We start from the raw sequence: 127242 nt of genomic DNA, 5'->3' as shown, positions 1-127242 counted from the left end.
TAAAAATTTTTAAAAACTTTTTTTTTTTTTTTTGGTTTTTCGAGACAGGGTTTCTCTGTGTAGCTTTGAAAAACTTTTAACTAATATAATAAAAACTATATACAATACACACAGTAACTATATACAATATATAAAAGCAATAAATGCATCAGCAATGTCTAGTACATTTGCATTTGACAAATTCACAGAAAATATTCCATTATCTATCCTATTTTGGTGAGTCCAAAATGTACCTAATTCACTTTATATCCTAACTTATATCACCAACACAAAAAAAATCTTATAATGCCTTTCAAACTTACACACTTTACACCTCCTTAGTGAGTTTCATTTCTAAATTTCTTAACAAGGAAATTGTTACTACAACTATCTAATCTTAAGAGAGGGAGCCATTTGGTCTATGGCAAGGCAACTTAGAGGCAAGTGGGAAATTCAAAGAGAGAGACAGGTGGGGGAGACACCAGTGAGCTTCCCAAGGAGCCATATGCAATGGGACACAGGTAAAGCCACAGACCATGTGGTGATACATAGATTAGTAGTTATGGGCTAATTTAAGATATAAGAGCTAGCTAGGAAAAAGCTTCAGCTATGGCCATACAGTTCATAATTTTAAAAAAAGGTTATAGATATGATAGGATGAAAGGACAGATTGTTGAATCTACTTTTAAAAGTAACAACTTGTGTAAAATGTTTTAAATTTCTATAGATTTCAGTTTATTGACACAAATTTAAAGTTAATTTTGTTATACTATATGTATATTTTTATTCTTGTTTAAAGTATTTTGTTTGTGCAACTCATCTAAGATTGTAGTATATGTTGAATAATACAGATTAAAAATTAGTTATTTATGATAATCAAACTTATAGTCATGTTAGTTAAGTTTTCTAGGTATACATAGATATACTTCAATTAGATAGGTAATCTTCAAACACTTCAAAGACCTACAAAATATGGCATTTAAAATGTTTTAAAACTCAGACTTTTCTGGATAATAAGACACATAGGAGAATGATGGGCATTGAATGAACTCATTATGGAGTTTGCATTCTAGGTGGCAAAAGTTAGCTACTGGGCAAAAAAAAAGTGCCCTTTCATCAACTGATTGACAGTATGTTATATTAACTGGACATGCAGGAACCATAGGAAGGTAACCACTGAACTTTGCAAGACGAGATGGCCCTTCAGGTTCCTGCTTCACAGAGGAGACTGTCAGACATTCTACAGCACACAAGGAGAAATGACTGAAAATCTCTAGGCCTATATTCTGAAGATGAATGTCCCAATGTTATAGAGGAACTTTGGATGACTGTCCAGGCAGCCAGCTGTCTCTGTCATTCTAGACTTTTGGATGTTGCTTACAATGCTCTTCCTGTTTACTTAGGTAGTACTCAGGTCCTTCAGAGGTCTTTGATGTAGACTAGATGCTTATAATTTCCTTGGTTATGATAAAAGATAAATTAGATATGAAACTTTAGACTCATAAACATAGAATAGATAAAATATTTTCTTTAATTTTGCCAAATACAAATAGACTAGATATTATAACTAGAATTCCTGCTTGATAACTGTTCCATTATATGTAATTTTACTATATTAAAGTTAAAAACCTTCCTTTTTGATTAGACAGAAAAGGGGAAGTACTGTGGAATGTCATTCTCTATGCTGTGGATGTATGTTGCCCTGATTGGTTGATAAATAATATGCTTATTGGCCAGTAGCCAGGCAGAAAGTACAGGTGGGATAAACAGATAAGGAGGATTCTGAGAAGAAGAGGGCTGAGTCAGGAGTCACCAGTCAGACACAGAGGAAGTAAAAAGACAAGGCAGAACTGAGAAAAGAAACCAAGCCACATGGCTAAACATAAATAAGAATTATAGGTTAATTTAAGTGTAAGAGCTAGTCAGTAATAAGCCTGAGCTAATGGACATGCACTCTGTAATTAATATAAGCTTCTGTGTGTTTATTTGTGTCTGAACAGCTTGGGCCAAGCGAGACACATGAAAACTTCCAACTACAATTTTTGTTTATTTTTGTTCAGATTTTACTTAGTAATTTAACATGCTCTCAAACTTGTGATTTTTTCCCCCTCAGTCCTCTAGGGGATATGATTCTGGGAATGCCACAACTCATGGTTATAACTTATTTTTGTGTATCCTTAGGTTTTGGTGCTGTACCCTGAAAGACATACAAATCTGCTTTTTGGTTCTAATCATTGAATCGTGGTGAAGATAAAGAGAACAAGCTAGCATTGTCTCTTTTTTTAAATAACAGGAAAGATTTTCGGCCACAATATCTGTGTAAAATCTTGGTTTTCATAGACAATTTTCATCAAGTTAAGAGAATTTCCTGTTCTGTCTAGTTTCCTGAGAACATTAATCAGGAAGGAATGTTCTAAATTTTCATATTACTCCATCTTTGATGTCCTTGTGTAGAACTAGGTTTTATTCTATTTGTGCTACCTTGGATAGCAAGTTTTAGGATTCACTTCATGTTTCTGAATTAAGTTTGCAATTGATTTGTTTATGATGTCTCTGATGGTACTTATAAGTCATATTTCAATAAAATTTTACTTCAAATGATATATTCTGATATTAGTAAGAAGACAGTACAAGCTTTTAAAGTGAATTTTCAAGTTTTCCAAAACTTTGTAAATTTTAGACATGCCTTTAAAGAATTGGTTTGGGTTTTCTGTCAAATATATTGATAGAATTCCACACTGAATTCCTCTGGAGAAGATTATTTTCATTGTTTGTGTGGTTTTTTTTAACAAAAAATTCAACATCTTTATTTTGATATGTTTTCTTTTTCCTCCCATCATATTTCTTTCTGTCCTAGGTCTCTGGGTCATCCAGCCTGTCAGTGCTGGTACTCAAGGAAGTAGTGGGGATTTGCTTACTCTCCTGCTTATGGAGTCCTACAAAAGAGGATGATAAAGGATTATAGGAACCAGAGTGGTCAAGGACTCCATGAGACAACACAGAGAATCAACTAAACTGGCTATTAGGTGCTCACAGGGACTGAACTGACCCAGGCACTGTGCATATACATTACACTTGCATAGCTGGTTCTCTTGTGAGACTCCTAATGGTAAAAACAGGGGCTGTCTCCAAATTTGTTACTGGCTTTCAGGGCCCTACTCCTCATGCTGGGTCATCTTGCCCAGCCTTAATACACGGGGAGGTGCTTAGTCTTACTGCAATATGATATGCCATGTTTTATTGATATTCACTGGAGACCTGCCCTTTCCTATACAGAAACAACAATATAGTACATTAAAAAACATAAAAGATAAAACACAGCATTTATAATATATTTCCTCTTTGTTCTTTTACTCACTGTGACTGTATTTAGTATTTCAAATAATGCTTCTTTCTATACATTAATACTACAATGTGTGTTTTGGAAATTTTAATTATTTAATTCTATTGTTAATCCCACATTTTAAGTCAATACCAATTATTCTCTATTATTTAAAACTATTTTTTACATTTAAATATATTTTGATAATATTCTTCCCCTCCCACAAGGCCTTCCACATCCCCACCCACCTAACTTTAAGGTAATTCTCAAAAGCAAACCAAAACCTAATACAACAGCAAAATCCCCCCAAACAAAAAACAAATAAATAAACAAACAAATAAATAAACAAAAAACCCAAAACCAAACTGTAAGCAAATAAAAGACACATAAACAGAATGTGGAGTCCATTATATTTTGGGCAACTATTTATGAAAATGAAGCCTACCTTGAGTGCTTGATATGTCCAGTGTCAATCGATTGCTGAAAACTGATTCTACTTCTCCCAACAGGCATTAAAGGAAAATTCAGTTGTTAACTTTTTCCCCAGTGGATAGTATTTCATTCATTATTTTTATAATTTAACAAAATATAATGAGATAAAACAAAACATTAACATATCAATGTTGGGGAAAACTAACAGAAGAAAAGTAATCCAAGGGTAGATACAAGAATCAGAGACCCACTCCTTTGCACACTCAGGAATCCCATAAAAACACTGAATGGTGAGTAATAATACATACACAGAGAACCTACTAGAGTCCTGTGAAAGCTCTATACATGCTGCCTCAGTCTCTGTGAGTTCATAAAATCTTTATTATTTGATTTGGAGGGTCTGTATTCTTATTATTCTTGGTATTCTTATCCCATCTGGTTGTTACAGTCTTACTGACTCCTGATTCATAGGATTCCCTGAGCTCTGAGAAAGGGAAACATTGATTTAGGGTTGAGTTTTGCAAAGACTCTCACTCTCTGACTAATATATGATTGTGGTTTTCTATATTTGTTCCTATCTGCTACAGAAGGAAGCTCATCTGATGACAGCTGAGCAAGGCACCTATCTACAAGTATGTGGAATATCATTAGGAGTCATTTTATCTCTATATTTTTCCTTTTAAACCACTATTATTCATTTTGCCCTTTGTTCATGGGTTATTTAGTTTAGAGTTCTAGTTCACCTAAGCAGTGCCAAGGCTTGGTTCCATCTCATGGAGTAGGTCCTGTGTCAAATTAGTTATTGGTTGGTTATTCCCACAAGTGTTGTGCCACCAGTGCCCGTGCATATCTTGCAGGCAGTACACCATTGTAGATAAAGTGCAGTGGACCTTCTTGTGTCAAAGATGGTAGAACAAAGCAGGTGAAGGCTCTGTGCAGGCACCAGCCTTGATCATTGAGATAAAATGCTTCATTTTAGCTCTTCCTGATCTGGATATCATGGTCTAAACCATTACTTTTATTTTGCTGACTATGATACCACAAGCACTGCTCTGTCCTTTATTATGTATTTACTGGCTCTTCACCCCTAACATTCAGAAGAAACTCAAGCATAAGATCAATGCATCCCTGCCTAATAAAGTGAGTGGATGGTGCCTTGGAGATACTGGGAAAATATTAAACTTCAACAGGAAACATTATTTCCATAGTTGCATTTAGAATTGTACTAAATACATTAAGAAATTATTCTTTCAGCAATACTCACTGAAAATCTAAGCATGTAAAAATTATGTTTAGAGAACAACTAATCTCTGTAAGTCTGTACTGACCCTGTAATATCCACTATCTCTAACTACAGTTACACAGTCCAAAGCATGTATAAAATCTCTGCAGATTTTTAAGTATAAGCAAGTGTCAGTCAAGCATCTTCTTTAAGCTTAAATGGGTGGTTAGCTGCATGTATATCTGTGTACCATGTGCATATCTGAAACATGAGAAACTCAGAACCGGGCCTCAAATTCCCTGAAACTAGAATTCAAAGAAATGTGCTCACCATGTGCTTACTGGGAATTGACCCAGTGTTATCTGCAAGAGCAAACCGTGCTCTTAACCACTGTGTCATGCCTCTAAAACTTCAAACAAGTGACTGATAGCATTCCTGGAAATGCTTTGGCATGACTGCTGTCAGTGGGGCATCGCCTTGTCTTGCCAGGAGAGGCCGATTCAGCTATTGTCCCCACAACTCCTCTCTCTAATCATATAAGTAGTCTTTAAATAAGGCAAGCCAATGAAGCTTCCAACCTTAACTGTTCATATCTACATTGTGGTCTCTACAGTGCCCATGAAGTCACAACCATATATTATATAAGCTCCCTTCATATCTGTGACCAAAATTTGGTTTTGTGGGGTTTGAGGTACTGGGATTATGTGACTGTCATGTATTGTCAGTGAGATATACACTTCAGACCTCATACTCGCCCCCACATTCTTATTTCATTCTGTTACTGTGACCAATACAATGTTTAAAAGCAACTATGGAGAGTAAAGGATTTACTTCATCTTACATTCTCTGATGACTGTCTATCTCACTAGGATCTCAAGAGAGGAACTTGTAGACGGGCTGTTTGCCACTCGACAGCACTGCTTCTGACCACAGCACTGACTCACAGTCACAGAAGCACAAGAGGGACAATTGAGGATGCTGGTTTCTAAATGGATCACTCCCTGAACAGTGCTATAAAGCTGGTCTCATGTAGCTTAGAGATAACCTGCCCAGAAATAGATCTACTTACTGTGGGCTAGACTCTGCTAATCAAATAACAACCTGGATGAGCCATTCCCAAGTGTTCACAAAACAATCTGATCTAGTAATCCCTAATCCTTCAGTTGATATCTCCTTGTCAGATGACCCTAGGCTGTATGAAATAGATAAAGTTAAGGATGACAGGATCTAAGACAACAGGAAGACTCTTGCCACAGCCGAGCATGAGAGAGAATACAAGGAATTGGGACCACATATTCACTGCAAATTGGAGTGCAAACATGTATAGCCACTGTGGAAACCATAGGAAGATTCCCAAGGAAGCTGCCAATTGACATACCTCAAGATCCTGCTATACTAGTGAGCATATGCCCAAAGGACTCTATATACCACTACAAGGACACTTGCTCATCCATGTTCATTGTTATTCTATTCAAAATAATCAGAAATTAAACACACCATAGATATTCATCACTGATGAACACACAATGAAAACATGTGGTATTTACAAAATTGCATAGTATTCAATAACTAAGATAAAGGAAATGCATGACAGAAGGAATGGAGCTAGGAAAAGAAGAGGTTTCTGGGCTGCATGAAGCATACACCCACTGCTTCCCAGAGTGACCAGTGAGCATGGTTCCCAGAGCTGGCTGTAAATACAGTTCCACCATGTTGGGAAGTTGAGGTTGGCAGAGTCAGCAGCCAAAGCTGCTCTTTTAGCCCTAGTAATGCTGCAGTTTAAAGCAAAGATTCACAATAAGACAGGTTGAGATAAAATAAGACTTTAAATGGTTTACAATGTATGTATGCTTGAAAAAGCAATATAGACAGTTATATAAAGAAATAGTTTTAAAACATAAAGTCTTTAAAGAGACAGTAGATGTAATATAAAAAAATAAGCCACGTAAAGTCGGATATTACACAGAGAATTTGGATTATGTTGTCTTTGTGATTTTTAACTGCAGAGAGATATTTGATTGTAAAATCTGCTTAAACTGCAGAGAGATATTTGATTGTAAAAGCTGCTTAGTTAAATATTAAATATTAGTTAAAGATAGCTTGACTTCAAAATCTTTGTCTAAGGATACGTTGTTTTGGAAAAGAGGTTCTGCTTTTGAAGAAAAGTACCTGTGGATTGTGTCTAGACTAATATGATTTGACCAGACAAGACCCCCTGAAAGATCTTCAATGACACCATGGCCCAGATCTTCCCACATCCAAAATCAACTTCCAGGCAACTGGCTCAGAGACTACTGGCTCACAGACTGCTCCAGTCAGGACTTGACCATAATCCTAAAACTTTCTTTGTATTCCCATAAGAATATAGTCCCCCTTTTCAGCAGTAAGTAGCTTAGAAAAGTATGCCTGCATTCCCAAAATATGGATTATGGATATTTGTGTTTGTTCAGGTTGTTGGTTACGAATTGTTATTAGTCATAGTTAATATCTTTCTAAAAGAAGAAAGGGGGATATAATATGGAGGATCAGTATGTAGATATGATAGGATAAAAGGATAGATTGTTGAAACTACTTTTAGAGAGAAACTTGTTTAAAATGTTTTACCTTGGTATAGATTTTAGTTTATTGATATAAATTTAAAGTTAATTTTGTTGTACTGTATGTATACTTCTACTCTTGTTTAAAGTATTATGTTTGTGTAGCTCATTTCAATTGTAAGGGATAACCAAGAAATACAGATTAATAATTAGTCCTCTAAAATAGTCAAATGTACACTCATGTTAAGTTTTCTAGGTATACATAGATATATTTCAATTAGGTAGATAAATCTTGAAACACTTCAAAGACCTACAGAATGTGGCATTTAAAATGTTTTAAAAACTTAGATTTTTAGGAACATTAAGATATGTTTGCTCCTGACAACACCAATTTACTTTAGAGAAGATAGTGGGCATTGAAGAAACTCATTTGGACTTTGCCTTCTTTGTGGCAAAATTTAGCCACTGGGCAAAAAAGTGCCCTTGCTTCATCTGCTTGTTAATATGTTGTATCAACTGGACATATAGGGCCCATAGGAAGATGACTACTGAAATTTGCAAGGTGAGATGGTCCTTAAGGTTTCTGCTTCACAGAAGAAACTGCCAGGCATTCTATAGAACACAGAAAGAACTGACTGAGAAACTTGAGGCCCGTGGGCTGAAGATGAATGCCTCAAAGTTGCAGAGAACCTTTGAGTGTCTGTCTAGGCAGACAGCTATCTCTGTCATTCTAGACTTTTGAAATTTGCTTACACTGCTCTTCCTGTTTACTTAGATAATATTGTATCCTTCTGAAGACTTTGATATAGTTGAAGACTAGATAGTTATAATTATGGTTTTCCTTGGTTATGATAAGAGATAAGGTAGATATGAAACCTTAGACTCACAAATATATGATAGGTAGGATATCATCTTTAATTTTGCAAATATAAATAGATTAGATATTATAACTGTAATTCTTGCTTGATAACCATTCTATTATATGTAATATTACTGTTAAAGTTAGACACTTCTTTTTGATTAGACAGAAAAGGGGATGTTTTTTGGGATGTTCTGTATGCTGTGAATATGTGTTGCTCTGATTGATTGATAAATAAAAAGCTGATTGGCCAGTAGCCAGGCTGGAAGTATAGGCAGGATAAGCAGACAAGGAGAATTCTGGGAAGAGGAAGGCTGAGTCAGGAATCACCAGCCAGGCATAGAGGAGGCAAGATGATAAGGCAGTACTGAGAAAAGGTATCAAGCCACGTGGCTAACTATAGAGAAGAATTATGGGTTAAATTAAGTGTAAGAGCTAGTCAGTAATAAGCCTGAGCTAATGGCCATACAGTTTATAAGTAATATAAGCATCTGTGTGTTTACTTGGGTCTGAGCAGCTGCAGGACTGAACAGGACACAAAACAACTGCAGCTACATTACACCTTGTTGAGTATTGGCCAAAAAGGACCCATTGAAAGCCCTAAAGATTACAATGTAATGCAAAAAGGTATTGGATACCCTCCACAACCTGATGAAAATAAACTATTGCAGAATACAAGACCTACATTTGTCATCAAACAAAGCAAAGTCTAGTTGTTACCTTGATAGTAGTTGAATGTATTCAGAAGGCTATCAGAAAAGAAAAGTAATCATCAATATATCCCAGTTACAAACCTCACAATCTCCAACAGTGATCTTCCTGCAACATATACTGGTGCAATAGTGACACAAATATTATGGGAGGAAATAACTAGTCTGATGGGATATAAAGCTTACTCAATGAGATGGAACCCATTCCTGACACTGCTAAAATGAAAAGTAACCTGAGACTAGATAGGTCATGCTCTAAGAAAAAGGTATTCTAATACTATTGTTGTACTAATGAAACATAGCAATAAAATTACAATATTATCAATTATATAGCTATATATGATGTCATCATATAGATATGATGTTTCTATTGCTGTGAAGACCCACCATTGCCATGGCAACTGTTATAAAGGGAAACATTTAATTGGAGTAGTTCACGTTTTCAAAGGTTTAATCCATTATCATCATAGTGCAACATGGTGGCATGTAGGCATATTTGGTACTAGAGAGATAGCAGATTTATGCATCTCTTCCACAGGAAGTAGGAAGTGAACCAAAATACAAGATATTGCTTGAGCATTTATAAGACTTTAAAGCCTGCCTCCACAATGACACACTTTCTCCACCAAGGCCATACCTACTCCAAGAATGCCACATCTCCCAATAGTGCCATACCCCATGAGCTTATGGAGAATAACTACATTAAAATGGCCACAGCCTCTAATGATATATTGTTATGCCCATAGATCAAGGTGAGGTCCTGATGGGAGTTCCAGCTCTTATTATAGGCATGCTGATGTAGTTTGTGCGTATAGAACTCTGAAGAGAATGTCAGCTTCACTGCAACTAGTGTTATAGAGGGTTGTAAGCTGGGAACCCAACTGGGTCCTCTGCAAGATCACCAAGAGTTCTGAACCATGAAGCTGTCTCCCAGCCCCTACTGTGTGATTCTTAAAATATTACTTGTAGAGGTCGTCCCATTATGATTGTGATGTGAGTTCATAAGTAACAGTGACAATCACCATAGAGTGATATTGCTAAGGTGATTTTTTTTTTCAGCCTGTGAATTCATCATCAGTGAATGAACCCTGAATAGTTATGACATCTATATAGAGCATACCCTTCAGTGGACCATCATAAACTCATTTGTGACTTAAAAACACATCCAACCAACTTGACTACCCTAATTGGATGTTCAATTTGATTGGGATTGTGTTTTGATACAATTCTAGTTATCTTAGAAACTTATAAAAGACTCAACTCTTGATGGACCTTAGAGCCATAGTAATTGTTGGGATCATGTAAGATTTGGCCTGATACCTTACCGGCACTCAGCCTGTTTTCTTAACTTGACTATAAGAGAACAACATTACAGCTACTTTACTTACCTTGGATTCCTATAAAAAGGGCTTTTAAAACCTAAGCTAATTCACAGCTTTTATCTTACAATATGTATCCCCCATGATCCTGACTCAGAATAAGGCATGTCTTTATGTGTGGGTTGTGGTAATCATTTGCTGAAAGCAGCCAACAGGTAGGAAACAGTCTGATAAACAAATATTCACCATAAAAGATATAATCAACACGTAGATACAATTTGCCACTGTATATCTGCTTTTGCAGTCTGTTTTTGTTTTCAGGGTGTTTCAGTGTTTGTTGGGGTCAGTAAATTAATTCCTACTCTATAAACTCTGCTAAAGTTTTCTCTAAGGAATCTGCCATTATCCCTTTGCCATGCCATGTTTTCTGCAATGTCAGATAAATAAAGAGCTAAGTGTTTTTTGGAACACATTCATAAGCCATAGGTACAGTCAGATTCACATGCACACATTACAGATACATCATTACATACTGCACACAGAGGATCATGAGGTGGGAAGAGTGGAGAGATGGAGCTTGAGCTTCTCTTTGTCAAACTACTCCAAAGGAGAGTGCTGAGGTGACACTAACACAATTTGTTGCATCTTGGTGTTCATTTAACTGACACAGGGACTGGGAACATATTAGTCAGCAATGCCCAGACTATTTCCTTCATAGCAATATTGTATAAGGAGAATATGAACAGAAACCATCAATAATGGGAAAAAATATATGTAGCCAGGCATTGGTGGTTCAATGCCTTTACTCCAGCTCTTGGGAGGCAGAGGCAGGTGGATCTCCATGAGTTTAATGCTAGCCTATTTTACAATTAAGTTCCAGAAATTCCAGAGCTACACACAGAGAATCTCTGCCCCCCCAAAACAAATAAAAAGATAGAAAAAAAACAATTCATAGAAATTCTTATTTTATGAAGAATTTAATGGATTTTTTTGGTCAAAAAGATTTGAATACATAGTTCATCTTCTATGCTTCAAAAGGAACCCATGGATAGGAATACATGTATGTAAAGATTTATACATGGAGCTTCTGTGCAAAGACTTACTGTGTTTTCAATGAAAACAGTCACAAAAAATTTAAATAAAGTTTAATGCCACCCATTCTTGTCATTTCCAGTTAAAATCCATGGCCTCGTCTTACCAATAATATTGGTTTAGTTATTTAATTTCCTACATAAAATTAACTGTAAAAAAATGAAAGTGTAAGCTGGGTGGTGGTGGCACATGCCTTTAATCCCAGCATTTGGAAGGCATAGGCAGGAACATCTCGGTGAGTTCAAGGCCTGCCTTGGCAACAGAATGAACTCCCAGAAAGGCACAAAGCTATACAGAGAAGCCCTGTTTCAAAAAAAGCAAAAAAAAAAAAAAAGAAAGAAAAAATAGAGAAAGAAAGGAAAAAAGAAAAATTCAAAATTCATGATATTGTGTAATACTGTAAACTGAAGAGGTCACTCATCTTCTCCATACCCATGATAGATACACAATTGGTCTTTCTTCTGGCAGTAGTGACTGCTCCATCCCTTTTCTAGAACACAAATACTGAAAATTGGATTCATGAATTCACACCTGGATTCAGGAGAACTGAATTCCTCACTGATAATCAAAAGTCAGAGAACAGATTTCTTGAAGGCAAAGAGCAATGGACCTGATTCCAAACTTTTCCATGGAAACATGGACACTGCTGGCAACCTTCCTGGTCCTCCTCTACCTGTGATTAATAGGTTGGATGCCTCTCTTTCTGGCTTCAGAGTTGGGATTATTCTCAGGCTCTTTTTCCTTGTCAGAAAACCAAAAGGATATTCATACTCCCACAGCTGAACATATTTCTGCAGTAAACTAAACCATGTAAATCTCTGTGCTTTTAAGCCAAATGTCCTCAACTCTTGATAAGGAGTCAGTGCTGTGGACACTCAGGAGAAGGCTTAAAATGATTATAGTCAGCTGTTTCTCTTGGTTTGTTTTCTGTCACTTGCCTTATCATTTTTTTGTCACTTTGCAATAGGAAGGTTTGAGGGACCTAGAACTCTGAATGTGGAACACTACACATGAGATATACTTACACTCAGGACTGCCTTTCTAGAGACTATTATCCTAGAGTTTGCTGGATTACCTACATAATTAATAATTAAATGCCTTGTGACAGAGCATCTTAATATAGAAAGCTGCCACTTTGCCTTCTAGGGTCTAGGAAGAAAGAGTACATAGAAATGATGCTTTCTGTGGTTCATCCCCTTGTGAGTTCATGTGGGTAACAGATAGTGCTATTAGACTTTTCTGGGAAAGATGGGTACAAATATTTCAGTAGGACACAGTTGACAGATCAATGCAGCTATTCCTCCAAAGTCCATCTTGAAGAGACATGAGGTTATGAATTTATCACAGGAATTTATTTGATAGATTACTTGCAGAAAGCAGCTGCACCAACAAAACCAAACATCTTAACAGAAGATGACTCACAAAATTTGTATCTTTAAAGTATATACTTATTTATCATTATTAGTATAGGAATGTTTTACAGGCATGTTGACTTAATAGTGTACATGAATACTTGAGGGAGTACATAGGTAAATATATGTGTGTGTGTGTGTGTGTGTGTGTGTGTGTGTGTGTGTGTGCATCTGTGTCTTAGTTAAGGTTTCAATTTCTGTGAAGAGACACCAACACCTCAGTGACCATTTAGGTAACACATGTCACAATTTGAGGTTTCTGGGAAAGACTGCAGCAAATACCCTTTGACCTCAGTAGGACACAATTGACAGATCACTGTGGCCATTGCTACAAAGTCCACTTTGGAGAGACATGAGTTTATGAGGTTATTACAGGAATTTGTTTAAAAGATTACTTGTAGGAGCATGAATGGTTCAAAAGCAATTGCAGCATTAAAACCACACACCTGAACAGATGACTCACAAAAGCTCTATTTTTAAAACATATTTATTTTTCATTTTGTGCATATGAATGTTTGGCATGCATGTATGTATGTGTATTCCATGCATGCCTGATGTGGATCTAAGTAAAGAAAAGTTATTGGATTCCCAGGGACTGTAATTGTAGACCAATGTGAGCAGTGATTTCCTGCCTGGGAACAGAAACTGGGTCCTCTGCAAGAGCAGCAAATGCTCTTAGCTGCTGAGCCATCTCTCCAGGCCAAAAGCTACACCTGGGAAGCTGTGTACAATTTTCAGTCTGAGGGACAGGAAAGGTCAGAGAGTCTTGTCAGGGTGCTGTGATAGTAAGCTATTCTCCCCCTCTGAGCGACCTCACTGTTCACTGTTTATAGTTCAAGAAAGATCATGTGGACCTTGATTTGCCCATTACCCATGTTGCTGATGATTGTTATTTGCAAAACCTGGTGAGTTGCTCAGTAACATTCAAACTCAAGGTAGAAAGTTGTATTGTATATTAATTCTAGAAATAGGACCATCAAGGGTTAATCTAAAAGTTTAAAATAAAATGGCAAGTGAGGGAATCAATGCTCTGAATTTTTATATTATATTCTTCCCTCTAGAAATTATCCCTGGATAATTTCTGGTAATTGTCAATAATTGTATCCAAAAATGTTTATGTACATATTTGTATATATTATGTTTAAACATATATGGTTAAAGTTAGTTGACATAACTCAAAATTTAAATATTGGCACTACCTTGTAAGTTCAGAAGTCATATAGTGGACAACTACCCTAATAGTTCCCTAGGTCCTCTCTCCATCATGAACCACCATGTTTCAGATTGGAAAATAAATACATTGTTTAGATGTCTGAAGCTGATAATTGCATTTACTGTGTGTAAAACCTAGTTATGATTGACTTCCACTTTTACTAAATTGAAAATTAACTTTCTATAATTTTAAAATGTGTTTGCTGTGTCCTCAACTTGCTTTACAAAGCAGATACTTTAATTTTATATTTAAATTTTACATAAATTAGGAAAACATACTATCTAAGTTCTTTCTCAGGCCTTTTACAAAACAGGAGCTCAATACATCTGTTTCAGTATGAATAGATTGAAGCAAGGTTTAATTTTTTGTATAAGATAGTCAAGATGTATCATGTTAAAAATCATATGTATTTCGTATAATGACTGACCTATTTATTTCTAGGAAGCAGTCCATGTTGTTCAGGATGATACAGAACACACTGTGTAGTTCAACAAGCCTTAACCTTGTATTCCTCCTCCCTCTTACTTCTGAGTGCTGAATGCTAGGGTCACAGCCCTATGAAAACACAGGAAGCAGCCACCATTGTTATTAATATATCGGGTCTTCCAGCCTTTTGTGAAATGTGATGGTTCATTTAACTTATTAATGTATTATTCAACTGTTTACAGGTTTCCTTGATATTAGGTAAGAAACTCTTCTTTCTCCAGAAAAACCTGTTGTCCTGAAGGTTGTATCATGAGATGAGACAATAAATAAGGATGATTTTATGTCAAGTTATGATAGGTTCTCTGCAAGAGTGCCAAGAGCTTTTAACCATGAAGTTTGTTCCCAGACCCTCCGGTGTGATTCTTACTAAGTTCCCTGTGGAGGTTTGGTGCAGCCATATCTGAATGGAATGGCAGAAGTCACAAAGCCAGCACAGCTGTTTGACAAAGATCCAGCAAAGCTGAGCTGCATGATGGCTGCCATGCCACCTTTGATTTTCATCTCCACCTTTTGCATACTTGAGGGAATTTTAATAGTTGTACAATTTGTGGATATTGGATTGATGGAAATTGCTTTTGACTCATTTATGCCTAGTCCCAGGAATGCTGCTTCTAAGCTTCCCCAGGACAGTCCTGAATATACTATTCTCCTGCTTTTAGGGAGATATCCTTATCTACTCGAAGGTCTTCCTTATGGTTGTGACACATAAAGAAGCCAGAGGTCTCTCCAGAAGACTATGAGACATTCCTGAAACATCTGTCCCTGACTTACTCAGTAACAAGATAATCAAAACAAAGTAAACTTTAAAAGATCAACATGATTTCATGGGCTGGAAAAGGTGTCCACAGTTCACAATATAAGCCTCTTCCCACTGTACACTCAGACAATTATGTGGCATATACCTATTCCCTACAAAAAGACATATTTTGAGCAAAGTATGGATTGAAAAGATAATAAAAGAATGAGATGTTAGGAACTCCCTTTCTTAGAAAAGTTACCACATGTAGAGGCACTGTAATGTATATCACCGAGGAACAAGAGAGTGCCAAGATTGTTGTGGAATGCATGCCTGTATGCTGTAGATGTGTGTTTCTCTGATTGGTTGATAAATATAATGCTGTTTGGTCAGTATTCAGGCAGGAAGTATAGGCAGGATAAGCAGACAAGGAGAATTCTGGGAAGAGGAAGGCTGAGTCAGGAGCTGCTAGCCAGACAAAGAGGAAGCACGATGACAAGGCATAACTGTGAAATGATACCATGCCACGTGGCTAACTATAGATAAGATTTATGGGTTGAATTAAGTGTAAGAGGTAGTCAGCAATAAGCCTGAGCTAATGGCTGAGCAGTTATAATTAATATAAGCCTCTGTGTGTTTACTTGGGGGACACAAGTGGGAGAGAGATTTGTCTCAGACCACCAGCAGGCCAAGACACAGGAAAACTTCCAACTACATAGGATTAGACTTATAAATACATATCCTGATACTCTACCATGCACTCACCCTGTCTGTTTAACCTGCCTCTAAGAGAATAACATTACAGCCAACTTTATTTACCTTGGATTCCCATACAATGAGATTTTACAACCTAAGCAAATGTACAGCTTTTATCTTAAATTATGCATCCCACATGATCCTGGCTCAGAATAATGTATGGCAGTATGTGTGTTGTGGTAAATATTTGTTGAAAATAGCTAACAGGTAGGAAGCAACCCTATATTCACCATAAATAATGTAATCAACACATAAATATAGCTTGCTAGTATATGGGTTTTTTTGCAGTGCTTTTTTGTTTTCTGGGTATTTCAGGGTTTGTTGGGGTCAGTAAATTAATTCCAACTCTGTAAACTTTGTTAAAGTTTTCTCTAAGGAATGTGTCATTATCCCTTTGCCATGCCATGTTTTCTGCAATGTCAGATAAATACAGAGCTAAGTGCTTTATTGGGTCACATACATAAGCAGAAGACACAGTCAGATTTACATGCACAGATTACAGATAGACCACCACATAGTGGACACAGACAGGTGCATGGGTTGGAAGGAGTGGAGAGAGATCAAGCATGGCCTTTCTTTTGTTCAAGCTACTCCAAAAGGAAGTGTTGAGGTAACACTAACTCAATTTATTGCCTCTCAACATTTGTTTAATTCAGTTACCTGACACGGGGATGGGAATATAATGGACAACAATACCCATATTATTTCCTTTAATAATATCACCATGTAAAGGGAATATGTATAGAAACCATTAATGGTGGAAAAAAAGACAAAAAAGAAAGGTATGTAGCCTGACAGTTGTGGCACAAAGCTTTATTACCAGCACTGTGGAGGCAGAAGCAGATGGAACTTTGTGAGTTTGAGGCTAGCCTAGTCTACAGTGCGATTTCCATGGAACCCAGAGGTACAAAGAGAGGAACTTTGTCCCAGAAAACAAAAAAAGGAAAAAAGAAGAAATACATGGAAGTTTTTAATTTATTAAGGGATGAAGTGATTTTTTTTAAACCAAAAAAACATAAAGGAAAAAGAGAATGAAATGCATGGAAAATTTTCGTTTATGAAGGGATGAAGTGAATTTTTTTGGCAAAATGGCTATAAAATATAGTTAATATTCTACACTACAAAAAGATCTTAGTGATAAGAATACATGTTTGTAGGGATTTATAGATGGAATTTGTATGCAAATGCTTAACATATTTTGCAGTTATGACAGCCACAGAAATATTAAAGGAAATAAAATGTCACCCATTCTATTCCATTTCTGGTAAACATCCATGACCTCTGATCTTACCACGAATATTGGTTTAGTTATTTATTAACTTCTTACATAAAAATAACTTCAAAAAGATGAAATACATATTACTGTGAACTATCAACTACTGTTGACTGAAGAGGACACTCATTATCTATACCCGTGATAGATAGTCTGTTGGTCATTTTATTTGCAGTAGTGACTGCTCCACCCCCTTTCCTACAGCATAAATACTGCAGATTGTCCTCATGGATTCACACCTAGACTCAGAAAGAGAACTCATGTTCTCACCTACTAGGAAAAGTCAGAGAGAAATTTCTTGAAGAAAAAGGGCAATGGACCTGATTCCAAACTTTGCCATAGAAACATTGACACTGCTGGCTACCATCCTGATGCTCTTGTACTTGTGAGTAACTGGCTGGATTCCTCTCCTTTGTGGCCTTACAGTTGAGATGATTTTCTTGTCCTTTTTCTTTGTCAGAATGCCAAAATATATAATCCAATGGAAATTCATACCCCCAGCTGAACACATTTGGGCTATAAATTAAACCATTTAAATCACATTGCTTTTCAGACAAATGTTCTCAACTCTTGTTAAGGCACCAATGCTGTGCACAATCAGGATTATAGTCAGCTGTTTCTCTTGGTTTGTTTTCCCTCATTTGTCTTACCATTTATTTGTCATTTTGCAGTAGGAAGGTTTGAGAGACCTAGAACTCCCAATGAGAGAAACTACACAAGAGATTTTAATGATTACTTAGACTCAGGCCTGCCGTTCCAGAGAGTATTGTCACAGAAATTCTTTGATTATTGACATAATAACTAACTATCTTGTGCCTGATCATTTTAGTATAGAAAGCTGCCATTTTGCAGTCTAGGGTGTAGGGAGAACCAGGACAGAGAAAAGATGCTTTATGTAGTTCATTTCCTCCTAAGTTTATTTGGGTACTACATGGTGCTATTCAACTCTTCTGGGAAAGATGGGAGCAAATACCCTTGTCCTCAGTAGGACACAATTGACAGATCAACATAGCCAATCCTACAAAGTCTGCCTGGAGAGACGTGAGTTTATGAGTTTATCACAGGAATCTGTTTGAAAGGTTACTTTCACGAGCATGAATTACTCAAAGGCAACTGTAACATCAAAACCCCACACCTGAACTGATGACTTGAAACATCACTATCTTAAAAATAAATATTTATTTTTATATTGTCCCTATGAATTATTTGCATGAATATATTATGTGTATCACATGCATGCCTTATGCTAATGTAGGTTAAGGAAAGGTACAGGATTCTCAGGTAGTGGAATTATAAACTGTTGTTATTTGTCATCTGGGGACTAGGAATCCAACCTGGATCATCTGCAAGAGCAGCAAATGCTCTTAACTGCTGAGCCATCTCCCCAGCCCAAAAGCTGCACCTGGAAAGCTCTTCACAGTTTTCAGTCTGAGGGACAGGCAAGGCCAGAGAGTCATGTCAGGAAGTTTTGCTGGTGGACTATTCTCCCCTTCTGAGGAACCTCATTGTTCACTGCTTAAATAAATTTGAGGCATGGTCATGTTGACCTTGCATTGCAGGATACCCACACTGATGATGTGTGTTTTAAGTCTGGTGAGTGTTTCAGAAACATTCAAACTCAAGTTTATAAAGTTTTATTACATATTGACTCAAGACTAAAACCATCAAGTATTAACCTAAAAGTTTATAATAAGATGATATGTGAAGGGGATTATTGCTCTGAATTTTTATGTTATGTTCTGCCCACCGGTTAACCTCATTGGTTAAAATTCTCATAATTCTCAGTTCATCCAAGAATATTTATATATATTCACATATACATGCATATCTACTAATATATTATGTAAATAATATTTCTGAATTAATATATATATTATGTGTATATGTGTGTATGTGGGAATGTGAGATTTATGTGTGTGTATGAATATGAATAACTATGTGTATGATGAACAAGTCCATGACCTGATTTTCTCCTTCATGTTTTAGTTATGGGACCTCTTCTCATGGACTGTTTAAGAAGCTGGGGATTCCTGGACCCAAACCTCTGCCTTTTGTTGGGACAATGCTTAACTACAGGAGGGTGAGTGCTGTTGGGTTCCCTACTTTGTTTCTGTGATTGTGTCACTTATGGAAATATCATTAAACCTGTGTCAGTTCATCTATGCAAATGGCCAGTGGGATTAATGGTAAGACTTTCATTTGGCAAATTGGGTTACACTGAAATTATTGCCATGTTACCTTTGGTTATTACTGACATGTGTTTGTGACCTCAGGTTTGTATCAAATCTGGTGAGTACCCTGGTTGTTGCCACACTAAGACCTGAGCCTAAAATGCTGATGTGTACAATTTTGGGAGCCTCAAAGACTTCATTTCTTTTTCAGTACGGCTTCCAGAAATGTAGTTATTCTTACTCTTTTTTTAAAGAAATACATGAAGGCCACTTAGTATCACCTCTTCAATGTAGTAGGAATGTTAAAGAGTCTTTATTAATAAAATCAAACCTGAGCCAGGTGTTAGGGTGAACTTTAAGATCAGAGAACCAGAACAAGCCACAGCTACCTTACCTTGCCAGATCTTCAGCTGGTCTTGTTTCCTCAGACTGGAGGCTTCTGAGTCCTCATTCAGAATGGGTCTCAGATGAACTACTGCTCAAAAGCCTGAATGCTTAACCAGGACAAATGCTTCTAGGTTCTGGTCCTCATGCCTTATATATCTTTCTGCCTTCTACCACCACTCCCTGGGATTAAAGGCTCGCTTTCTGGGATTAAAGGCATGTATCCTTGAACAAATGGATTTCTACCTAGCTCTGCCTCCCAAGTGCTGGGATTAAAGGTGTGTGCTACCACTGCCTATTCTCTACGTTTAATATTGTGGCTGTTCTCTCTCTGACCCCAGATAAGTTTATTAGAGTGCACAATATTTTGGAGAACACAATACTACCACACTTCAACCTGAGTGATTTATTAACATTTGAGTACAATAATAATATTTACCCACCTTGCTGAGTGTCTCTGGAACAAACCTATCAGGAGGCATATAGGTAATTTGGGGGAATATGCACATACTTGAATTCTCAATTGAGCTGTTCAATCCCATTATTATTTCCAAGGCTCTAGCCAAGCATTTGCCACCTACAAGAAGATTTGCCTTTTACTCCATTTCACTTCAAGGTAGAAACCTATGCTTGACTCGAAACAGCAGGAATGTGGAAGATGAGATAATGTTGCCTATGAACCTAGAATATTTAACCAGATTGTGAGGGTTTTGTTTTTCTTGAAAAAGAAGCAGAATTATTTATACAAAATCACTAGTGGAAGTATGATTTGACAAATCTGTGAAAAAATATATGTAGTGTATGGAATATAATATGTATAACTGCATACATATATCCCTATACATGTACCTCTATAATACAAACTGTGACTTTACACAGAATTTTTCTGGATGCTTCCTAAAGGCTGGCCTGTCCTTCCTAAGCTTATGCCCAGGAGCAGCACTTACGTGCAGACTGCAATCTTTGAAGATTTGCTTCTCTGAATGCTCAAGGTTTACTTATCAGATCATAATTCTTCAAAACCAAGGACTCTATTGCTTAAGTTCCTAAGATTTCCATGCTTTCTGCCCCCATTTGAAAAAGCAATAACTTCTTTATGATTTTTGGATGACCCATTTTTTTAGGTATTCTTTGAAATACAGTTCTTGGATTTGGGTTTTGGTTTTGTTTCAAATAGTGGCTCCTATAGACAAGACTCACCTCAAACTTGCTGTTCAGATGATGACCACAGATTACTTAATCTCCTTACTCAGTGTTTGTGCATACCGTGATATCTTATTTGTAGGTGACTGGGTACCAATTGTAGGACTGTGATTATGCTATGCTGACCCAAACCTTCAGGAATAAGAGAGCCAAACGTGGGGTTTTGAGACAGAGGACCAAGTGAGAGAAATAAAAAAGACAGATACCTGGGACTTGGAGAACTTACATAAGCTGATGATTTATGTCAAGCAAGTTTGATGATCAGCATACCTTGTTTCATGCTTTTTATAGGGGAAAATAGTCAAGGTGAGTTGAGAGCTAAATAAAACAATGTTCAGCAAAGAGAACCCAGGATACCTCAAACACAGCTACCTTAAGACTGATAACCACAACCCAGTGTAAAGAGTAGGATCACTAGAAACTGAAACCTTAACTTCCTAGAGGCCCCAGTTCCAGACCCAGGGAGAAGTTTGTCAGATCTGTTCCTGGAATGCCTCAGAACTGACATATCTTTGTCCTTTTGCAATATTGTCTGACAGAACTTTGGATTAGTCTGAATCACACAGGATCTCCCCAACTTTTTACTTTACATGGCCCAATGGATTATTTGTGTCTAAATGTTTAAGAGCCCCAGATACTCCTTAAACAAGCAAATGTCTCTGTATATTGTCAGATGAATTACCAACACAAGTAATCTGTGGAATATACTCAACAAATATTTAACAATGTTTAAGAGATAACATATTTGCAGTTTGTAATAAATCCTTGGTTGGCTGAAGAGTTCAATTGAATGTGTGATGAGCAAGGCCCATGTCAGTCACTTTTACTTGAGGGTTAAGAAATCCAACTTAACATTCTCATGTTTCATATTCCCTGAAAGTGATTTTTAATTCCTCCGTTTCCATTCCTATTCATTATAATTTAAAGGAGCAGCAGAGATGTATCTAAAACCAGCATGACACTGTAAAGATGATTAACATTGCATTGCTTGTACTGTATCTCCTATGCTAAATACCAAAAATTTTAAAGCATTTAACTTCACTTCTAGTTGTTATTTTTATTTTTATCTATGTTCTTGTGATACCAGAGCTACAGAAATATTATAAGGAATATGATTTTCAAAATGAGTACTATACATTTGTTTGGCAAGGGCCAGTGTGGAAACGGCCTCTGACCTGAAAGCTGTAAGTACTACAAAAAATTATAATTAAAATAATATCTAGAAATCTTTTTTTATTAAAAACCTAATGTAGTTCAAAGAGAACCCGTTGTTTGAAGTCACGATACTTAAAGTATTATTAGTTTGTACAGAACCATAGTAAATGAAGACTGTTAAAAGAAGGCTCCCATGAGCAACGGCCTCTATACAATTAGTGAGGATATGAGTAACATGTAATTTTAAAGTCCCTTCCTTTAACAAAGGGATTCTCAGTCAGTTACATATATGGATGGGTAACACAAGCAGTGAGGCAAATAACAATATGATATGCATGCCATGGTTGGTCATCTTTTCTAAAATCCCATAGGTTACCCCATTATCCAGGATGGTAGCTCACAGCCTAAGGTCCCTTTGAACCTTTTCCTCTAAAGATAGTCTAAACAGAACATGGCCAATGAGAGGGTTCTAGGAAATTATCTTCATCCAGACTAGATGGGCAACTCAAAGACAATTAAACCAGTACTTCAGATCATCTATTCAAAGGCATGGAGTACTTTAGAATCATAGAGCAAGCCACCCACAGGGATTCCATTCTGAACCAGGGCACAGGATTATCACTGCATTCTGGGAAATGTCCATACAAACTGGTAACTTATGGGTTATCAGAATGATGAATGAGTTGATGATGCTTGATTTTTGATCTTACATACCCTCTTAAACTATAGACCTTCCCAGTCTCTCACATGAGAAGAACATAGTCATACTGTCTCATTAGTGACAAACAAATAGGAATAATTTATGATATACCAATATAGTTAAAGTGAGCACTACTAGGTACCACATTTGAAACAACAGAATTGTGAAATAAACAAGCATATCATTAGTAAATACTCTATAAGGCAGGTCTTCCTATGTGAATGGATGGGCCAAAGAGAGTGTCAGTTACACAGGCTCAATTGACTCTCACACTTTCCACATGTGTGACAGAGAATATGTCAGAAATGCTGGAAAACTTGAATATGATTAACAGACTTCTCTGCCTCCTTGATCACCTAAATTCTTCTTCAGTGAGAGGTTCAATCTGTTCCGAAGTTGGGAGTGGGCTGTCCATGGGGGACTGCAAGGGATGTAGCAGACTGCATGCTCCCTTCAAACTCATCATCATCTGCATCCTCAGCTTCTGGGACCTGTACCCCAGCAAATGTCTTCATAGCCTGGGAATGCAGGACAAAGTGCTTTGGGAATCAATGTGGTCTATCAGATTCCTATGGGAAAATACAACATCCTCTCCCATACATGAGCTCATGGTTATGACCAACCCATTTACCCTATAACAGGATCTTCCCACAAAACGTCTCCTTCCGGAGCATGTCTACTCATATATGCTCCCCAGCAGTTAATCCTTACTGTTCTGTTCTCAATGTGTTGAAATAAACTAGAGAGTAGTATTGAAAAATTTGAATTAAAGAATCGGCAGGCTATAAATTATGAACCTGGCCCATAAGGTCAAAGAGAACTAACTATCAAGAGTCATTGAAGGCCCAAAGTGAATCAAGTTGTGAAGAGGTGAAGGAGCAAACTATCGTATTAATTTATCATATAATAAATTCATGGGCTTGAGAATACTTATGTTCTTCATAAGCCAAGCAATAATTTCATAATAAGAAGTCAAGGGACAGCCAGGATCAGTGGGCAGAAAAATCCATTCTATAGGTACCCTAGATTGCAAGAATATGCCAGAAGGGTATGTGGGATTAGGTAATAGTATAGGAGATAGAAGAAGCTTCATGCCAATACTGGTCAGCTACACATGAACAGTGATTTGATGTACTAATTGTAAGGTCTTTTGACACTTTGGGGTAAGTTGTCTAGAAGTGGGGTCATTATCTCCATTTAAAAAGGAAAATAGAAGCGTCAAATCTTTTTTAGTATGTTACAGGAAATTTCTAAGCCCATCAATATCTCCTGGCATCTTTTGAAATCAGTTAATGTTAGCAATTACATGTGGATCTTTGTGGGTAAATGGTACTGTCTTCTGTAATAGGATCTAAATAAGAAAAGGGAGCTGTAACCTGTGATTTTTTTTGAGGAAATTTTCAGCTGAGTCTGTTGGAAGTGATGCTGGACTGTGAGAAATAACTGAGTAATTAAATTTTCAGTAGGTACTGAAATCATGTAGGTAATGAATCAATTAGGTAATAAATAATCATGAGAGAAGGGTACTTTTTTCTAACTGGGAGTAAGGCTTGAGTAATAAATTGTTGACTCACGTTGGGGCTATGGACCATACCATATAGTAGCATCTTCTACTGATCTTTCTTCAAAAGTTTCTGAAAACTAGAGGAAGGAAGGCTAAAAGCAAAATGAGGAAAGTCCTGAGGAGAATGGGGTTTGCTCAGTTAAACAAGTAGGAGCTGACTCAGGTGATTTTATAACTGTACCAGCAAAAAAGATGTTCCTCCTCCTCGCCAGGCGGTGGCGGCGGCGGCTGCGCACGCCTTTAATCCCAGCACTTGGGAGGCAGAGCCAGGCGGATCTCTGTGAGTTCGAGGCCAGCCTGGGCTACCAAGTGAGTTCCAGGAAAGGCGCAAAGCTACACAGAGAAACCCTGTCTTGAAAAACCAAAAAAAAAAAAAAAAATGTTCCTCATCATCATCTGAGGTATCCTGAAGTGAAGGTAATTCAAGAAATTAACCTCTGTCCTCACCCTCAGGGCCTTTTATACATATTTTTTGACATCTTATTTTTTTATCTTAGTCCCCAGGTGTGTTTTGGAGTTTACCAGTAGATATAAAGGGATGTTGAATTAAAAATGAATTATTTGTGACAATATTAAATCCTACAGTACAAACCCCAAATAGGAAACTCTTATGACCCTCATAGGTGTTATTCTGTCTTTAAGCTATCACCTACTGTTCCAATGTCTTTAAATTTATAGAACATTATTCTGGGAACAAAGAACATATTTCTCATTGAAAGTAAGGAATTTTTCTAAGTAACATAGTGATACATGTCAAAGTAGAAGCTGATGAATCATATAAAAGAAAAGAGATGGTTCTTTAGAATCTTTTAGTCTCATGTTTTACTCTCAGCTATTCCTCCATTCTTTCTTTCTTACAGTCTGAATCATTTTGTATATTTAGCATAGTAACACTCAGTCTTGATGATTTCTATTAATCTCAAGTCCACACTGACAAGCACATAAAGTAAATAAGAAAGAATGAGGATCACAATGGGCAAGGTGGTGAGATTTTTTGGAGAATGACCATGTATGACAAATAAAGAAGATATGTAGCTGTCCCCAGGAATTCTTGCATAAAATGATGAGTTATATCAGAAGTTTATTAAGCAGCATAGATTCTTACATGCTATTTGTAGAGGGGAAATGGCCAGTGTTAGCATACAGCTAAATCAGACAATGCTGGCAAAGAGAGCACAAGATACCTCAGACACAGATGTGTTAGGACTGAACCACAGCCCCAAAACATCAAATCCTCAAAAAATACAACCTTCATTGTTTTGAGGCACTGGCTTAATCTCTAGACTGGACCTTGCCACAAGTTCAGTTCCTGGACAAGGAAACAGAAGTAATGTTCTCTATGTCATTTCATTAGAGTCTTGAAGAATGCCTTGGTTCAGTCTGGCTCTACACACTAGGCACACACTTTACTGACTGAGTTCTATCGCCTGCCTAGAGACATAGTTTCATATGTACTCACTCATAGGAGGATACTAGATGTAGAACAAGGATGACTGGACTGCTACTCACATCACCAGTGAGGCTACCTGGAAAACAGGACCCCAAGAAAGACACGGTGATCACTCGATGACAGAGAAATGGATGAGATCTACATGAACAGCCTGGACATGAGTGGGAGCAATGAACAGCGAGGGTCGAGGGAAAGAGAGCAGGAGATCCCAGCTGGATCAAGAAAAGAGAGGAAGAACAAGGAATAGGAGGCCATGGTAAATGAAGACCACATGAGAAAAGGAAGAAACAAAGAGCTGGAGAGGTCCACAGAAATCCACAAAGATACCCCCACAAAAGACTGCTGGCAATGGTCGAGAGACAGCCGGGACTGACCTACTCTGGTGATGGGATGGCCAAACACCCTAATAGTTGGGCCAGAAACCCCATCCAAGAACTGAGGAATCTGGATGCAGACATCCACAGCTAGGCCCCCGGGTGGAGCGCTGGGAGTCTAATTAGCGAGAAAGAGGGAGGGTTTATATGAGCAAGAATTGCTGAAACCAAGGTTGGATAAAGCACAGGGACAAATAGCCAAACAAATGGAAACACATGAACTATGAACCAAAGGCTGAGGGGCCCCCAACTGGATCAGGCCCTCTGAATAGGTGAGACAGTTGATTGGCTTGATCTGTTTGGGAGGCATCTAGGCAGTGGTACCAGGTGCTGGGCTTGCTGCATGAGATAGCTGTTTGAAACCTGGGACTTATACAGGGATGCTTGGCTCAGTCTGGGAGAAGGGGACTGGACCTGCCTGGACTGAGTCTATCAGGTTGATCTCAGTACTCGGGGTGGCCTTGATCTGGAGGTGGTGGGAATGGGGAGTGTGCTGGGGGGAAGAGGAGGGGGGCAGGAAGGGGGAGAACAAGGGAATCTGTGGCTGTTATGTAGAACTGAATAGTATTGTAAAATAAATAAATAAATAAATAAATAAATAAATAAATAAATAAATAAATGAATGAAAAAAAAAAGAAATTCACAGTGACCGAATGCGGAATTCCCTTTTGTAAATAGTTTACCTTGAATGGACAAAGCCCTAGGCTTGATCCAACAGCATATAAACCGGACATGGGGGCACGTACCCATAATGCCTACATTCCAGAGTATCAGAATTTCAAGGTTGCTCTTAGATACACAGATAATTTTAGTCCAGGCTGAGTTACTTGGGATTCTATCTCCACAAATTAAATTGCCTGGGTTTTTTCTCAGGTTTCAGAGGTGAAAGTTAAATCCAAGCATTCAATTTTATGTTTTCTTTATGTGAGGCAGCATATCCTCATCTTTCCACATTGAACAGGTACACTAGGTGAAAATTCATTTGCCTGCACTTCCTTGTTACATTTCATTTAATATAATGAGCAGCAGTTATGTAAATCTAATATGCTACATACATCTCTGTTATTTTAAATTTCCTGACTATACTGAAATCCTAGAAAAGTCTTAAAGTGAGTGAAAAGGGAAGCAAATACGTTTTGTGTTTTTTGTTTGTTTGTTTGTTTTGTTTTGCCTTTTCGAGACAGGGTTTCTCTGTGTAGCTTTGGAGCCTATCCTGGAACTCACTCTGTAGTCCAGGCTGGCCTTGAACTCACAGACATCCCCCTGTCACTGCCTCCAGAGTGCTGGGATTAAAGGTATGCACCACCATGCCTGGCCACAAATATATTTTGTACATTTATGGCAATGTCCCTGACTCTTGGTGCCCTCAGGCGCTCAAGAAGGGGAAAAGACACAAGCGTTCCAGGATTTCAGAGTCAAAACAAAACCAGACAACTACCACAAATAAAGACAGTTACTACTTTTAATAAAGAAGAAACAATTTTGGACTGGACAATATCCAGAAAAGAAATCATGAATATCTTTAAATCCCCCCTGTCAAATGTCTCCTTCATGTTCTTTTTTCTCTCAGAGAACTTGGAAGAATTTCCATTAATTGCTTGGCAGGAAAATTAAATAACAAGCCTGAAGTCCAATGAACTGAATCATTTGTTTCCCATTTTGTGACCTATATAGGTAGAAAAGTAATTACTTTTATTTTTCCTTTCTTTTCCCAGGGTGTATCGATATATGATATAGAATGCCAAAAACAGTATGGAGATATGTGGGGGTGAGTATTCTGCAAATGTCCAACATGTACATTTGTTTTTCTATGGTACCAAACTGCATGAGAACTTTGTCAGTCCAGAGTTAATTGGAACACCTTTGCCTGCTTTAAAGTGTCTGAAATCCTATCCTTCCAAGGTTCCATATAAGCGTTGTTACCCACAGTATGAACTAAGATGAAGACATTGCAGGTAATGACTTGTCTGCATTCTTTGAAGTTACAGAGACACCTAGCCTCACTTTAACCCAGTGTCTTATAAGGTTCCTGACTCTATTTGTTCTTCCTCAAGATTTTTAAAAATTGTAGTTAATGCATTAATTCAGATTCATTGAATATATGCTCATAAATTCAGGAGATTATCTCCTGTCCATACTGATTTATACTTAGATAAAATCAAAAAAAATAATTTAAAAAATATTTCCAGTAAATCTGGACTTTTTAAGATACACTGATGGGAAAATAAGCATATTTGTAGTTAATATTTTTGTTTGATTTAATGTTTGTATAAAGTATGTTTTTTTTTATTCTTTTACTTTATTTTGTATTTAAGGTTATAATATAATTGCATCCTTTCTCCTTTTCCTTTCCTCCTTCAAATACATCCTCTGGTTTTCATAAATTGTTGTTACATGACAATATGTATATGTAAGTGCATTTATATTCATATGTATGACCTACTCAGTCTGTATAGGATTTTTTTGTATGTATTTTTTCAGGGTTGACCATGTGGAACTAGGTAACCAGTTTGTGTGCTCTTCCCTGGGGAAGACCATTCTCTCATTCTCAGTAATCCTTACCTGTCTCTATAGATGTAACCAACCGTCTTATTAAACAAGAAACACAGAAACAATGCAAAAGAGAAAGCCGAGAGGTCAGAGCTCAGAGCTAAAATCTCACCCTTCTGCCTGCGGTGTCCCAGCTTCCCGAAAGGAGAGCTCTATTTCCTGTTTGTTCGTCTATTTAAAGTATTTTGTTCTGCCTTCTCATTGGCTGTAAACCCAAACACGTGACTGCCTCGTCACTGTCTGAATGTACAGCCCCCTAGGTCTTAAAGGCATATGTCTCCAATGCTGGCTATATCCCTGAACACACAGATATCTATGGGATTAAAGGCGTGTACCACCACTGCCACACTCTTGCTATGGCTCTAATAGCTCTGACCCCCGGGCAACTTTATTTATTAACATACAATCAAAATCACATTTCAGTACAATTAGATTACCACCACATTTCCCCTTTTCTATTTTAATAAAAAAAAGCAAAAGGTTATAACTAACAAAAGAAAAACTATATACAAAAGTACAATAACTATATACAATATTTACAAATAATAAATACCTAAACAGGTATTGGACAAATCAGAGAAAATAATTCCATTATCTATCCTATTTTGGTAAATCCAAGATGTATCTAATGCACTTTCTATCCTAATTAATTTTCAACTATAAGTAACTAATCTTCAACCATAACTAACTAATCTTCAACTCCCTCAGAGACCCAAGAAGGAAATAATATTAGCTAACAAAAATAAAAAACAGGAAGTGCATACAAGCAACTTCCAAAAAATTTGTGAGTTGACAGAAACAGCCAGTTGTCTGGGCAGTCAACTGAGGTTTCTCCACAGTGTTGGGGCATCATCTTCAGCCTATAGGCTTAATGTATCTGACAGACTCATTTGTGAAGTAGGATGTACACAAGGTCAACAGTTCAATCTCACATTGGGTGAGAGCAGTCCATGTACCAGAAACACCTGAATTCCACTAGTGTCCTGTCATGATTCAGGATTTTAAATTCTGGAAATTGTTGACAGTTTTTTAATTCAGCTGTCCATTCTTCTTGGCTGTGTATATATGGCTTCATCTCAGCATCCCCTTCTTCTCCACATCCCTCTATTGAATGCCAGTCTACTTTCGAGAGGCATGAACTTTCAGCTGCTGTTCCATTGCACAATAGAAGCCATCGGCCCTCTGCCTGTTAAGCTGCCTTCGAAGAAAAGGGCACTGTACCTTTTCTGGATGTGAAGACCACTTCAGGGATGGGGCCATATTGTCCTGGCCTCAGAAGATGCCTTTTGATAAAGCCATAACCACACTTGTTTTGGCAAGAATCAATATTCCATTGTTTCGTGTTCTGTCTGTCCATTTTGTCCTATTGATTCGAGGATACTTTGTTGTCCAGTGGCTAACTTTTGCCACAAGGAAAGTTGACTCCATATGCAGTTTCTTCAATGTCCATATTTTCTCTGAAGTAGATTAGTACTTCCAGGAGCTGACATGTCTCAAAAAAGAAAAATTTTCTAAGTTATTAAAACATTTTAAATGCCATATTCTGTAGATCTCTGAAGGGTTTGAAGATGACCTGTCTAAAACATCTCTGCTCAATTTTTAAAACATATCTAATATGACTACAAGTTCTATTGTAATGTCTAACTACTAACTTTCATTTCTTTATATCCTAGTAGTTGGTAATAATAACATTCAAGGATCAGAAATTTGTATTACATTGTTAAATGAATGGTATAAATACAATTAGAAATATACATATAGCATTTTCTAACAATATCAGTTTCAAATTTGTATACAATATAAAACAATTCAATCCAATGTAAAGTATTAGTAATTGTCTTTTTCTTTTCTTTTTTTTTAAACAAGAACCTTAAATCTAATCTCCTTTGCTTAGCCTTTTTCTTAACCATTGACAATAACTTGTAACCAACCCCCTTAAATACTGAAAATTATCCCAGACCCAAAACCCATTAAAAAGACCAAAAAGCCACTCGCCCCACACCACCTCTTTGGGAATGTGGGCGTGGTATTCTTAAAATTGCTTCCTGCTGGGTATGGGCGAAGTTTTCTTTATCCTGAAAGGAAAATTTTAGGTTAATTGTCAAATTCTAGGAGAGGTAACTATATCCTTCATTATCCAGTCCGTGTATAATGCCAAAGTTCAGGGTTTATCTCAAGTCCTTATTCAAGTAGTCTTTGAGACTGAATCATCTCAACTATTCATCTCAAAATTGCTCTGAGCACCTTGTAGTTCAAAGCTGATCTGTGGATGATGTTTGTCAGCTTAATGATATTATTATTGTCGACGTGGAATTGTTGTTGTTGTGTGGCCCCATCTTCTTTCTGGAGACATCAGTTGATGTTAGGCCTGGCCATGATTTCCTGCAGAAAACTGATAAGAGACTCAAACACAAAAACATATATATGAAGCTAGCCTTTTTTCTAAAATTAATTAGTACTCTATATGACCATTCATATCTTAACAAAGTTTAAAATGTATATATATCTATATATCTTTATATGTTAATCTTGTAAATTTTGATATAAAATTCATACTTTAAGAAAAGTTTAAAGAATCAGAATAGAATCAAAGAGTTGAGATTAGTAATAGAATAGTCCCGTAATTAATTTTGCTTTTGTCCTGTACCATAGCAGAAGATGGCTCTTTTATTCTGGCATGATACAGGGAGTTTGCATTTTCCTTTTAACAACATGCTTGAGTTTAAAGAAGGAGAGAGCCATTCTCCAACTCCAAAGTCAGCTTTAAATTTTAATTGAACTGGGACTATTAGAAAACCAATAGTGTTAAATCTTTAGAGAAAAGCAGAAACAAACATTTAGGAAGACATAAAATTTTTTAGATAATATATACCCATACACCATTTCATTCTGTTTCTTGGACTAGGAAGCCGGCAGCTCGGACTAGGAAGCCGGCAGCTTGAACTAGGAAGGCGGCCGATTCCTGCCGCCGCCTGCCGCCGCTTGCCGCCCTTGCGGGAAAGCGGACTTGCCGTCAAGCCAAGCAGTTTTTAATGGATTCTTGTCATGTTGGGCACCAGATATAGATGTAACCAACCGTCTTATTAAACAAGAAACATAGAAACAATGCAAAAGAGAAAGCCGAGAGGTCAGAGCTCAGAGCTAAAATCTCACCCTTCCGCCTGCGGTGTCCCAGCTTCCCGAAAGGAGAGCTCTATTTCCTGTTTGTTCGTCTATTTAAAGTATTTTGTTCTGCCTTCTCATTGGCTGTAAACCCAAACACGTGACTGCCTCGTCACTGTCTGAATGTACAGCCCCCTAGGTCTTATAAAGGCATATGTCTCCAATGCTGGCTATATCCCTGAACACACAGATATCTATGGGATTAAAGGCGTGTACCACCACTGCCACACTCTTGCTATGGCTCTAATAGCTCTGACCCCCGGGCAACTTTATTTATTAACATACAATCAAAATCACATTTCAGTACAATTAGATTACCACCACATATCTCTACTTCTTTCTATGGATGTAAGGCATCCCAGGCTTTCTCCCATGGTTTATTTTCTGAGGCCAGGTCTCAATATATCCAATGATGGTCTGGAAGTCACTATGAGTCCATATTGGCCTAGAAGTCTCTGTCTTCCTTATCTGCCTCCTGGCTACTGGTCTTAGAATTCTGCACCTTCATACTTTGTTGAATTTTCTTTTACTTTCAATTTGTATTACATTTTTTAGAAGGCATTGATTGTTTAATAAGAATGTGTATGGTTATTCCCTCTCAACACATACTATTCACTTTGAAGAAAAGGTGTTGGATAAGTTACACCATGCTCTTGACTGCTGGGTTTGTTTCATTAATTATTTTGTGTGACAATTGAGGCAACTGGGGATTTGTCTAGAGCCTGTCAAGAAGTGACGTCACTAGGCTATGTGCCACAAGCAAGGCGGAAGAGGTTCTGCCTCTTCATTTCTTATCCATCATCAGAAAGCACAGCATTAATCTCAGGGTCTGTTGAGCTCCCTTGCCATGAGACCCAAGGCCATGGGCTTTCTGTGCTGCATTTGTAATGGCTCCAATTGAAAGCTGCCAGAAACATGATTGCTTGTCAATTGTTAATAATTTGTCCTTTCGGGCAGTAGAGTAGCAGTGAATAATCACTTGGTATTCTTATAGAAGACTACTTTCAGTTCACAGAAGTATGTATTATAGAACCAGAGGTAAAATCAGGATCAATATGTAATCATCTCCATTTTCCCAATACAGGCTATATAATGGGCTGCTCCCTGCGCTGGTTATCACCGAACCAGATATGATCAAGAATGTGCTAGTGAAAGAATTTTATTCTATTTTCACAAATCGACATGTAGGTATCCTTTTTTAATGTGAAGATTATACACACTAAACAAGTTATATATAGGAATATATATATATATATATATATAATTATATATATATATATATATATATATATATTGTGTGTGTGTGTATTCAATAACAATTATTGTAACATCCAGGAATGAATATAAAAAGAGAAGGAAAATGTATATGGAAGTATTTGGAAGGGAGAAATGTTGCAATTACATTATAATCTCAAAAATAAAACCTCAAAAGGTAAGTATTCATTTAAATTTTTTTATGATTGCACTTAGTCTAGCAGTTAGGATTCCAGGTTTTTGCTCAGGAGGCTAGCTTCCACTCCCAGTATAGGAACACCTGTATCTTTCAAAAAAAAAAATCAGCCGGGCTTTAGTGCAGTACACCTTTAATCCTAGCATTCTGGAGGCAGAGGCAAGTGGATCTCTGTGAGTTTGAACCAAGCCTGGTCTACAAATCAAGGTCCAGGACAGCCAGGGCTACACAGGGGAAGCCTGTCTTGAAAAGAAAAAAAAACAAAAGAAATTATTATGAGAGGCTGAAGATATTGCTGAGTAGTAGCTTAACCTGACCTAGAGTTCATTCAATCTCAACCACCACAAAATGAACAAATATTTTGTAATAAAATTGTTATGGATTCACTGTAATTTACCAACAATGTACAAGTCATGTTATGTGTCTTCATGCTGTTTTGTTCAGGTGGGGAACATCAACCTTTCCCAAGGAGAAATTCTCAGCACTCAGAGATAAACAGAAAACTTCTTTCATTGGTTCACAACCATCATTTAAGATGTCCCATCTTGCTGTCTAAGTGGGTATTCATAGTAGTCACTTCTGAAGGGGGAAGAGCAGATGTGACCCTGGTCAGCAAGGAATAGACAAGCAGGATCACAGAACAGAAGTCACTTGCTCATTTTTGCAGCTCTGCTGACTCAGGGCAGAGAAGGGTTGTTACTGTCTCCTTATACTCCTGTCACCCCATAGTCCCTAAGGAAGCTTGGTAATCATAATTAAGGTTAAAGTTGTGTTTTCCTGTCTCCTTCAGTTTTTTCAAGGCAGTTTATTATTTATTTTATTTGGCAGTATGTTGAAGCTTTATTAGTAAGTGTGAGTGCTTACATTCAAACTGAGTTTGGTCAGAGCTAAGATAATTTATCCACATTTATATACCTCCTGGTATAAACAGCTTTGAATGGTACTTTAAAAAAATTTTTAGTTAAAATACAAATATTTTATTTGCTTACTCCTACTCTTCCCCCCATTCCCACCCCAGCTCCCTTTAGATAAAATAAAATATTTAATCCCTAGGAGTCATTAATCATTCCTTCTTCCCCTCCTTCTGTATTGTGTGTGTGTGTTGCTTATATTCACCTCCTATTACTTAATCTTGTCTCTCTCCCATTCTTACTATTTCTCTTTCTTTTCTAAATTATTTTTCTTTCTGCTCTAATGTCTTTAAAAAATTGGATGACTCTAGTGAATCTAGCAAGTGTTTATTACAAGAAAATATATATTATAAAATTATTTGCAGTAATATAGAGACCCTACACTTTCTACACTGCTAAAGTAAATGGTTCTCCCTTCTCTGGTTGCCACTACCTACCTATAAATCCTAAGGGAGAGACAGAACCTCATGAACCTTCCCTTCTCCATGGTGGAATGTTGATGGGTGTTATCTTGTGAATGGACTTGAGCCAATAATCACAATTCTGGAATTGCAATGATATTTCATGCACAGAAGTGAACTTTCTATATGTCTCTACCCTTCCTGTTGTTCTAAAATGTATAAGAAACTTTGTTTATTTAAATATGTGTATGTGTATGTGTTTGTGAATATGAGTAAAGTACCCATGAAACCATAAGAAGGTGTTGGATTCTGGTTCTAGATGAGCAGGCAATTGCCCTACCTGACAGGGGTTCTGGAGACTGAACTCAGGTCCTTGTCAAGAGCAGTATATTTTCTTAACTAGTGAGCCTCTTATGCAGGCCAGACCTTATATTTCTTCTGCTCCTCTCCCTTTTTCAATCTCCCCTGAGCAGGTGATTTAGATGTCATATTAGGAGTGATCATTCTGAAGTCAACTTTTTTTACATTGTCTAGTTATAAATTGCTATATTAATCTTTGGCCATGGTAAAATGAAACTTCTAAGACAAACACTGACAGCAGTAATCTGAGGATATAAACATAAGACACTAGAGGGCAATTAGATTAGCATTACATTCCATTTTGTAGCAACAAAGGTGATTCTGCACTAGGGCCTATGACATGCTTTTATCAGTTTTAAAATACTGCATATGGAAAGATGCGTCAGACATCAAGAAAACTAACTGCTTTTACACAAGACAAGGGTTCAATTCCCAGTAGCCACATGGTACCTAAACTCAACTCTAAGTCCAATCTCATTGTATCTGATGCCCTCTACTGGGCTCTGCAGACACTGCACATTTTTAGTACAGATGTGTTGAAGATATACATGGAATAATGCTCTTGCAAATATTAGTAGCTCCACAGATATGGTGGGTGACATCACGAGCTTCTTTCCTGTCTGTGCTGGATTTGTAAAATTTAATTGATCTTCTAGAAGTCTAGTGGGGATAACCATAGCAACTGTGAGTCCATGTGAGTAATACTCATATCATGCCCAGAGTCAAGACCATCATGGCACTCCTCTGGCTCTAGGAGTCTTTCAACCATGTCTTCCACAATGTTTCCTGAGCCTTGGGGGTGAGTGGTTGTAGGTATTCTATCACTTTCCTTAATTTTTTGTATACTTTTTGTTCCATGTAGTTAATAACATATCTATATGGAAATATTTCCACTTGCAGTGAAATCTGAGTGCCTTTTAGTTTATCTTTTGCTTCTCATTGCAAAAGCTAGACACCACGTTCGGATGTAGTAAAAGGTGAGAACTAGTTGTTTAAAATCATCTCTTAATGGGAAAATCAGTGTTTCTTAACAAAGTGAAGTGCTGGATGAAGGTTTTGCTCCATATAGTTTTTATCATATGCATTAGGTTTCCCTCTCATTATTGACATGTACTTATATCATCAAGAACTATTGAAATATTCCAAGTTAGAATCAAATACAGAACATATGGTGGAAGAAACTTTCCAAGGGGAAAAGAGAATTATAGTGCTCCTTTGCTTATATTTCAGGATAAACAGTGAAGGAGAGATATTTACATGATATTCAATTAATGCTTTGGCTAATAATACCCATTTCTTGGTATTTATGTTAATTTAATAATTACTGTTTCCTGTCACTTCTTTTTAAAATAGCTCAAGCTGAATATATTTGTAAGTGCAAACCTTGTCTAAGGAAAATTTACCAATATAGCCCTCCTATATGTAACCTATTGTTCTGATTGCATTTTGGCAACATGAAAAAAACATAGGCATTGTTAGGAAGAGAAATCTCAATTGAGAAATGCCCCCATCAGCTTTCTTGTCAAAAGACTGTGGCGTTTTCTTCATTAGTAACTGTGTTCAACTCATTAGAGTTCGGTGCCACACCTGGGCAGGTAGTCCTGGGTTGTATTTGAAAAAGCAGGCTGAAAAAAATGGTGAGCAAACCAGAAGCAGTATTCCTCCAAAGCTTCTGCTTCAATACCTGCCTTCAGGTTCCTGCCTTGAGTTACTGCCTTGACTTTTCTTAGTGACAGAATATGGCCTGAGAGTTGTAAGATTACTAAATGCTCTCCATAAGGAGTTGCTTTTTTCCATGGTCTTTATCACATCAATAGAAATCTAACTAAGAAACCAACTTTCTCTGTACTGACTTGGAGAATACTTTTAGTCTTCTACCTGTCTTTTCACAGAAAAAGGCATTTTTTTTCTACAGAGGGATTCACATTGAAATGAAGATTGTAATATAACAACTTTATTTATACATACATGGATGGTGTATGTATCCATACTTTAACTTTGAAGCATTTTATATATGTTATATATCACATATGTTTGCCTGAATGTATGTATGTGTACTGCATGTGTGCAAGAACTCACAGACAGTGGAAGAGGGCATCAGATACCCACAACTGGAGTTACTGACAGTTGTGAACAACCTAATGTAGCTCCTAAGAATTTAACCAGAGTCCTTGCAAGAGGATCAAGTGGTGTAGACCACGGAGCCATTGCTTCAGCCCTAGTTTGAGGAACTGTTGTTGAGGGACTAGTATGAAACTTGCCAACTAGAAGAGGGTTAGTAACTTAAAGAATGTTGTCCATTTTATGCAGGTTTTGTAACTGTTAAGATAACCAATCTAATTCAGGGCAAAATTTTTCTTGGTATTGTAGCTTTTTGGTCCACTTGGATTTATGAAAAAAAGTATAACAAGTTCTGAGAATGAAGAATGGAAAAGAATCCGATCATTGATGACACCAGCCTTTAGCAGTGGAAAACTGAAGGAGGTAAGTTTATGAAGAGCTTTTTATTGTAAATGGAGTAGATTTTATCAGAGGAATGGTAGAAATAATATCACACTCTTTATCGAGATGCTCCTTTGAGCATTATATTGTTAAGAATGGTCTTTGTTGAAGATGGCAGAGACAAGCAGACACAGGTAGGCCTGTGGTGGCGGCCCGCAGAGGTGGATGGGCCCAGTGGCAGCGGCAGACAGGGACATTTAGGCCCGGCGGCAAATGGCAGAGACATTCAGGCCTGGTGGCATTTCACAGAGGTGGACGGGCCCTGTGGCGGAGATAAGTAGACTGAGGTGGAAGCAGCGGCCGACAGAGACATTCAGGCCCAGTGGCAGCACACAGAGGTAGACAGGCCATGGGGCGGAGACGGGTGGACGCAGGTCGGTGACCCGCGGAGGTGGACGGGCCCAGTGGCAGCGGCCGACAGGGACATACAGGCCCAGCGGCAGATGGCAGAGACATACAGGCCTGGTGGCATTTCAGAGAGGTGGATGGGCCTGGCAGCAGTGACGGGCAGAGGTAGGTAGGCCCGCGGCGGCAGCTGGCAGAGACATACAGGCCCGTTGGTGGCCCGCGGAGGTGGACAGACCCAGCGGCGGCTGACAGGGACATACAGGCCCGGCAGCAGAGACAAGTGGACGCAGTTGGGCCTGTGGTGGCAGGCCACAGGGGTGGACAGGCCCGGGAACGGAGAGGGGCAGACACAGCTTGGAACGAGGACGCCCCTAGCCCCAACACCTGGGGAAGAGACTATCTCTGTGGGTCAGAACCAGGGTGAGTCTGAACACTCCATCTGGGGAAAACCCAGGACCCAACTGCTGATCCTGTGAAACCCAACAACTTGGAGGTGTTGGTGAGACTACCCTGCTCAGCTGAAACCCATCTGGGAGAGGATTCAGATGCCTACAGTTTGAAGTCTGAAGAAACAAGATCAGCTGAGGAGTTGACAAATGAACAAAATGTGACCTGGGAAGACAGAAGAAGGCGCTACCCAGCCACTAAACCAGATCACCAGAATCATAAGTATATAATTCTCTGACTGAAATCAGCTGTCCCTGAAGAAACAGCCCAATAGCACCAATTTAACCAAGAACCCCTACTAAACCAAGACTAAAAATTAGAACAAGAGAGGCACTCTCAGACACAGACACCACCTGCACCGCACAGAGGAAAAAGATGAGTAGATGCCAGAGCAAAAATACAGGCAACAACATAAAGACCTATATGGCAACATCAGAACCTAGTGATTCTACACCTGCAAGACCTAAACATACCATGACAGAAGAAACAGAAGAAATCAACCCTAAAAATGACTTTAAGAAGATGATAGAGGCCCTTAAAGAAGAAATAAAACATTCCCTCAATGAGGAAATAAAAACTTTCCTTAAAGAGGAAATGAAAAACTACCTTAAAGAGGAAATAAAAGCTTTCCTTAAAGAGGAAATGAAAAACTCTCTTAAAGAGGAAATAAAAACTTCCCTTAAAGAGGAAATGAAAAACTCCATTAAAGGGGAAATAAAAAACTCCCTTAAAGAAATGGAAGAAAAAATGAACAAAAAATGGGAAGAAATCAAATCAAGCCAAGAAAAAGCAATTAAACAGATGAAAGAAACATTCTAAGATCTGAAAAATGAATTTGAGATAATAAAGAAAACACATGCTGAGGGAATGCTGAAAACAGAAATCCTGACTAAACGAACAGGAACTACAGAAACAAGCATAACCAACCGATTGCAAGAGATGGAACATAAAATCTCTGACACTGAAGACACGATAGAGAAAATAGATTTGTCAGTCAAAGAAAACAATAAAGACAAAAAAGTCGTAACACAAAACGTCCAGGAAATTTGGGACACCATGAAAAGACCAAACCTAAGAATAATAGGGGTAGAAGAAGGAGAAGAATACCAACTCAAAGGCACAGAAAATATATTCAACAAAATCATAGAAGAAAACTTTCCTAACCTAAAGAAAGAAATACCTATGAAGATACAAGAAGCTTACAGAACACCGAATAGGCTGGATCCAAAAAAAAAAGTCCCCTTGCCACATAATAATCAAAACACTAAACACACAGAACAAAGAAAAAATATTAAGAGCCACAAAGGAAAAAGACCAAGTGACATATAAAGGTAAACCCATCAGAATAACACCAGACTACTCAATAGAGACTATGAAAGCTAGAAGATCATGGACAAATCTCATGCAGACACTAAGAGACCACGGATGCGAACCCAGACTGTTATACCCAGCAAAACTCTTAATCACCATAGGCAGAGTAAACAAAATATTCCAGGATAAAACCAGATTTAATCAATACCTGTCTACAAACCCAGCCCTACAGAAAGCACTAGAAGGGAAAATTCAACCCAAAGAAGCTAAACACATCCATGAAAAATCAAGCAATAGATAATCCCACACCAACATACACCACAGAAGGACAAAACAACACAACCACAAAAAATAACAGGAATTAACAATCACTGGTAATTAATATCCATCAATATCAATAGTCTCAACTCACCTATACCTGTCGATCTCTGAGCAGGCTTCAGATTTTGACAGTTGATGAAAGATACGACAAGCATTAATGTGTGGGTGAAAAGCTTGGTGAAATTCTGAGTGAAGTTTTAGTTAAAGTTGGTTGAACTTGGGATTGACTGGCAGGCCAAAGATTTAAAAAGCAGAAGATTCTCTCAAGACACAAGTTGTGTGATAATAGTGTGTTTTGTGTGTGTGAATGACAATTTGTAAATGTTGAATTCTAGGCTTCGACAATCATTGTCAGTGCAGATCAAGCTGTAAGTATTTATGCTTTAAAACTTAAATTATAAAGCTAGTTACGTCTTTCTAACAACTAGCTTTAATGTTTATGAGCATATTTTACCTACATTACCTTTTCAGGATGTTGAGAAAGATGCATCACAAGCACAGGCTGGAGGCTGGGGGCTAGATGATTTTGAGGAAGAGGTCTTGGTAGACTCTTTCATAGAGCAAAGGGAAGCAATGCCTTCTGGGAAATGAGCTAAGTTTTAATCTAGTCTTTAAGATTAGAAGTCAAAAACAAAAATATTAAGGAAAGGAAAACCTAATTGATCTTTGAAGTATTGTTATGTGGAATTGAGTGGGACTTTTGAGGCCTTTCTTCCAGAAAACAAGGACTTGGTTGTCAGGCCTATATTAGGCCTAAACCTTGGTGCCATGTAGTTGTACTTAAATCATTTCAATGGAAAGTGTCTTAGTGATTGGAACTTCTAGTGCAGTTTGGAGTTCTTCCATTTGAAAAATGTGATATTTGCATGGGATTGTTTGAATCTTGTTTTCTAGTCCCTCCCCATCACCACCCTCATAGTCTGAAGGTAGATTTTTCTCTTGATAAAGGAACAAAAAAAGTGGACATCTTGTTTGTAAATAGGTATCTAGTAACTAGTGGTAAACTTGAAATGGTAGAATTCTTTAAAGCCTAATTCTAGGTAGCCTTAAGAAAATGTATCTTAATTATTTTTGAACCTGTATTCACCTTGTTTTTTTCAAATATCTTAAGTTATATTTTCTGTTTCAGAGCTGCTTCTTATTTGGGGCTACTTTTTTTTTAATTGAGGTGTAATTCATAAAAGGGTATATTGTTTTAATGAGACTTTTTACAACTGTGGCTGGATGTCTTTCTTTAGTCTTCCAAGAAGGGCCATTTTACTTTTTTATAGTTACTTTTTAAAGTCATGAGATCAACAACTTGGACTACTATGCATGTAAGTGCTAATGCAAATTAAAGCCCAAGTTGACCTCCAGCAGCAGTTCATTCTATGTTGACAGTGAGAGAACACTTTGCCTGTTAGGATACTGTTACTCGTGAACTGAAATGCTGAAGAAACCCCTCCCCCTATTTTGTTTTTTGCAAAAATCAAGGTATATTCTAGGGTTTCCTGGTTGACCTCAACAGATAAACTGAGATGATAGTCTTAGTTCAGAAATGATCTGAATGTAGATTTACAGTCTACGTGTACAGCTGGTTAAGTGAGATCGTTTCACAGTTCTGCATGTATCCCATCGGCTCCCCATTAGTCACTGAACTCTTAAAACTGGTATTGTAACATTATCACAATGTTTTGCGCCAATTTTATAAACTTTACAGTGCAATATGTGTTCCTTTTCTGAGGCAAACCAAAGGTATATTTCTCAAGGTTCTGCTGCTATCAGCAGCGTTGATGGAGGATTTTTTATACATTTGTAATAGATAGAAATAAACCAGAAAAAAAAAGAAGAAAAAAAAAGTGGTGGAGGAAAAGGTGAACACTGAAAGAATACTCAAAAGGGCTGAGAGTTGCAAATGCCAAGAATGGCTTTGCATAGTAAATGGAATAGAACAGCTCTGAACTATAGCTTACTTTTCCTGGTTTGGTCTGACAGAATGATTGAATGCTTTTGTACAAAAATCAGAGCCTTAAAAACAAGGATTTGGTGAGATTGTAAAACGGTGTGCCACTTTGGCAAAACAGTCAAAACAGTTTGGTGGTTGGTCAAAATGCAAAACATTGTTACTCTGTTACTCAACAATTCTACCCTTAGGAATATATCCTCAAACTACTGAAAATGTGTACCTATGAAACATGTACATGAAGGTTTACAGCAGTGTGTTGCTAATAGTAAAAAAGTTAAAACAACTCAAATAGCTATCAAATACTGGAGAGAAATAAAATGTGGCTTATTCATACAATAGAATATTATTAAGACATAAAAATGAATGAGAAACTGACAGATTAAATGACTTTGGTGAACCTTCATAATATCATTTGTAGATCTTTCCATTTCTAATTTATAAATACATTTGGGGTTATAAATTATAAATGTACTGCCTCCTGTCAACATTGTATACTTCTATTTGATGATTTCTGTGTCAAACATTATATGGAAATGTTTCCAAGTATTTTCTGTATTAACTGTGAATGAATAGAACAAAATAAATTGCCTGTGATGGGAAAAATAAAAAAAAAGAATGGTCTTTGTTTTGTTTCATTGTTGTGTTGGTTCTTTGTTTTGTTTTGTTGATATTTTGTATTATGTAGTCATTTTAAAAATATGATGATCTTTATATAATTTCAAAAGACGTGTTATTTTGGGAACTCAGATGTTGCCATTTACCATGAGACTGTGTTGTGTTTTGTGCATAGATGTTCCACATCATCCAAGAATATGGAGATGCATTGGTGAAAAACATGAGTCGGGAAGTAGAGAAGGGCAAGAGTGTTAACATGAACAAGTGAGTAGTGATACATGCATTGTCTAGGGACTCTGTGCCCTATCTGGAAATCTCCCTCTGCCTGATAAGTAGATAAATTATTCTGGAGCAGAGTAAGGGAGAGGCATGAAGTTACCCTGCTGTGAACAACTCAGTAGGAGACAGCTCCCCCAAAATACCTTGTGAGTAACAAAATTAGGTTACTGGTTATGATCTTGTATATTCTAGAATAGTTTAGAATGATAGAAGAAAATTTACAAATGGTGCAGACGAAGGGTTAAGAAATGTATGAGGAACATATATGTGCTACATAAGAGGTCATTGGTTTGGTTTAACAAGTGTATTATAGCTGTAACTTTCAACTATCTAAATCTTCAGGTTTTGCTGAGTGCCTTAGAAAAATATCAGCAAGAAACAAATTCTTTCTATCATTACATCCAACAGAAGATGGAGATGGTTCTGGAAATGGTGTGGGTAGTAAAATCCTATTGATTTCTGAAGATGCTACAGTAGTAAACTAAAGCTTTATTGATTATAGTGCAGACCAAGAGTCACATAGCTTAGAGGTTGTGTGAGTAACACATTAACTCACCTGCTTCTCTCCTTAGTGTCTTTGGGGCCTACAGCATGGATGTGCTCACTGGTACTTTATTTGGAGTGAAGGTAGATTCCCTCAACAACCCCCAAGATCCCTTTGTGAAAAACATCAGAAAGCTTTTTATATTTGACTTTTTCAATCCATTGGCTTTCTCTACAGGTATATAGTCTACTTTTCAACTATATTAAGATCTTAGACTTATTTTAATTACCATAAAATATAAAGTTTCCTCATAGCATATTCATATACAATTATTATCTCCCCCATCTTGCATTCACTCCTTTATAATCTGATTATTTTACCCCCTTTGAATTTTCATTTCACATGTTGTTACCCATTATTGCCACATACTTTTGTACTTTTTTGATAGATATAAAATGATTATGTAATTTCTGTCTTTGAGCCATTAATGTCATGATTTATATTTATACATTTACATATATTGAATCACTCCTCCATTTCTTGAATGAAACATGAATCAAAGTTAAATTAATGTTATGTACTTCCAATGTTTCTCTGTTTATTTTATTATGGATAATATATTTATTTTAAGAGTGGTTGTAGATGTCACTCACTATTTTATTGCAAATTTATTCTGTGATATTTTATCTGTTAGCATTTGTATGAAAATGACTGCATATATTTTGATGCATACACATTTAGAGTTGCAGAACCTTGTGAATGGATAGATTTTTTTAAAGGGTATAAAGCAATCTTCTACATCCTTATGACTAGCTTTAGTTTGATATTGGAATAATGATGCATGCTTGTTTCCTGTGTTGATATTTGGTGGTTAGTAACATTTCTTGGGTGAGGAAAAAACATTATGATTGATAAGAAAATATGCTAGTCTCTGTGTTATACTCTTTTCCATTTTGTGTCATGAGGAACATTTCTTTCTTTCAGTCTGGGAACTTCTGTTCTGTGATTTTATTGAGAATATTTTCTATGCCTTTGACATGGAATTCCTGTAATTGTTCTATGATGAAAGTCATAGACTTTCTCTTATCTCCCCAAAACTTACAGGTTCCATTCAACTGTTTAACAAATTGATCACTAACCATGACTGAATAATCTTACTACTCTTCCTTGTCTTCATGCCTACAACTACTGTTGTCTATATGATCCGCCCTATCTCTGAGGCTTTCCCAAAAGTTTGTATTTGACTTAATTGTGGGGGCCCACAGAAGTTTCCTAGTGAGACTTAAGCTTTATATTCTCATCAAAGCTGCATAAGGTGATGGACTGATCATGTGTGTGGTTACTAGGTGTTTGCAAGTGTCTGCACTTGGCTGTGAAGTATGCTTTGATCTAGCAAGGGGGAGGTTTTTGGCACCACACTTTGGCATTGTTATATAAAGCCCTTCTGAAGAGTCCAAAGCGACCATTGGTTATTTACCCAGACCCTTCCAAAGCTATCCTTTGTTTCTTTCTTTCTTCTAGTTGGGTAGGCCTCTCTTTCTACCTACTATGTCTTATTCCTATCTCCTTAAGAGTATCCTGGAAAAGATGGGAGTAGGCTCCCACATTTGATGAAACTTTCATTTCTGTCATCATTTCATTTTGTTTTTCTTCTCTATATCTGTCTCTTTATCAAATTCCAAAGAATGCCATCAATCAATTTCCTTATTTCATTCAACATTTGGTGTTTCTTTGGGATTAATTCAGGAGATTGGCATGTGTTCACTGAATTCCTTCAACATAATTTACAATCACTTTGATCAGTTTTTTTTTTATTACAAACTGGTCTATGGCTCAGACTTATTGTTAACTAGTTTCTTTCTCCTAAATCAATCCATTTTTTTTCATCTATATATTGCCACATGTCTTATGGCTTTACCTGAGTTCCATTACAATCTTCCTCCCCAAGTGGACTGCAGCATCTTTGTTGAATCTGTCTTTCTTCTCCTTGTATCTTTGTTTGGATTTTTCAACTACTCTAACTTGTCATGCCATAGTCAAATGCAGCTTATTTATTAACTGATGGCAGCAACACATATTCACAGCATACAAAAAGACCATCCTACAACATTTCTTCTCTTCTGTCTAATCAAAACAGAAGGTTTTTATTTTAACATAGTAAAGTTATATATAACAAAACAGCTACCAAGCAAGAATTACAGTTACAATATATGGTCTATTTGAATTTGGCAATATTAAAGAAAATAATTTATCATTTATTCTATATTTGTGAGTCTAAAGTTTCATATCTAATTTACTTTTTATCATTACCAATGAAAACTATAATTATAATTATCTAGTCCTCAACTTCATCAAAGACCCCAAAGGATATTATATTACCTAATTAAACAGGAAGTGCATTTCAAGCAACTTCAAAATTCTAGAATGACAGAGACATCTGGCTGCCTGGACAGTCACACAAATTTCCTCTGTAACATTGGGGCATCCATCTTCAGCCTGTAGGCCTAGAACAGCTGGCAGACTTTTTAGAGAAACAGAAAATTTTAACAATTGTTTATCTTATTGGCAAAGTTCATCAGTTACTTTTCTCTGTGTCCTGCAGAATGTATAGTAGATTATTCTGTGAAGCAGGAACCTGAAAGAACATCTTGCCTCATTTAGGCAAAGTTCAGTGGGCACCTTTAATGAGTCCTGCATGTCTAGTTTATACAACATACTGTCAAGCAGTCCAGACAAGAGCAGTTTCTTACATAAATGGCTAGCATTTTCCACATTGTAAGCAAACTTCATAATGAATTTCTTCAATGCCCATCATCCTCTTTGAAGTAATTGGTGCTGCCAGGAGCAGATGTGTCTCACTGTTCAGAAAAGTCTACATTCTTAAAACATTTTAAATGCTATATGCTGTGGGTCTTTGAAGTGTGTGAAGATTATCTATCTAATTTAAATATACCTTTGTATACCTCAAAAACTTAAATAACATGACTATAACTTTTACTGTTATAGATGACTATTAATTTGTATTTCATAACTATATATTACATTTTAAAATGAGCTACATAGGCCTGCCCCCAACTTCCCTTCTGGTCCAGAGGTGAGTACCCGGATCCAACTCGGACCCCATCCCTGGACACCAGCCACTCCGGGAAGACCTGCCCAACTTGGCACCAGGTTCTGGCCACCAGACAGCTCCCCTTCTAGCCCCACCGGGAGGGATCCCTTTTCCAAGCCCCGCAGCCCCTGCAATCTCCGTGCCCTGCCCCCACGCCCATCTGCCCTCGACTCCAGCCACTTCCTGAGACTTAGAGACCGGCCCCCAGCTCCCAGCCTGCCCCCGACTTCCCTTCTGGTCCAGAGGTGAGTACCCGGGTCCAACCTGGACCCCATCCCTGGGTACCAGCCACTCCGGGAAAACCTGCCCAACTTGGCACCAGGTTCTGGCCACCGGACAGCTCCCCTTCTAGCCCCACGGGAGGGATCCCCTTTTCCAAGCCCCCGGCAGCCACTGCAATCTCCCCGCACTGCCCCACGCCCATCTGCCCGCGACCCAGCCACTTCCTGAGACTTAGAGACTGGCCCCAGCTCCCAGCCTGCCCCCGATTGCCATTCTGGACCAGAGCCTGCCCGGACTTCCCTTCTGGACCAGAGAGTTGGACAAGAGAACTCCCTTTTGGACAAGAGAGAGAGTCTTCCTGAATCTGTCAGCTCTTTCTGAAACAAGTACACTGATAAGACAAGAAGGAACCACAAGGAGATGGGCAGACGTCAAGGCAGAAGTACATACAGCAAAATAAAGAACAATACAGCATCACCAGAACCTAGCCCGCCTCCAACATCTAGACCTGAACACCAAAAATTGGAAGAAGCAGAAGAAAGTAGCCTTATGAGTAACTTCATGAAGAAGGTAGAGGCTTGTGTAGAGGAAAAGACAAGAAAATTGGAAGAATGCTATAAACAACTAGAGGAAAGGGCAAACAAATTAGAAGAAAACAATAAAGCCCTCCAAGAAAATAATAAAGACCTGGAAGAAAACATTAAAGTCCTGGAAGAAAACAATAAAGCAAAGAAAATCATGAAAAAGCAATGAAACAAAGAAAGGAAACAGTCCAAGAACTGAAAAAGGAAATTGAAAAAATAAAGAAGACACAAACAGAGGGAATGCTGGAAATAGAAACCCTGAGTAAAAGATCAGGAACTTCAGATGCAAGTATAACCAACAGAATGCAAGAGGTGGAAGAGAGGATTTCTGGCATTGAAGATGCAGTAGAAGAAATAGTTTCATCAGTCGAAAGAAACACTAAAGCCAACAAAGTCATGAACCAAAATGTCCAAGAAATCTAGGACACCATGAAAAGACCAAACCTACGAATTATAGGGATAGAAGAAGGTGAAGAATACCAACTCAAAGGCACAGAAAATATATTCAACAAAATTATAGAAGAAAACTTTCCCAACTTAAAGAAGGAAATGCCTATGAAGATACAAGAAGCCTATAGAACACCAAACAGACTAGACCCCCAAAAAAAAGTCCCCTCGACACATAATAATTAAACAACTAAATGTACAGAATAAAGAAAGAATATTAAGAGCAGCCAAGGAAAAAGGCCAAGTGACCTATAAAGGTAAACCCATCAGAATAACACCCGATTACTCAATGGAGACTTTGAAAGAAAGAAGGACCTGGACAGATGTAATGCAGACACTAAGAAACCATGGATGTCAGCCCAGACTAATATACCCAGCAAAACTTTCAATCATCATAGACGGAAGGAACAAGACATTCAAAGACAAAGCCAGATTTAAACAATACCTATCCACAAACCCAGCCCTACAGAAAGCACTAGAAGGAAAATTCCAACCGAAGGAAGTCAGATACACACTCGAAAACACAGGCAATAGATAAAGCCACAACAGTAAACCCCAAAGAAGGGAAGTTCACACACACTATCACCAAAAATGACAGGGATGAACAATCACTGGTCGTTAATATCCCTTAATATCAACAGACTTAATTCACCTATAAAAAGACATAGACTTACAGAATGGATACGAAAGCAGAACCCAACTTTCTGCTGCATACAAGAAACACATCTCAAATTCAAAGACAGACACTACCTAAGAATAAAAGGCTGGGAAAAGACTTTCCAATCAAATGGTCTTAAGAAACAAGCAGGGGTAGCCATATTGATATCCAACAAAATAGACTTCAAACTAAAATCAATCAAAAGAGATCAAGAAGGACATTACATATTCATCACAGGAAAGATCCACCAAGATGAAGTTTCAATTCTGAACATTTATGCCCCAAACACAAGGGCACCCACATATGTAAAAGAAACATTACTAAAGCTTAAACCACATATAAAACCCCACACATTAATAGTGGGAGATCTCAACACCCCACTTTCACCACTGGACAGATCTCCCAAATCGAAACTTAACAGAGAAATAAAGGACTTAACTGATGTCATGACCCAATTGGACCTAATAGATATCTACAGAACATTCCATCCTAACAAGAAAGAATATACATTCTTCTCAGCACCCATGGAACTTTCTCTAAAATCGACCACATACTTGGCCACAAAGCAAATCTCAACAGATACAAAACAATTAGAATAACCTGCTGTGTTCTATCAGACCACCATGGGTTAAAGTTAGATCTCAACAACAACAAAAACTACAGAAAACCTACAATCTCATGGAAACTGAATAATGCTCAACTGAATCACCAATGGGTTAAGGAAGAAATAAAGAAAGAAATTAAAGACTTCCTAGAGATCAATGAAAATGAAGACACCACATACCCAAACTTATGGGACACTATGAAAGCAGTGCTAAGAGGGAAATTCATAGCACTAAATGCCCACATAAAGAAGTTGGAGAAATCTCACACTAGTGACTTAACAGCACACCTGAAAGCTCTAGAACAAGAAGAAGCAAAGTCTCCCAGGAAGAATAGACACCAGGAAATTATCAAAGTGAGAGGTGAAATTAATAAATTAGAAACTAAGAGAATAATACAAAAAATTAATGAAAAAAAGAGTTGGTTCTTTGAGAAAATCAACAAGATAGACAAGCCCTTATCCAAACTAACCAAAAGACAGAGAGAGAGAATCCAAATCAAAAAAATCAGAAATGAAAAGGGGACATAACAACAGACATTGAGGAAATCCAGAGAATTATCAGGTCATATTTCAAAAACCTCTACTCCACAAAACTGGAAAACCTAAAAGAAATGGACATTTTTCTGGATCAGTACCACATACCTAAGTTAAATCAAGACCAGATAAACTATTTAAATAGCCCAATAACCCCTAAGGAAATAGAAACAGTCATTAAAAGTCTCCCAACCAAAAAAAGCCCAGGACCAGATGGTTTCAGCGCAGAATTCTACCAGATCTTCAAAGAAGAGTTAATACCAATATTCTCTAAATTGTTCCACATAATAGAAACAGAAGGAACATTACCAAACTCCTTTTATGAGGCTACAATTACCCTGATTCCTAAACCAAACAAGGATACAACAAAGAAAGAGAACTACAGACCAATCTCCCTCATGAACATTGATGCAAAAATACTCAATAAAATAAAAAAAAAAAAAAAAAAAAAAAAAAAAAAAAAAAAAAAAAAAAAAAAAAAAAAAAAAAAAAAAAAAAAAAAAAAAAAAAAAAAAAAAAAAAAAAAAAAAAAAAAAAAAAAAAAAAAAAAAAAAAAAAAAAAAAAAAAAAAAAAAAAAAAAAAAAAAAAAAAAAAAAAAAAAAAAAAAAAAAAAAAAAAAAAAAAAAAAAAATATTTGCAAACAGATAAAGAACAAATCAAAAAAAAGCTTATAAATACCTTCAGCAACATAGCAGGATACAAGATCAACTCAAAAAAATCAGTAGCCTTCCTATATACAATGGACAAAGAAGATGAGAAGGCAATTAGAGATACATCACCCTTTACAATAGCCAAAAATGACATAAAATACCTTGGGGTAACACTAACCAAGCAAGTGAAGGACCTATATGACAAGAATTTTAAGTCCCTGAAAAAAGAAATTGAAGAAGATGTCAGAAAATGGAAAGATCTCCCATGCTCATGGATAGGCAGGGTTAAAATAGTAAAAATGGCAATCTTACCAAAAGCAATCTACAGATTCAATGCAATCCCCATCAAAATACCAACACAATTCTTCACAGACCTGGAAAGAATAATACTCAACTTCATATGGAAAAACAAAAACCCAGAATAGCTAAAAGAAACCTGTACAATAAAACAACTTCTGGAGGCATCACAATCCCTAACTTCAAGCTCTACTATAGAGCTACAGTAATAAAAACAGCTTGGTATTGGCATAAAAACCGACATGTGGACCAATGGAATCGAATTGAAGACCCTGACATTAACCCACACACCTATGGACATATAATTTTTGACAAAGAAGCCAAAAGTGTACAATGGAAAAAAGAAAGCATCTTCAACAAATGGTGCTGGCATAACTGGATATCAACGTGTAGAAGGCTGCAAATAGATCCATATCTGTCACCATGCACAAAACTTAAGTCCAAGTGGATCAAAGACCTCAACATAAATCCAGCTACTCTAAACCTGCTAGAAGAGAAAGTAGGAAGTAATCTTGAACGCATTGGCATAGGAGATCACTTCCTAAATATAACACCAGTAGCGCAGACACTGAGACAAACAATCAATCAATGGGACCTCCTGAAACTGAGAAGCTTTTGTAGAGCAAAGGATACGGTCAACAAGGCAAAGCGACAGCCTACTGAATGGGAAAAGATCTTCACCAACCCCACAGGTGACAGAGGACTGATATCCAGAATATATAAGGAACTCAAGAAATTAGACATCAAAACGACCAACAGTCCAATTGAGAAATGGGCTTTAGAATTAAACAGAGAATTCTCAACAGAGGAAACCCAAATGGCTGAAAGACATTTAAGGAATTGCTCAACATCCCTAATCATCAGGGAAATGCAAATCAAAACAACTCTGAGATACCACCTTATGCCTGTCAGAATATCTAAGATCAAAAACACTGAAGACACTTTATGCTGGAGAGTTTGTGGAGCTAGAGGAACTCTGCTCCACTGCTGGTGGGAATGCAAGTTTGTACAACCACTTTGGAAATCAATATGGCGCTTTCTTAGAAAATTGGGAATCAATTTCCCCCAAGATCCAGCTATACCACTTTTGGGCATATACCCAAGAAATGCTCAATCATACCACAAGAGCACTTGCTCAGCTATGTTCATATCAGCATTGTTTGTAATAGCCAAAACCTGGAAACAACCTAGATGCCCTTCAACTGAAGAATGGATAAATAAATTGTGGCACATATACACAATGGAATACTACTCAGCAGAGAAAAACAATGACATCATACGGTTTGCAGACAAATGGATGGATCTAGAAAAAATCATCCTGAGTGAGGTGACCCAGACTCAGAAAGACAAATATGGTATGTACTCACTCATAGGAAGATACTAGATGTGGAACAAGGATGACTGAACTGCTACTCACATCACCAGTGAGGCTACCTGGAAAACGGGACCCCAAAAAAGACATGGAGAAATGGATGAGATCTACATGAACAGCCTGGTCATGAGTGGGAACAATGAAGAGCGACGGTCGAGGGAAAGAGAGTGGGAGATCCTAGCTGGATCAAGAAAAGAGAGGGAGTACAAGGAATAGGAGACCATGGTAAATGAAGACCAAATGAAAAGGGGAGGAAGCAGAGAGCTAGGGAGGCCCACGGAGATCCACAAAGATACCCCCACAAAAGACTGCTGGCAATGGACGAGAGACGGCAGGAACTGACCTACTCCGGTGATGGGATGGCCAGACACCCTGTTAGTTGTGCCATAAACCCCATCCAAGGAAGGTCTGAGGAATCTGGATGCAGACATCCACGGCTGGGCCCCTGGTGGAGCACTGGGAGTCTAATTAGTGAGAAAGAAGAGGGTTTATATGAGTGAGAATTGTTGAAGCCAGGGTTGGATAAAGCACAGGGACAAATAACCAAACGAATGGAAGCACAGGATCTATGAACCAAAGGCTGAGGGGCCCCCAACTGGATCAGGCCCCTGAATGGGTGAGACAGTCATTTGGCTTGATCTGTTTGGGAGGCAGCTGTGTGTTGGTGCCGGGTCCTGGGCTTGTTGCATGAGTTGGCTGTTTGAATCCTGGGACATATGCAGGGACACTTGGCTCGGTCTGGGAGGGGGGACTGGTCCTGGCTGGACTGAGTCTACCAGGTCGATCCCGGTCCTCGGGGGAGACCTTGATCTGGAGGAGGTGGGAATGGGGGGTGGGATGGGGGGAGTGGGAGGGGGGCGAGAGTGGGAGAACAGGGGAATCTGTGGCTATTATGTTGAACTAAATGATGTTGTAAAATAAATTTACTTAAAAAAATTAAAAAAAAGGAAAAAAAAATGAATGAAACCGAATACTTAAAGTATTTTCTAGAACCTTTAGAGTCCGGCTATTACAGGAGCAGCCTGATTTCACATCTCCTGCAATAGTCTTCTCATCCCACACCCTAACCACTGTTCTTTTAGTCAGGGATCTTGCTCTTCTAAGTAGATTCAACTCAATACCTTCCAAAACCATCACAATTTTAAGTATTGAATATATTATCAATGATTTGTTCTAGTCTATTTTATGTCAAAGAGCTGTTTCTAGTCATACATTTCCAGAACTATACTGCTTTGGATATTTTGTTCATGTCAGTGGTCAATAATTCCAGCCTCTTTTCTGGCCTTGCATTTACTTCTTGCGGGTTCACAACTGTAGTCCAGAAGCTGAGTGGGAAATCAGAGAAATGAAAAATGTGTAAGCTTTAAAAAAAATAAATAAATAAAATAAAATAAAATAAAATGAGCTACATAAATATAATACCATAAACAAGAGTTGAAATATACATACAGTACAAAAATTAACTTTAAATTAGTATCAATAAACTAAAATCCATACTGGTGAAAAATATGTACCATTGACCATTGTTTTTTGCATTAAAGTAGATTTAATAATCTACCTCTCCCCATCATTTCTATATCATATCCCACCTTTTTGAAAAAGAGATTGACTATCATTAAACATTTATAATCAATCCAATTGAAATAAAAACAAACAAATAAAAATAAAATAAACAATATTTTGGGAATTTGGGCATAGCTTTTCATACTACTTCCCGCTGAATGGGGGCACAGGCAATCTTATGGGAGATCCTGAGAAACTTTAGAATTATGGTTAAATCTTGGCTGTAGTAGATTGTGAAACTGCATCATCTCAGCCAGGTGCCTTGAAGCTGCTCTGGATGTTGGATCATCTGGGCCATAGCTCCCTTTGAAGACCTCTTATGGGGTCTTCCTTGATGGAACCTTATTAACCTGGAAGGAATCTACAGTTTCTCATCTTCTATGGAAACAAAAGCATAACCTCTTTTCCAAGGCAACATGGTTCTGACTTAAACCTTGGAATCAAGATATTTCTAAAATATATATGCTTTGATTTAATCTAGCAGCCTCTGCAATCAAATGTCTCATAGCAGTTAAAATATAACAAAGACAAAGCAATAATATCCAGTATCCAGACTCTCTATGTATTTTCCATCTTTATGTGGCTTATATTATTTTTATTCCTTTATTTCTTATTTAAGACCTTTCTCTACATGTTTTCTTCTTTTCTTTCAAGCATATATATATATATAATATATATATATATATATATATATATATATATATAAAACACTGCAACCAGTTTAGAGATTTTGTCCATCTGAATTTGTTTTATTGTATATCTTTAATCCTCTTCTGACCAGGAGAGTTTTTAAAGTGCTAAGCTAGGACTGAAGCAGCAACTCTGGCTGCTGGTTCTGCCCTGCTCTACTTTTTAACATGGCACTGATACCAACCAATCATGCTTACCTCCCCAATTCTGGGTAGGCATGTTAAGTAGCAGGGACCAGCTTGGAGAAGCCTCTTGGTATCAAGGCCAGTAATGAGACTTGAACTAGGAAGCTGTTCTTGGGTCCATTTTAGAAATTTGTTTTTAGCTCTCAGGTTTTATGTGGAAATTCTTGCCCCATGTTGGGCACCAATTGTAGACTGAAGATTCCAGTCATTTACAGTTCTGCCTAGGCGATAACCATTTTTATAAAATAAACACTCAGAGGCTTAATATTAATTACATACTGTTTGGCTGTTTGGTCTATGGCTCAGGAAAAGTACTAACAGGTTATTTTATCTTTTTTAAAGATAAATTTTAATTCATTTTACATACCAAGAATCCCCCTTTTCCCTCCTTCTCCAGGCTCCTCCTCCAAACCTAACCCCTTTCCCTCTTACAAGAAGGTAAGGTCTCCCATGGGGAGGTACATTTAGTGGAGGCAGGTCCAAGCCCCTCCATTTCCCTCAAGTCTGTGCAAGGTGTCCCATCATAGAAGTGGTCTCCAAAAGGCCAGCTCATTAACCAGGAATGGATTCTTATCCTACTGACAGGCAGTGCCTTGTGAAGATCATACTACACAACTGTATCCATATGCAGACAATGCATTCAAGAGTGCTTCCTACTTTCTTTTCTATTAAGTTTAGTGTAAATGGATTTATGGACAGGTCTTTGATCCACTTGGACTTGAGATTTGTGCATGGTGACAGATATGGATCTATTTGTAATCTTTTACATATTGAGATCAAGTTATGGCTGCACCATTTGGTGAAGATACATTCTTTTTTCCATTGTATATTTTTGGCTCCTTTGTCAAAAACCAGGTGTTCATATGTGAATGGATTAATGTCAGGGTCTTCAATTCGATTCCATTGGTCCGTATGTCGGTTTTTATACCAGTACCAAGCTATTTTTATTACTATAGCTCTATAGTAGAGTTTGAGGTCAGGGATGGCGATGCCTCCAAAGGTTGCTTTATCATATAGGATTCTTTCAGCTATCCTGGGTCTTTTGTTTTTCCATATGAAGTTGAGTATTCTTCTTTCCAAGTCTGTGAAGAATTGTGTTGGTATTTTGATGGGGATTGCATTGAATCTGTAGATTGCTTTTGGTAAGATTGCCATTTTTACTATGTTAATCCTACCTATCCATGAGCATGGGAGATCCTTCCATTTTCTGATATCTTCTTCAATTTCTTTCTTTAGAGATTTAAAGTTCTTATCAAAAAGGTCCTTCACTTGTTTAGTTAGAGTTATCCCAAGTTAGAGTATTTTATATTATTTGCGGCTATTGTAAAGGGTGATGTTTCTCTGACTTCTTTCTCAGCCCTTTTATCATTTGTGTATAGGAGGGCTACTGATTTTTTTGAGTTGATCTTGTATCCTGCCACTTTACCGAAGGAGTTTATCAGCTGTAGGAGTTCCCTGGTAGAGGTTTTGGGGTCACTTATGTATACTATCATATCATCTGCAAATAGTGAAAGTTTGACTTCTTTCTTGCCAATTTGTATCGCTTTGATCTCCTTTTGTTGTCTTATTGCTCTAGCTAGAACTTCTAGTACTATATTGAATAAATATGGGGAGAGTGGACAGCCTTGTCTTGTTCCTGAATTTAATGGTATCTCTTTGAGTTTCTGTCTGTTTAATTTGATGTTTGCTGTTGGCTTGCTATAAATTGCTTTTATTATGTTTAGAAATGTTCCTTGTATTCCTGATCTTTCTAAGACCTTTATCATGAAGGGGTGTTGGATTTTGTCAAAGGCTTTTTCAGCATCTAAGGAGATGATCATGTGGTTTTTTTCTTTGAGTTTGTTTATATGGTGTATTGCATTGACTGATTTTCGTATGTTGAACCATCCTTGCATCCCTGGGATGAATCCTACTTGGTCGTGATGGATAATTGTTTTGATGTATTTTTGGATTCGGTTTGCTAATATTTTGTTGAGTATTTTTTGCATCAATGTTCATGAGGGAGATTGGTCTGTAGTTTTCTTTCTTTGTTGCATCTTTGTGTGGTTTAGGTATCAGGGTAATTGTAGCCTCATAAAAAGAGTTTGGTAGTGTTCCTTCTGTTTCTATTGTGTGGAACACTTTGAAGAGTATTGGTATTAGTTCTTCTTTGAAAGTCTGGTAGAATTCTGCACTGAAACCATCTGGTCCTGGGCTTTTTTTGGTTGGGAGACTTTTGATGAATGTTTCTATTTCTTTAGGGGTTATTGGTTTATTTAAATAGTTTATCTCATCTCGATTTAATTTTGGTATGTGGTATTGATCCAGAAAATTGTCGATTCCTTCCTGGTTTTCCATTTTTTGTGGAGTATGGATTTTTGAAGTATGATCTGATGATTTTCTGGATTTCCTCATTGTCTGTTGAAAATGAAAATTCCTGATTTTGTTAGCTTTGGTGCTCTCTCTTTGCCTTTTGGTTAGTGTGGCTATGGGTTTTTCTATCTTGTTGATTTTTTTCAAAGAACCAACTCTTTGTTTCATTGATTTTTTACATTGTTCTCTTGTTTTCTATTTCGTTGATTTCATCCCTCAATTTGATTATTTCCTGGTGTCTATTTCTCCTGGGTGAGTTTGTTTCTTTTTGTTCTAGAGCTTTCAGTTGTGCTGTTAATGCATTGGTATGGGATTGCTCCATCTTCTTTATGTGTACATTTAGAGTTATGAGTTTTCCTCTTAGCACTGCTTTCATAGTATCCCATAAGTTTGGGTATGTTGTGCTTTCATTTTCATTGAGTTCTAGGAAATCTTTATTTTCTTTCTATATTTCTTCCTTGACCCATTGATGTTTCAGGTGGGCATTATTCAGTTTCCATGTGTTTGTGGATTTTCTATAATTTTTGTTGTTGTTGAGGTCTAACTTTAAGATACAGGAGGTTATTCCAATTTTTTGTATCTGTTGAGATTTGTTTTGTGGCCAAGCATGTGGTCAATTGTTGAGAAGGTTCCATGGGGTGCTGAGAAGAATGTATATTCTTTTTTGTTAGGATGGAATGTTCTGTAGATGTCTATTAAGTCCATTTGAGTCATAACATCTGTTAGGTCCTTTATTTCTTTGTTAAGTTTCAGTCTGGTAGATCTGTCTTTTGGTGAGAGTGGTGTGTTAAAATCTCCCATTACTAATGTGTGGGGTTTGATGTGCATTTTAAACTTTAGTAGTGTTTCTTTTATGAATGTGGGTGCTTTTGTATTTGGAGCATAAATGTTTAGAATCGAGACTTCATCTTGGTGGATTTTTCCCGTGATAAATATGTAATATCCATCCTGATCTCTTTTGATTGATTTTAGTTTGAAGTCTATTTTATTAGATATTAGGATAGCTACACCAGCTTGTTTCTTAGGTCCATTTGCTTGGAAAGCCTTTTCCCAGCCCTTTACTCAGAGGTAGTGTCTGTCTTTGAAGTTAAGGTGTGTTTCTTGTATGCAGCAGATGGATAGGTCCTGTTTTCTTATCCATTCTGTTAACCTGTATCTTTTTATAGGTGAGTTGAGACCATTGATATTGATGGATATTAATGACCAGTGATTTAATTCCTGTTATTTTTTTGTGGTTGTGTTATGTTGTCCTTCTTTGGTGTATGTTGGTGTGGGATTATCTATTGCTTGATTTTTCATAGATGTGTTTAGCTTCTTTGGGTTGGATTTTCCCTTCTAGTGCTTTCTGTAGGGCTGGGTTTGTGGACAGGTATTGATTAAATCTGGTTTTATCCTGGAATATTTTGTTTACTCTGCCTATGGTGATTGAGAGTTTTGCTGGGTTTAATAGTCAGGGTTGGCATCTGTGGTCTCTTAGTGTCTGCATAATATTTGTCCATGATCTTCTAGCTTTCATAGTCTCTATTGAGAAGTCTGGAGCTATTCTGATGGGTTTGCCTTTATATGTTACTTGGTCTTTTTCCTTTGCAGCTCTTAATATTTTTTGTTGTTGTTCTGTGTATTTAGTGTTTTGATTATTATGTGGCGAGGGGACTTTTATTTTGGATCTAGCCTATTTGGTGTTCTGTAAGCTTCTTGTATCTTCATAGGTATTTCTTTCTTTAGGTTAGGAAAGTTTTCTTCTATGATTTTGTTGAATATATTTTCTGTGCCTTTGAGTTGGTATTCTCCTTCTTCTATCCCTATTATTCTTAGGTTTGGTCTTTTCATGGTGTCCCAAATTTCCTGGACGTTTTGTGTTATTTTTGTCTTTATTGTTTTCTTTGACTGACAAATCTATTTTCTCTATTGTGTCTTCAGTGTCAGAGATTCTCTGTTCCATCTCTTACAATCAGTTGGTTATGCTTGTTTCTATAGTTCCTCTTCATTTAGTCAGGATTTCTATTTCCAGCATTCCCTCAGCATGTGTTTTCTTTATTGTCTCAAATTCATTTGTCAGATCTTGGAATGTTTCTTTCATCTGTTTAATTGCTTTTTCTTGGCTTTCTTTGATTTCTTCCCATTTTTTGTTCATTTTTTCTTCTGTTTCTTTAAGGGAGTTTTTTATTTCCTCTTTAATGGAGTTTTTCATTTCCTCTTTAAGGGAAGTTTTTATTTCCTCTTTAAGGGAATGTTTTATGTCTTCTTTAAGGGCCTCTATCATCTTCTTAAAGTCATTTTTAGGGTTGATTTCTTCTGTTTCTTCTGTCTTAGTATGTTCAGGTCTTGCAGGTGTAGAATCACTACATTCTGATGTTGCCATATAGGTCTTTATGTTGTTGTCTGTATTTTTGCACTGGCATCTACTCATCTCTTCCTCTGCTCAGTGCAGGTGGTGTCTGTGTCTGAGAGTGCCTCTCTTGTTCTAATTTTTAGTCTTGGTTCAGTAGGAGTTCTTGGTTAAATTGGTGCTATTGGGCTGTTTCTTCAGGGGCAGTTGATCTCAGTCAGTGAAGTACATACTTATGATTCTGGTGATCTGGTTTGGTGGCTGGGCAGTGCCTTCTTCTGGGTTCCCAGGTCATGTTTTGTTCATTCGTCAACTCCTCAGCTGATCTTGTTTCTTCAGACTTCAAACTATAGGGATCTGAATCCTCTCCCGGATGTATTTCAGCTTAGCGGGGTAGTCTCACCGACACCTCCTAGTTGTTGGGTTTCGCAGGATCAGCAGTTGGGCCCTGGGTTGGCCTCAGACAGAGTGTTCAAATTTGTTCTGGTTCCATCCCATGGAGATAGCTTCTTCCCTGGGTGTTGGGGTTAGAGGCGTCCCTGTTCCAAGCTTTTGATTAAGAGTTTTTTTTCACTAGCTCTTCAGCGGGTAATAGCTCTGTTTCTGGTCTTTATTGTGACTGTGTCTTGGCCACCGCCTGCTGTGCCTGCCTGCCTCCACTCTGGGCCTGCCTGCCTCTGCCAGGCCAGTCTACCTCTTCCGGCCACCGCCATGGGCCTACCTGCATCTGCTTGTCTCCGATGCCAGGCCTGTCTACCTCTGCGGGCCGCTGGGCCCATATGTCTCTGCCCGCCGCCGCTGGGCCTGTATGTCTCTGCTGTGCAGGCCTACCTGCCTCTGCTTGTCACCGCTGCCATGCCTGTCTACCTTTGCAGGCTGCTGCTGGGCCTGTATGTCTCTGCCAGCTGCCACTAGGCCTGTATGTCCTTGCTGGCCGCCACTGGGCCTGTGTGTCTCTGCTGGCTGCTGCCGTGGGCCTACCTGCCTCTGCTTGTCGCCACTGCCTTGCCTGTCTCTCTAACTGTTCTTATTGCTTAAATTAATCCATTTCCAAAAATCTATACCCTGCCACGCAGCTCGTGGCTTACCGGCATCTCTTCATGCTTCTTGTCAGGGTGACTCCTGCCTTCCTGTTCTTTTATTTCTCCTCTCTGTTAGTCCAGCCTATACTTCCTGCCTAGCCATGGGTCAATGAGTGTTTTATTTATTAACCAATCAGAGCAACTTGACATACAGACCATCCCCCAGCACAGCCAAGTGCAGATCATCTCAGACACCTACACTCAGGCCAGTGGTCCTAATCATCCTCTATGTGGACCTGCTGGGTAAAGCCATGAGGAACCTGAGGACAGGCTCCCACGGGACATACAGAACATCCCACAGCATCACTCACTTCTTAGTCCAATGAGAGCTGGCAGATTCTATGTCTCTGGAAGCCTATGGGGTCATAGGGGGATGGATATTTTTGAGGTAGGGCATGTGTCTTATAGATTGCAGGGTCAGATGAGGGTTTTATGGGAGAGCCTGCCCATAGTAGTCTTCCCTGCTGTCTAGCACTGGAGCAGCAATGTGTAGGGATTACAGGGGACTGGTTGTGTACCATTGCCTAGGTCCTAGAATCACTTTGATTTCTTATCCTGTGTTTTGTACATTACCTTTATGTGTGGTTACTCTGTGATTGAAGGATAATTGATGTAGTTTTCATGTTACTTATGGTTTACAACTAAAATGTCCATCTATGGTTACATCAATGTTTATGTTATTTCTTTTTAAATTTTTGTCGTCTTTCTCCCTACAGTTGGAGTTTTTTCAGTTTTCAGGAATGCCTTGGCTGTACTAGGTTTGAGGTGATGTTTTCTTCTTTTAGGCTTATGTTCAGGCCTCCAAGCTCTTCTACCAGTGATTCTCTGATAGTTGACCAGTGTTTGCAATAATAGTTATCAGCAATCAGCAAACTCTCTATGAAAACAGAGTAGCAGTTGATTTAAAACCAGTCATTGGTCATTCTTAAAGTGCCAACTATTTCAGGGTAAAGGAACAGACTCCATTCTCTCTACACTGACATGTTAGCTATGAGGGTATAAGTATGAATAAAGGGGAAAAAGAAAAATAAGTTATAGTAGGACTAGTTATTAGTAGAATGTTTCTAAGTAGGGCAGAGTGGAGCAGCAAAAATACCACAGTAGAGTAAAAAAAATGTGGGATGCAGGAAGATTTTGGAGTTTGAGTTAAAGATAAACTAGAAAAAAGGGAGGATAGATAGAGTAGTCATATCATGAGGAGCAGCAGAGGTCCTTTAAACCAAGAAAGTCTCTGTTACTAAGATGGAAGAAAGGATGTATGAAAACATTTCCAAAAATATGAAATCATAAAAGATTTGAAAATTTAGAAACAGGGATGCCTTCCTACATTATCCTTGGGTATTCTATAAATAAGGAATAGCTGTAGGGAGAAGTGACAATGGAGTTTAGCTACTGGATAATAAAACTAAATGTCTGGAATATTGGGTTATCTCATCACTGGGAGACCCTCTGTATTGTTCTCCCCAACTTCATTTTGAGTTTCAGCATCAGGTTCTTCCTGCACCTTTCCCTGTGATTGTGATAGGGGCAGATGGACCAGTGTGCAGATGTTGGACCATGATTATTTATATCTTGACAATTTTGTAAATAATGTTTTCTTGCTAATCATTGCCCTGTTTGTTGCATTAGATATGAGAACACCAAAGAAAAGGGACATGACCTTTTCTAGAGCATTGGGGAATATTTTTAATCCCTGCTGTAGAGCAATGGAGGATGGAAGATTTCAATTCTTGCCCAACCTGGCACTCAATCAAGATGCTTCCTCAAATCCAGAGGCTAGGGATGGTGCGTGGCTAGCATATATAATGCTATACCTTTCATCACCAACACTGCAATTTTTCTTAATTTTTAAACAGATTCTGTCTGCTAATCAAGTAGGCTTTCAAACTTGTATTTCTCTAACTCAGCCTCCAATGCACATGTTTACAACTTATTTTCATGTATGCTTTCTGTATTAATGTTGTACCATGAAAGGCAAATATGTACCTGCTTTTTGATTCTTGTCACTGGGTAGAAGTAATAATAGCATGAACCTATCATTGCCTTTTTCCAAGTATGATGGAAAAGACTTACTTCCTCAAATTCTATGTTAGCCCTTAATTTTCCTTGACAATTCTCATAAAGTTAGGGAAATCGCTGCTGTTCCCAATTTTCTGAGAATATTAACTAGGAAAGGATGTTGTCTTTTTCCTGAATTTTCTCAAAATACTCCATGTCTGCTTGTTTGTATGACTGAGTTTTATTCTGTGTTGTATATTATTGTATAGCATACAACAGAATGTTTTTCATGCTTCTGCATTCAGTTGGTAAGAGTTTTGCTGATAAAATCACTTTGATACATTTAAGTCACATTTCTACACAGGTTTCCTTCCCAAGTTTTATTCTGATTTTAATAATGGGGCAGTAGAAGCTTCCAGAAACAGTTCTACACTTTCCCCTAGTTTTCTAAGTTTTGGCAATGCCTGTGTAAAACTGGTAAGAATTATCTGTTAAATATATCATAAAATTCCACATTGAATCTTTCTGGAGCTGAACTCTTCAATTTTTGTTATTTAGAATTCAATTATTTTTTGGTGTGATATACTTTCTATATTTTATAATTACACTCATTTCTACCACAGTTATTCCTGTTGTTTTGATATTTCCCTTAAATTATTGAAATTTTGTCATTGGTGAATAAAATAACTGTCAGAAGCTTCAATTTGCATATTCATCATGTTTTTTTTCCTTTCTCTATAGCACTGCTTCCATTCCTTTCCAGAATATATAATAAGCTAAACATCTGCATCTTTCCAAGTGATGCTACATCGTTTTTTAAAAAATTTATAGAAAAGACTAAAAAAGATCGGCTTAAAAATACCCAAGAGGTAAAATATGACACAATTTATTGTAAATCTCAGTCAATGTTGTCAAAAGATAAACATTTGTTATAAAAAGCTCTCTTCAGATAGTTAATGAATTTGGTCTTTTCAAATTTTGAGTTGTATCATGCCTAGAACTTCAGCAGTATCTGTGAGCATTGAGATTTTAACTTATATAACCCAGTTTTTCTTTTTTTTAATTTATTTATTAAATTAATTTTACATATCAGCCACTGATTCCCTTGTTCTCCCCCTCCCACCCCCACCCCCCATCCCCACTCTCTGCCTTCCCCCAGCCCACCCCCATTCCCATCTCCTCCAAGGCAAAGACTCCCCCAAGGATTGAGTTCAACCTGGTAGATTCAGTCCAGGCAGGTCCAGTCCCCTCCTCCCAGGCTGAGCCAAGTGTCCCTGTATAAGCCCCAGGTTCCAAACTGCCAGTTCATGCACTGAAGACAGGACCAGGTCCCACTGTCTGGATGCCTCCCAAGCAGATCAAGCTAATCAACTGTCTTATTTATCCGGAGGGCCTGATCCAGTTGGGGGCTCCTCAGCTATTGGTTCATATTTCATGTGTTTCCTTTCGTTTGTATATTTGTCCCTGTGCTTTTTCCAACCTTGGTCTCAACAATTCTCACTCATACAAAGCCTCCTCTTTCTCACCAATTGGACTCCTAGAGCTCCACGTGGCGCTTTCTTAGAAAATTGGGAATCAATCTCCCCTGAGATCCAGTTTTTCTTAATAGAGTTTATATGCTGGACTAAGGATAAGGATGTTGGAAGAAAAATGCTGACAGAAGCCTGTCAGGGAGTCAGTATCATGTCTGAGGATGTGCCAAAACATATTGCTAGTATTTTGATGATTGTAGCATTTGTAGGTGTGGTTGTTTGAGAGAAAATGACTCTCAAAGGGAGTGCCACTATTAGGAGTTGTGGCTTTGTTGGAGTAGGTATTGTCTTGTTGGAGGAAGCGTGTCACTATGGATTTGGGCTTTGAGGTTTCATATATGCTTAAACCATGCCAAGTGCCTCAGATCAATTCCAGGTGCCTGTCAAGATGTAAGAACTCTCAGCTACCACTCTAGCACCATGTTGCCCATATGCTGCTTTGTTTCTGCCATGACAATAGTGGACTAAATCTCTGAACTTTAAGCAATCCACCAGAGTTAAATGTTTTCCTTTGTAAGAGTTGCAATACTCATGGTGTGTCTTCACAGCAATAGAAACCCTAAAAGGTCCTGAGAATCACATAAAACCTATCTATGAATTCCAGAAACAACAGTTGATGAATATGAAATATTGATAAACAATATCTAGGAAATGAGATATTGATGTGTAGGATTTATTTCTAAACAAGTGCCTAAGAAAGGAGAAGAAACTCACAACTATCCAGCCACAAGTCTGTCCTCAGCAGCTACAGATGCTTATAATGAAGGAAAGCCATGAGACATGTTGTTAGACTCTTCTTGTTTTTTTAATTTTTCATGACAGGTTTTCTCTGAGTAGCCCTAACTGTCCTGGAACTCATTTTATAGAACAGGCTGAACTCAAACTCAAAAATCCACCTGATTCCCAAGTGCTGGGATTAAAGGTGTGTGTCATCACTACCAGGCTCATGACAAAATTTTTGTTCCCCAAAATCTATGGGTCAGTGTTTTTGTGTTACTAGTGATTCAGGTAACATTAGGTGACTTCTTATGTAAAACATTTCCTCACAAGAGAGTTTAACTTCTTTGATTCATACTTATTTTTTACCAGCCAAACCACTTTCTGCTTTTGATATTTCTGTCTCTTTTCAGCACCGAGTGGATTTTCTTCAGCTGATGTTGAACTCCCAGAATTCCAAAGAAATGAAGTCCTATAAATGTAACTAAGGATAATTTAGGGTCTAGAGGGAATGAACAGGGGGGAAGGGCTCTTCTTGAAATGTAAAGGGGTCATTCAAGCAGATAAAGCTTTCTGCTCAATTACAAAAAGACATAGTTAGGCTATGTTATATGAAGCAGCCTAAGGAACATTCTAAAATCATGGAGGATATGCATACAGAAAATGTCAAGGTTATTGAAACTTCCATCTAAGATAGGGAAGCTACACCCACAAAATATAATAAACATGGCTGCCTAACTAAGACTTGAATTGCAACAACAGCTGACCTTCCAACACAGATGGAGAAAATCTCATGAGAACCCATCCTTAAATGAAGGGCTCCAGGTAGTTCAGAATAACTGAGGGAGAGATAATTAGACTTCCAAAGGGATGAGTCCCTGATTGTTTATCCAATACTAAATGGTCAACCCAGAAACAAGTACAAGTAGACAAAAGTGAATAGACTTGGCAGGTTATATTTATGCTTATTTATCTGTATATGAAATAAAAATGGTTAAAGAAGAGGCCCTAAATTTGAGAGTGAGTGGAGAGGTGGCATGGGAGGGGTATGAAGGAGGAGAGAAAGAGGGAAATGAAATAATTATATACTGATTCAAATTTTTAAAATCTGAAGTTCTGTTATGAGCATTGGTTTTACACTTCAAGAGTCTTCAGTGATGTGCAGGTTACCTACATCGTTCAAATGCTGATTCTCAGCCTCATGCAAGGCCTATCAAAACCTCTACTTGCAAATCAGTGTCCAGAGCACCCAATTAGGAGGCACAGTGTCCAAATAGCAACTTTCACTGTGGTTTATTCACTGGAAGTGTGTTCACAAGCTTAAGGGACTGTGGAGATTTCTTTTTCCTTTCACATTAACATAGTACGTTAAAGAAGAAAAATGACAGTGTTTATATAATATTTCTTCTGCATTCTTTTACTCACTGTGACTGGGTTTAATATTTGAGAGTAAGGCTTCTTTCCATACATTGGTACTACAATGTATGCTTTGAAAATTTTAATTAATGAATTTCATTGTTAATTCCACATTTGAAGTAAATGCCCAATTTCTTGTTACTTTCTTTTAAAATATATTTTCATCATATTCTTCCCTTCCCCAAAGGCCTCCTGAATACTCTACCCAGAGAACTTTGAGTTTCAAAAACAAACAAAAGCCCAATACAAAAAGAAAAAATCCTAATACAAAAGGAAAAATTATCCAAATCCAAGGAAACAAAATAAAACAATACCAAAAACAAACACCAACCTGAAACTCAATAAAAGTACACACACACACACACACACACACACACACACACACACACACACACACACACACACACACACACACAAACTTTGGAGTTCACTAATATGATAGGCAACTAGTTCTGAACATGAGACCTGTCCTTGAGTGGTTGATATTCCCTGTGCCACACCACTTGAAAAAAAAAAAAAAACTGAAGCTCCTTCTCCCAACACATACAGGACAGTTCAGTTGTTAACCTTTCTTACCAGCAGACAGGTTTTTATTTATTCAGTCATTTTTAATGAATAAAATAAAATGCATTAATATATAAGAAAACTAATGTATCAAAATTAGGGAAGACAAATTAACAGAAGAATAAAAGTCTAAGGGATGATACAAGAATCAGAGACTCCACTTATTTGCACACTCAGAGATCTCATAAATACAGTGAACCGGAAGCCATAATATTTACACAGAGGACCTGCTGGAGACCTGTGCAGGCCTTATGCATGCTTCCCCAGTCTCTGTGAGTTCATATGATATTTCATCTTGTTGATTTGGTGGGCCCTGTATTCTTGGTATTGTGGGTATTCTCAGATCCACAGGCTATTACACTCATCTTGACAACTCTTCTGTGGGATTTCCTGGCCTCTGAGGAGAGGGATTTGGTAGAGACAACCCATTTAGGATTGAATGTTTCAAAGGCTCTCACTCTTTGACTAAAATCTGGCTGTGGTTCTGAACTTCTGTTCCCTTATGCTGCAGGAGAAAGCTGCTCTGTGCATGGCTGGGCAAAGCACTTCTCTACACGTATAGCAGAAGAGTCATTTGATCTCTACATTTCTTTTTTTTTATACCAGTATTATTTGGTTTTGCCCTTGGCCCCTTAGATATCTAGTCTCAGTTTCTAGATCATCTAAGCAGCACCAAGTCTTGGTTGCTTTTCATAGAGTAGATCCTAGGTCAAATCAGTTATTGGTTGGTTACTCCCACACGTATTATGCCACCATTACCCTTACTTATCTGCTGCAGCACACCATTGTACATGAAGTGCAGTGTATTCTCCTGCACTAAAGATGGTAGAATAAAGAAGGTGAAGGCTCTGTGTAGGCACCATCTTTGATCATTGACATAAAATGTCTAATTTCATCTTAGCTCTTTCTGATCTGGAGATCATGGCCCAATCAATCACGTTTATGTCAGCTGGCTATGAGACAACAAACACTACTCTTTCCTTTATTACATATTTACTGGCAACTCACCCCAATGTTCACAAGAAACTGCAGCATGAGATTGATACAGTCCTGCCCAATAAGGTGAGTGGATGGTGCTGGGAGTCACAGTAAAAAATCAAACCTCAAAAGAAACAATATTTCCACACTTGATTTTTGAATTATAGTAAATACAGTAAGAATTAATTTTTTGAACAATAGTTACTGAAAATCTAAGACAAAGGAAAAATTATGTGTAGAAAAAAACTAATCTCAATAATTCTGTACTCACCCTGCAATAAACACTATCTCTAGCTACAATAACACAGTCCATAAACATGCATAAAATCTGTTTAGATTTTTAAGGATAAGCAAGTGTCAGTCAAATGTCTTCTTTAAACTTAAATGTGTGTTTTGCCTGCATGTATATCTGAAACATGAGGAAGCCAGAAGAGGATCTCATATTCTCTAAATTTAGATTACCAGGAAATGTGCTCACGGTGTGGATACTGGGTACTGACCCTGGGTCCTTTACAAGAGCAAAAAGTGCTCTTAACCACTGAGGCATCCCCCTGTAACTTAAACAATGTACCTGACAGCTGTATTATTACTGAAAACACTTTGGCATGACTGTTATCAATGGGGCCTTGCATATCTCTGCTAGGCAGGCTGATTCAGTTATCCTTTTTGTTATTCCTCTCTCAAATCACATAATGAGACTCAAACAAAGCACATCATGGCAACTTCCAACCTAAACTGTTCACAAGTACATTATGCTAGCTGTAATGTCACACAATGTGATAGCAACACATAATAGATGCTATCTTTTTATGTATCCCCAAACCTGGATGCAATGCGATGTGAGGTACCAGAAATCTGGGACTGGCTGGGTTTTCAATGAGGTACATACAAAGCATCTTCAGACCTCATACTCACCCCCTCTTCATATTTTATTCTGTCACTGTGACAAATGTCATGATCCAAAACAACTACATGGAAGAAAGCATTTACTTCAGCTTACATTTTCATATAACAGACTATCACAGAGGACAGTCAATGCAGGAACTCAAGACAGGAACTTGTAGGCAGGACTGCCTGTCACTCTACTTAGCACTTCTTCTGGCCAAGGTACTTAGAGTCAAAGAAGCACAGTAGGGGCTATGGAGGATGCTTGCTTCTCTCTGGCCCCTCACTGACCTTTTATTATCTATATGTTCTCATGCAGCTCAAGGTTATCCAGTCAAGAAACAGTAGCACCTGCAAATTGCTGGAATCTACTATATCAAGTAATAGTCAGGATAACAACTCTCCTAGATAAATTCACAAAGCAATCTAATCTAGCAATCCCTATTCTTTCAATTTAGACCTCTTTCCCAAGTGACTCTAGCATGTGGGATGCTGAAAGTTAAAGATTTATAAGAATAACATATGAAGTAACAAGGAAAAGATTTAGAAACTGAGCACGGAGCTGAATGGACCTTTCACTAGAATACAAATTGTTAGCTCAATTAGTCTCAAGTTTTAGGCTATTTTACCATAATGAGTTTCAAAGGGAAAAGATCCTACTGAAGTTAGTCACTATAATTTCATATACTATTCCTGTTGAATAGGACATTGATCTTCAAATTGAATATCTATAGTATTATTAAATTTAGTTACAGGATTTAAAACTGTGAGTTGTCCTCTGAAAGGATTGATATGGAATTTTAAGAAGGAATTTAATGTTCCCCACATTATATTTTTTCGTTCTGGACTGTGGCCTCCCTATATTAAGTTTTGACAACCTCAACAGCTGATGTGTGTTGAATGAGATTGACATAATATGCCATTTATTATTCCTGAAAAGGAAAACAGTACAAAGGAAAACTGAAGATTTGGGACCTAAGTGTAAGCTTATGTGAATGTTCTTCCATATTCACTTCACCATGCATTTTAGTAGACCTTTAGTATGTCAACACACATGACTCTGGTGAATAGGACTTATCAATGGTAAATCCAATCATTAATCTGGGTTGAATATGGAGTTTCTAAAAGCCTAATAGTACTGTATAGATTGACCTGAAAGCAAGTTTCAAATCTCAAACCAGTGAAGTCTTTTTTTAATCTTCCCAGGCTCCTGCCACTTATGAAGCCCTGGTAGAGATGGAATACCTGGACATGGTGGTGAATGAAACTATGAGATTACATCCAGTTGCTACCAGGATTAACAGGCTCAGTAAGAAAGATGCTGAAATCAATGGTGTGTTCATTCCCAAAGGGACACAGGTGGTCATACCTATCTTTGTTCTTCACCGAGATCCAAAATACTGGCCAGATCCTGAGAAGTTCCATCCTGAAAGGTACAAGGACACTGAGAAGGGAACATATACAGAAACAGACTTCTTTATTTATGTTAAGATGTCTATTACAGTAATCGCATAAATATGAATTTATATTAGTGCATGTATATTTGATTTTAGAATATATGTAGTACAATTTGATAATTATTGTAAAAACTACAGACATTTTAATTGACAAAAAATGACAGTTCTATATTTAGTAATTTTGTTTTAGAGTCTTAGACCTGTCTTAGTCAGGGTTTTTAATGTTGTGAAGAAATACTTTCACCACGGCAACTCTTATAAAGGAAAACGTTTATTTGGGGCTGGCTTACAGCTTAGAGGTTTAGTCCATTATCATCATGGAGGTAAGCAGGGCAGCATGCAGACTGACATGTGGCTGGAGAAGTAGTTGAGAGTTCTACATACAGATCAGCAGGCAGCAGGGAGATAAGATTGAGACAATAGGCTCAGCTTGAGACCCTGAGACCTCAAAGCCCACCACCAGTGACCAATTACCATAAAAGGCCAGACATGCCAATAGTGTTAGTCCTTATGAGCCTGTGGGGGCATTTTCACTCAAACTATCACAAATCCTTAATAAAAAAATCTATTAATATTACGACATCATGGGACATATTTTGAGTTGTGTGTAGGGATTAAGAAATTAGTAAAAGACATCAGTTTTCTCCTGTTTTTATAATTGCTGATTACTTTCTGTAACTTATAAATGGTATTTTATGACACAGGTTTATGTGATTGCGTGTGCATGTGTGTGTGTGTGTGTGTGTGTGTGTGTGTGTGACGTGGGTGTCAAAGTGAGCAAGTACAGTTACCATGATTGTGAAATCATTTATCTTACTTAATTTTTAAGTTTATAATTCTTTGATGCTGTCCATATTGTCACAAGAAATCTCTGGACACATCCTCAAGTATAGGCATCATTTCCCAAATATAGGAACCCATTTTATTAGTCACTGTTGCAGGTAGAAGGTGCAGAAAGCCTTCTCTTAGATGATTTAAGCTGCATCACTGAGGATGGATGCTAATATAAGTCCTGTTAGTCTTGTTTCTGTCTGTTTTGTGAAGGAAACTCCCTCACACTCATCCAGTGGGTGACTCCTCCAAAGTCAAGTCATCTACTGGTCAGAAAGTTGATATTTTCATCCTTCTTGAATCTGAATCAGGATATTCTGTGAGTGGAAAGTAATAAGCAGACTGTAGAAATTGTATGCACAATGGAAATAATTACTAAGTTGCCATCTTTGCCACTCTAATAAAAATACAGAATCATATTTTATCTTATTTTTTTAAGTTTCAAGATTATTATTTGGAATAACATTTATTCATTCACTTTCTTCCCTCCAAATTATCCTATAGATCCCTCCCCATACTTCTTCAAATGCATGGCCTTTTTTTGCACCAATTGTTATTTAGGTGTTATTTAGGTACTCACATACACCTGTGTGATATACATATATATTCCTATACATAACCTGTCCAATCCATGTCATGCTACTCATGCAAAAATGATTTTTTATTATAGATGCAGTTGAGTCAGGATGCCAAGAATTTAGACAAATAGTTTCTTTTATGAAGTTCTTGATGCCTAAGACCTTGTATTCTTAGCCCTGGCATTGGCAGATGGTCTATGTATAGTGCTTATTAGAGGAGAAGAAGGGAGTCACCTAACTCCTGCTTTCTAGTTTGGTGAATTCTATGTCCCTCTACATAGCCACCAATTCCACCTTCTTTAGCTTAGTTACCAAAAATGGGCGCATTATTTATTATGCATTTCTATTATTGCTCCAGCTTTCCATCAGATAATATAGAATCAATAACTAGACCAGGGAGGAGGGATGCAAAAGTTAAAAATGCTGAGGTTATAATCAAATGCAGTACATAAGATATTTACAGAAGAATGCTAATATTTCTCGTGTGTGTGTGTGTGTGTGTGTGTGTGTGTGTGTGTGTGTGTGTAAAATCTTCTTTAGTGGTATTCTATCAAGTTCAGCTTGCACGCATGCACAATTCATACTGCACTCCAATGTGGTTCTATAAAATAGCTTAAAATTATTTCTTAATCTCCCCTAATACTAAATACCTCACAGAGAATAGATGAGTAATTGTCTTCTATAACATTTCCAGAATCAGCATTTTTATTTAAATAATTATTTGAGAAATAAAATTTTAATTGGACTTGGGTCTGTAATTTTAGTAGTTTTTCCCCTAATGGAGGGGATGGAGACAAAACTCAGTGATAACAGAGTAGAGAAGCAGCATGTGTCCTTGCAAACCACTTCAGATGATAACTCTTGGAGGAGGGAGAGACAGTCAAAGTTTTTATGAAAAGTGCTTAATGAGGGAAATGGGAGGCTGGAGAGGAAGAACAGGAAGAATCTGTAATATATTAGGATGATTAGAATAAAAAAAGGACAGGAAGAAACAAGAGGATGCTGACGAGAGAATGGAAGAGAAACATTTCATTTGTAGCATACAACTCCTCCTTCCCCAATGAGCCAATACATTAACTCAAGTGTCAGGGCAATTTCTTCCTTGTCCTTCACTTTTACTTTGTGATGTTCACACACTGGGAACACAACACATTCTTAATATTTTAAACTTTAAAGACGCCTTTGATTTGAATAAGCATTAGCCACACATCATCATTATAACCTCAGGAGTACCTTTAATGTAAAGTTGTAGAAAGAACTTTCACTTCCAAATCTCATAATGGATTTACTCACCCTGATTGCAATAGTTCACACACGGAAGTTCCCTGTATGATTCTGACTGAGGGCTGTATGTGAAAACTGTAAACATGTAGCTCTTGTGCACTTCATGTTTCATTATTTATGTTCTTGTTCAATTGTGACTCAAGGTTCAGCAAGGAGAATAAAGAGAGAATCAATCCTTATACATACCTGCCTTTTGGATATGGTCCTAGAAACTGCATTGGCATGAGGTTTGCTCTCATTAACATGAAGCTTGCAATTGTCAAAATCCTGCAGAACTTTTCCCTGAGTCCCTGTGAAGAAACAGAGGTGAGGCAGAACATATGCTTTTTGACATGTTTTTGTTTTTTTATGCATAGGCATTTTCATAAACTTGTGGATATATATATATATATATATATATATATCACATATATTTAATATATATATGGAATATATTGATTGATTTTAATTAATGTTTCCTCTGTCAAAAGATCTATATAAAGCCATGCTTGAGCCCTAGGGTCCTTGAATTCTGGAACAGTTAGCCAGTGTCTAAGTGTAAATGTTAAGATCATGTAGAGTCAATGAAGATGTTATTTTATGATTTGTATAATATCATTGAATTTGAGTATCTTTCTTGTTCAAAAATATATGTATTTTTAAAATAACAGTCTTTTAAAAGCATTTTCATACTTGTATATAACATATATGGAAAATATTATATGCTTTTTATTTGCTCTTCTCTCATAAAATACATTCCTAACATAGCCTCATCTCTTCTTCCTCCCATCCTCCCAGTGCCCCATTTTCACTTCCCATCCCTCCCATATACACTGCTCTTCCATTTCCCAGCAGAAAAGAGCAGGCCTCCCAGGAATATCAACCAAACATGGCATAACAAGATAAAATGAAACTATGCATAAAAGCTCTTATCTAGGCTGGGTAGTAGGGGGAAAGCGGTCCTATGAGCAAACAAAGAGTCAGAGACACTCCTACTACCACTATTAGGAGCCCTACACAAACTCCAAGCTAAACAACCACAGCATATATGTAATAGGCCCTGCACAGACCCATACAGACTCCATGACTGCTGCTTCAGTCTCAGAGCCCCTATGTGCTCTGTGTAGTTGATTCTGTGGAACTTGTTGGTAGCTTCAACCCCTCTGGCTCCTAAAATCATAGAACAGATTTTTAAAGTGTGTTTCAGTTTAACTATATATATGCACAAGATTTATCTCTAAGAGGTGTAACAGTCATCTTAGGATCCCTGTGTTATCTCACAATGTCAAAAATCCTTCACCCACCAGAGGGTGTTTAAACATTCCACAGTGGTTTCCATTTATAGTCATAGAAAAAAATTGCTGTACTAAATCATTATTGATGAATATGAAGGGCTCCTTTGTTTGGTCATTTTTCATATGTGTCCTCACATTTTAGGAACTCAGTTCTAGACTAGCAGGCCTCCATTTATATTTTTATAAATCAATGAGTCTCTTCCCTTCTTTATTTATCATTATATTTTATCCTACAAATTCATATCAATCAAGTCCCCTCTAAGCCAAGAACCTTCACTAGTTTTTCTCAGTGCACTTTATTCCTATTTTCTAGATATGGTATCTTCAGGCTGTCACTGACCCACAATCTTCAAACCCATGAACAACCCACATGTACTTCCTGCTCTTATTTTCTCTTTATTCATTAAAACATCCCCTACTTTCTAAATCACCCAATTTTATTCTTTATAAAAATTAAAATGGTTCCTTGGAGGACCTTTGTACATTAAATCCTTCAGTAAATACTTTAAATATTCTAAACTATTCTAAATATTAAAAACAGAAAAAAAATTTAATAGATGCATTTCTTTATGTATACTTTTATACATTGTTATTACTTCTTGGTGAATTCATACCATATATTCTTATCATATTCACTCTATCACCACAATTTATCCCAGATCCATCCCCACCTCACCTCACACTCAATGTGATCTCTCTCCATTTTTCTCTCAAATTTTTAAGTCAAACAAGTCCAGTTTCTGTTAGATGACTGCTCTTATGTGTGTGACCTGGCCTGGAATCTGGTTGATTTAATAGATGTAACAGCCTTAATAAAGAAATCAGATTACCTTTCACAGCAACTGTCAAACATCAAAGCTTCTCAGCCATGGGTGGGACTATGATTCTATCCACATACACCCCCCACACACATACCATTTAGCTTGCATTTGCACATGTCATATGTATTGTGCATACTTTCACATCTTTGTAAATATATATATATATATATATATATATATATATATATATATATATTCCCTATTCTTTCTGGAAAATACTGTTTCCTTGAAGTCAATGACCATGTGTAGTCTTACTAATCCTCAGCCTCCTTCTCTGTGTCCTTTTAACATAAGGTGTTACTTTTAGAAACATGTTAGAAAGATCTCATCTGAAGAACTTAAGAATATGTTGTCATTAACTTAAATGATACAGTGCCCAACAAGCTTAACTTCATGACTTTTGTACTAAATATTACTCAAATATGAGTATGTTTTCCTCAAGAGAGAAGAATATTATATGGTCATTTTCCATTTGATGACTTTAGATCAACTGTCTTCCTACTCTATACATGAATACTGTTCAGTGATTTGTTTTGATGATAGGCAACCTTCAGGCATCTGGCAAGCTTTGACACACTCTACTTACCTACAAATGGCCTTCCTCAAACTATAAGAATACCTGTTGGCTCATTCTTTTGCTGATACAGGATTATTACTCTGTTGAAGGGCACTCTCTTCAATAAACTAACAAGAATATCATTTAAAATATTAGTCAAAATGAGTATAAATCCCCTTTTTGCACCATCTTGGAATGTCAGTAGAGATACATATTATTAATGCCATAGTAGTACCCAAAGTCTACCATATATCATGAACCAACATGCATCAGATTGGAAAGTAAATGTATTGTTCCAAAGTCAATGTATGACAATAGTATTTATAATGTACTGAATTTACATGTGGATTTCTTTCCAGTTTTACTAAATGAAAATTAACTTAATATAACCTTTTAAAATGTGCTTGCTATGTGTCTACAAATGTGCTTTATGAAGTTCAAACTTCCAATTTCCAGTTAAACTTTAGAACAATAAAGAAGACAACCATCACAATTTTGTCTCAGACCTTTTACAGGTTCAGTGCTCAATATGTCTGTTGACACATGAATAGACTGAACATTCTATGTTTTCATATTCCATAGAAGTAATTCAAGACATTTGGTATTTGTCTTAGTTGGAGTTTCTTTGTTATGAAGAAGCACCATGACCATGGCAACCACAATCAAGGAATATATTTTTATTTAGATGACTACTTACAGTTTCTGAGGTTTAGTCCATTATTTTAATGACAGGGACCACAGTGGCCTGCAGGCAGACATGGTGCTGGGGAATTTTTTATCTTGATTCAAAGGCAACAGGAAGTGGCCTGAGACACTGGGTATATGTTGAGCATATGAGAAAACAAGGTCTAACTCCATAGTGACATACTTCCTCTAAGACCACACCTACTCCAAAGACCACATCTCCTAACAGTTCCACCATTTTGGGGGACCACTTTCTTTCAAGATACCATAGTGTTAAAAGTCATTTATTCACTTGTAAATACAGATAAATTTATTTCTAGAAGGCAGTTCATATTGTTCAAGATGGCACAGAGCATGCTATGTAGCTAAGCAAGCTATAATCATGTATTCCTCCTCCCTCTACCTTCTGAATGCTAGGGTCACAGCCATGTGCAAACACATGAAGAAGCTACTATTGTTCTTAATATATTGGATCTACCAGCCTTCTGTGAATTTGATGATTCATTTAACTTACCAATCTCTTTATTCAACTATTCCAGGTTCCCTTGAAATTAGGTAAGAAAATGACTCACACTCCAGAAAAGCCTATTGTCCTGAAGCTTATATCATATCAAGAAATGGAGCCATAAATGAAGGTTGATTTATCTCAAGTTCTGTTATGTTCTTCAAAGTGTGCATTCTAAGTACATGGATTTTAATTTACTCCTGAAGAAAATTTACATTAATATGTATTTAATCTACCATATTTCATGACAGAGTCATCAATTATTTTTCATTGTCTTCATAGGGTCTCAATTATTATGGATGTTGTGGATGGAAAGAAAATTATTATTTAAGAATTTTGATATTTTCTCATAACAAAATTTGCCCATTTTCTCAAAGATAGGACAATATGTTTCCTTTCAATACTGATAAAATATTTCTTATTAATTTTGACAATATTGTTTCCAACATAGAATCTTTACTTTTCTATTTGTGGGTAGGCATTCCAGTGACAATTATTCTTTGCACTTTGATGAGTTGTAAGGTTCTGTGTTAACCACTACCCACTTCACAAAGAAATTTCATTGATTAGATCAGAGGGCTACATTAATATATTGGTAAATAATGCAAATTTAGAAGACAGTTGAATATTAAGACCATTTATCAGAATAATATGTTCCTTCTTGTGCCTGTGAACTACACAGCCATGGGTTCTTGGCCAGAGATACAGTACTAAGCATGTGTTTCCTCAATTGGAATGGAGTTAAATTGTCTAACCTATAATATTCATCCAACTATTCCATATGTATATTTCTATCTTGCCATGATGGTCATTAAGGGAATTCATGAGATTCACTGCTGGGTAAAAAAGACTGTTGATTTCTTTTCCCCCAAAGAATCCTACCAAATACCTTCCAGTACTACAAAAGATTGCCATCAAGGAGAAAGTTTCCTGGTCAGTACAATGTTGACATGGCCTATAACAAATGTGTTTACTCTCTTCTGCAATAGGATCTTACCCTCATATTCTGCTTAGTAACCAAGAGCAATGGCAGTCTCCTGTATTTTTAGGTGTTTTTAGGACAACTCTGATGTAGCTATCCTACATCTGGTAATGGGCTATATTTTTAGACACCTTTGGCCTCTGAAAGGAATACAATTCTTTTTATAGGCCTTGTTATCTTACATACATGTAAAGATTATCAAAATATAGCTTTCCGTCTGGATTTGCTTCAATTGCCTACAAACTGTATCCAGTGCCTTGCAAAGGTACAAACCAATAATAAAGCAAAGACAGGAAAAAGATGACTGATCCTTGAACCAGGATAGTCAAGCAAGAAACTGCTACCCTCTGCTTGTGGTGAGAAGAGTGTACTCACAAACTCTATGCATTCAAGAATTCCCTGTTCAGTGTTTGCCAGGTCTGGGGTCTTCCTTTTTCTCATAGCAAATTGGCCACCAGCCTATGGGGACAAATAGAGCAGAAGCAGTGAGCAGGATTTGTATAGCTAGAGTAAAATGGGAAGTACCTCTGAGAGTCACCTGCATTGAGACAATTAAATTTTATTTCAGAGAGTGAGGGGAACTATATAGGATGGGGACAGCAGCTGATGCATCACCTAGTAGGTGCTCATAATATGCCTTGTTTACATTTGACTGTGGCAGCTCCCTGGCAAAGAAGGAAGAGAAGGTAAAGAAAGAAAGAAAAGAAGAAGAGAAGAAGAAGGAAAGAAAGGAAAATGGAAGAAAAAGGGCATAGAGGAAGGAAGGAAGGAAAAAACAAATAATAGGAGTTTTTAGGTTTTTAGGCGCAATACTGCATCAGATACACTATTAGCAACATAAAACAAAAAAAAAATAAAAATGAGATTTAAGTGGTATAATTTTCAAAGCCATAAATTTCCATCTACCTACTTTTGTAGAAATACTTTGTTTTGATGGTAGTACAAGAATATTGCACCCAGCCCAAGTGTATCAGTTACTTTTCTACTGCTGTCACAAGATATGATGCTTAAGACAATTTATAAAAGATGTATTTAATTGGAATTACGATTTCAGAGAGCTTGTGTCATAATGGTAGAGCAGTATCATTGTTTCAGCCACAAACCTCCACATGACTCTCTGAAATGTCTTCCTAGCTGCTACAAGGATAGGCCATTAAATCCTGGTTATAGCATTCAACCTATCTTATACTATAAAACCCCATAGTCATTCACATTCCTCTAAAAACAACATGTGTAGGCCTGTCACAGCAATAGCCCACTCCCTGGTAGCACCTTCCTTCTTAGTTATTTTTTATTACTGATTCAAAACACCATGACCAAGATAATACCTGTAAGTAAACTGCAACTACTCTGTGTTTGGTGTCCCAGGTTTCAGCACCAAAAATAAGCAAACTGCAAAAAGTCTGGGTTTGGAGTCCTGGTTTTCAGGACCAAAATGTTCATAAATTGATGGCTGAAACTGCAAGGAGACAGTTCAGCCCTAGAGGGCAATGTATCCTGGACACCTTGAGCTACTCAGAACAAGAGCTCTTCCCTGAAGGTGTCCTGGACACCTGGAGCTGTTTAGCAGAGCTGATGGCTGGGACTGCAAAGAAACAGCCCAACCTTGGAAAGGAAGGATTTCTGACTTCTCGGTAGAGTCAGGCCTAGAACTGCTTCACCAAGAAAGGGTATCTTCACTCTTTGGGAAAGTCAGGATATACCTGGTGTGATGGGGCATGGTCTCCCCACAGGACACAGCAATCCTGCTCCTCTCCTGGAGAGCCACAATCTCTGGCTCAGTATTACTAGCTCTTTCTTGCTCAGTCCACTATGGAACATCCCAGCAAGATTCTTCTGTTCGTCTCCCCCTTGCTCAGTCCCTATGGGATGTCCCAACAAGGTACTTCTGTTTAGCTCTCCCCTTGCTCAGTCCACTATGGGATGTCCCAGGAAGGTTCTTCTGTTCATCAGTCAATGAAGGTCTTCACTCAATACTCTTTTGAGAAAGAGGTTTATTTGGGAAGAAGGAGTCTGGGAGAGTAGTTCCCTCTACCAGAGTTAAGAGAATAGCTCTCAAATGACCAGGCAGGGCAGTTTATATAAGATGTCTAGGGGGCAGAGTCAACCATGATTGGTTAGTTTATTTTCTGCCCAAGGATTGGTCAGTTTTGTGAGCAAGGGGCAGAGATGGTCCTGATTTCAGGGCCAAACTATGTTTCTTTCACTGGCCTTTCTTGGCTTTTTGACACTACTTCTAAGGCCAGGGCACATTTCTTTCACTGACTCTGATTCTAAGGGCCAAGAGTGTTATTTTAGTACTAGTTTCAGAGTCAGGGCATATTTCCTGGGTTCTGGGTTTGGGGATAAAGTGTCCATTTCTCTGGCTCTGGTCCTAGGCCCTAAGGCCAGGATTCTGCTGTCCTGCTCTGTGATTGGTTGATTTCACGAGTCAGTTGGACATGGGCAGAGATGGCTCTGATCTGAGCTAAACTGTGTTTCTCTCACTGGCTTTATCTGAGTCATCCTTCCCTAATTCTGGGCTCCAGGGTCAGGGTGGATTTCTCTAGCCAACCCCATTTCCCTACAATACCTAAAAGATAGCATTTAATTGGGCTTAAAGTGTCAGAGAGTTTGTTGTGGTGAAACAAAGGCATGGAGACAGAACAGCTGAGAGCTCATATCTGGATCCAGAAGAAGGAGGCTGAAAGGACATTGAAAATGACTAAACCTTTTGAAACCTCAAAGCCTACTCCCAGTGACACAAGTCTTTCAACAGGGCTGCATCTCATAATCCATCTTGAAGACTTCAACCAAATAGAGAACAAATATTCAAACATTTGAGCCTTTGGGAGTCATTTTCATTCAAATCATTAATCCATGTAACTCTAGATCTACATAGATCTGCCTTCATTGAGTTTGTTCTGCCTCTACAGACATTTGCATCATAAAAACTCTTTGAGTGCCTGGTCTGTTTCCCTTAGCATAGTCTTGTGCACATGTAACCTACTGCTCTGCCTCAATCTATCAGAGTACCAAGCACAGTAAAATCCTAATTCAGATAGATAGACAAGGTCTAGCAGCTCAGGAAGATGCATTCTAATTGATCAAAATAGAACACTGCATTCTTGAAATAGGAAATTGTGTGTCCCCTGGAAACCGTAGTCATAAGCCCAACCTGAACCAATTGGGAGCAGATTGAACCAAGAGCCTGGATTAGACCAAGAGTCCCCTTTCAACCCACAGTATCAACCAGACCAAAGCAGGCTCCCACAGACACAGACAGCATTTCCACAGAGTGGAGTAATAGATGGGTAGACACCAGTTCAAAAACACAATCAACAACACAAAGCCCAATATAGCACCATCAGAACCTAGTGGTGCTACATTAGCAAGACCTGAACATCACAAAGCAGAAGAGGCAGAAGAAATAGACCTTAAAATGACTTTAAAAATAGGATAGAGGCTTTTAAATAGGAATGAAAACTGCCCTTAAAGAATTCAAAGAAGGGGTTGGGGATTTAGCTCAGTGGTATAGCGCTTGCCTAGAAATCACAAGGCCCTGGGTTTGATCCTTAGCTCAAAAAAAAAAAAGAATTAAAAAAAAGACAAACAAAAAATTGGAAGTAATCAATAAATCCCTTGAAAACCAAGAAAAAGCAATTAAACAGGTGAATGAAAAAGTCCAAGATTTAAAAACTGAAATAAAGGCAATAAAGAAGACACAAAATGAGGGAATCCTAGAAATGGAAAAATCTGAGTAAACAGGAACTACAGATGCAAGCATAATCAACAGAATGCAAGTGATGGAAGAGAGAATCTCTAGCATTGAAGATAAAATAGAGGAAATAGATTCATCAGTCAAAGAAAGCATCAAAGTCAAAAGAGTTATAATACAAAATGTCCAGGAAATTTGGGACACCATCGAAAGACCAAACCTAAGAATAATAGGAATAGAAGAAGGAGAAGAATATCAACTCAAAGGCACAGAAAATATATTCAACAAAATCATAAAAGAAAACTTTCCCAACTTAAAGAAGGAAATGTACATGAAGTTACAAGAAACTTACAGAACACTGAACAGACTAGACCCCCCCAATAAAAGACCCTTTGCCACATAATAATCAAACCACTAAAGATAGAGAATAAAGAAAAAAATATTAAGAGGTGCAAAAAAAAAGGCCAAATAACATATAATGGTAGACCCATCAGAATAACACCTGATTTCTCAATGGAGACTCTGAAAGCCAGAAGATCCGAGACAGATGTTATACAGACATCAAAAAAAACATGGATGCCAAACCAGACTATTATATACAGAAAAATTCTGAATCTTCATAGATGGAGTAAACAAAATATTCTATGAAAAAAACCAGATTTAAGCAATATCTACCCACAAATCCATAGCTATAGAAAGCTCTAGATGAAAAAATCCAACCTAAGGAAGTTAGATACACACATGAAAATACAGGCAATAGATAATAACACACCAACAAATACAAAAGAAGAGAAACACACAGCACTATCAACAAAAAATAACAGGAATTAACAATCACTGGTCATTAATATTCATTAATACTAATGGTCTCAATTCACCTATGAAAAGACAAAGGCTGACAGAATGGATATGAAAACAGGATCAGTCTTTCTGCTGCATACAAGATACACACCTCAACTTTAAAGACAGACACTATCTCAATGTAAAAGACTGGGAAAAGATTTTCCAATCAAATGGACCTAAGAAGCAATTAGGTGTAGCTATTCTAATATATAATAAAATATACTTCACAATAAAATCAGTCGAAAGAGATCAAGAGGGACATTACACACTTCTCACAAGGAAAATCCCCCAAGATTAAGTCTCAATTCTGAACATTTATGCCCCAAATAAAAGGGCACCCACATTTGTAAAAGAAACATTACTAAAGCTTAAATTACACATCAAACACCATACACTACTCATGAGAGATTTCAACACCCCACTCTCACCACTGGATAGATCTGCCAGACAGAAACTTAACAGAGAAATAAGGGACCTAGCAGAAGTTATGACTCAAATGTACTTAATAGATTTCTAAAGAACATTCCACCCTAACACAAAAGAATACACCTTCTTCTCAGCACCCCATGGAAACTTCTCTAAAATCAACCACATACTCAGTTACAAAGCAAATCTCAACACATACAAAAAATTGGAATAACCTCCTGTATTTTATCAGATCACCATGGATTAAAGTTATATTTCAACAATAACAAAATTTACAGAAAGCCTACAATCTCAAGGAAATTGAATAATGACCAAATGAATCACCAATTGTAGCTAGAGTTTTTCTCTGTCCTGCCTGGCCCATGGTCAGGACAAATATCTCTTACCTGCCAGTACTGCAGCAGCTCAGACCCAAACAAGTAAACACAGAGAGACTTATATTTCTTATAAACTGTATGGCTGTGGCAGGCTTTTTGTTATCTAGTTCTTCTATCTTAAATCAACCCACTTCTAGTCATCTATATGTTGCCATGTGGCTCATGGCTTACTGGTATCTTAAAATCTTCTCATGGTGGTAGCTGGCAGCATCTCTCTTCCACTTCACAGAATTCACTTCTCTCCTGTCCCAACTATACTTCCTGCCTGGCTAATGGCCAATCAGTGTTTTATTTATTAACCAATCATAGCAAATCATTTAACATACAGAACATCCCATAGCAACTAGTGGATCAAGAAAGAAATAAAGAAAGAAATTAAAGATTTCCTGGAATTCAATAGAAATGAAAGTACAACATACAGAAACCTACAGGACACCCTGAAAGCAATTCTAAGAAGAAAATTTATAGCACTAAATACCCACACAAAGAAGATGGAGAAATCTCACAACAGTGACTTAGCAGCATACATGGAAGTTCTAGAACAAAAAGAAGCAAACTCACCCAGGAGGAATCTATACCAGGAAATAATCAAATTGAGGGCTGAAATCAATAAAATAGAAACAAAGAGAACAATTCAAAGAATCAATAAAACAAAGAGTTGGTTCTTTGAGAAAATCAACAAGATAGACAAGCCCTTATCCAAATTAACCAAAAGCAGAGAGAGAGCACCCAAATCAACAAAATCAGAAATGAAAAGGGAGTCATAAAAAGAGACAATGAGAAAATCCAGAGAATCATCTGGTCATATTTCAAAAACCTGTACTCCACAAAATTAAAAAATCTGAAAGAAATAGACACTTTTCTGGATTAGTACCACATACCAAAGTTAAGTCAAGAGCAGATAAACTGTTTAAATAGGCCAATAACCCCTAAGAAAATAGAAACAGTCATTAAAAGTCTTCTAACAAAAAAGTCCAGTACCAGATGGTTTAAGCACAGTATTCTACCAGCATTACAAAGAAGATCTAATTCCAATATTCTTCAAAATGTCCCATCCAATAAATAAAGAAGGAACATTACCAAACTTTTTATGAGGCTACATTTACCCTGATACCCAAACCACACAAAAATGTAACAAAGAAAGAAAACTACAGACCAGTCTCCATCATGATCATCAATGTAAGAATAATCAATAAAATATTGGCAAACTGAATCCAAGAACACATCAAAAATTATCCACCATGATCAAATAGGCTTCATCCCAGGGATGCAAAGATGATTCAGCATATGAAAATCTGTCAATGTAATACAACATATAAACAAACTGAAAGAAAAAACACATGATCATCTCATTAGATGCTGAAAAAGCCTTTGACAAAATCCAACACCCCTTCATGATAAAGGTCCTAGAGAGATCAAGTAAAAAGGGAACATACCTAAACAAAATAAAGGGAATTTACAGCAAGCCAACAGCCAACATCAAATTAAATGGGGAGGAACTCAATGTGATTCCACTGAAATCAGGAACAAGACAAGGCTGTCCACTCTCCCCATATTTACTCAATATAGTATTTTAATTTCTAGCTAGAGCATTAAGAAACAATAGGAGATCAATGGGATAAAAATTGTAAAGGAAGAAATCAAATATTCACTATTTGCAGATGATATGTTTGTATACAAAATGACCCCCAAAATTCTACCAGAATACTAGTTCCTAGGCACAGAAAATATATTCAACAAAATCATAGAAGAAAACTTTCCAAACTTAAACAAGTTCATGCCTACAAAGATAAAAGAATGTTACAGAACACCAAATAGATTGGATCCTAAGAAAATTCCCCCCACACCACAAAATAATCAAACCTCTAAATGTACAGAATAAAGAAATGTATTAAGAGGTGCAAAGGAAAAAGGCCAAGTAAAATATAAAGGCAGACCCATCAGAAAAACACTTGATTTCTCAATGGAGACTCTGAAAGCCAGAAGGAACTAGACAGATGTTATGGAGACACTAAGAGACCATGGATGACAACACAGAGTACAGAGTACTATATAGATTCAGCACAACTCTCAATTGCAATAGATGGAGTAAACAAAATAACCATGATAAAACCAGATTTAAACAATACCTATCCACAAATCCAACCTTACAGAAAGCACTTGAAGGAAAAAATACAACCTAAAGAAGCTAGATGCAGCCTTGTAAAAACAGGTAATAGATAATCCACACCAACAAATACCAAAGAAGGTAAACACACAACACTACCAACAAAAAACTAACAGGAATTAACAGTCACTGGTCATTAATATCCATTAATACTAATAGTCTCAATTCATCTATAAAAAAGACCCAGGATAACTGAATGGATATGAAAAAAGGATCCATCCTTCTGTTTCATTCAAGAAACACACCTCAACTTCAAAGATAGACACTACATCAGAGTAAAGGGCTCGGAAAAGACTTTCCAATCAAATGGACTTAAGAAGCTAGCTGGTCAGGGTTGGGGATCTAGCTCAGTGGTAGCACAAGGCCCTGAGTTCTGTCCTCAGCTCCAAAAAAAAGCAAGCTGTTGTAGCTATCCTAATATCTAACAGATAGACTTCAAACTGAAATCAATTGAAAGAGATCAAGAAGGACATTACATATTTATCACAGGGAAAATCCAACAAGATGAGAACTCAATTCTGAACATTTATGTCCCAGATACTAGGGCACCCACATTTGTAAAAATAACATCACTAAAACCTAAATCACACATCAAACCCCACAAACTAGTAGTGGGAAATTTCAACACCCCACTTTCATCAATACTCAGTATCTCCTGTTCTCAGATTCTTCTGCTGTTCTCTCATCATTCTACCGAGTCCTTTCCATCTCTGTCCTCATCTTTGTTCTTTTCAATCAATTCTCTCCAGTGCTCTCAGAGAACCAGCATATATACCCAAACAGTAATTCTTTGGCAAAACAGTTTGAGGCTTGAAGTTTTCAGGGTCACAGAGAGAGGTGATAAGGATCAACCCATAAAGCAATAATTGTCAGCTTCCAATTACAACACAAAAGGGGAGCGACTAAAGTCACATTCTCTGGTAGGGTCAACTAAAGACTAAGATCAATTATGGAATTTTTGAGCTTAAACTATAATCTAGAATTGTCTAGGTAGAGGGTTAGTGGTAAATAAGTCACAAGAAAGTAAACTGACTTTGGCACCACTTCTCCTGCTACTCCTGGCTGCAGCTGCTTTCTGATAGGATGGGGGACATATGCTAGGTGCCTAAGCAACCTATGTCAGAGCAGGTAGCATGTGGTAGTAAAAGCACTTCCACTCAGAGTAATTGCTGAGGAGAAAATCTAGGAATAGCACCTGTCTGAGGAGGAATTAAAACTTAATTTGCAAAAGAAAGAAGCTTGGTATCTGTCACCTGCCTGGCCTTGTAAGCAATCCCCTTGGGTCAGTGGGAAGAAACTGCCTTAACTCAGTAACTAGCAAATGGCTAAAACATCATCCCAAGAATGTGAGCAGTAAAACTCTTAAGTTAGGGTGATGTGTAAATAACCCAGGGTGAAAGTAAGGAGTTGAGGATTTAATTGCTAGTGGTTATTTTCTCTTATCTGTAACTGAGATGAGCTAATGTTTAACTATATTCAGTTTTGTCATTGGAAAAGGGGTATCTTTGCTGAAATACTTTTGTCTGGAGAATGACCCTGGCCAGATATATGTTAATGAAAAATAAATACAGCTAGGGACAGTTATCCAATTATCTCAAATGTATAGGAAATGTGCCAAAGACTGAGATGCATTTGTGAGATTACATGTATATATAACATGGAAATGCATGGTAAATGGGGAGAATCATAGCTGTTATTGCACAAAAAGTTTGTAACAAGAGACAGCCAGTTCATTCAAAAGTCAGTAATTTCATAACACCTGGCATTATAGTTTCCTCTAACACAACCCTTAGTTCTATTGGTTGACCTTCTGAACACTAGTTGTCACTGCTGTGTACTCTCATGGGCTTTTGCTGCCAGTACCTCTCAATAGATGAGAACACAAGGGAATGAGAGGTTTGAATGGGAACAGAGGCAGAGTGGGAGATCAAGGAAATAGATACAATGATAAATGAAGACAACATGGGAATAGGAAGAAACAGGGTGCTAGGGAAGGTCCCAGGAGTCCATAAGGATGACCCCATCTTAGACTACTAACAATAGTCTAGTCGAGAGGGTGCCTGAACTGGCCTGTTCCAGTAATCAGATTAGTGAATACCCTAACTGTCATCATAGATCCTTCATCCGGTAACTGAAGAAAGCAGATGCTGAGATCCACAGCTGGGCACTTGGCCGAGCTCCAGGAGTACAATCGATGAGAGAAAGGAAGGATTCTATGAGCAAGGGACATGGAGATCATGATGGGAAAACATACAGATACGGTCAGCCAAACTAGTGGAAATGCATGTACTGTGGACCAATAGCTGTGGAGTACCATGGCACTGACTAGGCCCTCTGGATAGGTGAGACAGTAGTTTAGCTTGAATTATTTAGGGGGCCCCCATGCAGAGTGATTGGGATCCATCCCTGGTGCATGAGTGGGCTATTTGGAGCCCAGTGCCTATGAAGGGACACCTTGTGCAACCTTGGTGCAGGGAGGATGAGCTTGGACCTGCCTCAGCTGAATGTACCAGGTGTTGCGGACTCCTTATCAGAGACCTTCCCTTGGATGAGTTGTGAATGGGGGTAGGTTGTGGGGTGAAGGCTGGGGGGCAGAAGGAGGGAAGAGAGGGGGATCTGTAATTGGTATGTAAAATGAATAGAAAATTTCTTTTTTTAAAACATTTTTTTATTTTCTTACTTTTTTTAATTTTATAATTTAATTTAATTTTATATATCAGCCACGGATTCCCTTGTTCTACATGTCCCCCCTCCCCCGGCTTTCTCCCAGCCCACCCACCCCCATTCCCATCTCCTCCAGGGCAAAGACTCCCCTGAGGATTGAGTTCAACCTGGTAGATTCATTCCAGGCAGGTCCAGTCCCCTCCTCCCAGGCTCAGCCAAGCATCCCTGTATAAGCCCAAGGTTGCAAACAGCCAACTCATGCACTTAGTACAGGACCTGGTCCCACTGCCTGGATACCTCCCACACAGATCAAACTAAACAACAGTCTCGTTTATCCAGAGGGCCTGATCCAGTTGGGGAGCTTCCTCAGCTATTGGTTCATAGTTCATGTGTTTCCATTCGTTTGGCTATGTGTCCCTTGCTGTTTCCAACCTTGGTCTCAACAATTCTCGCTCATACAAAGCCTCCTCTTTCTCACCAATTGGACTCCTGGAGCTCCACCTAGGGCCTGGCGGTGGATCTCTGCATCCAGTTCCTTCAGCCATTGGATGAGGTTTCTAGCATGACAAATAGGGTATTTGGCCATCCTATTACCAGATTAGGTCAGTTTGGGCTGTCTCTTGACCATTGCCAGTAGTCTATTGTGGAGGTATCCTTGTGGATTTCTGTGGACCTCTCTAGCACCCTGCTTCTTCCTAATCTCGTGTGCTTTCCATTTACCATGTTCTCTTATTCCTTGTTTTCCCTCTCTGTTCTTGATCCAGCTGGGATCTCCAACTCCCCCAAGCTCTCTTTATCTCGACCCTTGCCTTTCATTACCCCCACTCACGTCCACGTTGTTCAGGTAGATCTCATCCATTTCTCTATCATTGGGTAATCCCTGTGTCTTTCTTAAGGTCCTGTTTTCTAGGTAGCCTCCCTGGAGCTGTGAGTAGCAGTCTAGTCATCTTTGTTTTACATCTAGTATCCTCTTATGAGTGAGTACATACCACGTTTGTCTTTCTGAGTCTGGGTTACCTCAATCAGGATGATTTTTTCTAGATCCATCCTTTTGCCTACAAAGCTCATGATGTCATTGTTTTTCTCTGCTGATTAGTATTCCACTGTGTATATGTACCACATTTTATTTATTCATTCTTCAGTTGAAGGGCATCTAGGTTGTTTCCAGGTTCTGGCTATTACAAACAATGCTGATATGAACATAGCTGAGCAAGTGCCCTTGTGGTACAATTGAGCATTCCTTAGGTATATGCCCAAGAGTGGTATAGCTGGATCTTGGGGGAGATTGAGTCCCAAATTTCTAAGAAAGTGCCATATTGATTTCCAAAGTGGTTGTACAAGCTTGCATTCCCACCAGCAGTGGAAGAGAGTTCCTCTAGTTCCACATACTCTCCAGCATAAGCTGTCTTCATTGTTTTGATCTTAGACATTCTGACAGGTGTAAGGTAGTATCTTAGAGTTGTTTTGATTTGCATTTCCGTGATGATGAGGGATGTTGAGCAATTCCTTAAATGTCTTTCAGCCATTTGAGTTTCCTCTCTTGAGAATTCTCTGTTTAGTTCTATAGCCCATTTCTTAATTGGACTGTTGGGCATTTTGATGTCTAATTTCTTGAGTTTTTTATATATTTTGGATATCAGTCCTCTGTCAGATGTGGAGTTGGTGAAGACCTTTTCCCATTCTGTAGGCTGTCACTTTGCCTTGTTGACTGTATCCTTTGCTCTACAAAAGTTTCTCAGTTTCAAGAGGTCCCATTGATTGATTGTTTCTCTCAGTGTCTGTGCTACTGGTGTTATATTATATGATCTCCTATGCCAATGCATTCAAGGCTACTTCCTATTTTCTCTTCTAGGAGGTTCAGAGTAGCTGGATTTTTGTTGAGGTCTTTGATCCACCTGGACTTCCTTTTTGTGCATAGTGACAGATATGAATCTATTTGCAGCCTTCTACACATTGATATCCAGTTATGCTGGCACCATTTTTTGAAGACGCTTTCTGACCCGTCCAGCAGGCCAGGTTATTCGAGGGTCTCGAGGAGGGACCACCTAGGAATCAATGGGGGGGCGAGAGGGAAAGGAGACCAAGCACGTGAAGAAAGACAGAGTCAGTCTGAGTTGCGTCAAGGTCTCACTTTATTGACTGGTGTTAGAGCTTATAAACAGGGCTTCAGGTAGGGAGGGGGAGCAGGAGTGAGGAGAGGACAAAGAAAATTCCTAAGGAGGGTCAGCAGGAGGTCGCTTTGGTCCCAGGCCCCTGCAGCTAGCTGATTTAAAGAGGTTTATTTAATCCTACATTCCTAGGTTAGACTAAAAGCCTCTTATTTACACGAGGCTTGATAAATCGTGGCAGGTAACACAGGTTCAAGACACCTCTGTCCAGAGTCGGTCTCCAACAGTTCCCCCTCTTTTCTCAAAAATGGACCAAGTCCATGTGATCGGGGTGGCGGAGGTCCGAGAGAGCCTCTGTCTTAGGCTATACAGGGGGACTCCCACGCATGGCAGGTGCCATGTTGAGCCGGTCTCCACGACCTCTGTATGCTGTTGTCTCCTGCGTGGGCCCTGTACTATTCCCGTCATTGAGTACTCTCTAGCAAGACCGTGGGGACGTTAGGGCTTTAGGACACTGAATCTGAGTCCTTGATGGGGCTCCTGGCCAGCCTCCTTGGAATCTACTCTGTGAAAATGAATCGAGACGTGTCATGGTAAGGCCAAATCAATCTGATTTTTGATAAACCGAGTCAACCGCTGAAAGGCCCAGGGACCAAAGGTAATGAGAAGGAGAAGGAAAATAATCAGGGGTCCAGGAGGGTGGGGATCAGGGTAGAAAGCCAAGGGGATTCTTTAAAGCTTCTATATAGAAGGGCAAACCCTGCTCCTAAGAGCAAGAGCCGAATCTTACTGCAGCCCCATAAAGGCTAATAAAGGAAAAACCCACAAGATTACAATTCCCATACAATTTCGTTTCACAAGATCATGGTCTGGGTACAGAGTGATCACAGACCCTGCGTCAACAGGTACATTTTTCCTGAAACCTCAAAGGGGAGGGGGGTATCAAGGCGGGAGTGGAATTTACACAAAGGTCACAGTGGTCCTTCCTGGAACACCTGCAACTATCCCAGTCACAGTTGAACACATCTCTTAACAGAAATCTCTTTACATCGTTATATGGTTGCAGGGGAGATTGAACAATGGCTAAGTCAGGTTGTTCTTGGAACTAGATTTTTAGTTTCTCATTTTCTGGTGCTTGAAGTTTTCTCTTTTCCTGGGGCTTGGGGGGTGTAAGCCTGAAGGGCTAGGGTCTTTCATTCCCCCATTTTCTTTGGCAAATTTTAATCTTAAAATTATGGTATTACATTTAGTAACTCATGGCCTATTTTAGTAACTCATGACCTGTAATGGCCATGCATAGTTCATGTACAATTAGCCATCTGGTCTCTATGCCAGGGAGTTTTCTTTTGACCCAGCATTTCAGCCTTTTTTGAACAAGGAAAATGGGACGATGTATTCTCTTCTGGAACTGCTTCAAGCTGGCATTGGGGTGTCGTTATCAGGGCCCCTCCCCCAAAAGGCTGAAAATCTGGTCAAAGACTGGGCAGGGGGCATTCGTCAGTAGCATGTAGCTGCCTGACACCATAGTGACAGAGAAGAATCATGTTAGCTGGGCTTGTCCACGTTAGCCTATAGCACGTCTGGAGTCCACAGTCATCTGGAGTGGTGGAGTCAGCAACTGAAACTTGGAGGTGTCTGCCAGCCAAGTAGAAATCTGTTGAGACAGATTTAAACTAGGAACAGAGGCTAAAATTTATGAATTTATTTGGAACCCTTAGGTTTATACCCTTAGTAATGGGAAAAACAGTGATCCCAAGACCAGGAGAGAGGAAAAATACCATCTTTAGGAATACTTATCTGGGGTCCTTTCGACCTCTGTGAAGTGGGTCTATGTTTTTATGACTCTTTTAATCCTTTGAGGCCTTTTTGCAGAATGACATAAAAGTTTTAGATACATTAGTATTACCAATCTGTACTGAAATCCATATTGTAGACAAAGAAGATAATGGGTATCTGTAAAACAGCAGAAGTAGACTTATACCTTTGAGTCCCAACAAGAACTACAGGTTTGGGCATTTTACTTCTGTCCAGAAAGCCAGGTGTAAGTTGGACAGAGATTTTGGCCTGGTGAAAAGCACTTTTAGGTTTACATTTACACATATCTAGATGACATTTAAAACAAATCCAAAATGTTGACCTTGTGACTGAACAGTAAGTGGTCATTGCTCTATCAGCTCATCAGGACTCCTAAATGTTAAGCTCTGAACCATAGAACAGGAGAGTAATCTGAAACATATCTTATTTTAGACTCATATCCGAACCTTTATAATTTATTTAAATTTTTACATCTTAGAACATTTTCTTTTAAAGTGAGCTAACAGGCTAGCTATGGCCTTGCAGAAGGATCTGTTTGATGCTGCCATGCTGACAAAGTTAGAGCTAGCCTAGCCATCAGTACTATCAGAAATCTGAGAAGGATAAACTATATCTGAGTGCAGACCAAGAAGCTTTCAATCCTATAAATTACAGTGATCAATCCCTACCCAGGTCTCTATAGCGTTGGAGGTACCAGTCAGAACAACATCAATCTTCTACCACCATCAGGCCCATAAGGCAGAGTACCTTTTCTGTGAAATAGGGACACAGAAGACTGACAGTGTCCTACTACTTGTCCATAGTCTGGGCTGTGTCCTGGAGGCAGGCCTTGCATTGGGGCATCTTGCCCTGTGGTTAGTGTCGTTCGCAATTCAGGTGGCATCTTTTTGTCATTCCATATCTTCTTTGGAGACCTTGGGAGTCATTGCTAGGAGCTGTGGAGCTAGGAGTCTCTGTTTTCGATAGTAAGTTTTTAATCAAATAATTTAAATGTCATATTCATCAGATCATTGACAGGTTTGAGGACCATTATCTATTAAATGTATCTGAGTCAAACAAATCTAAGCCTAATCTTGAAAATATCTCTAAGTTTGGTAATAATGACCAGGCTAATTTGTTCTCTTATAGATATATTAGTCAAATATACCTCTCAGTTTGTTTTTATTTAAATAGAACCGTTTATGCTTTAAACTAGTATCTGGATAGCCAGATGACTAGTATTAACTTGTATTCCTTAACACAAAGGACATGCATGCAAACTCAGACATTCAAAACCAAACATACATGTGGCCACATTTTCATTCATACCTGCAGAATAGACAGACATTTTTAAAACTATCACCCTTTGGAGTCTCCATGTCTGAAACATGTTTACTTAAACTTTAAAGTTAGACCTTAAAGTTTCATTATATTTTTTTTCAAACCCTCATGACATGTTTAAGCCTTTAAATTTTTACATTTTAAACTGTTTCCTCATATCAGAAATCATTTATCTAAACTTTTGTCTTAACCAACAATAATTGAAACCAATTTTCTTAAATGATGGCAAGTATTTGTAACACATTGAACTCAAATGACCAAAACCCATGTAAATTTTTATTTTTCCTGTGGAAACAAAAGCATAATTTCCCCAGTATCTTGAACTGGTAATTTAACATTTCTTTTTTAAGCAATATCAGTGTTATGCCCAGGTCTCATCCCCAAAGAAGCCATCAGAGACCTCAGGTACAGAATGCAAAAGCAAGGTTTATTTAAATGAAGTTTACAAGCCTCGGCAGGGGGGGCTTGTTCCAAACCTCTCACACACACAGCAGGGAGGTTGGAAGGAGTGTGCGCCTTTCTTTGTGAGGCTAGCACAGACCACATAATTCATCTCCCACCGCCCGTGTCCCTCTTTAGGTTAATATCAGTAGTTTTTCATGTTATCTTTATTTCTCATTTGTTTAGCAACCATGTTTAGAAATTTTATGAGCTGTCTCCCGGGTTTGGGGAGTTTGGGAAGTTTGGGATGTTTTATGACCACTTAGTCTCTGTCAGATGGTCATATATCCTAACTCTGTGTTTTCTTAAGTTTTTGTAATTGATAAAGCCACCTGGAAAAAGGCATCTAAGTTCTTATTTACATTTAAGAATCCTGGTTTTAGCTTCTCTTTGTCTGTAGGGGATGAAGATGGGGGGGGGTTACTGAGGTTTCACAATCAGGACAGAGAAGGGTTAACAAGAGAAATTCCTGGCTGGCAGAAGAGACTTTGAAGTTATCACAGTAAAGGAAGGGAGGGGGAGCAGTGGTCATAAAGTATGTCCTTGGCTGCCAGTGTTCCTGAAAAAAAGTTTTTGTTAACTCCTCTGACTAAAGTCAGATTCTCTGTTCAGTGTTCACAGTTTTGTCAGTTGCAGGCAGCCATTGACCTGTCCAGAGCAAGACATGAGAATCTTAGCCCGCCTGTACCCAGAGCACGCACCCCCACCCTCGTGAGAGCAGCCAGCTGCCTGCAGTCCTGATAGCAAGAGAGCAAGGGAGGGAGGGAGGTGAGTAGCAGAAACAGATGACATTTACACAGACAATTCAAGTACCAGCACATCAGCACTGAGATGATGATGGCCTCACTCACAGCAAGCAAACCCCTCGATTGCGGCTCGCACATCCTTCTGGTGGGCTAGGCAAAGGTCTAGTGGAGAAGAAGGGGACTGTCCCATAGCGTCCGTCACAGTCAAGTCAACAATGAGAACAGTTAACACACTACACACAAGACCAAGGGCACACGAAAGAAAAACTTTGCCCCTACGAGACAACCAACAAAACTCCAAGAACAATGACAGCCTGATGTGCTCTGTGGAGAGTGACCCTCCAGTCTCAATCACACCAAAACCAATCCAGACTGAGGATCTCTGTCCTTGATCAAACAGACATCAGGGTGCTTTCATATCCCTGTCAGTCAGACATGCACCTTATTTCTTGGAAGAGAAACAGAGTGTAAAGTAACAATGACCACAATAAAACATACAAAAAAACCCCCCCACAAAATGGCTCTAACAATTTCCCGGGACAAAATGCAAAGTGGCACTTCCTCCCACCATGGGGAAAGGTACCCAAAGATGCTCCTCTCCTGAGCACTCCCTGGAGGAGACTCCTAAAATCAAATGGTCACCTCTGAGGTGGCCCCAAATGGCTTGGGACTAGGGGTTCCCTTGCTCAAATCAGGGAATGAGACGTCTCTCTTTCCCTCCCAGGATCACTGTCCGGACACGTCTGTCCCAGTGAGAGCCTGCAAAGTAAAAATCGAGCCTGCAAAGTACAAATCAGTTGACCCGCACAAAACGTAACGAGACAAGACAGAGACAGAGACAAGACAGAGAGCGCTCTTACCGGTAGATGTCAATAAACCTCTGGACCCTTGAGGGTCCCAGTGGGGTCTTTTGGTCTTTTGTTCAATGTGATTTGTGGCAACCTCACTCTTACCGTCTTTTGGGATGGACACATCGTTTAATAGGTCCTCAGCAAGTGCCAGAAGATGTGACACCCTACTATCCTTTTCTGAATCCTATAAAACATCTCTGATTACTCCATAGAAACTAAAAAATGCATCGGGGACATTCTCTCCATCCTTAAGCAAGTTATTGATATCCTTTCTGACTTTATTCCACGTCAAAGGGTGGATGCCTGGCCATTAATAACCAGCCAGGGACATTTTTCTTCCACGAAACAGAAAAACTTAATTAAATCTTTTTTTTTCTTTTCTTTCTTTTTGACTCTTATTCCCCTCTCCCTGAAATCTTCATTTCCTTAATGAAGACAGCCTCTTTAGAGAGTGCTTTACCCATTGATTGATGAACGGCACTTACCTCAAGGCTGCCCGCGGCGCACGAGTGATGCTGTTGGGGCACCTCTACCCTAGTGAGTCTGGCCAGACCACGTTTTCTCTTTGCCGTCCAGTAGTGAGCCGCCGTGCCTCGAGCCCCACGTTCGGGCGCCATTTGACCCGTCCAGCAGGCCAGGTTATTCGAGGGTCTCGAGGAGGGACCACCTAGGAATCAATGGGGGGCGAGAGGGAAAGGAGACCAAGCACGTGAAGAAAGACAGAGTCAGTCTGAGTTGCGTCAAGGTCTCACTTTATTGACTGGTGTTAGAGCTTATAAACAGGGCTTCAGGTAGGGAGGGGGAGCAGGAGTGAGGAGAGGACAAAGAAAATTCCTAAGGAGGGTCAGCAGGAGGTCGCTTTGGTCCCAGGCCCCTGCAGCTAGCTGATTTAAAGAGGTTTATTTAATCCTACATTCCTAGGTTAGACTAAAAGCCTCTTATTTACACGAGGCTTGATAAATCGTGGCAGGTAACACAGGTTCAAGACACCTCTGTCCAGAGTCGGTCTCCAACAGCTTTCTTTTTTCCATTGTAAATTTTTGGCTTCTTTGTCAAAAATTATATGTTCATAGGTGTGCGGATTAATATCAGGATCTTCGATTTGATTCCATTCATCCACATGTCGGTTTTAATGCCAGTACCAAGCTGTTTTTATTACTGTAGCTCTATACTAAAGCTTGAAGTCAGGGATTGAGTTGTCTCCAGAGGTTGTTTTTATTGTACAGGATTCTCTTGGCTATCCTGGGATTTTTGTTTTTCCATATGAAGTTGAGTATTGTTCTTTCCAGGTCTGTGAAGAATTGTGTTGGTATTTTGATAGGGATTGCATTGAATCTGTAGATTGCTTTTGGTAAGATTGCCATTTTTACTATGTTAATCCTGCCTATCCATGAGCATGGGAGATCTTTCCATTTTCTGACATCTTCTTCAATTTCTTTTTTTAGAGACTTAAAGTTCTTGTCATATAGGTCCTTCACTTGCTATTTTATATAATTCGTGGCTATTGTAAAGGGTGATGTATATCTGATTTCCTTCTCAGCCCAATTCTCAATTGTATTTAGGAGGGCTACTGATTTTTTTGAGTTGATCTTGTATCCTGCTATGTTGCTGAAGGTGTTTATAAGCTGTATCAGTTCCTTGGTTGAATCTTTGGGGTCACTCAAGTATACTATCATGTCATCTGCAAATAGGGAAAGCTTGACTTCTTCCTTTCCAGTTTGTATCCCCTTAATCTCCTTATGTTGTCTTACTGCTCTGGCTAGAACTTCAAGTACTATATTGAATAAATATGGGGAGAGTGGACAGCCTTGCCTTGTTCCTGATTTTAGTGGAATTGCTTTGAGTTTCTCTCCATCTAATTTAATGTTGGCTGTTGGCTTGTTGTAAATTGGCTTTACTATGTTTAGGTATGTTCCCTGTATTCCTGATCACTCCAAGACCTTTATCATGAAGGGGTGTTGGATTTTGTCAAATACTTTTTCTGCATCAAGTGAAATGATTATGTGGTTTTTTCCTTTGAGTTTGTTTATATGGTGTATTACATTGATGGACTTTCATATGTTTAACCACCATTGCATCCCTGGGATGAAGCCTACTTGATCCTGGTAGATAATTGTTTTGATGTGTTCTTGGAGTATGTTTGCCAGTATTTTATTGAGTATTTTTGCATCAATGTTCATGAGGGAGATCTGTCTGTAGTTCTCTTTCTTTGTTGTATCCTTGTTTGGTTTAGGAATCAGGGTAATTGTAGCCTTATAGAAGGAGTTTGGTAATGTTCATTCTGTTTCTATTGTGTGGAATAATTTAGAGAGTATTAGTATTAACTCTTCTTTGAAGATCTGATAGAATTCTGTGCTTTTTTTCATTGGGAGACTTCTAATGATTGATTCTATTTCCTTAGGGGTTATTGGACTATTTAAATAGTTAAACTGGTCTTGATTTAACTTAGGTATGTGGTACCTATCCAGAAAAGTATCCATTTCTTTTAGATATTCCAGTTTTGTGGAGTAGAGATTTTTGAAGTATGACCTGATGATTCTCTGGATTTCCTCATTGTCTGTTGTTATGTCCCCCTTTTCATTTCTGATTTTGTTAATTTGGATGCTCTCTCTGTGTCTTTCGGTTAGTTTGGATAAGGGCTTGTCTATCTTGTTGATTTTCTCAAGAACCAACTCTTTGTTTCATTAATTTTTTTGTATTGTTCTCTTTTTTCTATTTTATTTATTTCATCTCTCACTTTGGTAATTTCCTGGCATCTATTCTTCCTAGGAGGCTTTGCTTCTTCTTGTTCTAGAACTTTCATGTGTGCTGTTAAGTCACTAGTGTAAGATCTCTCCAACTTCTTTATGTGGCCATTTAGTGCTATGAATTTCCCTCTTAGCAGTGCTTTCATGGTGTCCCATAAGTTTGGATATGTGGTGTCTCCATTTTCATTGATCTCTAGGAAGTCTTTAATTTCTTTCTTTACTTCTTCCTTAACCCATTGGTGATTCAGTTGAGCATTATTCAGTTTCCATGAGATTGTAGATTTTCTGTAGTTTTTGTTGTTCTTGAAATCTAACTTTAAACAATGGTTGTCTGATAGAATGCAGGAGGTTATTCCAATTGTTTTGTATCTGTTGAGAAATGCTTTGTGGCCAAGTATGTGGTCAATTTTAGAGAAGGTTCCATGGGGTGCTGAGAAGAAGGTATATGCTTATTTGTTAGGATGAAATGTTCTTTAGATATCGATTAAGTCCATTTGAGTCATAACATCAGTTAAGTCCTTTATTTCTCTGTTAAGTTTCGATTTAAGAGATCTCTCCATTGGTGAAAGTGGGATGTTGAAGTCTCCCATTATTGATGTGTGGGGTTTTATATGTGGTTTAAGCTTTAGTAATGTTTCTTTTATATATGTGGGTGCCCTTGTGTTTGGGGCATAAATGTTCAGAATTGAAACTTCATCTTGGTGGATCTTTCCTGTGATGAGTATGTAATGCACTTCTTTATCTCTTTTGATTGATTTTAGTTTGAATTCTATTTTGCTGGATATTAGGATGGCTACACCTGCTTGCTTCTTAAGACCATTTGATTGGAAAGTCTCTTCCCAGCCTTTTATTCTTAGGCAGTGTCTGTCTTTGAATTTGAAGTGTGTTTTTTGTAAGCAGTAGAAAGATGGGTCCTGCTTTCATATCCATTCTGTTAGCCTGTGTCTTTTTATAGGTGAATAAGTTCGTTGATATTAAGGGATATTAACGACCAGTGATTGTTCATTCCTATTATTTTTTTTTTGGTGGTAGTGTGTGTACTTCTCTTCTTTGGGGTTTACTGCTGTGGCATTATCTATTGCCTGTGTTTTCAAGGGTGTATCTGACTTCCTTAGGTTGGAATTTTCCTTCTAGTGCTTTCTGTTTGGCTGGGTTTGTGGATAAGTATTGTTTAAATCTGGCTTTGTCTTGGAATGTCTTGTTTACTCAATCTATGATGATTGAAAGTTTTGCTGGGTATATTAGTCTAGGCTGGCATCCATGGTCTCTTAGTGTCTGCATTACATCTGTCCAGGTCCCTTCTGGCTTTTAAAGTCTCCATTGAAAAATCGGGTGTTATTCTAATGGGTTTGCCTTTGTAAGTCACTTGGTCTTTTTCCTTTGCTGCTCTTAATATTCTTTCAATATTCTGTATGTTTAGTTGTTTAATTATTATCTGGTGAGGGGATTTTTGGGGGGTCTAGTCTGTTTGGTGTTCTATAGGATTCTTGTATCTTCATAGGCAAATCCTTTTGTAAGTTGGGGTAGTTTTCTGCTATGATCTTTTTGAATATATTTTCTGTGCCTTTGAATTGGTATTCTTCTCAGAATTTGGTATTCTTCTCAGGTTTGATCTTTTCATGGTGTCCCAAATTTCTTAGACATTTTGGGTCATGACTTTGTTGGCTTTAGTGTTTTCTTTGACTGATGAATCTATTCCTTCTACCGTATCTTCAACACCAAAGATCTGCTCTTCCATCTCTTGCATTCTGTTGGTTATACTTGCATCTGAAGTTCCTATTCATTTACTCAGAATTTCTATTTTCAGCATTCCCTCTCTTTGTGTCTTCTTCATCTTTTCTTTTCCCTTTTCAGGTCTTGAACTGTTAAGTTCATCTGTTTCATTGTTTTTTCACGGTTTTCTTTCAGGGATTTATTGTTTTCTTCTGCTTTGTCTTTTCCTCTAGTTTTGTATAGCATTCTTCCAATTTTTTGTTTGTCTTTTCCTCAATTTCATTTGTGATTTCTTCTGTATAAGCCTCCACCCTCTTCATGATGTTATTCAAAGGTTACTTTCTTCTGCTTCTTCCCTTTTGTGATGTTTAGGTCTAGCTGTTGGAGGAGGGCTTGTTTCTGGTGATGCTGTAATGCTCTTCATTTTGTTGTATATACTTCTGCCTTGACATCTGCCCATCTCCTTGTGGATTCATTCTTGGTCTTATCAGCGCTCTTGGTCCAAACATAGCTGACAGATTCAGGAAGCCTCTCTCTTGTCCAGATGGGAGGTCTGGGGCAGGATGGGAGCTGGGGGCTGCTCTCTAAGTCTCAGGAAGTGGCTGGGGTCTTGGGCAGATGTGTGTAGGGGCAGGGCATGGAGATTGCAGGGTCTGCCGGGGGTTTGGAGAAGGGAATCCTTCCTGGTGGGGGTGGAGGGGATCCTGCCCAATGACCAGAACCTGGGGCCAGGTTGGGCAGGTCTTCCTCAGAATGGCTGGTTCCCAGGGATGGGATCTAGGGACAGGCCACTCTGGGTCTGAGCTCAGACACTCACCTCTTAGGTCCCATTTTTTAATCATTGGTCTTAGTGTTTGTGCTATTAATGTATTAATTGGAAAATACTCTCAGTGACCATGAGTTCAAGTCTGTTCCACACTTTCTCTTTTATCAGATTCACTGTGTCTGGACTTATGTTGAGGTCTTTGGTCTACTTTAATTCGAGTTTTTTCAGGGTGTTTAACATGAATCTATTTGAGTTTCTCTACGTGCAATCAAGCAGTTTTATCAGCACCACTAATGAAAATGCTATCTCTCCTCCAGTGTAAATTCTTTGCTTTTCTGTCAGAAATCATGGAATATTAGACTTATGTATAAATCTTCAGTTCAATCCCATTGGTCAATGTGTCTGTTTTTATGACAATCATAGTATTTTTATTACAACAGTTTGTACAACTTGAACTTCAAGTACAACTTGAAGTCTGGGATGGTGATACTACCAGTAAATTTTTATTATTCATAGTTTTAGTTATTTGTGTTAGTTTGAATGAAATTGATCCCGGTAAGCTCATGGGGAGTGGCACTATAGGAATTGTGGTTTGGTTGGAGGAAGTGTGTCATTGTGGGGTTGTCTTTGAGTTCCCCTATGGTCAAGCTATGTCCAGTGTCTCAGATCATTTCCTGTCACCTGCAGTTCAAGATGTAGGATTCCCAGCTCCTTCTCCAGCATGTCTGCCTGCATGCCACTCACCATGATGATAATGGACTAAACCTCTGAAACTATAAACCATCCCAATTAAATGTTTTCCTTAGGAAGAGTTTCTGTGGTCATGGTGTCTTTTCAACAGACCCTAACTAAGACACTGTGTATCTGTATATGTATCTGTGTTTCCATATGAAGCTGAAATTTTTTCTTTATTTTTGTGAAGTCTTGTGTTGGATGTGCTTTGATGGGTATTGTATTGACTCTGTAGATGGCTTTTGGTAGCAGGGCAGTTTTCACTATAATCATCCTACTGATCAGAGCACATGGGAGAATGTTACATCTTCTGGTGTAATTGTCAATGTCTTTCTTCAATGACTTAAAGTTGTTTCAGTTTTCAAAAATACAAATATTTCACTTGCCTGGATAGAGATATCAAAAGAAACTGATTAAAGAAGAAAAGTTTGTCTTAGTAGTCCTTATCTTGCAGTCATTTCAGAAGGGAAATTAAAAAATTATTCAAATCATATTTATAATGCAAAGGAATACAAAAGCATTAAGAATGATATTTTTTGAATTAGACACGACTTTGAAAATATCATACAATTCTTGGCAAATGCAAAGCCCTATCCTCTTGCATCATTTCAATGTTTTAATATCTGTTCATTTCATGTTTCTAGAAGTAATTCATTTTTAATAAAGAAAAATCCCATCAAATCTCTTATTTTTACTTCTAGAAATCAGATTATTCTTCATTATTTTCCTCAGGGTAAAAGCTATAGAGCTGAAAAGATATTTCAGTGGGCAAAGGAACCTAACAGCTGAGTTTGACCAGTGCAGTCCATGTTATGACAGAAGAGAAATGACACATGAAAATTACCCTCTTACATTCCTCCCAATGCAGTGCCATGAGATGGAGACCACATAAGCACACAGATTAAAATTTTCACATATAATAAAATTTTAAAAAGAAAGAGATGAATTGTATACACCATAACTGTTGCTTGCTCTGCAGCTGGGGTCCCACTGTCTCTGATCCCAGGGGCAGGGTTTAATATATGCAGAATCAAATGACACAGGCTCTGGGAGGTTGTAAGCAATCTTGTTTATTAAACAAAACACTGAGGTATTTATGTGTGTAGTTTTTGGCAGACTCTGCTTCCAGCTACCATAATGTTTCCTGGATGGTTCCAGGTCATATGCCAACAGTGATATTGAGGGTCCAGTTTCAGGTCCTCTGGGTCAGGATACTACTGCATGTCTGAGCTCTTTGTTAGCTTAAGGCATGAACCAGTTCTTTAGCCCTTATCTGCTTCATATCACCCTTTTTATTTTACTTTGTGGCTGCCAGTGGGAATTAGAGTTCTTTGCTCTAATCTTGTTGTCCTCACCTCAGTGGTTCCCCAACATGGTGACTGTGCCTCTCTTAGGGTGGCCTGCCTGAGAGGCTCTTACCCATCTCAGCTACCAGACCTTGGAGGGTGGTTACCCTTGAAAGTACTTAGGGTGCAAAGCATTAGACAGAGCTATCAGACAGGGGCATCACGAACTTCCATGACCCAAGCTCTTATTACTTCCTTAGGGGAATGATGAACAGGGTGTTCCAGAGCCATTAGCAGTTGCAGGGTCGTTTTGTTGATGTGGTACTGCCAGCAAACATGCTGTAGGTAACACATAAGCAATAGAATTATTAAGAGTATCATTCCCCTATCATTCCTCATTCCATAATTTTTGAAGGATCTAGGATTGATTTTATGTGATCCCTAATTTGTGTAAAGAATGTGGTAGATAAGTCCAGTGGTTTCACACATGTGGAGTTTAGGTTTAAGATTTCATTAGAGAGTTGTACTGAAATGAATAAGAATTCTTTGTTCCATGATACCAATATGATTTCCCTTAATTGACTCCTGGCTTTTGTTATATTTGAGACTGGGTAAGGGGTTAAACAAAAGGAGGAAGATTGGGGATCACAGTTTCCTCTTACCAGCCATCTAAATGTCTGGATTTCTTCATCCAATAAATCTAGTTGTTGCTGTAAATTAAGGATAGCTGACTGGAAATTAATCAGCTGTTGAGCGTTTAATGCTCAGGCTGATTACTCTATGGCCTTATTAAGCATAAAGGCAGTGGCTCCCATTTGAACCAGCGAGGCTGTAGCTGCTGTGCACCTGCCACAGCAATCAGAATAGAGGCCATTATAGCTGCTGTTATTCCAAAGTCTCTTTTTTCCTGTTTTTTCATCATCAATTCCACTCCATGGAAATGTGCTACATTGGTCAAACAAACCAAAGGAAAGCAGGGGGCACATCACTACTGCCTGTGAGGCCTCCTCAGGATTCTAGCAGGGTCCCAGCTTACAATGGTCCTGAGTGCAATTTAGCAATGGCATGGAAGTATTGGTTAATATAAAGAAAAAGGGGGTATTTATAAATATTGGTGTGGTAAAGAGGGCAAAATGTTTTCAAATGACAACATAGAGATCATTTGTAACTCTGTCAGAAGCAGGGATGGTGTCATAATATAAAAAGATATAATCTCCATTGAAATAAGTGCAGCCTTTTATAAACAGAAAGGGCCTTAAGTCCATACAGGCATGAAAGCCATATAAAGGCCATGCCCCAAAGACAGGTTTGGCCTTTTTCACTTGTCTTATGAGGAAATCATCACTAGTTTTTGGTGTAGTACTGTTCACAAATTGTGTAGCCTCACCATCTTCTGGCATCTGGATCCCAAGCCCCAAGTTAGACTTTCCATATAAGGGACAGGGTACAAAATCAGGAAGTCAATGAGCCCAGTTAGTAGGTATTTCAATCTAGGTAGTGTATTCCCCTGGATTTAGACAAAAGGAATCAAATGGTTGCTGAATGACTTCTGTGATTTTTTCCCTTTTTTCTCAATAGTGGAGTCCATTATATTGATAACCTGCCTAACTCCAGTCACTTTTTCGAATTAGTCCCCATAATCTTGTAAAATCTTGTGACATAAGAGGAGAAAGGGATGCACCAAGAAGCATCAAGTCTATCATGTGCATCGAAAAAAGGATATTTGTTAGATCATAAGATCCAAATAAATAATTAAAAGAGATTTGAAATGACACACAAGGAAGGCCTAAGATTTTGCTAGTTGTATAAATTGCCTGGAAATTAGGGGCACTTACCACAGCAGGCATTGGGGTAGGTGGGTCAGGAAATAATGCCCACAGATTTTGGCCTGAACAATCTTTGGCAGGATCAGTAGCAAGGCTGTCAGCAAAGGGTGAGGTCCTGTTCGAAATTTTCTTGATCCATAGCAGATCTTATATCACTGATTGGCACCCATACTGACTTAGCTTGACCCTGTGGAAACACACAAGCATATCCTTACCCACATGTTAATATTTGGAGCAGGAGATTACTAGAGATTAAATATAGGGTCTCTTCATCTGACGAGAGGCAGTGGTGATTCTCTTGGAAGAGAGGCCTGATGCTTATAGAACTAAGGCTTTTATCATCAATAGACAAGAAGTTCTTTTTTTTTCTATTTTTTTAATTTACTTTACAGCACCATTCAGTTCAACATAAATAGCCACAGACTCCCCTGTTCTCCCACTCTCGCAACACTCCCTCTCCCCCCAAGGCAGCCCCCATTCCCACCTCCTCCAGATCAAGGTCTCCCCCAAGGACCGGGGTCGACCTGGTAGAATCAGTCCAGGCAGGTCCAGTCCCCCCTCCCAGACCGAGCCAAGCATCCCTGCATAAGTCCCAGGATTCAAACAGCCAACTCATGCAACGAGCCCAGGACCCGGCACCAACGCACAGCTGCCTCCCAAACAGATCAAGCCAAATGACTGTCTCACCCATTCAGGGAGCCTGATCCAGTTGGGGGCCCCTCAGCCTTTGGTTCATAGATCCTGTGCTTCCATTCATTTGGTTATTTGTCCCTGTGCTTTATCCAACATTGGCTTCAACAATTCTCACTCATATAAACCCTCTTCTTTCTCACTAATTAGACTCCCAGTACTCCACCAGGGGCCCAGCCGTGGATGGCTGCATCCAGATTCCTCAGTCCTTGGATGGGGTTTATGGCACAACTATCAGGGTGTCTGGCCATCCCATCACCAGAGTAGGTGAGTACCTGCCGTCTCTCGACCATTGCCAGCAGTCTTTTGCGGGGATATCTTTGTGGATCTCCGTGGGCCTCCCTAGCTCTCTGCTTCCTCCCCTTCTCCTGTGGTCTTCATTTACCATGGTCTCCTATTCCTTGTTCTCCCTCTCTTTTCTTGATCCAGCTAGGATCTCCCACTCTCTTTCCCTCGACCATCGCCCTTCATTGTTCCCACTCATGACCAGGCTGTTCATGTAGATCTCATCCATTCCTCCGTGTCTTTTTTGGGGTCCCGTTTTCCAGGTAGCCTCACTGGTGATGTGAATAGCAGTACAGTCATCCTTGTTCCACATCTAGCATCTTCCTATGAGTGAGTACATACCATATCTGTCTTTCTGAGTCTGGGTTACCTCACTCAGGATGATTATTTCTAGATCGATCCATTTGCCTGCAAACCGTATGATGTCATTGTTTTTCTCTGCTGAGTAGTATTCCATTGTGTATATGTGCCACAATTTATTTATCCATTCTTCAGTTGAAGGGCATCTAGGTTGTTTCCAGGTTTTGGCTATTACAAACAATGCTGATATGAACATAGCTTAGCAAGTGCTCTTGTGGTATGATTGAGCATTTCTTGGGTATATGCCCAGGAGTGGTATAGCTGGATCTTGGGGGAGATTGATTCCCAATTTTCTAAGAAAGCGCCATATTCATTTCCAAAGTGGTTGTACAAGCTTGCATTCCCACCAGCAGTGGAGGAGAGTTCCCCTAGTTCCACATCCTGTCCAGCATAAAGTGTCTTCAGTGTTTTTGATCTTAGCCACTCTGACAGGCGTAAGGTGGTATCTCAGAGTTGTTTTGATTTGCATTTCCCTGATGATTAGGGATGTTGAGCAATTCCTTAAATGTCTTTCAGCCATTTGGGTTTCCTCTGTTGAGAATTCTCTGTTTAGTTCTAAAGCCCATTTCTCAATTGGACTGTTGATCGTTTTGATGTCGAATTTCTTGAGTTCCTTATATATTCTGGATATCAGTCCTCTGTCACATGTGGGGTTGGTGAAGATCTTTTCCCATTCTGTAGGGTGTCACTTTGCTTTGTTGACCATATCCTTTGCTCTACAAAGCTTCTCAGTTTCAAGAGGTCCCATTGATTGGTTGTTTGTCTCAGTGTCTGTGCTACTGGTGTTATATTTAGGAAGTGATCTCCTATGCCAATGTGTTCAAGACTACTTCCTACTTTCTCTTCTAGCAGGATTTATGTTGAGGTCCTTGTTCCACTTGGACTTAAGTTTTGTGCACAGTGACAGATATGGATTTATTTGCAGCCTTCTACACGTTGATATCCAGTTATGCCAGCACCATTTGTTGAAGATGCTTTCTTTTTTCCATTGTACACTTTTGGCTTCTTTGTCAAAAATTATATGTCCATAGGTGTGTGGGTTAATGTCAGGGTCTTCAATTCAATTCCATTGGTCCACATGTCGGTTTTTATGCCAATACCAAGCTGTTTTTATTACTACAGCTCTATAGTAGAGTTTGAAGTCAGGGATTGTGATGCCTCCAGAAGTTGTTTTATTGTACAGGTTTCTTTTAGCTATCCTTGGTTTTTTGTTTTTCCATATGAAGTTGAGTATTATTCTTTCCAGGTCTGTGAAGAATTGTGTGGGTATTTTGATGGGGATTGCATTGAATCTGTAATCTGCTTTGGGTAAGATTGCCATTTTTAATATGTTAACCCTGCCTATCCATGAGCATGGGAGATCTTTCCATTTTCTGACATCTTCTTCAATTTCTTTTTTCAGGGACTTAAAGTTCTTGTCATATAGATTCTTCTCCTGCTTGGTTAGTGTTACCCCAAGGTATTTTATGTCATTTGTGCCTATTGCAAAGGGTGATGTATCTCTGACTTCCTTCTCAGCTTCTTTGTCCATTGTATATAGGAGGACTACTGATTTTTTTGAGTTGATCTTGTATCCTGCTATGTTGCTGAAGGTGTTTATAAGCTGTATCAGTTCCTTGGATGAATCTATGGGACAACTCAAGTATACTATCATGTCATCTGCAAATAGAGAAACTTGACTTCTTACTTTCCAATTTGTATCCACTTAATCTCCTTATGTTGTCTTATTGCTCTGGCTAGAACTTCAAGTACTATATTGAATAAGTATGGGGAGAGTGGACAGCCTTGCCTCGTTCCTGATTTTAGTGGAATTGCTTTGAGTTTCTCTCCATTTAATTTGATGTTGGCTGTTGGCTTGCTATAAATTGCATTTATTATGTATGTTTCCTGTATCCATGATCACTCCAAGACCTTTATCATGAAGGGGTGTTGGGTTTTGTCAAATGCCTTTTCTGCATCTAGTGAGATGATCATGTGGTTTTTTTCTTTGAGTTTGTTTATATGGTGTATTACATTGATGGACTTTCATATGTTGAACCTCCCTTGCATCCCTGGGATGAATCCTACTTGACCATGTTGGATAATTGTTCTGATGTGTTCTTGGAGTCTGTTTGCCAGTATTTTATTGTGTATTTTTGCATCAATGTTCATGAGGGAGATTAGTCTGTAGTTCTCTTTCTTTGTTGCATCCTTGTTTGGTTTAGGAATCAGGGTAATTGTAGCCTCATAGAAGGAGTTTGGTAATGTTCCTTCTGTTTCTATTATGTGGAACAATTTAGAGAGTATTGGTATTAACTCTTCTTTGAAGATCTGGTAGAATTCTGCGCTGAAACCATCTGGTCCTGGGCTTTTTTTGGTTGGGAGACTTTTAATGACTGTTTCTATTTCCTTAGGGGTTATTGGGCTATTTAAATAGTTTATCTGGGCTTGATTTAACTTAGATATGTGGTACCTATCCAGAAAAATGTCCATTTCTTTTAGGTTTTCCACTTTTGTGGAGTAGAGGTTTTTGAAATATGACCTGATAATTCTCTGGATTTCCTCAATGTCTGTTGTTATGTCCCCCTTTTCATTTCTGATTTTGTTGATTTGGATTCTCTCTCTGTGTCTTTTGGTTAGTTTGGATAAGGGCTTGTCTATCTTGTTGATTTTCTCAAAGAACCAACTCTTTTTTTCATTAATTTTTTGTATTATTCTCTTAGTTTCTAATTTATTAATTTCACCTCTCACTTTGATAATTTCCTGGCATCTATTCTTCCTGGGAGACTTTGCTTCTTCTTGTTCTAGAGCTTTCAGGTGTGCTGTTAAGATCACTAGTGTGGGATTTCTCCAACTTCTTTATGTGGGCATTTAGTGCTATGAATTTCCCTCTTAGCACTGCTTTCATAGTGTCCCATAAGTTTGGGTATGTGGAGTCTTCATTTTCATTGATCTCTAGGAATTCTTTAATTTCTTTCTTTATTTCTTCCTTAACCCATTGGTGATTCAGTTGAGCATTATTCAGTTTCCATGAGATTGTAGGTTTTCTGTAGTTTTTGTTGTTGTTGAGATCTAACTTTAACCCATGGTGGTCTGATAGAACACAGGAGGTTATTCTAATTGTTTTGTATCTGTTGAGATTTGCTTTGTGGCCAAGTATGTGGTCGATTTTAGAGAAAGTTCCATGGGGTGCTGAGAAGAATGTATATTCTTTCTTGTTAGGATGGAATGTTCTGTAGATATCTATTAGGTCCAATTGGGTCATGACATCAGTTAAGTCCTTTATTTCTCTGTTAAGTTTCGATTTGGGAGATCTGTCCAGTGGTGAAAGTGGGGTGTTGAGATCTCCCACTATTAATGTGTGGGGTTTTATATGTGGTTTAAGCTTTAGTAATGTTCCTTTAACATTGTAGGTGCCCTTGTGTTTGGGGCATAAATGTTCAGAATTGAAACTTCATCTTGATGGATCTTTCCTGTGATGAGTATGTAATGTCCTTCTTGATCTCTTTTGATTGATTTTAGTTTGAAGTCTGTTTTGTTGGATATCAGGATGGCTATATCTGCTTGTTTCTTAAGACCATTTGATTGGAAAGTCTTTTCCCAGCCTTTTATTCTTAGTTAGTATCTGTCTTTGAATTTGAGATGTGTTTCTTGTATGCAGCAGAAAGATGGGTCCAGCTTTCGTATCCATTCTGTAAGTCTATGTCTTTTTATAGGTGAATTAAGTCCGTTGATATTAAGGGATATTAATGACCAGTGATTCTTCATCCCTGTTATTTTTGGGGGTAGTGTGTGTTTACTTCCCTTCTTTGGGGTTTACTGTTGTGGCTTTATCTATTGCCTGTGTTTTCGAGTTGTATCTGGCTTCCTTCGGTTGGAATTTTCCTTCTAGTGCTTTCTGTAGGGCTGGGTTTGTGGATAGGTATTGTTTAAATCTGGCTTTGTCTTCAAATGTCTTGTTCCTTCCGTCTATGATGATTGAAAGTTTTGCTGGGTATATTAGTCTGGGCTGACATCCATGGTCTCTTAGTGTCTGCATTACATCTGTCCAGGTCCTTCTGGCTTTCAAAGTCTCCATTGAGAAATCGGGTGTTATTCTGATGGGTTTACCTTTATAGGTCCCTTGACCTTTTTCCTTGGCTGCTCTTAATATTCTTTCTTTATTATGTACATTTACTTGTTTAATTATTATGTGTCAAGGGGACTTTTTTGGGGGGTCTAGTCTGTTTGGTGTTCTATAGGCTTCTTGTATATTCATAGGCATTTCCTTCTTTAAGTTGGGAAAGTTTTCTTCTATAATTTTGTTGAATATATTTTCTGTGCCTTTGAGTTGGTATTCTTCACCTTCTTCTATCCCTATAATTCGTAGGTTTGGTCTTTTCATGGTGTCCCAAATTTCTTTGACATTTTGGTTCATGACTTTGTTGGCTTTAGTGTTTCTTTTGACTGATGAAACTATTTCTTCTACTGTATCTTCAATGCCAGAAATCCTCTCTTCCATCTCTTGCATTCTGTTGGTTATACTTGCATCTGAAGTTCCAGATCTTTTACTCAGGTTTTCTATTTCCAGCATTCCCTCTGTTTGTGTCTTCCTTATTTTTTCAATTTCCATTTTCAGTTCTTGGACTGTTTCCTTTGTTTGTTTCATTGCTTTTTCATGATTTTCTTTCAGTGCTTTATTGTTTTCTTCCAGGACTTTATTGTTTCCTTGGAGGGCTTTATTGTTTTCTTCTAATTTGTTTGCCCTTTCCTCTAGTTGTTTACAGCATTCTTCCAATTTTCTTGTCTTTTCCTCTACACAAGCCTCTACCTTCTTCATGAAGTTACTCATAAGGCTACTTTCTTCTGCTTCTTCCAATTTTTGGTGTTCATGTCTAGATGTTGGAGGCAGACTAGATTCTGGTGATGCTGTATTGCTCTTCATTTTGTTGTATGTACTTCTGCCTTGATGTCTGCCCATCTCCTTGTGGTTCCTTCTTGGTCTTATCAGTGTACTTGTTTCAGAAAGAGCTGACAGATTCAGGAAGACTCTCTCTCTTGTCCAAAAGGGAGTTCTCTTGTCCAACTCTGGTCCAGAAGGGAAGTCGGGGCATGATGGGAGCTGGGGGCCGGTCTCTAAGTCTCAGGATATGGCTGGGGTCTTCGGCAGATGGGCATGGGGCCAGGGCATGGAGATTGCAGGGGCTGCCGGGGGGCTTGGAAAAGGGGATCCCTCCCGGTGGGGCTAGAAGGGGACCTGCCAGGTGGCCATAACCTGGGACCACGTTGGGCAGGTCTTCCCGGAGTGGCTGGTGCCCAGGGATGGGGTCTGGTTTGGACCCGGATACTCACCTCTGGTCCAGAAGGGAAGTCGGGGGCAGGATGGGAGCTGGGGGCCGATCTCTAAGTCTCAGGAAGTGGCTGGGGTCTCGGGCAGATAGGCGTGGGGGCAGGGCACGGAGATTGTAGGGGCTGCCGGGGGGCTTGGAAAAGGGGATCCCTCCTGGTGGGGCTAGAAGGGGACCTGCCCGGTGGCCATAACCTGGGGCCGAGTTGGGCATGTCTTCCTGGAGTGGCTGGTGCCCAGGGATGTGGTCAGGGTTGGACCCGGATACTCACCAAGTAGTTCTTCTTAAACAGAGCTTCTAACAGGGCCAAGTGTGGATCCCTCTTCAATTCCTTGGGTATTTTTTGTAAGTAATCCTTTAATGAGCAGTTTGTCCTTTCTACAGTTCCCTGTCTTTGGGGCTTATATGGAATACCTGTGGTGTGTTCTATTTTCCATTCCTTAAGGAAATCCTTAAACTGTTGAGAGGTATATATATGCTGAGCTGTTATCAGTTTTTATGCTCCAAGTCATTCCCATGACCATCACAGTATTTTTTAATGCCTTGATTGCCTAGGAGGCTTTTTCCCCAGTGTGTGCTAGGGCAAAGGTAAATGAGGAGTATGTATCTACTATTACGTGCTGTATTTTAAGTTGCCAAAGGGTGGGTTGTGAGTAACATCCATTTGCCACAGTGCACTGAGCATTAGGCCCCTGGGGTTGTCTCTTGCTCCATTTAGTGGTCCAAAGGGTGCTAGGGAGCACAGGTGGTGCAGATTTGTGCTACATGCTTTCAACTGGACAGGGACAAGACAGGCAGAAGTTTATGGAGGTTACGAGGTGACAAGTGGAACTGTTGGTGTAAGAGCCTGGCCTGCTCCAGCACTGGCAGCCACACTGTCATGATCTTTTTATGTACACAGTGGTTGCCTGCAGCCAGCGTTCCTGGCAATCCCAAGTGTGATTGAATATGAGATATATACCATGGATGCCTTCTGTTCTCTAGCATGTTTTGTATTGTTTTCATGGTCATGGAGATGGGATCTCTACGGGTCCTTAGCAAAGGATAACAGCTCACATCCCTGGATCGTGTATTGGCTGTCTGAAAAAATGTTGATTGGCATTGACTGGCTCAACTCTAGTACCTTAAGGATGGCCAAAAGTTCTCACAATTGAACAGAGTCTGGGTTGAGGTGCGAGTGAGTACTTTTTTTTTTATCATCAGGTATGGTTATTATTAAGTCAAAATTGGTCTTATTGGCATCTGTAAAAGCTATAGCTGCTTGAGGGAGAAGGACATTTGAAGGATTAGCACACAGGCTTACAGGTAACTAAGGAAGTGACAGGATTGACACATGTTCATCTTGGGGGAAATGGTTATACAAGATCCCTGGAAAACCTGTCATCATTTTTCTGGAAGGGAAGGGAGTCTGCCCATAAGGGCTGTGTATTTTGGAGGGAGAAAGGGAGGACAATCTTGTCTGGTTAGCACCTCATGTTTCTCCTGGCAGTTGATCTTGGTTTATTGCCTATCTCAAAGGCAATATCAAATTATGAGTTGATATGGAATAACTCAGAATATGATAGATGTATCCAGATTAGTAGGCCTGATTTGCCGCAGTGTTCCCAATACTAGGGCTATCAAGGGAATATTTGGATTATATCTCCTTAGGGAAGCGTTATAGGCAAGTTCACTAGCCCTCTCTAACAGATCCGTGGTCCCCTCTGTCAACTGTATCTTTGCAGAGGGGAAGGATGCCCCTCAAGAAGGGAAAACAGCTGTCTCATGTCCTCATTGGGAATTGGGAGAAATTGCTTGAGTCAATTAATGGTACCACAGAGTTCCTGGAGGTCTGTAAGAGAGTAAGACTCTCATATTATAATAGCATCATTGAGTGGTTGGATGACTTGGCTGATTTGGTAGCCCCCAAAAGCAAATGGAGGTAGCCATTGCATCTTTTCTGGGGCAACCTTGAGGTGAAGTGCTCCTTGGTCCTCAAGGAGCTGGGGCAATAACTCCTGAGGTTTCTGTCTGCTTGAGTGGGCCAAAAGAATACCATACATATAGGGAATTATTAATATATAATCAGGGACTCAAGCCAAGGCCTGTTGAACATACAACTGACAGATTACTGGACTGTTTTTCACACCCTGGGTTAACACCTTCCAGTGATAACAGGAAGAAAGTTTTTGAAAATTGGTGTCCCAGACAGGAAACACAAAGCCCTCTCTGCCCTCTGGAGCCAATAGTATTGAGAAAAAAAATTTTAATATCTATTACAAGAATATACCACCCTGGTGGAATAACACCTGGGTATGGTCCCGGCTTGAGGGGAGCCCATTTTTTCCATCTGTGCATTAATTCGCCTTAAGTCTTGCAGAGGCAATATTTTCCTGACTTTTGCTTAATTACAAAAATGGGGATGTTAAAACTACTTGAGGAAGGTTCAATATGTCCCAATAACAATTGCTCTTCAACTAATTTTCTTACCTCTGATAGTTTGGGTTACATAATAGGCCACTGGTCCACCCACACAGGCTTCTGCAATGTCCAATTTAATGGTATGGGCCTTGGAATGTTTATATCTGTGCAAAGGGTAGTGGTCCTTAGAATTAGGGGTGAAGGCTAGAGTTTCTACCAGATTGACCTGTCATGTTATGTGTTACTAAATCTTCATAAAAGGCTCTATTATCTGTGGTAAACATAGACCACATTTCTTCTAATAGGTTGCGACCCTGAAGCGTACAGGTGTATCAGCTATAATAGGTTGAAATCGCCCCTGATTGCCATCAAGATCCTTCCAGTGAACCGGGTGAAGGGTTGTTTTAGAATGCTTATGTCCTCCTACCCCAGTAACGGTTGGGCCATCTTTAAGTTTCCAATGTGGGAAGGCTTGAGCATCATTAAGAGTTATCACAGTAGCTTCTGCACCAGTGTCTATCAGACACTTGGTGGGTCTGCCATTCAAATAGGTGGTCATCATGGAAGAATGGGGGAATATTGGAAGGGTCCAGAACAATCTGAATTTGGAGGGATCCCCTCTTTCTTGTTGGACTGAGGGATGCCCTTCCTTGACTTTAAAGGAACTTGTGAAGAACTCCTGTAATCATGTGCCCAGTAAAAGGATTTTTGGCATTTGGGGCATTTAGTTTTGGGCCTAGCTTTGGGACAATCTCTACAAAGGTGACCTGACTGACCACAGCCCAGCAAAAATGGTCAGGTGGTTAGGGGGGAGAACTTCCCATGATCATTATCTTTGGAATCTAATAGTGCATTAAGGGAGGCTCTAAGGGCAGCTATTGGTCCTACCTAGGGGTCAAGATCTCGAGTAGCAATGACCCATTTATGGATGTCCTGATTACAAACTGCTTGCAATTGCATTGGAAGTAGGGGCATTAAGCCCTTCCCATGTTAATTACTTAATAATCATTTCCCTGGTTGGGCCAGAATCAACCTGTTTCTCCACTGCCTCATTTACTGGGCTAAGAAGTCAGTAAACATTTCCTCTGGCTGCTGTATCAGATTACAAAAGTACACAGTTGGTTCCTGTGGAGTACAGGACTTCAAGGGTTTAAATGCAAGGTCAGAGACTTACTGAAAATAGGCATACAGGGTAATCTGGGCATGGGCTTGGGGACTAACATATTGGTCCCTGCCAGTCAGCATGTCTAGGGATATAGAAATATTATATTGAATATTTAGGCTTACCAGTGTTTCAGCTTCTTCATAAGCAACACACCAATTAAGAAAAACTGTGGGATCCAATACAGATTTCATTAAATGCAAACAGTCATAGTAGGTTTGTAAATGCATTGTCCATTGTCCTAGTACCTGTTCAAAATATGCCCTGTCAGGAACTGGTTCATTAGCAGCTTTATGAATCAAAGACAGATCTGTAAGAGAGGTGGGTACCCAGGGCTGGGTGGCAGTATTGGGTCCTACATTATCTGGAAGGGCAAAAGAATTGGTAGAGTGATACTTCATTGTTAGAGCTTGCATAAGGTGCTCAGGTACCTGAGCAAGGCAGGCTTTAGTTACTGAGGTTGGTTTTGCCTAAGGGAATCACAGTGATGCTCTTCAGGGCATGAGGATGAAGGTAGGTCTGCCTAAGGATAGAGACTTGCCTCTTTGGGAGATGAGGCAGGAGGGGATTGTTTAGGAGGTTTCTTTGATGGGTCAGTCTCATCCTCTGAATCTGGCTCTACATATGGAGGTGGGAAGTCAAGCAAGAGGGTATCCATCTTTTGTGTTTTACAGTGGTCATTAAAAGCTCTATGAACATCATCTTGGTACCTTCTTTTATACAAGCTACAATACCTAATAAAATAGGAATAAATGATGCATGTGGAGATTTACCTTCCTGAACTTCTCTTTTTCTGGCTAGGAATAAGATCCGCATCCAAAGAGCTGGATCCCAGATATTATCAGTAGATATCCAGGGTGCTATGGCAGAGGCTTCAACTCAAAAGCTGGCCAGGTTTGTCCACTTAATATGAATATCCCTGGTCTGTAAGAGAGTTTTAAGTTCTAATATCTGAGGTTCTTTTATGGTAGCAGGGAAGTTACCCATTGTTAGTTAAAGTAGGGGTAAAATTACACTCTCCTGGGGTACTTGAGAAAGCTGTCAGCAGGAGTTAAAAGTTACAGCCCTCTCCTGATCAGAACTTCAGCCTATGAATGGGACTGGGAGTGGGGAGACAGTGCATGGGGTTATCTGGGGGAAGGGGCAGGGAGAAAGGGCAGACTTATCTCAAAAAATGCACAGGGGCAGGGCAGCGCTGATGAGCAGCTGCCTGATTGGTGGAGTGGGACAGGGTAAGTCTGCTCCCTTTGTCATGCCTGCCTCTGCTGCCCCCTCTCAATTATGGCCAGAGTCTCTGGTCCCATTCTCCTTTCCCCTGGGGCACAAGGATCATGTCTCTGGGGGCCTGTTCAACGCAGCTGCAGCTTCCTGGAGCTCGAGGCTTGGTAGTGCCACCATACAAATGGCCAGACAGATGCTGTGGCACCCACTGGCTCTGGCACAGGCAGGAACAGGTTGTGCATGGGCTCAGGGTGCATGAGAGGCTGTAGGCGCTGTGGATTCCCTCATTTTGGGCACACATGGGGCAGTCACAGGGTTCCTGGGGCAAGCCAGGAGCCACTGCTGGTGGGCAGATGGGCAGGACAGCCAGCTTGAGGGCAGGACTTGGAGCAGATATGCAGATACCCTGCACTCACTCAGATACCCTGCACCCAGTGTGGCAGAGACAGGCTGGCTTGGATAAGAGCTGAAAAGCAGGACAGCCTGTCTGGCTGAAAATGCTTGCTGGGGGCAGCTGGGACAGATGAGGGGTTGAGGGTAGGGCACTGTTGGGTGGAACCTTCAGTAGTCAGCCTGGACAGCTAAAGACTCTCCCTGGGCTCACTGAGGGCACCAGGGACCAGGAAGGATGCTGCTGTTGGGTTGGCCTGAAAGCAGCTCCCCACAACAGCTAAAGCAGCTCCCTGTGCTCAGAGGCTATGGGGCCAGGACAGACTGGCATGAGGACAAACTCTGGCACGACAAAGGCTGTATGAGGGTGGGTGGAAAGGTGGAAGATGCCAGACAGGTGAACAACAGAACTAAAGGCATACCAGGAGAGGAATGATCCCACTCCTTCCATGGGGAGGGAGCAGGGGATTCCTGCAGGGAGTAGCCAGAAAGCCTCCCTATGAATTTCAGATACAGGTCACCCCCATTATGGCTTTTAATTGGTGAACATGTAACCTGATTCTAGGATAGTAAATAAAGACTAATAACCTTCAACCACACCCCAAAAGGACTGTAGGGCAAGCAGAGAGTCCTTCAGTTTCTCCTGGAGAGTAGCCCCAGGCAAGAAACTTCAGTTGGTTCGGAAACATAGAGAGGCCCTTGTGAAGTCTTGAGCTGGAAATGAAAGAAAAGGCTTGTGTTTGTGGTACCTAGTCTAAGTGCTTTGTGGGGGACTTCCCCACAAGGTGTCTCCAGAGACCAGAGAGAAAAGAACTTTCTGTAGGTCAGTTCTTGATTCTGTTTCCTGGTTGGTCAGCTCTTATGTGGAAATGGCAAGATGGACTGAAAATAAACAGTATGGGCCCTAAAGACTAGTGAGGGGAAGGAGATGACAGAGACAGAGAGAGAGAGAGAGAGAGAGAGAGAGAGAGAGAGAGAGAGAGAGAGAGAGAGCTCTCAACAGTCACTAGTTGGGGAGGAAGAACAAAGAACTGAGAAAGGGGGTCTACTCACTGAGAATTAGCTGTAGTGGTTGTATCACAACACCAAGTTGTAATTGGAATCAGAACAGCAAGGCAGCCAGCAGAAAATAAAGAAGAGTACCCAAAAAAGAAAGTTAAGGAGGACCCAGAGAGCAAGCCCTAGAAATGGGTCCATGTAGTTCATACATTGGTGCCAGAATGTTGCTTGCTCTGCAGCTGGGGGCCCCTGTCTCTGATCCGGGGGCAGGGGGTGAGTAGAGGAGAACCAAAGGACACAGTCTCTGGGAGGTTGTAAACAATCTCGTTTATTAAACAAAGGACTGAGATATTTATGTGTATAGTTTTTGGCAGGATCTGCTTCCAGCTGCCATGGTGTTTCCTCCTTAGAAACTTGGGCAGTTTAGAAACACTCCCACTCCCCACACACTTCACGCTTATGGGCTTGTCTAAATCCATGCATATTTACCCAGGACTTGGTGTACCAGGACTTGCCCATGTGCTAACACTGGCAGGGGGCAAAGCATAGGACTCCAGAGTGGAAGAGTAGAACTGTCCTTGGAGTCTAAAGACCAACAGAGTTGGAGGGCCTGAGGCAAACTTGCCAAAGAACACTCCTTAGCTACAACAGGGGAAGTTTCCTGGTTTTTAGAACTCAACTGAGCAAAATGGTATAGTTAAACAGAGCCAGCTCTCCTTTTCTAGTTAATGGGAGGGTGTGGGCATTTCCTGGTTGGTTCTGGGTCATATGTTAACAGTGGTCATCTTCATGGTCCAGTTTCAGGGTTCTTTGGGTCAGGATACTACTGCGCATGTCAGAGCTCTTTGTTAGCTTAAGGCATGAACTAGTGCTTTAAGCCTTATCTGCCTCAAACAGAATCTTGTAGTTCTCAATATTTTCACTCAAGGGTAGAGAAATCAATATTTACTGATAGACTGACTAACTAATATACATAGTAAAGACATATGTGAATATGTATAGTTAGGTTTGTGCATAAGTGAATATATATATTTACGTATGTGTATATGTAAATGTGTGTGTTTATGTGTGTTCATGTGTAACTGTTTGTATTTCTGTATGTGCATGCATACAAGTGTGTTTTTATGTATGTTCATGTGTGAAAATATATGTGTCTGTTTAACAATCTTATGTCCTGGTTTTCTCCTCCATGTTTTAGTTATAGGACCTCTTTTCATGGGCTTTTTAGGAAGAATCCTGGCCCAAAACCTCTGCCTTTTGTTGGGATGAGGCTTAACTACAGCAGGGTGAGTGCTATTTGGGTTCCCGAATTTGCTTCTTGTGACTGTGTCTGTTTCCTGAGAGTCATGAAACTGTTTCAGTTCATCAGTGCAAATGGTCATTGAGATAAAAAGCTAAGGTTTACAGCTTTCAGAATTCTTTGTACCACATCAGATCATTGCCCAGTTATTTCTGGAGGGTTTAGATACATGTTTTGGGGGGATCTGAAGTTTATAACATGTGTGAATCCTGGATGTTTGCACAGTAGTGCCTGGTGCTATCTTACATATAGAATTTGGGAGCATCAAGTTTAAGTATTTTCTTATTCCAGAAAATTATGGTTTTACTGATTTAATGCTTGAGGAAACACACATATCAGGGCTCCTGGGTGGCACCTCTGCCACATTAGTGCCATAATCACATCAGAGTTGAATACTAACGTTAATCCTTCCTGTAGAATAGCTCTGGCACATGCTTCTAGGAGCACACAATTGCTTTTGAGGAATAAGCATGTACTTGAATCCTCAATATAAGCATTGAATCCCCATTATTATTTCCTAGGCTCTAGCCAAGTTTTTGCCACCTGTGATTTCTTGTGTATGTAAATGGTATGTGCACTGAGAGATCAAACAAGAACATTTGATTTTATTCCTTTTCATTTTGAAGAAGAAACTCATGCATGATTCTGAGGGGTGGGAATATGGGAGGTGAGATGATGTTGCCTATGAACCTCTGATATTTAATCAAAATGTGAATTTTACGTCTTGAAAAAGAAGCAGAATCAATATATCAATGAAATCATTATTTGACAATTTTGTAAAAAAATAATTAGCTGTGGTGAGTGAAATATATATAATATGTTTATATATTTTATATGTAAATGCATACATATATACATAAACCTCCACACACATGCACATATGCATATATAATTATGCCTGTGACTTTATACAGAGCCTTTGTGGAATGTTATCCAAAAGGAAGCACTTCTGGACTGTCATTCCTAAGCTCACACAGAGGAGACCAACAACAATGACTGTGTACTGCACTCTTAGAAGATTTCCTTTTCAAAAACTCGAGTCCTATTCATAATATCATAATTCTTCCATACCCAGGGCTTCTTTGCTTAATTATCTAAAAATTTCATAATGCCCCAAATTTAAGAAAGCAATAAATTTCCCTCATTTTTCATGTGACTTTTTAAATTGATATCCTTTCAAATATGCTTTTTGCATTGTTTTGTTTCATTTAGGTTATGTTTCAAGCAGTACTGCCTATTGTCAAAACTGATTCAAAGCTTGCTGTGTAGATGATGGCCATGGATTCTTGTATCTCATTATTCAGTTCTTGTATGTACCACAATATCTTAATTATGGGGTTAATTAAGAGAGTTGGGTATCAAACCCAGGGCTTTGCTGTTAGGCAGAATCTAATCCCAAAGTAATATGGATCTTGATTGGTCTGTATCTTTGATGATTCAGGGGCAACTAGACTTACTTTATTAAGGATCTTATAAGAGATCCTGCCTCCATTTATCCTTCCTTAGGTTTCTTTAAATTGTGTGAAATGCATTAATTCAGAGACGTATAATATGTGCTCATAATCCAGTAGAGTGTTATCTGTCTCATAGTGATTCACCCTGGGTAAAAGAGAAGTCATTTTTATATAAAATATTTGCAAAAAATGTGTGCTTCTCAAATACAGGTGGGAGGAAAAACAGATATGTGGATTTATGGTTGTTTTCTGTCAAATTACTTGTGGATTGCTTTAGTGCTTCTTTAATTGTTTGAGATTATTATATAAGTGCAACATTTCTCTCTTCCCTTTCTCTCTTCAAAACCTTCAATAAATGCATTCTTGCTCTCTTTCAAATTCACAGTATCTCTTCTCTGTCTACATATGTTACTTTTCTGTATGCATTCAGTGTTGATCCTTTGGTAATTGATAAACAATAGGTGTGTTCTCCCTGTGGGAGAACAGTTCTCCCATTGCCAGCATTCCTTTGTTGCTTGTAGTTCTTTAAGTAGACTTGACACCTCCTAAGGTTTCCTTATTGTTTGCTTTTTGAGCCACGTGTTAGTATATCCAAGGTTGGACTGGAAGTTACTATGAATCCCAAGTTGCCTAGAACTCACTGTCTTCCATATCTGTCTGCTGTCTTAGAGGTCTGTGGCATCACCCTTTGCTGAAGTGTCTATTTCTCTTCATTTTCTCCTTATACTTGATAGTAGGCAATGGGCACTTAACAAAGATGTATATGAATATTTCTTTTAACCACATACTATTGAATTTGAAGAACCGAAGTAGAGTGTGTTACAACATGTCATTACTTTCTGGATTTTTTTTTGATTAATTACTTTTGGTGATGGTTGAGCCAACAGTAGCAAATGTTCTCTTTTACAGTTGCTAGGTTTAGTAAGAACCTGGGAAGAAGTGACATCACTATGCTGTGTGCCACCAGCAAGGTGGAGGAGATTCTGCCTCTTCATCTCTTCTCATCCATTATCAGAAACCATAGCACTAATCACAGTGTCTGATGAGCTGACATGGTCAATAGAACCATGTGAGCCAATGCCAAGGGCAGGCACACTGCACTGCATTTCTAATGGTTGTATAGAAACTGCTACTTGAAACAGCATTGCCTGTGAATTGGTAACATCTTGTCGTTAGGGACTAGAGAGATGTCTCAACAGTGTACAATACTTGCTATTCATGTAGAAGACCCACAATTTATTTCCCAGGAACCACATTGAGTTTAAAACCCAGGGGATCCTAATCTTATACTTTGAGGGCTTCTGTATGTAAGTGTGTGTATATGTACACTCAGGCATATGTACAAACATATAAAATGAAAATATAAAACAAATGGTGTTTATCTTAAAATTCAAATACAATAAATGTCTTTTTGGCATATAAATATGTGTTTACTTTTTTATATTTATCGTGAAGTCCACCAGCCCATGTTGTTATACACCTGAAAAAAGTTTCTATTACCAGCATACATTACCAGCATAGTGAAATGGTTTTCTCATTAAACAAACTAAATTCACTATGATACAAAGATTCCGCCAACTTCTACTACCGAGAATCCAAGGTATCCTCTCCAACCAATTGATTTTTGTTTTTAGTGTAAGAGAATCATGGTTCTCTTACAGGCAAAGGCTATGTCCCTCACTGTCATGGAAATTGTTACAGAATATTTTATGCTATTACCTCTCTGTCCCCCAAAATATTTTTGTGTCCATATCGCTTAGGGAATAAATTCTGGCAGTATGAAAATGGAGTGAATGAACCATCAACATGAACATGTTAAAGAACACAGGAAGCAGTGGCAGACTGGAAGCCTTTCCTTACTTGGGCTCCATTTGAGAAGCAAAGTATATGTGCATAAGATAAAGCTAGGAAATTCAAATTTGAGAAGCCAGGCAAGAAAGTGCCTATCAAGAGATGCACACTGCATGGTCAAATACATTTTTGTCTCTCTTCCCAGGTTATCAGATACTCCATTGAGGCCAGTGTGCTCCATCCTAGATCCTGTATCTATTGTTTTGCCTAATCGTGAGTCTAATTTGCTCACTATACTTGGCCCTGGAACACAAAAGCCTAAGATTCAGTGTCATCTGAACTCTGATTTGCATCTTGGCATTCTAAGCATTTCTTCCTTCTGTGACATTTTGGGGCTTTCTCACTTTCTTCTGCCTTCCTGAATTACTTAAAAGATGTGACTTTCATTCTGTTCCCTTTCATCCTGACCACTGTACATTTCTTCAGCTTGCTTTTGTTACTGTTTTTCTCTCAAAGTCTAATAAAATTGTGCTTGAGCTTAAATTACAAAGAATTGTATGGTTGATACCCATGTTTTCGCTTTCAGGTGTATCAGATGCTCCATGTTAGCCCCAACTGGGATGTGTTTGGAGAGCTGTTTTGTTGTCATATATTTCATCTTGCCTGGGTTATGTTACTCTTCATTTCCTGAACTAACTAGTGGCTTCTCTGGTTGGAAAGCCGAAGCTGAACTAGGTTGTTGTTGTCGTGTCTTGTAAAACCAGAAGTACTATCAAGATTAAAAGTTAAATATCTCTGTTTTCCCTATACAGGTAGTATGAGGGGGTGCAGCCTCTCCTGGTCACTGAAGAACCAGACATGATCAGAAAAGTGTTACTAAAGGAATTTTAGTCTATCTTCACAAATTGGCACATATGTATTTTTTTTTCTAAAATCTGAACAATGTACACATTGCACAGATTATATTTAGGGATTTATATGTATATACATATGACAATTAATAAGGAAAATTGGCCATAAGTATGAAAGAGAGCAATAAGGGATAAATGAGAGGTTTTGGGAAAAGATATGGGCAGGGAAAAACTTAATTATATCATAATTAAAAAATAAAAAATATGAGTATTCATTTAAAATGTCTATTTTGAGTAGCGGTGGATATAGCTCAGTGGTACAGGGCTTACTGGCATGTATAAGACCTTGGGTTTAGACTGCATACCACAAAACAAACAAACCTATTATCATGAAGTAATTATGGAATCACTATACAATGTACAAGGAGGTTCTATGTACTCTTCATGTTGTATTTTTGAATGAGGTTTCCTCAAACTTCCCCAGTGAGAAACACTAAGCACTCAGCAATAAAGGAATACCTTCTCTAATCGGTTTCGAGGTATAATCTCTAACTATTGCTAAAAGAGACCAAGATTTGCTCAGTTTTTTGGGCACTGTCATATTCTTCTGACAATCACAGAGTGGTTTATGTCATCCCAGCCTTGAAGGATATTTTCTCCAGAATTGGACAAGTTCTATAGAAGCTGAAATGTACATATTTCAGGTTAAGACAGGGTTACTTATTAGCAACCTGAGTTGTCTGTGGTAGCTTGAATGTAATTGGCCCCAATAAGCTCATAAGTGTAGGAGTATAATGAGGTTTGTTAAAGTAGGTTTGGCTTTGTTGGAGGAAGTGTGTCATTGTAGTGGTGGATTTGTTGTCTCCTATTCTCAAGCTATGTCTTGTGTAGAGACAGTACACTTCCTGTTGCCTGTGGAACAAGATGTAGAACTCTCAGCTCTTTCTCTAGCATCATGTCTGCCTGCATGCGGATGCCATGATGATAAAGGGACTAAACATCTGAAACTATAACCATGTCAATTAATTGTTCTCCTTAATAAAAGATTCCGTGGTCATGCTAGCTTCACGGCCATGGATACCCTAAGTAAGATGTTGTCTAAGTGGTTGCTGTTGGTGGTCACTTCTCAACAGAGAAGAGCAAATGTGACCAATTTCAGGGAAGAGGACTGGCAAGCAGGTTCACAGAGCAGAAGTCAGCAGTTCATGTTAGCTCTGTAGTCCCAGGCCAGAGACAGATTCTTACTCTGTTTCCTTATTCCTATGTTATTTCATATCTCATGAAGAGTCTTTGTAGTTATACTTAATTAGTGCTAAAGTTGGTGCTTTTTTTCTCCTCCAGGGTTTTCTAGCCTATTTATTTACTTGTTTATTTGTTTTATTTGAAAGTGTATTTAGGCTTTATTAGCAAGTGTCAGTACTTGTATTCCAAACCAGTTTTGTGTGATGACAGAGCTAAGGTAACTTATTCAAAAGAAGATATTAACATTATTTAAATACAAGTCTTCTTGTACAGTCAGCTTAGTATGATATTTTTATAAAATTTTAGCTAAAATATAATTTCTGTCTTCCTTCTCCTCCCTCCAAAGACCCCACTCCCTCCTAAGTTCACAGACCCCTCACCTTCTTCCTTTCTTTTGAGACAGGCTCTCACTATATGCCCTGGCTATTATGTATCTCACTATATAGATCATGATGACCTCACACTCACATAGATCTGCCTGCCTGGGTCTCCCAAGTGTTTCAATTGAAGGTGTGTGCCTCCAGGCCCAGTTATGGCTTCCTCTTCTTTTACTTATTACATATAAATTTAAATGAAGATACATAACTACAACCTACTTGAGTACAGTCAGTGTTGCCTGCATGTGTATGTTTCTATGTTTCTAAGGAAGATCACTTAGTACCAAGCAACCAATCAGAATGTTCATCCCTGGAGAATATTAATTCTCCCCCTCTCACCTGTTAATTTAATATTTGTACATCTTATGGATATTGGATTGATGGACACTTTCTTTATGTATCATTTACACATTCTCCCAGGAGTACTGCTTCTAAGCTACCCCAGGAAAGTCCTGAGCATACTATTCCTCCCACTTTCAAGTAGATATCCTTATCTACTTGAAGGTCTTTCTTATGCCTAAGAGGTTGTGGTGTACATAAAGGCATCAGAGATTACTTTATGAGGCAATGGGATATTCTTGAAACATTTGCCCCCATACATACTCAGGAACATGATCATCAGAACAAAGTAAACTTAACAAGGTAAACAAGATTCATTGGGCTAGGAGTTGGCCATAGATCAGATTACAAGTCTCTTCCTACTGTACACTCAGGTGATTGATTATGTGACATATACAACAAAATCAGATTGGATGAATCAATTACCTTGGTTCTTTCAACATTTATTGTTTTCTTGTGATTAATTCGGAAAATAACCTTGTGTTATTTGAATTCTTTGAACATATTTATAATCATTTTGATTTCTTATCTTGAGTTGTGCCTGTTTCTCTTATAAGGGTTACTCTGAGCTTAATAAATTATTGAAGGAAAAGTGATTTGGTTTTTTATGTCACTTGTGCTATAGTCCTGGGATTTTTCCATCTGTTTTTGTGTCAGTGATATAGTTTTGTTGTTGATTTAATTCAAATCATCTTTCTAACTTATGTGGGGTGTTATCAGTATTAACGAAAATCTATGTTTTAGTAGGTTTGAGGTGATGTACCTTCTGTTAGCCTTGTATTCAGGGCTCCTAGCTCTCCCCTCAGTCATCCTTAGACAGTTGATCAATGTCTTCAATATGAGTTATTATCCATTAGTAAGACTGCCATGAAACTATAGTAGTACTTGATCATGAAACTGCTATTAGACATTATTTAAGTGCCCATTGTTTTAGAGAACAAGGCACTCTCAATTATCTTTCTACTGATATGTCAGGTATTTAGGGTATAAGTAAGAAAAAGGGGGAAGAAAAATCAGAAGTCAACCATGGAGGGCCTAGTAATTAAAAGAGTTTCTTGGTAGGAAGTAGAGTAGGAGTATATACATAGAAAGGAAAGGCAGAGACAACAAAAAGATGGGGAAAGATGGGGAAGTCTTGGCTACAAGTAGACTGAAATTATAAAGGTAATGTTGTGTAGTCATATCATATAAAACAGTCTTATCTCTCATAAAACTGAGTAACAGAATTACTGGAAACCAGGCCAATCTATTTTCTAAAAAAGAAAGGTTATGAAGAACGCTTTGTAAAACAAAGAAATCTCATAACATGTAAAAAGTGAAAAAAGCAGGAATCTCTATTGACATTGGGTATGGTAAAGATAATGAATAGCTACAGTGGAGAGTGAGACTGAGGTGGGGATATCAGATAAGAAAATCATCTGGCCAGCATGCTGGGTTATCTTACCACAGGGGATTCTCTACATTATTCTCTGCATAAGTCCTTCTCCAGAATATACTTGATGTTGAGTTTCATCTTCAATTTTTCCCTGGGTCAGTCCAGTTACTGTGATGGAACCAGAAGGACCAGTGTGCAGTGGTGGGGCTATGACTATTCATAGTTTAATGATTTTTTAATGGTGTTTTCTTGCTAATTTCACTTTGGGGTTGTTTTGTTTCATTAAATGTGAGTACATTTCAGGAAAGGAACAGTTTTGTGTGTGTGTGTTAAGTGTGTTGGTGAATGTTTTTAATCCCAGCAGAAGTACTATAGAGGCAGGAGGATTGCCATTTTTTACCTACCAGGCCTAAGATCAAGATTCTTCTACAAATTCAGTGCCTAGGTGCTGTGGGATGGTCTGTATGACAAATGTGTTGCTCTGATTGGTCAATAAATAAAACACTGATTGGCCAGTGGCTAGGCAGGAAGTATAGGCGGGACTAAGAGAAAGGAGAAAAAAAAGAACAGGAAGGCAGAAGGAGTCACTGCCAGCTGCCACCAGGACAAGCAGTATGTGAAGATGCCGGTAAGCCATGAGCCACGTGGCAAGGTATAGATTTATGGAAATGGATTAACTTAAGCTATAAGAACAGTCAGCAAGAAGCCTGCCACAGCCATACAGTTTGTAAGCAATATGAGTCTCTGTGTTTATTTGGTTGGGTCTGAGCGACTGTGAGACTGGTGGGTGATAGAGATTTGTCCTGACAGTGGGCCAGGCAGGAAAACTCTAGCTACACCTAGGGATCGAATTTCATGATATGGTGTTTGGGTAGCATGTATAATGCTGCATATTTCACCACCAACAAGGAAAATTTTGTTTTATTTTTATTGAGATTCTATTTAATAATTTAGTCTGACCTTAAACTTGTGATTCACCATCTGAGGCTTCAGGGGGTTGTAATTCTGGAAGGACCACAACCCTTGGGTATTGATGCTGTAACCTGAAAGACACAAACCTGCTTTTTGGTTCTAATCATTGAATCGTGGTAAAGATGAAAAGAACAAGCCAGCATTCTCTCTCTCTCTCTCTTTCTCTCTCTCTCTCTCTCTCTCTCTCTCTCTCTCTCTCTCTCTCTCTCTCTCTCTCTAAAACTAACGGGAAAAAATTTCTGCCTCAACACCTGTGTAAATTCTTGGTTTTCATAGAAATTTACATCAAGAGAAGAGAATTCTCTGTTCTGTCTGTTTTTCTGAGAACCTTAGTTAGGAAGGAATTTTAGATCCCTGCCATAAATTTTCATAGTACTCCATCTTTGATGTGCTTGTGTGGAACTTTGTTTTATTCTATTTGTGCAACATTGGACAGCATGCTTTAGGATTCATTTCATGTTTCTGCATTAAACTGGCAATTGATTTGTTGATGATGTCTCTGAGGGTACTTATAAGTCATATTTCAATACAATTTTACTTCAAATGACATATTCTGATATTAGGAAGAAGACAGTGCAAGCATTTAAAATAAATTTTCAAGTTTTCCATAATTTTGTAAGTTTTGGACATGCCTGTGAAGGATTGGTTTGGGTTTACAGTAAAATATTTTGGTAGAATTCCACACTGAATCCCTCTGGAGAAGATTTTTTTTTTCATTGTGGGTGTGTTTTTATTAAACATTCAACATCTTTACTTTGATATGTTTTCTTTTTCCTCCCATCATATTTGTTTCTGTCCTAGGTCTCTGGGTCATCCAGGCTGTGGATCCTCATACTCCAGGCAGTAACATGGATGGCTTACTCTCCAGTTTATGGAGTCTTCCAGAAGAGGGCAAGAAAGGATTGTAGGAATCAGAGGGGTCAGGAACTCCACAAGAAAATACACAGAATCAACTAATCTTAGATCATAGGTGCTCACTAGGACTGAACTGACAAGCAGGAAGCCTGCATGGGACTGACCAGGC

General features: G+C 38.6%; 1 protein-coding gene across 2 annotated transcripts; it reads left to right on the top strand.

The window, feature by feature from the left end:
* Positions 1-12076: 12076 nt before the first annotated feature.
* LOC114687326 (cytochrome P450 3A6-like) lies at positions 12077-76332 on the top strand. 2 transcript variants are annotated; one of them, XM_037198466.1, is made up of 13 exons: positions 12077-12147; positions 19335-19428; positions 28065-28117; positions 33146-33245; positions 37554-37667; positions 42848-42936; positions 43524-43672; positions 62857-62984; positions 64778-64844; positions 67246-67406; positions 69414-69640; positions 72501-72663; positions 76232-76332. In XM_037198466.1, exons 1-13 carry the CDS (start codon positions 12077-12079, stop codon positions 76319-76321), a joined length of 1506 nt encoding a protein of 501 aa, XP_037054361.1. In that variant the 3' UTR covers positions 76322-76332. The 2 variants fall into 2 exon arrangements, with proteins under 2 accessions (XP_037054361.1, XP_028717827.2); XM_028861994.2 differs by lacking the exon at positions 12077-12147 and adding an exon at positions 17631-17733.
* Positions 76333-127242: the final 50910 nt, after the last annotated feature.

This window comes from Peromyscus leucopus, chromosome 23 (assembly GCF_004664715.2).
Source record: "Peromyscus leucopus breed LL Stock chromosome 23, UCI_PerLeu_2.1, whole genome shotgun sequence".
Lineage (NCBI taxonomy): Eukaryota > Metazoa > Chordata > Mammalia > Rodentia > Cricetidae > Peromyscus > Peromyscus leucopus.
Note: the sequence above shows the minus strand (reverse complement) of the source record. Positions and strands in the feature narration are given on the sequence as shown.

What these genes read in the sequence shown, in the direction of transcription:
- LOC114687326 (XM_037198466.1), top strand. Translation starts at nt 12,077, where the DNA reads ATGGACCTGATTCCAAACTTTTCCATGGAAACATGGACACTGCTGGCA. An exon ending in CAGTATGGAGATATGTGGGG is followed by an intron (nt 28,118 to 33,145) that starts GTGAGTATTCTG and finishes TTCCCAATACAG; the next exon opens with GCTATATAATGGGCTGCTCC. An exon ending in GCAGTGGAAAACTGAAGGAG is followed by an intron (nt 37,668 to 42,847) that starts GTAAGTTTATGA and finishes TTTTGTGCATAG; the next exon opens with ATGTTCCACATCATCCAAGA.